This window comes from Hippoglossus hippoglossus, chromosome 8 (assembly GCF_009819705.1).
Source record: "Hippoglossus hippoglossus isolate fHipHip1 chromosome 8, fHipHip1.pri, whole genome shotgun sequence".
NCBI classification, from domain to species: domain Eukaryota; kingdom Metazoa; phylum Chordata; class Actinopteri; order Pleuronectiformes; family Pleuronectidae; genus Hippoglossus; species Hippoglossus hippoglossus.
This window is the reverse complement of record NC_047158.1, coordinates 21,311,745-21,454,322: the sequence shown is the minus strand read 5'-3', so window position 1 is coordinate 21,454,322 and position 142,578 is coordinate 21,311,745. Positions and strand designations below refer to the sequence as shown.

The 142,578-nt window shown below is 45.2% G+C and overlaps 8 protein-coding genes across 17 annotated transcripts; 3 read left to right on the top strand and 5 right to left on the bottom strand.

The window, feature by feature from the left end:
- Positions 1-12,859: 12,859 nt before the first annotated feature.
- nfil3-6 (nuclear factor, interleukin 3 regulated, member 6) lies at positions 12,860-15,593 on the top strand. The gene is made up of 2 exons (XM_034592899.1): positions 12,860-13,095; positions 13,818-15,593. The coding sequence occupies exon 2, from the start codon at positions 13,914-13,916 to the stop codon at positions 15,105-15,107; it is 1,194 nt and encodes a 397-aa protein (XP_034448790.1). The 5' UTR covers positions 12,860-13,095; positions 13,818-13,913; the 3' UTR covers positions 15,108-15,593.
- A 4,497-nt stretch (positions 15,594-20,090) lies between these two features.
- nfil3-2 (nuclear factor, interleukin 3 regulated, member 2) lies at positions 20,091-28,685 on the top strand. Of its 3 annotated transcripts, none has more exons than XM_034592896.1 (3): positions 20,091-20,456; positions 26,297-26,363; positions 26,397-28,685. In XM_034592896.1, exon 3 carries the CDS (start codon positions 26,488-26,490, stop codon positions 28,240-28,242), a length of 1,755 nt encoding a protein of 584 aa, XP_034448787.1. In that variant the 5' UTR covers positions 20,091-20,456; positions 26,297-26,363; positions 26,397-26,487; the 3' UTR covers positions 28,243-28,685. The 3 variants fall into 3 exon arrangements, with proteins under 3 accessions (XP_034448787.1, XP_034448789.1, XP_034448788.1); XM_034592898.1 differs by having other exon boundaries at positions 20,092-20,456; positions 26,297-27,420; positions 27,454-28,685; XM_034592897.1 differs by lacking the exon at positions 20,091-20,456 and adding an exon at positions 21,528-21,858 and having other exon boundaries at positions 26,297-28,685.
- A 22,604-nt stretch (positions 28,686-51,289) lies between these two features.
- Positions 51,290-63,018, bottom strand: LOC117766510 (ral guanine nucleotide dissociation stimulator-like). Its single transcript, XM_034593582.1, has 17 exons — positions 62,683-63,018; positions 59,898-60,190; positions 59,507-59,551; positions 59,219-59,418; positions 58,970-59,130; positions 58,636-58,884; positions 58,444-58,547; positions 58,040-58,124; positions 56,886-56,957; positions 56,187-56,273; positions 55,735-55,767; positions 55,303-55,424; positions 54,194-54,283; positions 53,868-53,997; positions 53,044-53,367; positions 52,795-52,909; positions 51,290-52,708 (listed from the first exon to the last, which is right to left on the bottom strand). The coding sequence occupies exons 1-17, from the start codon at positions 62,704-62,706 to the stop codon at positions 52,569-52,571; spliced, it is 2,274 nt and encodes a 757-aa protein (XP_034449473.1). The 5' UTR covers positions 62,707-63,018; the 3' UTR covers positions 51,290-52,568.
- Positions 63,019-67,817: 4,799 nt separating this feature from the next.
- Positions 67,818-83,550, bottom strand: LOC117765840 (choline transporter-like protein 2). Of its 5 annotated transcripts, XM_034592374.1 has the most exons (23): positions 78,955-79,270; positions 76,916-76,964; positions 76,759-76,832; positions 76,581-76,665; positions 76,047-76,131; positions 74,130-74,243; positions 73,987-74,047; positions 73,646-73,769; positions 73,403-73,486; positions 73,179-73,291; positions 72,753-72,884; positions 72,561-72,660; positions 72,390-72,482; positions 72,216-72,300; positions 71,847-72,109; positions 71,584-71,678; positions 71,218-71,321; positions 71,027-71,100; positions 70,873-70,943; positions 70,704-70,792; positions 70,518-70,602; positions 69,777-69,998; positions 69,462-69,743 (listed from the first exon to the last, which is right to left on the bottom strand). In XM_034592374.1, exons 1-22 carry the CDS (start codon positions 78,986-78,988, stop codon positions 69,817-69,819), a joined length of 2,196 nt encoding a protein of 731 aa, XP_034448265.1. In that variant the 5' UTR covers positions 78,989-79,270; the 3' UTR covers positions 69,462-69,743; positions 69,777-69,816. The 5 variants fall into 5 exon arrangements, with proteins under 5 accessions (XP_034448268.1, XP_034448267.1, XP_034448265.1 ...); XM_034592377.1 differs by lacking the exons at positions 69,462-69,743; positions 69,777-69,998; positions 78,955-79,270 and adding exons at positions 67,818-68,615; positions 83,403-83,548; XM_034592376.1 differs by lacking the exons at positions 69,462-69,743; positions 69,777-69,998 and adding an exon at positions 67,818-68,615 and having other exon boundaries at positions 78,955-79,482.
- Positions 83,551-85,722: 2,172 nt separating this feature from the next.
- Positions 85,723-90,220, top strand: LOC117765842 (glutaryl-CoA dehydrogenase, mitochondrial-like). Its single transcript, XM_034592379.1, has 12 exons — positions 85,723-85,875; positions 86,652-86,764; positions 86,908-86,940; positions 87,038-87,178; positions 87,257-87,319; positions 87,547-87,717; positions 87,833-87,962; positions 88,675-88,891; positions 89,011-89,114; positions 89,205-89,330; positions 89,420-89,580; positions 89,890-90,220. The coding sequence occupies exons 1-12, from the start codon at positions 85,772-85,774 to the stop codon at positions 89,961-89,963; spliced, it is 1,437 nt and encodes a 478-aa protein (XP_034448270.1). The 5' UTR covers positions 85,723-85,771; the 3' UTR covers positions 89,964-90,220.
- Positions 90,221-95,266: 5,046 nt separating this feature from the next.
- Positions 95,267-100,233, bottom strand: farsa (phenylalanyl-tRNA synthetase subunit alpha). The gene is made up of 13 exons (XM_034592378.1): positions 100,051-100,233; positions 99,806-99,943; positions 98,905-99,003; positions 98,696-98,814; positions 98,168-98,260; positions 97,677-97,805; positions 97,481-97,596; positions 97,189-97,273; positions 97,011-97,110; positions 96,594-96,762; positions 96,340-96,417; positions 95,969-96,083; positions 95,267-95,664 (listed from the first exon to the last, which is right to left on the bottom strand). The coding sequence occupies exons 1-13, from the start codon at positions 100,195-100,197 to the stop codon at positions 95,559-95,561; spliced, it is 1,494 nt and encodes a 497-aa protein (XP_034448269.1). The 5' UTR covers positions 100,198-100,233; the 3' UTR covers positions 95,267-95,558.
- Positions 100,234-101,695: 1,462 nt separating this feature from the next.
- LOC117766146 (interleukin enhancer-binding factor 3 homolog) lies at positions 101,696-113,642 on the bottom strand. 4 transcript variants are annotated; one of them, XM_034592890.1, is made up of 18 exons: positions 113,536-113,642; positions 112,353-112,429; positions 110,988-111,211; positions 110,702-110,885; positions 109,756-109,903; positions 107,702-107,793; positions 106,488-106,583; positions 106,059-106,170; positions 105,858-105,955; positions 105,667-105,778; positions 105,454-105,567; positions 105,122-105,327; positions 104,820-104,996; positions 104,446-104,727; positions 104,146-104,278; positions 103,988-104,035; positions 102,024-102,443; positions 101,696-101,877 (listed from the first exon to the last, which is right to left on the bottom strand). In XM_034592890.1, exons 2-18 carry the CDS (start codon positions 112,353-112,355, stop codon positions 101,726-101,728), a joined length of 2,601 nt encoding a protein of 866 aa, XP_034448781.1. In that variant the 5' UTR covers positions 112,356-112,429; positions 113,536-113,642; the 3' UTR covers positions 101,696-101,725. The 4 variants fall into 4 exon arrangements, with proteins under 4 accessions (XP_034448781.1, XP_034448783.1, XP_034448782.1 ...); XM_034592892.1 differs by having other exon boundaries at positions 104,446-104,712; XM_034592891.1 differs by having other exon boundaries at positions 105,858-105,946.
- Positions 113,643-116,611: 2,969 nt separating this feature from the next.
- LOC117765912 (prostaglandin E2 receptor EP1 subtype-like) lies at positions 116,612-121,732 on the bottom strand. Its single transcript, XM_034592515.1, has 3 exons — positions 121,419-121,732; positions 118,769-119,670; positions 116,612-117,345 (listed from the first exon to the last, which is right to left on the bottom strand). The coding sequence occupies exons 2-3, from the start codon at positions 119,621-119,623 to the stop codon at positions 117,070-117,072; spliced, it is 1,131 nt and encodes a 376-aa protein (XP_034448406.1). The 5' UTR covers positions 119,624-119,670; positions 121,419-121,732; the 3' UTR covers positions 116,612-117,069.
- Positions 121,733-142,578: the final 20,846 nt, after the last annotated feature.

Sequence of the window (142,578 nt, the reverse complement as noted above, 5' to 3'; positions counted from 1 at the left end):
ACGTCAGGAAACAGTCCAGGGGGAAACTGGAGCGCGTCTGGCCACCGCCCTCCAGGAAAGACCAGCAGAAATCGGAGCAGTCGCAGGTGATGTGTCAACTGCAAATGTGTTTTGTGCACAGAACTGGTCGGATCCCAGCGTGTTCGCATGTGTGTTGATATTCTGACCAGTTCAGGGTCACGGTAACGTTTCTGTCGGCATCTTCACCGGATCCAGAATAAAGTTTCAACTTCAAATTGAGTTTTTTATTTCTTGCTGTAATTTCGCAGCTTTCTAAACCAGATCGACAGACTTGAATTAATCTGAAATACGTGGATTAGTGCAGTTCTGAAATTGAGCTTGTGAATTCTTTACATTCTTTGCAGTTTCTATTTAATTCAAATTCAGAGAGACACAAGAACAAGGAGCTGATCTGCGTCTTCATCTTCTAAAGCCTGCTCCTTCCTCTAATCCCACAGCAGGAGCCAAAGGTTCAGCGAGCCGGAGGTCAGAAGGCTCCTCTGTGGCAGCGCTGGGAGTCCGGCCAGATCAACGGGGAACAGCCGTCACAGGAAAACACCTGAACCTGGACGTCCTGTTGCTGCAACACTTCACATATCTACCACGCTAGAGCTGCACCTACAGGAAGAGGAATCAATAGAACCAACAATCTTACAGTAGTTACAGCTAACAAATAAAAAGTCTGGCTCTTTTATCTCTGCTTTGTATCTTGTGTCAAATATGCTTTTTTTTAATATCTTATAGCACTGTTTTATTCAGCAGTTAAAAATAAAGACAATCTTCAGTCATAAATTGTCTCTTTTATTCTCTGTGAATTGAGTTTTACTGTGATCATTTCAATAAACAGTTCAATATACAGTTTCAACCTCGAGATTAAAAGTGCTCTGATGGGAATTCTCGCAAAGGTCACACACTCGTGAAGTCTGTCTTTCATTACCACTCAGAGTATAAGTAAACATGTTAAATTTAATTGATACTTCATATAGGAAATACATTTTTTTTAGATTTTCTTCTTATAAAACCTACCAATAAATATTAATTCATATTTAAAACCATGCATCCATCCAGTGTGAATTGGATTTTGTATTATCTACCAGCAGAGGTCAGTATAGCCTCAGAGACCAAGAGGGAATATTCCACTGTGTCCTTCAAGACCTGATAATGGGAATTAAATTGTTTGTTCAAAGTTTGAAAGCACTGCCGATCATTATTACTATTATTATTAATGTAAATTATTCAAAACCCAGATCCTTAAACCTAAACCTGTAACATAAGATCAGATCATCATTGAAACATCCTGCAAAAAACATTGTTTATTGAATATTGAAAACATCTTAAGCTTGTTTTATGTGGAAGGTTCTGTGTCGACTTCTCCACCTCCAGTAAATAACGTTATTAACTACTAGAGGTTCTGTTTTGTTCCATTTCAGTGAAGGGAAGTAAATGTTGGAATGGACCACACATCCCACTGTTCATCTCAAACTGGGACTCATGAGGAAACAGAACTGGGACACCTTTGAACTGTCAAGTGCTTTGTTCTCACACCGGCTCATTGGAACGTTCTCTGGAGGTTTTACCACAGGGCGCTGGCAGGAGAAACTCCAGAGAAGGTCTGGAGCTTCTCACTCGGACATTTGGTTTCTCACGTACAGCTCCTCTGGAGAACTTCAGGAGACAATCCAGAGCTCTGAAAGCAGCTTCATACGAATGTTCATGAATGTCGCTATCAAACAAACACACAAAAACTATATAAGAAGGTGCAGCAGTTATGTAGCAGCTGTAATCTGTTGCTTCACATATCCATTTACACCAGGGTGGAGAAAAGCTTTCTTTAAAAGCTCGTCTGCGTCATTTCCTGCAGTAACATGGGGGGTGGGGGGGTAATATCTATCTGTGCGTCCTTCATGACGATTCACATGTTCAGAACACGAACAAAACAGAAAACACCAACAACACCTCAATGACACGAGTCTCCCGGAGCTGCTATCTTTTCTCTAAGTGCACTCGAATGACGGGGAGCTTGTTTATGAGGAGCAGAGCTGCCGTGGGACAGACTTTCACAAAGACGACGCGAGGTAGAGACCAATCTGTCCAGGAAACGAAGCTCAAGGCTGCGTGATGTTCCCACATTTCATCTCCATGGTTTCACTTTACACAGTCTCTGGGTTTCACTCAGTCTTCAGCTGTGACAAGGTTCCACAGCTGAAGAGGAACTGGGGCCAAACACAAGAAGACACTGTCTGTGATATGACTGAATCCCATCCTGCCCTGAGTTCATCCAACACCATGACAGAGCTCTGTGAGGGGGTGCTGAGGAGAGAGTGTGACGGCTCTGACGTCATCACTTCTTCAGGGCGGGGGGGCGGGGGGGTGCTGCTGGAGTCGGTTCTGCACCAGCGGCAACAACCTGAACCCAACGGAGCGATGCTGGATGACTCATTCCTCCCACCCACACCACTTCCTGTCGTCAGGACTCGTCATCAAGAAACTCGTCTTCCTCGTCTCTAAACGAATCCCTTCCACATAATCCACAGAGAAGGGAAGTCACACGTCGACGTGTTGGACAGAAGACAAGTGAAGTTACAGCAGAGATCTGGGGACAGACTGAGCAGGAAGTTGTTGACTCACATGAAAACAAACTGAGAATGAGAAGAGATGTAACAGCTTGTAGAAAGATCAAATAGCAGATCAAAGTAATGGATCAATGATTGTAATAGATCAAAGTTATGGATCAATGATTGTAATAGATCAAAGTTATGGATCAATGCTTGTAATAGATCAAAGTAATGGATCAATGCTTGTAATAGATCAAAGTTATGTTACTTTATGTTACTTAAAATCTGTTCTTTTATATGAATTACATTTGAACATTGTTTATATTTTTATCTATTTTGTATGTAAAGCACTTTGAGCTGCATTTCTTGTATGAAAGGTGCTACACAAATAAAGTTTATTATCATTACTATTAACTGTGTAGAACAGTTTGCTCTTGTTTATTAAGTCTGTAACAATAAATCTGATTCTGATAGATCTTTCAGCTTTTTACTTACTGAATATTAAATAATGACATGAAGAGACGGAGGATTTAATGAAGAGTGAGTTCAAAATAATATAAAAACAACATTTGCTAGATGACGGGTGCAGCTGACGGAGACGTTACTCCAGTTCATCGAACGGATGAGTTGCATCATCTAAAGAAATCCCCCCCCCCCCCCCCGATGTGTGTTTATATAAAGTCTCATCTTCTCATTCCACAGAGGACGTGTTGTGGCTGTTGTGTGGAATGAATGAATAGACAGTGAGAGCATGAGGTAAGAGCAGAGTGGACACACCCTGGTAAGTTCAACCATTGTCCTCAACAAACCCTTCTTTCCCCTTTCCACTCCCTCCTCCTCCTCCGCCTGTTTCTGCACAATGAAAACTCACTTGTCTCGTTCCATGATGCCACGTTACGACACAGTCACATAAATCAGTCACGTCCTTTTGTCTCAGGTTTTCTATTTTCACTCTTTCCGTGGAGCACAAGGATTTTCTTATTCTGATGGCGTCAAACAAACAGTATGTTAGAGGAGAGCCTCCGATAAACAATAACGAAAAAGAAAAATGTGCAGCAGAAAACATCCCCCGTAATAAAAGGAAACTTTGCTCCAGGGAAACCAAACCTTTGACCTTTGTGACCTGCCGTGGATCAAGGGTCAAATCATCACCAGTTGGACATTTTAAATGTTTAACAACTGACTCCGACATTTGTGTTCTCAACATTCATCCCCTCAGGAAAATGCCTGGACTTTCAGTGCTCGTCTGAAAGGAGCTTTATTTATAATAGTCATAAATAACTCTTTGTCTACAGCAATAATAATCAGCTCTTTGCCGGCTCGTCGTCGGCTTCAGGAGAACCGAGGCGCCACCAGATTGAACGTGCACATGTTGTTTACATCATCACTACAACAGAGAAAGATTTATGGAACGGGTTTGACCCTCTGTTGCTGCTAATGAACAATAACAACATCGGGTGACAGTGAGAAACAAGCCGAGAGAATCATCCGTCAGATTCAGAGATTTGATGAATATGAACCCTGGCTCCGTCAGAAATGGAAAAATCAGAGGGAAGAATACAGTAACTCTCTCTTCTGATGATCAATCTGGGTGGAAGTCAGAGTTAAAGCCTGAAGCAGCTTGAAAACACATTATTTATATAATCCTGCATGGAAATATCAAACTGTTTGTGAGTTTTCAGGTCGGCGCCGGTTGAGCAGGGTGATCTCAGGTCTCAGGGACGTCAGCGGTCACACTGGGATAAATCCTTCTTCCAAATTAGATCCTAATCTTCCACATTTCTCTTCCATCGCTGGGCCGCTGGGCCAGGCCCGCTGGCTCCGAGCCTCCGGGGGGGGGGGGGGGGGGGGGGGGGCGCTCCCTCTGAGTTAAGCCCTTTCAGCCAAATATTCAAAAGCCCTTTTTGTACGGTTTCCCTCTCACGGCCGCTGCTGAGCCGCCTCCCGTTCTATTTCTGGATTTAAAGGAGTGACAGTATTCTCACTCGACTCATAAGAAAATCCCTTCAGTCCAACGTGTGGAGCCGACTGGGCTCAGGATGCAGTCATTACATTAAAGTGAAGATCACATCCTGGGTGGATGTGAAACGGAAAGAGAGATAAAAGTCGTACGAGGACGACAACAACAACAACAACAACTTCACTGAGTTACTGCCCATAACTGAAAGATTACAGAGTCAAACTGTGACAACACATTAGTCAGAGGTTTGTTATTTAATGGAACAGAATTTAATTACCTGAACCGATGGAGATCATGTTTTCATGTGTTTGTTTGTTTGACTTCACAGAAACAACTGAAGGATTTTCCACTGAACTGGGACACGAGTCAGGGAAGAACTTTAACATTCGGTGCGTATCCGCTAAAACTGAGAAGTTTGGAAACGCTGCCGGACGCGACGGGCAGAAACAGAGAAGTTTGGAAACGCTGCCGGACTCGTTTTTAGTTTGAAAACTCCCGACGGGCAGAAACAGAGAAGTTTGGAAACGATGCCGAACCCGTATTTAGTTTGAAAACTCCCGACGGGCAGAAACTGAGAAGTTTGGAAACGCTGCCGGACCCGACGGGCAGAAACAGAGAAGTTTGGAAACGATGCGACTCTCACGACCTCCTGCTGACTTGATTTTCAGCTGTTGCTCATGAATAAAGTGTAATTAGTTTACATCCCTAATGCCAAGTGTGAAATAACGCTTCTCATAGTTTTGGAAGTACTGCAACAAATATTACAAAACGAAGAAATTACAAAAGGAAAACCGGAGTGTCCCATGTGACATGTAGGTGGCGCTCTGAGGGATTACACACTAAAGCCTGCACAGTGTAGGAGATGTAACAATGCTGATTGTCTACTCACAATATATAATCTGTGTGACGGGGGTTTAGAGCGGTTGAACCACGCTGTGTGTACGAGGGAGGAGAGATTATCGACTCCACCACATCTGCTTGTGTTCCTGCTGCAGAATACAAGCAGTGTCGTCGCAGGAGAGGAGCGAGGAGTCGTCATGGCGGAGAACAACAACACAGCCGGTGCTGCCGGTGCTGCCAGGGCTGCCCCGGCTGAACCTGAGCGGCCAGGACACTGTGCCACTGTCACGCTGCGGGAACAAGGGGGAAACTGGGGCATCTATATCTGCACCACCCTGTGATTATGAAAAGATTACGCAACCGCACAGCATGCTTTACATAACCAGGCTTACATAACATCCCCGCACTCCTTCTGTTTACACCCTTTGTTCCCAAATTGAAGCATTTAATTGCCCCCCCCCCCCCCCCCATGACATCTGCCTGGAACCCAATCAACTGTGTGATGTGGCTCCGACACTTCATCTCGACCCCATGCTGTGTTTTACATCCTCAGAGTCACTGGGAGCTCACTTTATTATTATTTAACTCACACTGTGACGCGGATGTAAATCTGAGCGTGAACGAGGTGGATGGTGTTTTTACACATGTAACTTATTATGGGATGTGCACCGAGTTATTAGAAGTGACAGGATATTTACAGTATATATATTCATATAAGTGTTCCCTATAATTCCTTGGCTTTAATTGATTGGATTTGTAAAGTTTGACTTTCTTCAGTGGACTTTATTATCAAGGAGGAGAAGAGGATCAGAAACTGAAACGGTTTATTTCAGGATACCTTTCTGATTTATTCTTATCTTTTAAGATAATATTGAAACAAATGAATAAACAATAAAATATGTATATATGTACAATATATGCACTGTGTGAATGTGTGTGTGTGCCAATAAACTGTACTGTTAAACACTGAGTGGTCATCAAGACATCAAGACCTTAAATATGTATATATACACACACACACACACACACACACATCTATGTATGACTGTGTGTGTAACTATTGCTAATATACTCATGTCCATAAGCTTTAGTCATATTATCACATTTAAATCTCTACTTTAATAAGTTCTATACGAGTTGGGGGATAAATGTGGTCATAAAGCATCGTTCTTCATTCTGTGGCTGAAACAACTGTTGATTTACCAACAGATATTTATTCAAAAATAAAGAGCAGCTTGAATTTTTAGTATTTTGTCTCTTTTTTTTATTAATACAGTTCATTATAAATATATATGGAGGATATGTTTTGTCAGGACGACAAAAGAAAATATCTTAAAATATTTCTAACACTGAGAAGGATCTTGCTTTTTGTTTCCCTATTCATAAAATGTAATATTTGAAGAACAACAGCGAGGTCATCGGGCTGCTCTGAATTCTGGGTAAACAGGAGAAAACAAAACAAGCCTCTCATCATTATGTCCCAGGAAGTCTCTCGACCCTGCTGCTGCTGATGTTGACGGATGAAAACCTCCAGTTACTTTATTTCTGCTCCATTATAATCAGATTTCTGAAATTGTGCCTGTTTCCGCTGTTTGCTTGTTGTATATTTTCCTGTTATTCTGATGAATCCTTCCACAGTCTCCAGGGACACGTCCTCTGCAATATACGTAATCTGATTTATGAGCATTTCATAAGCCAGCCACCCCCCCACCACCGCCACCGCCACCGCCTCGCCCCCCCCTCCCTCCCTCCCTCAGAAGCGGTTGCTCTGGAAACGGCGTGACGTGTTTTTCGCAGCCCAGGAATAGAAGCGTGAGGAGGGAAGCGGGTCTGAGGCTCCTGGCTGCTGCTTCCCAGTCGGTCGGAGGGGCTCTGTGAATGTTTCCCTCCTGTGATGTGGGTCGGAGGTCGCTGCTCCGGTGATGCTGAGGCAGACGGCGAAGGGTCCGTGTTGTGAAAGCATCACCGGGCGGCCGGAGGCTGAGGCGGCGAGCTGAGGGACGACCGAACTGTTCTGTGGTGCAGAGCGACAACAAATGATCAATAAACACACACAGACACACACAGACACAGACACACACACTCTGCTTGTTATGAAACAACCTGCCCCCCCCCCCCCCCCCCCCCTCTCTCCTCCCTTCCAGGTCAAACAAACTGAGTCATAGCCTATTTATAGATCCCGCAATACATCTCTCATGTGTACGAGCCCTGGATGGAGGCTGTGATGCAGCTGTGATGATTCAGAACATGAGCACAGCTTCTCTTTTTAACTGCAGTTTTCTTAGTCATCAGACAAACAAAGCATATTTACCCTGGAAGCTCATTCTCCTTGTTTTAGGTCTGGATGTGAAAACATACAGAGAACAGAACGAGTTTGTTTACTTCAGTTACATGAAAAGATCGACTCCACCAGGAATAAATCACCTTATATCTTTTATTGTGTTGTCACCTCAGGACACAGCTGCTGTGCATGACAAGAGCTCCCAAATCTGTTTGTTACCCTTATTAGTATTATTATTATAATATCACATAATTGTACCAGACTCATTTATACATCCTTCCATGCACACACACTAACACACACGACCCACAACACACACTGACACACACACACGACCCTTCTGTTGTGCATATTGTCTATTTCCCTGTCAATTATTTACTTATGTAATTTTATTTTATGGATCTTTTTGTTTTTTGTTTGCCAACTCGTCTTCTACACCCGACCCTTGTCTATTTCGTTATTGCTCAAAACGAGTAGTGCAAGTATCTAAAGCAGCAGAAAGTATTTGTAGAAAGAGACAGAACTGAGACCAAAGAGGAAGGAGGGTAAACTGCTGACGTGGTGTCAGGAAAAAAGTTATGAAAAATTGATTATGAAACTCCATAATCAAGCGATATCAAATATTACTGTGCTCCCCTGATCTTTGTTAGATAACGTTACACGGCAGGTGAAACGGGGCCAAAGCCGGCGTGTAGCTCGATGCTGCAAACTGTGTCACTGCCGAGGGATTTTCTTCTAATCCGTAGTAAAGTAAATGGGACAAATGCTCATTTAAGAGCACATCATACTGCAATTAGCAGGGGGGGGGGGGGGGGGGGGGGGGACAGAGGAGGAGAGGATGTGTAAATGAAACACAGAAGCTGGAGAGAGGATCCCAGGCTCTTCAAACAGGTGGCGCTCGGCTGATGGCCACGGGCGTGACCTCCTTCCGGCGGCGTCCAACTGTGTCAGCGGGTTGACGGCCACCTCCCGTCCCTGCCCTCCTCTCTGCAGACTCCCCCCCCCGCCCCGCCCCTGAGCTCTGCTTCAGTGTATTTTAAGCTCCTGCAGGGATCTTTACGTAACGCTCCTCTTCCCGTCAACTCGGGCTAACACCTTCCCACTTATCTGTCCGACTCCCCGCGCCTCCTCCTGTGAGGCCGGTCAGCTGGTGTGAAGTGATGTCGGCAGTCTGGTCTGTGCCAGCGACTTGGCAGGAACAGGGCCCAGATATTTATATCCATCCTGCTGCAGATAGAATCCTCCAGAGAGAACATGAATTATGAAGAAAGGCAGGAAGCAGAGATGATCCCTGTGAAATCCCTGTTTAAAGCTGCATCCACACGTCACAGGTGGAGATTAACGGTGAATTCATAATGAGACGGGATTTAGTCATTACTCTAAACTATGAGCATTCACACATATATTGTAAAACTTTGAGAGGAAAACCAACATCAGATATTGTCGGTGCCTTTGCTGATATTTAAAGTTGCATGTTTCTCTCTTTGTCCTGAATTCGACTCTGAACTCTTCATCTTTTATCATCATCCTGTAAACACTTCCTCATATTTTCATTCACGTGTTTCCCGCTTTCAACGTGACTGGATCTCACGTTCATGTTTGTGAGCTCCCCCCCGAGACCCGAGATGTTTTTCCACCATTCCACATATTTCTGGTCTCCGCAGGTCAAAGCTTCGAGGTGAATCCTTAAGAGCCTCGGAGAGAATGTGAGGAATTCAGCTCGAACCGGTTGAACTCATGTGCTTCCTTTCAACTTTGTTGTTTTCCTCCCAAGTCACTTGACTGCAACTCGTCCTCAGTGACATGCGGACACTCGTGTGTGGGAGCAGATGGGAAATGCACATGCGACGATACGTGTATATACAAACTGAAGAATGTCGAAAACCCACAGTCGACGTACGTCTCATCACTTTAAATCAGACAAAACACCGAAGGAGCCCGAGGCTGAAGCACTTTCTCAAGTCGATGTGTAACACGCTCCTGTTTCAAAAGCTGAACCGTCAGCCAGATGTATGTTGCAACTCACTTCCTGTTGCATAAAGCAAACTGACTACTGCGATTGTGAAACTGTCTCAATTCAACGCCAGAAACAACAATCAGCTAATTTAAATCCTCTAATCTTTCATTTTTTCAGATTTACGGAGAAGTAAGTGATCGTTAAAATGAAAAGTGGCTCCCATGAATAAATCTCCCTATAATAAAACCTTCCCTTATCGATGTAGGAGCGAAGGGTTGAGCAATAAAAATCTATAGTTATTCAACTTTTAGCAACAGCAGTATAACAAAGTTCCATATTTATCTTTTATCGTCCAAAACAGTGAAAGCACAATTGATCTGTTTGTCAAAAAGACGAGTTTAAAACCACAACAGAGCAAAGATCAGTGTTTAAACTTCAAACATATAATAATATGAGGAACTCTAATTGATTCTAATAAATAGTAAAAAACGTGACAGTTTGAAAAGCTATTGAAACGCTGAGGAACAATAAGGGAAGTGTTTGACATTTGGGGAAATGCACGCACACACACACAAACACACACACAGACACACACTCTCTCTGAGATTTAGATGAGAAGACGAACGATAACACTACAGCCAGCAGACAGGTAGCTTAGCTTAGCATAAAGACTGCAAACAGGTGTAAAGAGCTAGCCCCGACTCTGTCCAAAACAGTAATAATTCTTGCGAGTGAAATGAATCCGGTTATGGTCTGTTGCTGTGTCAGAGGAGGTGGGAGGCAGATTGTGAAACCTTCAGGGTTACGGACCCAAGCAGCCTGAGAATGGTGTCAGACGTGTCGTATAACTTCCCCCGTTGTAAACAAGTGTGTTTGTGCGGCGGCAGAGAAACAAGAAAACACACGCAAATAGAAAAAAAACACATGTGTAAATTTAGAAAAACATCTTCATGAATTTGACGACACACACGTGCAGAAAGAAAGTCACAACAACATTTGTGGCGTTGCTGAAGTCTGATACTCGTCAGTGGAGATGGAACTTCACAGGCAGCAGGGTTCCTCACTTATTCCAAATGTTTAAATACTGAACATATTGTGTGTCCAAATTCAACACTACACTTCCTTGGGCCCTTAACAACACACAAGAGACGTGGTAAACCGATCTTTTTAAGATGTTCGTCCCACCTACAGACGGAGATTTCCCACGAACGTCGTCTCTCAGCCTTGTGATCGCGTCACGGACAGAAACTAATTACAAGTGAAAGGATCTAATCAGAGGCAGAAGGTCTGTTGTGTAACAATGAAAATTACCCACGAACAAAGTCTTGTTCAGCGGCTCTACTGTACTGGGACTGTACAGGCAGGGGCCCCTGTGTCTATCAGCGGTGGCCAAACAGTGAGGGGGCAAAGGGCCGAGGAGGGAATCTCACCATCAGCCTGAGCACATTTACTCAGGAGATTTACATGAGTGATATGATCGAGTGCGTTCGGTCCGTCGTCTCCTGCATCAGCACTAAAGTGTTCGGGGGGGGGGGGGGGGGGGGGGTCAGCTGAGGCCGAAGCCCTCGTGTGGCACAGAGTCAAGCGTCGTCCTCACACTCAGGTGCAGGTCGACGACACACACAAACACAAACACACACACACACACACACAGTCCGGTGCTGTCTCACTAAGCCAGCGTCTCCGCAGAGGACCAGTCACACGCCAGGGTAACGATGAGTCACACGTTGTGTAACGCTCAGGATACGACTCTGATAAACTGTGATAAACCCACACATGGGGTTTTAGACATGCTACCTGCCGTTTGAACTGTTGTGTGTTGTATTCATTGTGCAGCGATGTGTGCCGTGAAGTATTCGTGTACGTATCTGTGACATATTACATAACTTTGCAGGGTTTGCCGCAGTAGCTCTCCAGACAGCAGCTGTCTGAATCTCCGTGTTGCCTTAAAGGCAGCGTTTACAGCTCCTGATCATTTCCTGGAAAGAAACGATTATGCTGCTGTATAGAAAAGTTCCAGGAAAAGATTTAAGTGAAATATGACTTTGTGGGGAAGAGGAGATAAAGTTTGAATCAGACACTTTGTGTGAATAAGTTCCTGAAAGCTGCTACATGACCGGATTAACCTGTTGGGGCCTCGGCACAAAAAGATCCCATTGGGTGAAACAAGTTCTTGTACAGTGAAATATTTAGTAGAACTTTGTGTTAATTTGATGAAATACTTTATCATGTCACAGAGCAAAGTAGAAAATAATAACGCTTGTATCTTTCAAGGTCCCAGTACCTCACTGTGGTGGATTTTGTATTAATGTGGTGCAATGTTAACTGCAAAATCAGCAGTTTCTCCTTCAAAGAAAATACATAAATGACAATTAAGCATGTTTAAGCATATGTGTATATGAACTGTGCATGGACAAAACGTATACTCCAGACAAACGACACCATGTGTTGTGCAAACAGTTGATTTATTAGCTCTAGTAGCTACTAGTTCGATTTATAATGAGCCAAATTTTCTGAATTTCCATTGACAGAATTCATCAATGATTCTCATTAATTTAGTAAAGTCATTGAAGCAGACTTTCTTTTTAGTCGGGCTTTTAATTTAATTAAAATGTATTAAATATTTACTTAATTGCTTTCTCTGAATTGTTTTCACTTGAATACCCTATTTTTTTTTTAATCTTTTGATGATTTGACTTATTCCCCATTTACCTTTAACCCTATTTATATCTTTCAGTATTTCATTATCTTATATTTACTATTTAATCTCTTTTGACCTGTTTCCTCATTTCAAAGTTAGGAGATTTACAACAGCAGCTCCTCGGCTGTTAACGTTTCTGTTGCTGGACCTGGATGTGGATGGTATCGCTTTTATTGTTTTTATTCTTTAAGCCTCTGTGTCACACACATAAATCAGATCGAGCTTCATCTCATCCAGGTTCTGAGGAGAATAAACCTCCTTCAGGCACATTTTTGTTCTGTAACCTTCTCAGTAATTAGAATCTTCACAGCAGGACTCGAGGCTTCAGACCATAAACATCTATAAAAACATGTCTGACTCTGTTTACACCTGAGACAGAAGCAGAGACGCAACATTATCCAAGTGTTGATCCTGTCTGAGAGGGAGGGAGGGAGGTCAGATGATGATGATGATGATGATGATGAAGATGATGACTGATGTTGTGAAAGCTGATACGAGCTGTGGATGGCGGAGGGAAGGGGGGAGGGGTAAGGGGGGGGGGGTCCACTTCAGGGAGGGCGGACCCAGAAACCCTCACACACAACCCGGTTCACGTGGGGACACACACCGTCCTGAGCTGAACTGCACGTTACAAATAGGAGCTGCGACATTCCAAGTGGAGCAGAGTGGAGCTGCGCAACACCGGAGGTATTACGCAGGCACGGCGCAGTGGATGTGCGCCATCGAACCAGAGAGGAGGACACAGGGACGCGCTCCGGCTCGTGCGTAAAGACGCAGAGAAACACGCATCATTCATCACAGGTACGTCTATTTTAATACTTTTACCGAATTCAGAACATGGCGCTAAATGAAGGAAAACGTTCAACAAATCATCGTAGAACTTTTAATATTTAACTCTTATATTATAACAGCTGCTCCCTCGGGAGTTGTTTAGACAGATGGTCCGATGTGATCCAGGCTGACGAGGTTTCAACTTTCTGTTCATTCGCTTAAAAAAGTTGTTGTTTAATTTTATGAAAGTATAAGTAAAGTAAACCAAGACACAAGTTGAAACTTTCCCCGAGAACAAGGTCAGATTCACTGTGAATGTGAAAGTAAGAGATAAATGGAGGTTAAGTGATGCTGAGTGGAGACGATACTTTTAATATTCAACATTTAACAAGTGAAAACAGTCCGGAATCATTTAACTGGGATTAACACACAACGTGAAAAGCCTTAAAATAGAAGTAAAGGTCTGAAACTAGACTAAATACAAATGTAGGTCAAGATCTGAACGAGTCAAAATGAAACTGAAATGTATGAATCTTCTCGTGTTTAAAAAGCTGCAGTTTGCTTCACGTTAGAACCTGAAAAGTGTGTTGGGCTGGTTGGTTTTGTTATTACAACACACACTGTCCCATATGTGAGTTTTGTAAGTGTCTCTTTATGGGAGAGATGTAATGGTGTTACATAATCTTGTGTTGTAATGGTCCTTGCATAACCACTAAATCCTTCTCCTTCACTTCCCTGACTCTGGTCATTAGGTGGCACTGTTGCTGCATCGTCTCCTTCCCACAGAGCGACGCGAGCGCTCAGCACCTCACAGCGGTGACACCCTCAGCTGCTCATTCAGCTCTGAGATGTTCGAGGAGGAGTCCCAGCACATGAGGGGGCAGCAGGACGTGGCCGTGCTCCAGACGCTGGAGCCGGCAGCAGCGGCGAGTCCAGCCGGAGGTGGAGAAGGTCGCTCCGGGCCGCTGTCCTTCACAGACGAAGCCGTGTCCATCCTGACCTCCAGCAGCCTGTTGGCCCGCTCCCTACTGGGGCGCAGCTCTGCCATCAAACGCAAGGAGAGCCCCTCTTCCAGCATCCGGCGCAAGCGCGAGTTCATCCCCCACGAGAAGAAGGACGACGGCTACTGGGACAAGAGGAAGAAGAACAACGAGGCGGCGAAGCGCTCGAGGGAGAAGCGGCGTGTGAACGATATGGTCCTGGAGAGTCGAGTTCTGGCTCTGCTGGAGGAAAACGCTCGTCTCAGGGCAGAGCTCTTGGCTCTGAAGTTCCGCTTCGGCCTGGTCAAAGACCCGTCCAACGCTCCCATCATGCCCCTCACCACAACTTCTCAGCACAACACTCAGACCTTGACTCCTCACTATCACCTCCACAGTGGGGACGGAGGCCACCACAGCTCCTCAGCCTCACACAGCAGCCACCAGACGGGCCAGCTGAGCACCCGAGGCTCCAGGGACGCTGGTCACATGTCGGAGGACTCTGGATTCTCTACGCCCGGTGGGTCCAGCGTGGGCAGCCCGATCTTCTTTGAAGACCGGCTCAGCGATCACGGGAAATTATCACCACACAGGGCAGAGGAGCTGGGCTACGACCTTCACCACTCACCTGCCGAAGTCCACCACACAGCGGCACTCACCGGAGGGAAGCCGGACTATGCGGACACCATGAAAAACCTGCCCCACAAGCTGCGTTTCAAGACGACAGGAAGTGGGGACGGGTTCGACGCCGCAGGGGACCACAGCTGTGCCAGACGCAGCCCCACGCTCAAAGGACTGAGTTTAGGGGAGACGGGAGCGGGGCACTGCGCCGGCCCCTGGCTCCAGCAGCTGGACGGGGACGAGGGCCGACGGGGGAGACAGTCCCCTCAGTACAACCCGTCAGCAGCCAGCTACAGCCTCCAGCCTCCAACCACACAAGGACACACACAGGTGGCGTATCCGCAGGGGAACACGCACCTGAAGTCTCAGCTCAACTCTCTGAGCGAGGAGGTGGCTCAGCTGAAGAAGCTGTTCACAGAGCAGCTCATGGCCAAAGTCAACTGAGGACTTTCAGTCTCACTGTAGGTGACCCTGGATTCACAAAGACTCATTAAACTCAACTCTCAAGTCTAATAAATGTGTTGTTTTCATATGTTCTATTCTAATAAATCTCGTAACCTGCTGCCTAACAACTACTGAAGCTCGACAACTACGTCATCATCGTTGCTCAGACTGTTTCTGTAATCGTGTTAAATGTTAAAACAATCTTTCACACTGTGACGACTACAAACACACAACATGAAGCTGTTTGCATCACAACATCACAACAACTCAAACAGCCTCACTCCATTTAGAGACACAACCGGCTGAGGTGATTCAGGAGACGCATTAAATACAAGAGGAAACTGAGCAGCCGGTTTTCAACACAACGTGGTGTTTGGTCAAATTGGCGGCACATGCAGCGGACGGTAAAAACACCCGGAAATTAAAAAGTGTCGGTTGTTCGTTAACAGAAAACTTTGTTACGTTTGTTTTGTGTGAATCTGCATCGTTTCATTTCAGGAGCAACACTGTAACATGATGTAATGTGATGACTCTGTGTCTCTCTACGTTTTCATATTAAAAACAAATAAATGTGATGGTGTCGACTTCATCATTACTTTAGGAAAACCTGGGGGGGGGGGGGCCTCCTTGACCTTTTCTCATCATGACGGACTTTTAAAGTTGAGACAAAATAAGTGACATCATGAATGTTACCTCAGCTTCGGCTTGAGACTAAAGATTTTAACTTTAAATATGTTTTACTTGAGTTGCAGAGTCAGCATTTTAGGAGACAAGGAGGGTCTGCCACTAACTGAACTGCATTATGGGAACTTTTTCAGAGACTGACCCTGAAGACTGAAGAGTTTAAAAGTGAGAATATGACCAGAGCTGCTTATGAGACTTGAACTCCAGAGAATCTCTGAACTTTCCCAGGACGAAAAAGCAGCCAAACACTTAGGAGACGTAAAGGTCACGAGAGGTTTCAGTGATTGGAGCCGACTGTGGCTGAGCTATAAACAAAAACACGTGATCTCTGCAGCAGATTAAATGAGAAGAAAACAAGAGTCGGCTCAGGAACGTCCACATTGTATTAACTCATATTAACTGAGACACCAAACCAAACATAGCAACCAGTCACTTTCTGTAGCCGACGTCAAAAACATGTCATCCATCAAACTCTTGCTCATAAACGATTCTTTCTCGTCATGAAAGCAAAGTCAAGACCCAAACTTTGAGTTTTATTTATTAATCCTATTTATTTTTACATCTAAGACTGTTTTACAGATAGATCATTTTATTCCATTCAATTCATTTATTAAATTATTCACTTTCTCTGAATTGTTTTAAAACACATCTATTCTTTTCACATCTATTTTTAAGTTCTGTTAAAAAACATCTAAACCAACAGTGAGAGCAGTAATTAACAGCTGGGAGGACAAAACACAACACAGCACAGTTTCATTCAGTCTTAAGATTCTTGTTCTGCTGAATATTATAATTTAAAAAAAGATTTTGTGAATGTCCATGCTGCTTTGGCGTCAGCAGGGGGCAGCAGAGACAATGCCCTAAATATATCAATGGAGCCACAAAGTCAGTTTCACCATTCACCACAAGATAAGACTCATGGTTCAGGTCATTGAAATCTTCATTGTTCCTGCAGGTAAGTTAGGAGACGATGGTTCCACCTCCAACGAGTGTGCACGTGTATTTTAGATATTTATATGCAGGTGTGTTTGGGAGAAAGTATGAAAAGGTCAATAGAATTTAGAATAAATGAAAATTCACTGTTATATATGTGTCATTATTCCAGGTGGTTATTTTTCTGCTGTGTTGTCATCACCTCATCCCTGATGTTTAGATGCTTATGCATAAAAACTATTGATTCTAGCATTAAATTCTAAAAGTAAAAACCCCGATTCAAGCACAAACGACCTGAGTGAGCAGGCGAAGCTTCCTGTGGCGACACGGAGCTGCAGGTGGAGAGCTCAGAGAAGAGGGGAGCCGGGTTTAATGAAGCTGCTGCTGCTGCTGCAACACGCTGCTGTTACACCACCGGCCTCATCCACATGCATGCACCCTTTAAAAAAAAAAGAGAAAACGCACCCCACTGCATTCCCCCCTTTTTTCCTCCAGTGAAAGGATAAAGCCTGTTGCTAGGCAGGCAGTGTGCCAGTTGCCATGGGAACGCTTGCAGACATAGCTGGAAGGGGGGAAATCGTCGGGTTAGGGTGGGGATAAGGATGGGGCGCAAAAAAAAGAGAGGGAGTGATGCAGAAGGAGTGCGTGAGTGTGTTTTTATGGGGGAGGGGGATCCAAGTTCACGGCCAATGGCTCCGCTCCTTCACTGTTCGTCTCCTCCAGCTACGAGGAGGAAACAAAGAGATGTGAAGGAATGGTGGTTCACGTTTAGTTCAAATTAGAGGCTCCGCATTCCGGGTTCCCCTCGGATGAATGTGATGTCAGGACGCAGTCGAGTGGATTCTGAATGAACCGGAGTCTAAAAATAAAGCAACTCCCACAAAATCTGGAGCCGCAGGAGGAGAATCCAGATATTTATCAAATCAAGAAGAACAAGAGAGTTCAACTGTGATGAAGTGAGTTTAACAACCGTGAAAACACAAGAGGAAATACTTTATACTTCCTCAACAGAGACCACCCACTTTTAAAACGACTCTGGTTCCATCAGTGATGGATTTCTCTTTAATTTTCATACATTTTTCTCCATTGATACATATTTATCTCAAGGGTGAAGGAACGACTTGTGAATTATTACTTTCCCACGACTTCCAGCTTCGTGAATTTAACCTCGTTGTAATGATTTTGACCTTTGGACTGTTTTCCCTCGTCTCTATTAAAAACCCGCACAGCGTGTTAGAAAGAGAAATCACGTTTGTCCTGTGGTGAACGTGATGTAACGCTGAACCACCCGATTATAGGAAACGTTATTTTGGCGTTTTGAACATTTCCATAGTAACAACGAGCTCCACCAATCAGAGACGTCACTTTTACACCTGAGGATTGTGGGTAGTGGAGTATTTCTGTTTGACACTGTGAATAAAACACATTTATCTTCTGAATAAAACATTGTTGCACTATCTCCTGACTTGTGGTGAGTCTACCTTGGATGGTTAAAATATTATGGCTGATAAGCAAAATCTTTATTCAGAAATTTAAGGGATTTTTTACTTCCAGAACAACTGTTGAGTTCTAAATGACTATAAATTAAATAATCTTACTACAAAATATAACCCTACCTTGTATCAATGGCTAATAATAATTACTGAAATATATATATATAAGGAGATGCATCTCTATTGGCTTTAGAAAAATGTGTGATGTGCTTTTGTTTTGAAAATTATTGTATTTTTATGCTTCTGCCTTCAGTTGTATAAAGTTTCTAAGTTCGTTGTACGTGTTATGTAATGTGTGATGATGACTGAATAAAAAAAATCTAAAGAAGCAAATGTGAAAAGTCGTCAACAACCTTCAAGGACAAAACAACACAAAGACAGTTAATGACTCAGCTCCGCAGCACAAACACCAGCGTTACTGTGACGAGCTGAAATGTGGAACAAGCTGGAAAAAACAATGGAGCAGATTTTCCTTCCACACACGGTTTCTCTCCTGGAAAAGACAGAACAGCCTTGAAGAGGAAACGGACACAGAGAACCCGTCGGCAGCGGAGCTCGGCCTCGGAGGCGTCGGTTCAGGCCGTGTTGTCTTCCTGTTGAAAGATGCTCTGTGTCGTACGTCTGCTGAGACACTGAGCAGAGCGGGACCACTGCTGAGCCGGGAGCAGGAGGCCGGGAGATGAGTATCTGACACGTGGAGACGCTCCAGTGACTGTTACAACTGCACAGTGGATGTTATCTACAGATCTGACACTGGATGTGCATGTTCTGCTGTCTGCGGCTAAAAGGGGAGCAGGTGGGAAACTGCATCCATCTATCATCTGCACTGTTTGTTCTTTAAGGAACAAGATACAGACACAACCACTAACTCAGACGTGGGCAGAACATGCAAACTCCACACAGAGACCCCGGCCCTGCGTAGAAAAACTTTTTAGAAATAGTCAAGAAGCAGAAAGATCTCGTCCAAATCCATTTTCTACGCCCTCCTATGGCGAGCCTCTCTCTGATGTAGTTCCCTGCACGCCAGCGTGAGAGACAAACATTCGACAGTCAGTGAATCTCCTCCGTGCTCCGTCCTGCCGCCGTGACTCACACACATTCCTGCTCGTGATCAAAATGAATCCAAACATGAACCTCAGTTGCACAATCTGCTGAATTCCAACACTATTGAGCCGAAAACATTAAGGTGCAGAAGATTTTTAAATCCACGAAGATAAACCATTTCATGAACCTTCCAGTTTTCTTTGTCCCCACATCACAAGTGGATTATAAGTGATGGGCAACAGCATCAGTAGCAGCAGGTGGATTTAATGTGAGGTTCAGGAAGTGGAAGGTGGATTTTGTTCCTCCTCACGCTGAGGTTTCCTCCTCACGCTAAGCTGAGCTACCTGACGGCTCATCCACCTCCAGATGAGAGAGATGAGCAGGTTCGTCTAATCCGACTCTTGGTTCAGAAGCAAACGAGGGTTTCCCTGAAACTCGTTCCTCCGTCGCGAGGCCAAAGGAAACACACATGGAACAGCTGGATTTCACACAGAAGGTCACATGTGCTTGTTTTGGATGAAGTCGGCGCTGGTTCACAGCTGCAGCCGAGAAAAAACACAGATTCTCTTTCTGTTTGTCAGCTATCGGCCGGTTTCTGTGTTTTCCCCACTTCTCTTATCTGTTTTCATGTTTTTCATGCTGTAACCTTTTCATGGTTATCAATGGCCTTGATGTGACTGAGACTGGCTCTGGGGCTGTGGTCCCTCCCCCCTTCAGGCCTGCTCTCCTCCCCCTGCATCTCCCCTCCTGCAACAGGATTTGAAGGCGAGGAGGGAGAGAGAGGGAGAGAGTGAGAGAGAGAGAGATAGAGAGAGAGGGAGAGAGAGAGAGAGAGAGGGAGGGGGCAAAGCCGAGAGAGAAACAAAAAACGTGACGAGGCACCCAAAGCGTCCTGTTATGCAACAACTGACCTACTAACATAGATTTAGAGACTCGGAGAGCGAAGGAGAGGAAAAGGAAACGCAGAGGGAGGAATAGGAGCAAACATGACATGAGGCGCGCACTGGAAACACGCGGCACCGAGTCCACACTCGCATAAACCTGCACGACTGGCGTTTGGAGCGTGTGCGTGAGAGAGAGAGAGAGAGAGAGAGAGAGAGAGAGAGAGAGAGAGAGTGAAGGCAGCGGCCGGTGCACATCGCGGATTTGTTGGACTCGACCGTCCGGACACTTCTGTGGATCCTGAGGCAAAGAGGTGAGTTCGTGTTGTTGTTATTTGAAATAACTGCGTCAGTACCTTCATGTTCGATGCTCGGTCACGTCTAGAAGACGCACGCTCTTAGGAACATGTTTTTGTTGGTGCGTGTTTGGGTACGCTCCTGCGCCATGAGGGTTTGTTTTGGTGCGTTGTTCTCAATGTCAAAGCGAAGCTGCGTCTTCAGCCGCATCGTGGTGGGTCTGTGAGAGTGTGTGTGTGTGTGTGTGTGTGTGTGTGTGTGTGTGTGTTGGGGGGGGGGGGGGGGGGGGGGCTAAGCCAGAGGTTATGGGATTCCTTTAGAATAAAGAGGTGCGGTGGAAACGCACGGAGGCGAATGTGGATGTGCGTTGGAGCGGTGCCATGGTTGTAATGAGGCTGGGTCAACACATCCGCGCCGCTGGAGGATGGTGCGCGTAACTCTCAGGTTTTACATCACAGGTTGTTGTGCGGCTGCTCGGGGCCACTTGTGGGGCCCCTTCGTCCCAGGGTCGGTTCTTACGCACCTGCTTAATGCAGCCTGACATAAAGAAAGAGTACAGGTATATGTGACTATTATTATTATTATTATTATCATTATTATTATTACACTAGTGTGCAGGTATGTGTGCTGTTTCTATTATTTGTAGTTGTAATATCATTAGTACTACTACTAGTAGTAGTAGTAGTAGTAGTAGTAGTTGTAGTATATTATTACAAAAATATTTGCTGCCAGAATATGTGCTGATTTTATTATTACACAAATCAAGTGTGCAGGTATTTGTGCTGTTTCTATTATTAGGTGTTGTGGTATCAATAGTATTAATAATATGAGCATTAATATTAATATTACGTAATAATTATTAGCAGTAGAATTGGTATATATATATATTTTTTTTAAATCAAGTGTCCTGCAGGTAAATGTCCTGTTTTTATTTTTGGCAATTGACGTTATTATTATTATTCCTCTTTAAAGCTAAAGACAATGTCCCCGGTGCTGTTCAGAGTCAGTTCGGTGTGTGTCGGTGTTGCAGAGGCTCCAGACGGTGACTCACTCCTGCTTGGCTCCGGTTTGGGGGGTTAGTAGGCTAGTCCATGCAGACAAGTGGAAAAATCCCATGCAAACTCCGAGGACACACTTGTGCGTGTCACGTGTAGCAGCTCTCGGTAAAGGTTAACGCGGCTGTGCAGCCCTCAGGCTTTAACCCGTTCGCAGCCGCGCAGTGTGAAGGAGCACAACGCGAGCCGGAGCGCACAGAGCCGCCAGCAGCGACCGAGGCAGCATCATCCGTCCCGTGGCTGCGTGTGGACGGTCAGTGTCTGTGTGTGCGTGCGTGTGTGCGGGTGTGAATCTCGGACTATAGACGGAGCCACAAGCAGAGAGGATGGAGACTGGTGGAGTCGACGCGCTCCGGTGAAGGAGGTGAGGCGCGGATCAGAACATCTGGATCAGATGCGGGTCAGATGTGATCTAGTGAGAGTTCGCGGGACTGTTCGCAGCCTTGGAACCTAGATTCTGAACGTCCTGCTGCCACTGGGGCACGAGGACGCGGGATTTGATCTTTTCTGAGACAGTGGGTGAATTCCGTGGCACAGTCGGATCCACGCAGTCTCCTCGGATGACTGAGGCTCCGATTAAATATGCATGAAGACGATTTGTTAGACAGGGCAACAAAGGAGGCACGCGGGGTAACGTGAATCTCTCGATGTGTCGCTATGTGAATGATGCGTGATTCCGTGTCCAGTGGTTTTACACAAAGACAGAATCTAACATTATGGTCTGTAATTGAACTTGAGGGGTTGTTCCATGTCTGCAGTCTGTGGCTCAGTGACATAACTTAGATTCACTTTGTGGGTTTTATGTGATATTTCACTGTTTTTGGAATAGAAAACTCCTCCTGTCTTTATTCTCATCACCGGCTTTTGTGCTTTACGCGCTGCACGTGGCTCGCCCCCGTCTCCCTCTCCCGCAGCTTTCCTTTAATGGCACGTTTTAATGCATCACGTGCAATAACAGTGTATATTCACAGTATTCACACACACACGCAGCAGCAGCGTGAACATATTTCATATCGTGTTGTGACAGAGTCCGGACAGTGTGTCTCTGCTCAGAGGACATGACTGGCAGCGTCTTTACGCATTGTACGAGTTGCGCACGCCGCGTCTACACAACCTATAGGCCGCGCTGGAGAGGTTATGGAGGTTGCATAATAACTGAATTAGATAATGAAAATGGATTAAAGAAGGGGCAGATTATGCAACCGGCGGAAACCCGTCGTCTGGGGCCGTGCAGCTCTGCGCTCTGCTGCGGAAGGGCCGCCGCCAATTGGCTGGCGCGCACACTGGGTCTCTGTGCCAGCGATGAATGTAGGTCACATTAGCCCGGTGGGGGGGGGGGGGACGAGGCCGGGGAGGTGGAATCAAAACTCCACCAAAATAAATCCTCACCCCGCCATAACAAAGACACTGAGGCAGAACAATAAGATCCAGATTGAATAAAACAACAGTAAATAAAAGGGAGCAAACACAACCTCTCAGAAGTCATTAGCAGAGGATTGCATCACTGCTGTGGACTGTGGAGACAACTGCTCTGTGGTTATCTGAGCCCCTGATTGAAGCCCCCGGGCTGAGTCCGGCTCTACGAAAATAAAAACCAGGAGTTCATGGTCAGAGTCACGGAGCCGTTTCCATCCTGTCCCACTTATGTGGCCTCTTTTACTTTCTCGGGGTTTCCTGGCACATGTAAGAGGAGGAAAGATGAGGGCCGGGCTTTGTTATTGCGCTGTGGTCTGGAGCCAGCAGAGGAGAATTACAGCGTTTAGCAGGCCAAGGCAGAGCATGTGACTGGAGCAACACATGGACTGAGTCACTCGGCCTCTTTTCCCTTTTCCAGAAAGAGGGGCTGATATGAGTGTTCGTGGAACAGGGATCTCGCTCGGATAGGACTCCGCCTTGTAGGCATGTGCACCCCCCCCCCCCTCCTTCTCTTCCTTGATTCTACCTCTCTTTCTTGAGAAGATAGTCAGTCCCCATTTGGATTTCAAGCAGACCCCACCCATGACCCCCAGACCCTGCACCATGTGCCAAACATTGCATTCTTCCCAAGAGGTGGAGGAGAGGTGGGGTGGGGTGGGGGGGTCAACAGTTTCATCATTCCCCTTTTTCTCTGAAGCCAGCCCCTCCTCATTTATTTCAGACCTGCTCCCATTTCCTGAAAATGCTCCACAGAAAACACGTGCAGCGGGTTTGAACCCAGTCCACTGTTTCCAGAGCTCGCTGCCACATTTAGACTCTTGCGGTCGTGTGAGCGAGTGCAAGTTGGATTCCTTTACGTTGCTATCATTCCACAAGTGCCACAGAGGCCTAGTGATGGCACGTGAAGAATACACGATAGACCTGAAAGAGTAATCTAGGTCAAGGCAAAGTGCGCGGAGGAGCGGGGCTGCAACGCAAGGGCAGGTTGGCATGTGTGTTCCTGTGTCCGGGCTGGACAGCGGGTCTGCATCGTAACCCCGTCTTTGCTCAGCCGCCATCGATTCCCCTGCGTTTTCTGCTGCTGTGGCTCTAATCATCTGAGGACAACGTGGATCTATTGTCGTTTTCCACTGACAAAGAGGATTGAGTGAGAAGAATTACAACAGCCCGATGCTGTGAGAGGAGAATCACAACACCCTGTGGATGTGTGTGATTCTGGCTCATTCACATGGTTGAGCAGCCAGGGGGCGGGGGGGGGGGAGGCAGAGCCAAAAGCTGTGGGTTAATTAAACACCAGAGTCTGCTCCTCATGTGTCTCGCTCGTCCCGGCTGCAGGAGAGATGTGCAACATGCGCATTTGGCTGACGTCGATCACGCTGCTTTTGTTACAGAACCTTGTTTTGTCACCAATCCGCCTTCGGCCATGTCGACCCAGCGGTTCACAGAACGTCTGACACGACTGGCTGCCTCCTCTATTTGCCCCTTTTTGTTGCTAGGGGCGACACATTCCTTCTATTGATGCAACACCAACATTGTCGCAATCGCCACTGCCCCCCCCCCCCTCTACAGTGTAATCTCATCTCCATCCCTTTCTTTGTTTTAACTCTCCCTCATCGATTCCCTCCCTTTCCTTTGTCTCCGCTCCACTTGCTCTCACCTCCATCTATATTTAGACAATGCTCTAATTTTTCCACGCCTCATTCCTTCTTCTTTTTTTGTGATCCCGTCTCTTTTTGTGTGTCTCTCCCTCGCTGCCTCACCTCCTCGCAGCTCGGGCTGACCTATATTCCAGCGAGCCGTACAGTAGGAGGCAGCGAGACTTGTGTTTACAGAGAGCAGTCGGTCCACAGTTTCTGGGTCAGTGGGACACGATGAGAGAAAAGTGTCCCAGTCCCTCGTTCTTTCTCTGTCTCAAACTAAAAACCATTCAGCCGAGCAGAGGAGGAAATTCAGACAGATGCACCTGGTTCTCAAAACAAGATGGTGGCAATGTAGTGGAGATCTTAGATTCAAATTTGATTTAATTATTTTCCCAGAATCTGGGCAGGAATCCATATTCACTTTAAGGATACGTCTGTTTCGTTATGTAACGGAGTCAGATCCTGGAGAAGAGCAGAGTAGAACCAATGTTTACATCTTCCCAGATTACGATATTACAAACTATATTTCATTACAATATAATGCTGCTCATGCAGTTTATCCCCAACACACATTTACTTGCACTGGTTGAATGAATGGGATCTACTGTTCGTCTTTATACTAATTATTTCTCTAATAAGATTGAACCTCGTGATATTTGACCAGAGGCAATTCAACATTTTCTGTAACGTCTTCCAAATGTATTACATCTGCTCTTGTCGTCATTCGTGACAAAGACTTTTATTGATTTCTTTAAAACTTCGCTCGCGGCTATGGCAGCGTCTCGCTAAACAATCAGTCATTGGTGTTATGCTCCAATAACAGCAAACTGAAAGCACACCTGTTCAGATCATTATACAGCGCCCCCTGCTGCTTTTACCCTTATAGTTATGAGATTGTGCAACCACCCTCGCGTTTTACCCAAATGTTATCAGCCCGTGTTGTTCTTGCCCCACGTCCCGCCTCCTTTCTTTCCAGGGGCCCTTGACCTATATTTGTCAGTGCCCCACCTCCCCACCTCCCCCCACACCTCCAAATCTCTAGCATCAGTCTCAGCTTCTTTATCCTTGACCTGCTCTGGCTGCTGCCTTTGTCTGCTTATCTGCTCACTCTGCATCATTGATTTCGGCGCTGGGTTATTTTGGCGAAGAATGCTGCCGCATTCCTCTGGGGATGGACACATGGGGGTTGCACAGTTTCTGGATGTGCTTTCCCTCATTGAGGTTTTCCTGAGTCCCACCAGCCGAGCATCTGACTCACCCTGTGTCTGGTCTGGTCCAAATACGCATCTGGCGAAAACCCAAGGGGCTGATTCCTATACGCTCTCTTTGTGCATTCAGCATCTTTGTGACTAACGAAATGTCTGTGGTGCCATGTTTTAAATATTATACGGAGACGTTTCCTACTCTGTGAACTCTGTGCTCACGTTACATCAGAAAAGTCAACATGCCAGGCTGGGGGTCGGGGGTCGCAGGCTGCAGACAGAGCAGATCAATAGGGGGGCCAAAAGGTCAGACGGGGAGGTCTAGTGATCATTCATTGGTTGCCAGGAGCGACGCAGTCAGTAAAAGCCAGACATGACAAATCAGCACCGGAACTGTGGAAATGTGTCTTTGATCAGTCCCCATGTTGAAAGAAAAACAGCATTAGCAGAAACGACTGAAAAGACGTAGTTGTTAAAGCATCATGGAGCAGCAGCGGTTCACATAAATTAACATGATCTCTTCTTTCTGTTTGTGTCTCTGCAGCCTTTCATCTTACAATCAACTGCTAAGAGAGGAGAGACGAGCACGGTGTTCGAGACCGAGAGCGACGCTCCGCAGGACACTGACTCCCCTCCAGTCCTAACTTCACTAAACTGATCAAGAACTTTTGGACCAAACTGGTTCTTGTTTCCGTCGCTGAAGCACCAGTTCAAACTGGTTACCACAAGACAAGAATGGAAAATCTGACTTCAGCACTCAAGAACTCAGCGGAGAACCTCAACTGCCTTGACACCTTCAGTGGTTATGAGGATTCACTTCCCTCTGAATCTCCATCTCGCCTCGGGCGCCATATAAAACCCAAATCCAGCATGAGCTGCAGGCGAAAGCGTGAGTTCATTTCTGACGAGAAGAAGGACGCCTCCTACTGGGAGAAACGTCGCAAGAACAATGAGGCGGCCAAGCGCTCCAGGGAGAAGCGGCGTCTCAATGATATGGTTTTGGAGAACCGTGTCATTGCACTGAACGATGAGAATGTGCGGCTCAAGACAGAACTGCTCCAGTTGAAGCTGCGCTTTGGCATCATAAGCACAGCCTCGTATATTGAGAAGAGCCAGCAGATCGGTGGGGGCAACAACACAGGAACCGGAGGCTCATCCTCCTCCTCCTCTAATCAGTACTACTCCAGTGGTTACTCCAGCGGCTCTCAGATGATGATGACGTCAGATTCCTCCGAAACAGAGCAGTCAGGGCGCAGTGAGAGCCACAGGCAGCTGGTGAAATACTCCCCACGTGGATCCCTGTCCGACATGTCCGACAGCTCCTCCAGGGACAGCCCCGAGCCGCTCCCCTTCGAGATCAAACAGGAAGGGGACAGGCTGGAGATGGACATTGCCAATGGCACCACAACCCAGATCATGTTCAACATCCACCGCGGCCTGGCCTCTGTACCCACTCACCACCAGATCCAGCAGCATTCTCAGGAGCTGGAGGCTGCGTATCACAGCCAACAGCAGCACCTTCAGCAGCAGGAGCCTGTTGCTGCCATCAGCACTGTGAGCCAGGCCGCCCCTCACCCGCCTGCTGCCCAGAGGAGCGTCATCCTGTACGGCTCCAGCAGCGCCTCCTACCCTGTGGACACTGATGTGCTGCCAGCGCAGAAGCAGAGCAGCAGCCCGGGGTTTGTCAGTCGACTGCCCCAGAGCTCCACAGAGACCCTGGCAGAAGTGACGAAGCAGCTCGAGAGGAAGACATTGGACTCCCCTTCATACGAGTTCTCAGACAGCCGCAACGAGGCTGCAGAGAGACAGATGTATCGAGTTTGCCAACTTCCCCAGCAGCACCAGCAGGAGAGCGATTCGTCTGCCGAGCTCCTCCACCAACACATCGAGGGGGTCAACCAATCCCACCTGTACCACCATCTCCAGCAGCCTCAAAATTCATACCTCAGTGCCCAGGACGAGGAGCCGCCTGTGCTCACCTACGAAGGTGGGCCCAGGGATGAGGCCTACTACCAAGGCCCCTCCAGCAAGGACACTTCATCCAGTGATGGAGATCCCCGCAGCTCTGACAAAGAGGCCTCCACGGATGACGACGAGTCCCCCTCCTCATCCTGCTCAGACACGGGCAGCTACCACAACCAACACCTTACCAGCCTCCACCGGCCTGCCTCACCTTTGCCATCCTCCCATGGCTGCTCTCAGGCCCAGGGCCGGGATCCGCACGGGGAGGTGAAGGGCACGGCGCTGCCCCACAAACTCAGACTCAAACACCGGGCGATGAGCACCGGGAGCGGACACTGCTCTGGCCAGGAGTCCCCGACCACGCCTCCCTCTGCCACGCCACCTCCCCTGCCCCAGCATCCCTACTTCTCCCTCACTACACCACAGGACATTACGCGAGAGAGCGCAGGTGGCGTCTGTAAGCAGGCGGGGGAGAAGGAGAGCGGGACAAAGGAGGCGAGTGGACGACGAAACAAGAGACGAGATTAAGGGACACTGACTTTTAGACTCGTCACAAAAGACAGAATTTCCTCTCGAGGAATTACCCTGCCATCATGCCTTTGCCCTTTAATCAAACCCCCTCCTCGAGCCCCTGGGACAAGAAGCTGGGCTTTTTCCACTTTCCTAAACCCCGACGTCACCAAATAGGCTGGACATCTCGTAGGGCTGTAATATATTTGTATATATTGTACAGATTTGTCATTTCTTACATCCTCTCCATACTTACAAGAGCACTTTTGTTTAAGCGACGAGAGGAGGAATGGAACTTCCTGCTTTTCTACTTTTGTCATTAGTAGAAAACATCAGCAAAAGCACATTTCAATCAATTACCAACAAGAATGTGGGAAAGCAACGTTTTGAGCTTTATCAGTGCTATGAATCCGGTACATACCTGACTGTAGACAAACATACACATGTATGGCATCTGCCTTAAACACAATGCAATGCAAACGTACACTGGGGACATCCCCTCGACCAAAGAAGCACCAACACTACAAACTTTAAGTTCCACACCTCCTCCCGGACCCTACCTCTACCAACCCTTTCCCCAACCATCTCCATTCTGTCACGAAAGATCGCCTTCGCCTTTATTTTTTAAGCACTTGGTTTGTATATTACTGTGATATATGAATATATGTATCTATTATAAATATATATTTTACAAAAAGAAATTTGAATACAAATCCAACAAAAACACGACAGACCTGCAGTGGCACAATAGGAGGTTTTTGAAAGTGACCATCCTAATGAGAATCAGTGAACAGCCACACGTCTGCTGTCGCTACAGGAGCCGTTCAAATTAAAGATGCCTCTTGATTGTCAAGCTTTAGCATTAATCATTCGTTAATGCCCTGTTTACACAGAAATGGCCGTCCAGTCTGGAGCGCCAACAGCACTGAATGGAGAACATGTTGTTTCCTGAGGCCGAGGCCTCGTTAAAATGTTTGGATTTCTTAACCTTTAACCAGCCTTTAAATATTCGGTGGAATTCACCAGCTGCAGGCTCTGAGCCTTGAGTTTATTTGAGCTTCATCAACCATATCTTCTTGTTGTTACCATTTACTGGCCCCGTGTATTTATTTCCCTCTTCTCCCGTCTCACTGTAGAAAAGCCCACAGGAACATAGAGGGAGAACGTGTACAGACCTTTTCAGACGCAGCACAAACTGCAGCCTCCAGTACGAACTGTAACGTGGGCACGGGATGCTCGGGGGTGGTGGTGGTGGTGGTGGGGGGGGTTTAGTCAAATCTGTGTGAACGTGTAAACGATGGTTCACTGAGTTCTGAGCGAGTTCCTCTTTTTAAAAAAACCTTCCAAAACCTACTGTACATTCACAAACAGAGACATGAGGTTGTTGTAGTTTGACCCAAACCCTCGCCGCTCACACACGACCCCAGATAATGAAGTTATTGAGAAATAGAAGTACCAACGAAATACCAAACGTTTCTAACCCCCTTAAAATAACCGGAGCTGTGATTGGTGGAGACTCCCCTCGTTTCCCCCCTGTGCCTCCATTACTCATTTCAGAGTTGATTCATCCCTAGTTTAAAAAAAAAAAGAAAAAAGTCTATGTACCACGTTTGGCTTTTTGGTGCTTGTGTATAAATGTAAAGTTCCCTCACCCTCGAACAACTGTAATGTTTATTTCATTGGTTTTATATCCTCTTTTTTCATCGAGGTGTTGTTCTGTTTTCTATCTGGTGTCTTTCCTCCTATCGACTGTGATGACATGTATTTGCCTCATTCCTCCTCCCCTCCCCCCCCCCCTTCTTTCAGTGTGTATTAATCAGTAATGTTTGTGGTTTTGCTGATGGTTCTATGAAAAAACGGCGAGGAGAGAAAAAAAATGAATCAAACAAGGTTAGTGTGGTGTTTAGAGATGGTGGTTGGTCTGGTTGGTCATTACCATCGCTTCCTTTTGACATGTATGTAAAGACACTAATGTTCACTGTGGAAGATGGGAGCATTTCAAGATCTGAAAAACAAAAATAAAAAAGAAGATTGTTGACCTTTCAACATATCATGACAAGAGCCTGTTTTCCCTCTGTTCTTTTCACCAGTGTGATGCAGCACAATGAAACACAAACACACACACACACACGTCTGCAGCCCACAAAGCAGACTCACACTCAACTGAGACGTTATTTCATTTTGTGCAAGGATAAAGCCATAAAGCTGTATTATCGTAAAAATGCAGAATTTAACTAGACAACAGGTTCAGTAAGAATCGAGTTCATGATAGGAGCTTGATGAATCTACATCATTGTTTCCAAACTTCTTCCATTTAAGCGGCTGCAAAACTCGGAACTCGCCGTGTTGCGGCTGCAGCCTCGGGCTCTTTGGTTTGAAGCAGCGCCGAGTGTCAGCAGAGCAATCAGCCTCGAGGCAGCGTCGTCTCGTCATCCCGTCAATGTGATGATGAACTAGAAACTAGTTAGATAATCCATTACCCACTGATCAACATGAGAGAATGAATCACCCTCAGCAATCTAACGAATGCTGCGTTGCCCTAGTTTATTCAAACCACACATACCTACATTCTATCTTTCATTCAAACATTTTTTTTAAACCTTTCACATAAATATTCAAGAAGGCTTCCAATTCTTTGAGCTTCACACATTTGTGACCTTTAGATTTTTTGATAAGGACGCAGGTGAAGCTCGACCGACACGCCCTGTTCCTATTGTGCACAGATCTCACATGTCCCCATGAGCGACTCATTCTTTGAGGCATCAGCGGCGAATCTGCGACGAGAGGAGAGGACTGACACACTGACACACTTTGCCCGCTGGGGCCGGCGAAGCTCGTCTGACGCAACAACTGGCCGACTTCTAACACACACACACCAGCTTTGTGCGAAATGAACGTTGCATTGGCGTTACCTGGAAACGCTCGTTCAGGTTTACACTACGTATAACAGCCCCTGTGTTAGAGACTCGCGTGTAAACCTCTCTTTTGACACACCCCACATCTTGAGTGAACATCAAGATGAATAAAAAAAAAAAGCTGGGACATGACCTCATTCTGCAGAGACACACTGGCGTAGGACCAGCAACCCCAGTGAAATCCTGCATGTTTATTGCAGAGGGGCAACTCAAGCCGGACTAAACGGCGAGTAGCTGAAGTGAGGGCGTCAGCGCTGCGTGATGTGCAGGACAAAGCCGGGGCAGAGCCGGTCTGAGCCCCTGACGGCTGCAGCTCAACTGTCCTGTCGACCTCCTGAACAGGAGCCAGCGCATTCTTTGTACCGACAAATAAAAGGCTGCTGTGTTATCAAATCCAAGTCCAGACACAGAGGCTGCCCGGTGCCAGAGATCAGGGAGAGAATGCAGCTTGTTTATGAATAAAGTTGGACAGATAGATGACATCAGGTCATTTATATAAACATCTTATTCCTTTAATTGCGAGACATAACAGTGCTTGTGCATCACAGAATGAAAACAATGAATACAATGAGAGATATTAATGGATTTATTACACAACAGGCCCCTAAAACAAGATCAGTTAAGCAGTAATCACTTATGACACTCAAATCATTGTTTTCCCGTTCCTTCTTGTAAAGTAGAAATGGGGTCATGTTCATAACAACATAAAGGGCAAAGGGAGGAGCGGTGGGGGGGGTGGACTGCGGTGAGGTGGGGGGGGTTGACCCAGTGCTCTAACTTGATCCAAGACTGCAAACAAAGCAGCTCTTTGAGGCTGACACATCAATGCCCTTCACAATGCTCTCAGTCACACACACGCACGCACGCACACACACACACACACTGCTGTCCACACACCATTTTGACTTTTCCTTAGTTGTTCAGCAAACAGGGAACTCCTCACACCAGCCCCCCCCCCCCGACTCAACACCCATGGGATCGCACCAAGGTGACACTGCCCCTGCGAGGAACTGCGGAAAGTGTCCGGTGGCAATTTGCTGCGTCCCCCGTTTTCCTGATTTGACTCGAGCGGCTGCTGCACCGGAGCTTGCAAAAACAGGACGAGGGGAAAGTAGGTCAGTGTGCACGCGCAGGGAAGAGGGAGAGAGAGAGGAGAGGAGAGGGAAAAGGAGAAGTAAAGAGAGGGAGCGAGCGGGGGAGTGTGCAGATGGATGGATCGATGAAGGTTATGGCTCCATCCCTGTCACTCTTGTTTGTGTCTGGTGGCAGAGATGCTCTTGGCAAACAGAGCAGAAACAGGACTGTCGTGTTACCTGGTTCCCCCGTCCTGCGGAAAAGGGCCAGTGGAGCAAGAAACAGGGTTGGGGGGGGGGGGGGGGGGGGGGGGGGGGGGGGGGGGGGGGGAGTAGTGGAGGTGGAGGGTGAGGAGAGAGGGATGAAGAGCAGGAGTAGAAGGTAGAAGGAGGGAGCCCAGGACTGCAGAGAGCTGGTTGGTTTCCAAATGGACACACTGCACAGGCAGGTTCCAGGATTCGTGAATCTGAAGTCAGGTCAGACTTCGGTAACACAACTGAAGAATCCACTGTCTGCAAACTGTACAGCTGCGAACACAGAACCACGTTTGTGTCACTGAACTCCCGAACAAACAAACCTGCGCACACAACAGTGCAGTTCGTGTGCAGTGAGTGTTGAGATGCTCGGTTTTCACCCACACGGCTGTTGACCCAGTTTATGATTCAGACAACCTGACGGCACAATTCCCAACAGGTCAGTGTCAGACAATGGAAGTTTTCATCTCAGGGTTCTGATAAACCAGCTGATCAAATATTGTCATTGTTAAATAAACACCAAGAAGCATGATGGTAGAAAAACAGGTAAAAAGATATGAACGTGGAGCAGTGGGAACGAGGTGGGATGACAGTTGTTCAGCCTCATTAGAAACTGGTCTGAAGCGGCTGAGTGAGGCAGGGAGTGGCCTGGCCCCGATTTAGCTTTTGGACCCACTGGAACGCTTTCCCCCCCCCCCCCCCCTGCCTGCCCCCTCCACGGTGTTCGACAAACTCTCTGGGTCATGCACACACGCACACACACACACAAACACACTCAATATCTCATTGGCCATCAACCTCAAGTGCAGGCCGACAAGTGCGACTGAAGCAGATGTAAGAGATGCTGTGTGTGTTGTCTGATCTGCTCAACAACTGACTTATTATTTTGAATGTGTGTTAATGTGTGTGTGTGTGTGTGTGTGTGTGTGTGTGTGTGTGTGTGTGTGTGTCTGTTGTGTAACACCATGTGATAAGAAACGGGAGCAGCCACAGAAAAGAAAAGAAACAAAACTCGACTCTTTCAACGAAGAAGTTAATCCTCAACCACTGATCCACTTATACTTTATTCATATGACTCACTTCCTCTCCCGGTCTGACGTCTGGCGTCGACAGAGTCTCAACACTTTCACACCTGCAGTGCCGACGGGTTTGTTCATCTGTACAACTACGTGTTTTTGTGCGTTTTCAAACAAAAAAAACCTTGTCGTGTGGTTTGTAGCCAGAGAGAAAAACAGGTGATTCTGTAATAACCAGCCTGGAGACAGAGGATGAGTGATGATGGAGGCCCAGAGGGCTCAGGGTGGGGGGGCAGGGGGTGAGAAAACATTGCAGGGAGTGAAAACAAAGAGTCGTCTGTGTCAGTCACCCCACGGGCTTCCTTCCTGCAGGACCACAGGGCCCGTCGACTAACTGCAGCCAGAGGGGAGGAAAAACGGAATAATCTGCTCAGCATACCGCTGCACTGTAGCCCCACCCAACACACACACACACACACACACACACAGACACACACACGCACAGACACACACAGACACACACACGCACCGCAGCCCCACCTGCACCACCCTGCCAAAACAGTGGGTTAACTCACAGAAGTGATGTAAGAGGTGGGGGGGGGGTGACGCAAATACCACAAATCCTGTTGTTTGTGCATTCATCAGCAGCAGCTTAGCCGCACCCCCACCCCCCCCCCACTGCAGCTCTCTCTCTCTCCAGAGCCGTCCAGAGTTGTGATGCACCAAACGCCAACTGGCTCTGTCAGGTGTGAAGAATTACAGCAGGGACACCGGGGGACGGAGCGATGCAGACACAGACAGACTCCGAGGGCCGAGACCAGAAGTCAAAGAATGAAAAAGACACACTCAGAGTTTTAGAGATGCTAAAATGGAGAAGTTTGGAAATTCCCGGGGGGGGGGCTGCGTTTTAGTCTGGACGGACAGAAACTAAAGTTTGGAACCGATGATGTAGACGCTCTCAAACGGCTGATTGGGTCTTTTCGTGGCCTTCACCGATTCCTCAGACTCCCATCACATAAACCACCTTCCAGAGGAAAACAGGCAGCATTACCTGACCCCTGGTGTCTCTTTGCTAAACAGCTGTTATTCAGTTCAATTCTACATTTCACAGTGATACGAGTGTTTACGTGTGGAGGACACGAGCTATTATTAGAGCAGCCCAGTGTACGCAAGTGTGTTTTCAGGCGAAAGTAAAAGAGGATTCAAACTGATACGCTCGAGGGCACAGAGATTGTTTTCAAGAACATGATTTAAAAGAACTTTTAAAACTTCGTCACGCTGTTTTTTTTGTCATATGGCACAAAGATCAAAAATAGTGTTTATATCATGTAATGCAAAACTCTGCTAAAGAAAACTGTCCCTGTTAAACATTGGTCCTGAGTGTGCTGCTGCTGCTGGAGGAGACGTGTAACACAACGAGAGTCACAACCGACTTATCTCGTCTAAATATTGACTTTTTATATTGACAGCTTATCAGACACCACAAGGAAGTTTTTACTGGTAATGTGTAATAAGTATTAAATTACCAGGGAAGCTTCCTGTAACGTTCAGAGGAAAAAGAGCCCGAGCCAAAGTCTTTACTATAAACACGGAAGAAGTTGAGAAAAACACTTTGAGTTGTGTTACGTTTTGTGTTTCACTCTGGCAGCAGCAGTGTGTTCACCGAGGATCCACCAGTACTGTGCTGTATGTCGAGAAGGTATTATTACACAATACTACACAACCTGCTGCCTGTAGTTGTAGTTGAGTTGAGTAGCTGCCTGTGTTACTGTGGGATCCAGGCAGAGTGAGAGGTTTGTTTTGACTCTGAGGGCTCGGTCACAAGGCCCGCAGTGTGTGTGTCTGTGTGTGTCTCTGTGTGTGTGTGTGTGTTGTGTCTGTGTGTGTGGTGTGTAAGGGGAGGGTTCATTCACTGCAAAATTACCCTCACTTGCCTTCCCTCTGTTTTTTGTTTCCAGTTCCCCTTCTATGGCTTAAAATTAGGTCAGCAGTCACGTGACGGGTTTCTGCCAATGAGCAATAAAAGAAACACTCTTCACCTTTTCAAAAGATCACGATAAGATAACACCACATGTTTACTATTAAAAAAATCACATGGTTTAAAGTTTCCTCAGCTATTTGTGGAGGTTTTTGAAAATCTGAAAACATTCTACGATTGTTTTTCGTTGAACCCAGAGGCAGCTCGGCCGTGTGTCATGTTTAACTCTCCAGCCGCCGTGTCCTTGTGGAAAGTCACGATCACAGGTGCCGTCGGTGTGCATAGTGTGCCGTCGGTGTGCAATGTGTGCCGCTCGGTGTGCATGTGTGCCGTCGGTGGTGCACGTGTGCAGCCGGCGCTGGGAGTGGCAGCCAAACAGGCAACAAAGAGCCAAACAATGGAGTGACACAGGATCAGAACGCGGTGTCCTGACACTTTATAAACGAAGCACGTTTCGGATCATTGCAAACAGATCAACTTTCCAAAAACAAAAAAACATCCACATGCATGTCCCACATTTGAGCCTTTGAAGGATGATCGTTTAAAAAAAAAAGAATAAAAGAACAAATCAAACCCTTTAGGTCATAAGACAAAACGCTCTGTGACCTGATAATGAACACATTTCAATTAGGTTGCCTCACACCCGACATATTAAGTCACATTGCGCTTGTTATGTCGACACTGCCTCAGACAACACTCCGTTGCTAAAGACCCACATTTTCACTTACAACACAACAAGTGAACTTATTGGAAAAAACAAGAGGAGTCTTTATGCAACAATATTATTTGAATCACGAATTTCCAGAAATGAACCGGTCAATAGGTTTGTGTGAGACGACCCAGAGCTCCGCACAGCAGGAGGCGGAGGGTGAGGATAGTGGATTTAAGAGCAGGACATTGAAAGACATGAGTCATGATCAGAACAATGAGTTATATCACAGTTCTTATTAACCTGGAACTACATGTAACATCACTTAGTGGCCACGTTAGCGGATTTCTCCAGTCGGGTGGATTACAGCTGTAACGCTGGACTCACACGTTTGTGTTACGTTAACATTTTGACGAAGCTACAAAGAAATAAACAGGAACTAAAACCCACAACCGGCTGACCTCCTCCTCCTTCGCATGAACGTGATGTGATTGGCCCGCACCTGTGCGCGACTGTTTGTTTAAACACGGCAACGTGCAACGAGACGCAAGTGGACCCACAATGCAGTTCGGCCACCGCATGACGTCGCCTCATTCAAAGAGAACAAGCATCGTTTCAGCCGGAGCATCGAACGGTTAAAAAGGGCCCCGGAGCAATTTGAATGGCTAAACAAATCTGTGGGGGCGGTGATGGAGAAGGTCTGGCTGCGCTGACGCATCCGTCGGGGAGACTTTTGGTCTGAGGCCAACGTGCAGAGCACAATGAAAACTTCACTTAAAGAGGCAGGAGCGAAAACCAAGTGTTTGAGACAGAGGCTGAAAAGAGGAGCTGCAGCGATGGACAGTCTGAGGAAGGTGATGCGTTTTCTGAACGTAAATCTTTTATAGTAAGTTGCAGGAACGTCATATGAGTGACTCGGTTTTAACGGTTATAGGATTAAACATGGTTATACATGGTTATGTAATAAATCCCAACAGTTTCCAGAATGTTGTCACTTTCAATAAAAATATATTTAAATCATTATGGCTGTTATGTTTTCATGACTTAAAGTTTAAAACAGGACTAAAAAACGAGTTTTGTAAAACCTACAAAAATGAACTCTCCCTGCTCTCTGAAACATTAAATAAGACTTAATCATCAATGTATTAATGTTACATAAAGGAGGTTTATACATTCTAAACTGATCTGTAGTTAAAAATTCGGGCCAAGTAGGTCAGGGCGTGAAATGTGAACATTACATAAGGGTTCAACGAGCTCGAAGCGAGAGAAAGCGCTGCTTTATATAACATTTATGTAACATACGCAGCACAGCTCAGTTATCGCTGAATGAAACGGGAGCGTATGAAATTCTGCCACGTTTGGATTCTCACTGTCACAAGCGACAATACCTTCACAAGCTTCCATCTGGTGTCACTTTACATGCTTGGCCACAGTTTGAACCAGAAATATGCATCAGTCCGTCAATCAGATACGATTGTTGATATTCAACTTGAGCCAAACCCTGAACACTGGAGGCAGCCGGGAGAAATGTAGGTCAGCCCCTCCCACTTTCTTCAACATGGCCCCGCCCTTGCTCTCACCCGTCCACCAAAAAGTTTCCAAGCAGCGAAGCCTCGAATGAACCCGAGCACAGCAGAGCACCCCCCCGCAGCCCAGCAGCTGAGGCCTGGGGGGGGGGGGGTGACAGCGGGGCAAAGAGGTGCAGCATGGGGGGTGGTAGGTTGATCAGGGGCTCAAGCAAAAAGGAGGGCATGCTAAAAATTCAGTTTTGGCTCCTAACATGGCTCTGCCTCTTGGAAAACCCCCCCTCCCCATTTTCCTCTCAGACTTCTGAGGTAATCTCCGCTCTGCTCCAAGAAACCGGACCATATACAGCCGCCAGTGGGATCAGGAACCAGCAGCCCAAACCGTCCTCACGTGGCCCCGCTGGCTCCGATCCCGGGCTCCACGGCTGACGGCAGGAATGTGGTGTCTCTCGGCAGCGAGCGTTATCTATCAGCAGGTTCACTTAGTACCCCCCCACCCCCCACCCGGCCCCTGTGTTCATACAGTGCCGCGGCTGTTTGTCTTCGGGGGCCGACACAAGGCCACCTTTTAAGGAGTGTAACACAGAGGTGGCCGTTTGGCGTCTGCCACGAGAGGCCGAACACGCAGAGGGAGGGGTCCATGGGGTGATCTTTATTTTTCCCCTCAGACAGGAATGCGAGCGTTGACTCACTTTAGGGCCCCCCCCCTCCCCGAGCAGCAGCTGACTGAGCCGGTGTGGGTGGGTGACAGCAGCCTCCCGTTCTGAGTCGGCTGTTCGGGGCAGTGTGTCGCATACTTAGGGAAGCACAGCTTTTCCCCATCACACCGCTGGCAGATACAGCTGCAGCCATTCCAGACGGGATGAGAACACGAGAGAAGTTAAATCATCGGCTGTGAAAGCTGTGACTGAGTTACTGAGTCACATTGATCAGTCATTCTTTAACATACTGGCATTCTCCAGAGGGGCTGGATCGAGGTTCAGAGGTTCCGGACTTTCTCCGGAGTTTCTCCAGCCGGCGCCCGAGTAAAGAGTAGAAGACAGCTGGAGATCCTCCGGAGGATTTACCGCTAGCGAGTGGATGTGTTGAAGACACTGACAAAGATGTCAAGAGAGCTGTTGGTGATAAGAGCCGACGCCAAAATACACGTGATCTCCGCATCAGAATTTAAACGTAACCTCCGGCCTCTGCTTCTCCTCCCCTCATCTGAACACGTCTGAGCGGAGAACCTCCTGCTGAGTTCTTCATGTGTGAAACGCAAACTCTGGAGAAAGTCCCGACCTAAGAGTTAATCTGAAAACAGCTTTTAAACCAATATTTAAGAAGAACAGAAAAGTATGTACAGTAAATCTCGGTGCACTCCACAATTTGACATTTAAAGACCGTGGGCTTCTATCAGCGTCGGCAGTTGAAGTATCTTAACCAGTGATTTCCACCCGACACCAGCGCAGCAATGAAACTGACATTAATCATGAGTGGAGGCAGTGACAGGAGTGTTTCCAGCTGGAGGGTGTCAGCATCGCAGCGGAAAGGAGATACGGCCGGAGATAAACCTCGGAGAAGGGTCTCACGGTGAGATAACCCGAGTATGATGTGAAAGCAGAGTAGCCAAACTGCATTCAGAGGCTTGTTACACAACACAGGACATAAAGCAGCCTTTGTGTTGCACTGACTGCAGAGAATTGTGCGATCTAATCCAGCGCTGCCTTCGCTTCGGAAGGAGACGTTTACGTTGTGTTGAACAGAGGTTACATGTGTTGGAAAACAGGCAGATTCCTGAAAAGCCTTTCACGGTTCTTGGAATTCTTGCTAAGCTGTTATGATTGAATAACTCTGACCCCGTTCAGGCCTGGGTTTTAACATGTGTCCTGAGGGATTCCGATCTAATGCAACCAGACGGGTCCTGAACAGGTCCTGAGACTCGGAGATGATCTGGAACTCGTGTCCACAAGGATTGGAAGTGAGCAGGAGGTGAAGGTTCTGCTCATGTGGGACCAGGCTCTTAATCTGTGTGAATGTGTCCTGGGCCACGATGAACGACTGTAAAACCATCACAATTACCCAAACATATTTTTACGCCTCTTTATTTTTCAACTTTTTCCTCGACTTAATGATTTCTAATTCAAAAATAGTTTAAATTTCATAGTAGAGCTACACACAACATATTGATCCACTCAGCCTGACGCCGCTCTCCTTCTCCTCTCGCACCCACATAGACCGGACCTGGTTGATACCAGGTGTGAACGAGGTCACTCACACACTGCAGCCCCCGTTGACCCACATCTCCCGCTCACGTTTTCTGTTCCCTTATCTCCGATGTTGTCAATCACTCACACGCGGCTCCAGAGTGTAACCGATGCTGGTTTCTCATCCAGTCAGTCACAAAGCAGCTCACAGGCCTCAGGCGAGTGAGACCTGAGAGGTCCGTGTGCCGATCATCTCAGGAAAAACCCCTCTGTGAGATTGTGTGTGGGATCAGGTGTCAGGGAAATAACTCTGCAGCTTCCTGACAGGGTCAGAGGTCAAAGCTGCACGGGACAAACATCGCAGGAGCCAAATACTTTCACAAAACAACAGAAATACACGTTTGCAACAGGAGATAATCGCACAACCCACACACAAAGGGTTTTAGTTTGCAGGGTGGAGACTGCTTGGGAGGTCGGTTTGCAGGACAGGTTCAAGGACAAGATTAAAGGAGTAGTTCAACCTCTTTGGATTAGCAAACAGAAGGAAGCAGTGGGCTCTAATCTCTCTAATTAACATGCTGAATCCAGTTTGTTTAACTTGTTCACACACGCTGAAAGGACGAGGGCTCCACATCTGAATGGCTTGAAATCATTTTACTCAAAGTCAACAAGTCGGTTGATCTGGAGGAAAAACGTCAGGTGAGGGTCAAAGTTATTCAGATCCTCTACGTCTCCAGAAATCTATAGAGTCACACTGATACGGTTACTGAAAACTATGTGAGGATATTATGACAAAATCATAAACCTAAACCATCTGTATCTTTTCCTCCTCGTACTCTGCAGAGCTCTGGAGGAGCAGCAGCGAGGATGATGATGTTTCCACTGAGGAAACTCACAGAGGAAATTAAAGAGGAATTAATTGGGATAATAGCTCGAGTACATTAATGACACGTCTAAGAGCAGTCAGCTTATGCTCTGTAGAGCTGTAACTGCGGAGTGTGTGTGTGTGTGTGTGTGTGTGTGTGTGTGTGCGCGCGTCATCTTCATTCCAGTGTTGCACAGATCCATTCAACACTGATTCGTTGAGCTACAGCTACAGTTGCATGTTTTCCAATTACACCAAACTCTTGAGGGAGCTAATTAAAATCGACAGGATTTACAAACCATGTGTTCTTTATGTATTTATTTCTGTATGATTTAAATGTATGTGCATGAATCTAAAAGTAAGAAAATGAGACACGCGTTGTAAATCCACATTTTCCCGGGATCAGACTTAAAATCATATTTTTAACGTTTAATTACACAGCACAGTAATCAGAGAGGAATATATTAATGAGCCAAACCACATCTGATGGTCCCTGCATACTACAAATGAACTACACCAAGCACAGCTTTTTAATTATTACATCGATTTAATTAAAATGTATTAAATTACTGAATCATTCAGTATATTATATTAATAATATATTCCTCCTAATGGGTGATTTGTTTGTGTTGGGATGGAGGGAGCTTGACTTGTGTCTTAAAGCAACACATGCAGTACATTTTAAACAATAATATTCATAGATGATTATGAATAGAACCAAAGTCATCAAAGGCTTGGCAGCTGTTTACAGATGCTCCGGGGCCGTTGTTCTCCCTCCTATTGAAATGAATGGGAGGAGAACTACAAGTGAACAAGTGAATCATGCAGGGAATTACAGGTTGAGTCTGATAAAAAGATAAAGCTTAAAAGTTTGGTGATTTTTCTCTAAAATAAAAGTTTCAAACATGTTTTACTCGTCCATTTGGAAGAGAGGTGTGTGTGTGTGTGTGTGTGTGTGTGTCATACAACTGCCATCTCAGGTATTAATCAAATGGTTTGTATCTACCAACAAATCTGCTAATACCCATAATTAACAATAAGCCTTTATTGACAACAAGATAAATCACTGGAACATTTACTTCTGGATCAAACTGTTCCTTACAGTTATGTGGCGTAAGAACAACTGCCAAGGACACGGACACGGACACGGACACACACACACACACACACACACACACACACACACACACACACACACACACACACACACACACACACACACACACACACACACACACACACACACACACACACCTTTGTGTTACAGTATGTACTCACCACCACTTGTCACCATGACACAGCTACATGTCTCTAAATCACTGTTTCTTTGTTACCTACAATAACCACAACATTCTTGGCAGAAACTATTTACAACGGCACCAACACCCTTTATGTGTCATTGTGAAACCTGAGTGGAGAACATATCTGAATAATAATCTTTATTATCCTCATATCGATATGTAGCTATGTTTATTGTTTTATCATATCCAACGACTTTCAATAAATACACTTTATGTCCTATTCGTATTAATAAGGTTGAACTCCTGCTCCGTGAGTTTAGTTAATTATGAACGAGTGAATTACTGCACACAACCGCACCCACAGGAAGTCCACACACACACACACACACACACACACACACACACACACACACACACACACACACACACACACACACACACACACACACACACACACACACACACACACACACACACACACACACACACCTAGAACTTATTAATCATCATATCAGGATCTTATCGCGACAATCCAGCAAACACACACAAACACACACAATCTTCTGGTCCTCGGAGCCTCTGGGAACGAAGCAGCAGATCTGTGTGTGCTTGCTCTGGTGCCACGTGAGTTGTTGGGTAAGTAGGTCAGTCAGTAAGTCAGCGGTGGCAGGGAAGCAGCGCACAAACACAGGCTAACTCCATTACCTCATCCAGTGGATTAGTGTCAACAGGCCCATCCATCTGTCGAGAGACGTCTTGGTTCAAGTGTCCGTAAGTGGAGCAGAGGGCGCTCGTCTTCCTTTCCTCCCCGTTCGCCCCCGTCAAGTCACACAACCTGTAGGCAACGCACAACAAACGTCCCAGTGTGCACATACACATGCAGCAGGATGTACACAAGCAAACAGACACACACACACACACACACACACACACACACACACACACACAGGCACGGTGGGTGAATGGGGACAGTAAGGTTACACCTGTGGCCAATTTTGCTGAAGAGTGAGAACGCCGAGCGTGACAAAGGGAGCACTTCCTGTTTATTGTGTTGTGTCAGAGGACAACAACAAGGGGGGGGGGCGTCCTGCAGTAACCTCATAACAACACAGCGCTGACAGCTGACAAACAAATACACAGGACGTGTCTCATATCGAAACTTCTTCAGATTTTACATTCACTGCACGAATGAATCATGTAGAACCTGCATTGAGCAGAAGAAACAAACTGAGAACACAAAACCAACTTGTCCTCATTCACACAAGGGACCATGTTTAGCTCCATTTTTTGGTCTCCACCACCTCCAGCGCTCTTCACCTGCTAAATACTGCACCAGCTAGTTGTTTTTCCACCGGTCAACAAACCCAGTAACACCCACTCTCTGGCTTTTGTCTGCACTGGGAATGGATTCAGTTGTGTTATTCACTTCTGGCTCAAGTGAGTCTGCAGGTTTGATCAAAATCAGAAAGTTAAACTCCTCCAGGGACAATGAGACGGGAATCAATCACCATTTTTAATCTGTCCCCCCCCCCCCCCAGTCTAAGAAACAAGCTGAAGCTGCTTTAAAACCCAGTGAAGCTGAGGAGTGCACATCTCAGACAGTTTGTCAAAACGGACAAAACCTTTCGAAAGTCATGTGATCTACCGTTAATACAGAAATATCATCTGTAGCTGTTTTGAAATGATGTTTCAACACCGCGCTAATCGTAACATGTCTGCAAAGGCCAAAGTAAAGTGGGAATAGATTTGTGAAATTCATTGTTTTATGGTGAAAGCACCAAACACCCTCCTGAAGTCTTGCTCAACATTATGAAACTAAACCAGCCACGTTCCCACTGGTCCACAGGTTCTTTCTGTCTGGTTGTGTTTTCCTTTTTAATTAAAGTTATTTACAATCAAGTTTATGGTTAAACTGTAGCGCAATTACATGTCTTTGTCATAAAGATATAAATTGCTTTCTGGAATTTTTCTACTCCCTAATATTGGCATCGGCATCGACCTAAAAAAATCTATTATTTCACTTTTAAAAAAGAGCTGAAGGAAACATGAACCAAAATCCAGATATTAAAACTTTGGATTAAAAACATTCATCACTAATCTATTATTAAATTGAAAGGACACACGTTGGCCAAAGGAATTTTAATAACTTTAAATCTGTTCCTGACTCATAACTAATCTATAAACCTTCAGGAAATATTAACCTAATTAAATCAACCTTACCATAAACACATGTCTTATTCAGTTTCCTGTTAACCTTTGGACAATCTGCGAGAGTCAGGTGGTTAATTTTTAACAGCGAGCACGATTTACTTTCACAGAAACCCAAACATTGCATAACTTGGATCAAAGATTAAAGAAGTGTTCAGGTCTGAAATGAGCAGATGTGACCACATGTTTGGAACAAAGCACTGAGGCGCAGTCAGATTCCTGTGAACGCGCTGATGCAACGTTGCATTTCGCAGCACTGGGTCGAAGCTTGACAGGAAAAAAAGGCGAAAAACGTTTAAAGGCTCGAAATAGCGACAGATAAGATAAAATAGCAGAAGTAAGAAAGTCACCACAAGCTATTAACAAGTGCACGTAATGAGAGTCGTGAGGCCGATGAGCGGAGGAGAAAGAGGAAAGTGCAGCGAGGGTCATGAGTGACAGGGAGTCGGTTTACAGTCAGGGCCTCCCTGCTCCTCCTCGCCACTCAGCCCGTCCTCCCTGCTCCTCCTCGCCACTCAGCCCGTCCTCCCTGCTCCTCCTCGCCACTCAGCCCTTCCTCCCTGCTCCTCCTCGCCACTCAGCCCTTCCTCCCTGCTCCTCTTCGCCACTCAACCCTTCCTCCCTGCTCCTCTTCGCCACTCAACCCTTCCTCCCTGCTCCTCCTCGCCACTCAACCCTTCCTCCCTGCTCCTCCTCGCCACTCAGCCCGTCCTCCCTGCTCCTCCTCGCCACTCAACCCGTCCTCCCTCTCCTCCAAACACCTGGAGGGGGAGGGCGGGCAGCGGGGCCCATGTGAGAGGCTGCTCACATGCAGTCGGCTCACAACGTGTTACAGTAACACCTTCACCGGGGGCCAAGGCAGGCGCTTACGTAAAGCACACACACACACACACACACACACACACAGACACACACACACACAGACACACACAGGCGGGATGGGCCGGGGTTGTGGGGTGAGCAGGTGGGTACGGCAATAAAATTACAAGAAGGGGGATTTACAGTATCAGCTGTTGTTTGCGTTGACCCGTGCCACCATATTGCTCCGTCATTGTTAACACACCAGGTTTCGCTGCCAGAGCAACATAATGTGCGTGGCGCGCTCGACAGATTTACTGGAAGTGTTACGCAAACCGAGGATGTGACAAATCTCAGAGTGTGATAACAAGAAGTATAAATGAACCGGAGCCCGAACGAGGGCAGGAACGTGAGAGAGTCGCTTCACTCTGGGTTTCATGTCGGTGGACGTGTCCGAAGTTGCACGGACACACGAGCAGAAAATAGACGACGGCACCAGCTGCATTTCTGTTTCTTCACCACGAGTGAGAAACAGGAGGTTAAGCCGGGATTTCACTCTCAGTATGTGGGTCACTGAACCTGTAACACCAGGTTGTTTAAACCCCGTCATGACGTTGGCGATGACAATCAACAATGCAGCTCAAACACTCGACCTTCAGCAAATAAAACGCAAACAAAAGTGGCACGAAGAACTGAACTCTCACAGCCTGGTGAGCATTTTGTGATCTACACTGGGAAAGCAGCTTCTAACGGCGTGCATGTGAGCAGCCGAGACGCCTCCCAGATCTGATTTGACCTCAGGATCTCGCTCACCCTCTTTCTAAGAAGCCCTCGTGCTTCCAAAAAAACCCCGGCTGGGATTCGTGGCAGAGGGTTGTTGTTTCTCTCTGCTCTTAAGCAACTCCTGCTCAGACAGCTCCTTATTAATAGCAGCTGCAGAATGAGCAGTTGGGGCATGTTTACATTGAGCTCCAGCGAGTCTCTCCGCCATGAGTTACAACACGGGGGGATTTAAAAAAAGATCCTCCAGCAACAGGAGGAAACATGAAGTAGGTGAAAGGGGAACAAGAAATGTTGTTTTTCAGGAGAAACTAGGTTATGGACATGTACTGTGATCCTGTAATCAGGCCAGAAGAACGGTTGCCAAGGTCCGTGAAGCAACAGGCAGAGCCGATGGAGAAGGACGGGTTCTTGGTAGAATAAAAAAAAACAACAAGGCCGAAGGAGATGAAGGGGGTCGTGGAGCACGTGAAGCCAGGGAGTGTGTTGTCTGAGAGCCATGTGCCGGGCCCGGGCGCGCGAGGGACTGAGGCCGTTTGCGTCACCGCATGAATCACACACCGGAGGAGGCGAGCGCGCCGCACACACTCGCCGTTCATGCACACACACAAGCACATGCACATGCACATGCACATAAAATCCATCCATGAAGGTGAGGCGTGCAACTAGGCCCACGGTCTAAAAATAGACCAGCACACAGCGTCACCATACACACAGCACAGGCATGCAAAAAAAAAAAAAAAAAAACACTTGACCACACGAACCAGGAGAGAACGGGAAGGACGTTATGTTTTAAAGGTGGAAAAGGAAATGAGGTCACAGGAAGCACGTGGAAGTCTCTGCTGGGGAAATTATGGACGTGGTCGAACATCCGTCTTCAAGACAGAGGTTCTTCTAACGTGAGCTCAGTGATTCACGGGGTCTTTTCCCCATATGTCATAACAATGACTCAGAAATGACCCACCTGGGTTTTACCAGCAGTGTGTAATACACGACTGGATGACTGGATATTGTTTTTGTGTCATAGACCTGAAGGTATGAAATAATATCCTACTTATTATCTACAGGAGGAGGAGAATACAAACAAAGATATGTGTCAAACATTTAGAACACACACACACACGCAGTACATTATAATTATACACATCCACAGATACTATACAAACACTCCATTGCAAATATGTAACATTCATATTGTACATTCCTTTTTTATAGGGTTTAAAATGTACATACTGTTCTGTATCTTTATGTTCATGAGTATTTCATATCTTAAAAGGTTCCCACACATATGGTCTGACTTCAATCTGCTTTTAACTGTGGCTTCAATTCTCCATTTGAATCTTGTAAAGCACTTTGAATACATAAAACACATTTATTTTATGACTTGCTTTTTGACAACAAGCCCAGATCCCTGTGATAGAATCCAAAATGAGACACATCTAAAGATCCCACTCGGTCTCAGTCAGTCGTCTCCTTAAAGAAAAGAAGAAGCTCTGGTGATTTGCACACATGCTTGATAGAGAACTCAATGTCCCATTGATAAAAATATACCTTCTCCAGCTCAGACAGTGAGTTAAACTTAGAGGCACGAAGAGAGAAACACCTGAACCACATCACAGCGACAACAATTCAAACATAATTCTACGATCTCCAAACGTTGCAGCACGGAAAAGGTTAAACTCATCAACCTCCATTCATTTTCAGAGGAGAGGGGCGGAGAGAAGCCATGAATAACACATGTGGCTGCAGAATATCTGTAAGTGAGTTTAAATGTGTGCATCAATGTCAGAGGGGAAGTGGGGGGGGGGGGGGGGTTATATTCAGCCTTTCATGCATATTCACATGCGTGTGCACATATGGCAAAACAGACCTGAAGCCTGCCAAGAATATCCAGGGGTGCATTAGTGCAAACAGGCACGACTGTCACTCACAGCGAGGCGGTGTTTGTATACACGTGCGTGTCCATGTGACACACGCACGTATACATATATATATATATATACACACACATATATATATATACACACACATATATATATATATATATACACACACACACATATATATATATATATATATACACACATATATATATATATATATATATATATATATATATATATATATACACATACATACACATATATATATGCACTTAATATCCACCTCGCTTCCTCTTCTGAGAATAGGGAACAGGGTTGTGTTCAGTGAGTGTGGAGCACAGACGGCTTTGTTTCAGCCACGTGTGTAACATCCATGTAGATTGTGAAAACATGGCAGCAACTAATTGATCTCAACCCATGTGCAGTATAACCACCCCCCCCCCCCCCCGCCCCGGTGCCTCTTTTCCTCTGGTGCTGAAATGTAAACAGCTGAATGCCTCTCTCCTCCACACAGACGTCAGTGAGGTGACAAACATTTCCTCACTCCTCTAAGTCCTGTGATTATCAAACTAGAATCAAGGGGTCACGACCTCTGATGTAACACAATCCACTAACTCTGCATGGGCAGAATTCCCACACAGCTTTGTTTTACAGTGTTTATGCTGTACTTCCTTTTCGCCTCCCCACCACACAGGATGTGATGTCATCGCCCCTCGTGCAACCTGTGATGAAGCAGTGGAGGATTTTAGAGGGAAATCCATTATCCAGTATTACATCTTCATTAGTGCGTGACCACCTGAAACGTAAGGTCTGAACCGAGCTGCGTGTCTTTGTTCCATTTGATCTGGTTCTTCTGACTGTTCCCTGCTTTGTTATCACATGTAGGTGTAAAACCAAAATGCTCCACAAGCCTGAGACCTTGTAGAAACCTCTCCTGACTTCCTCACACACTCCGGGGTCAACGGGAGTGAAGACCATCGATTACATTGACGGCTAAACTCCACGTGTCATCGGTCTTCATCAGTCTTCATCAGGGAGCACGCCACGCACATTTCCTGGACAAATCCAGATAAGACCTTGAGCGTCTCCTCCGGTCTGCACGGCCCCCGGGGCAGATGCATCGTGGATGTGGCTCAGAAGCAGCAGTGATATGATGTGTGCCTGCAGCCGGACATCACGTGCATACATAATACATGAGAAAGTATTGGATGAGGGGCAGTGTCCTGTTTCTCCTTCAGAACTGCTGACCTGTGCATCCCCTCCGACACACACACACACACACACACACACACACACGTGCTGAGAGCTGTGTCTCTGAGTGGACAGAGACAGGTCAGCTCAGCAGAGGACAGACGGAGATATTATTAGCGTTTCTATTTCAAAAGAGACGAATCGGTGTCGATACGAAGAAACGAAGTGCGTGTTCAAGACGTGAGGGTTTTAAGTTATGCAAGGTTGTGTTATTTCAAAACACACACACACAATACTCTGCACCATATACATACGAACACAGCCAGGCTACACACGTGTTCCAACGCAAAAGTTGCTGCTGCGCCCTAGTGGTGTCTCGATGTAAATACACCCAACTGACAGCGACCTCACTAGAGGCCGAGCGAGCAGCTCTCTGACGCCACCAAGCGGCGACATTGTGCAACTTGTAGTAAATGAGTTCGATCCATTCCAGTCATTTATTTATATGGTCACTAATATTCTGAGATGAACTGGATTCAGGCAAAAGGCTGAATAACACGCTGCCATGGAAACAGCAGTTTGTCATTACCTGAGTCAGGTTGTACTCATAAGAAATAATGGAACTAAGACACAGGGACACAATCTGACTTTAGACATGTATACGTCATGGACACATGATCTGGGTGTAAACAAGATGGAAAAATGAAATGGAGTTGTTGATTCTCAGGAGAAGAAATTCATGCACTGACACATCAGCACAAGATAGAAGCAGAGCGAGGGGGGAAAATGTAATAAGAAATAAAAACAAGAAGCAGATTCTAGAATGAATACGATAAGAATAGACATGCGAATATAATAAAATGGAAATACAACATTCAATAAAATAGAAATACTAAATACAGGGCTACAAACATAAAAGTTGTGTGATGGTGCAATTTGTCCAAATTCTTTGCAATACACGATTTTTAATGTTATACTGTGACCCCGGAGCACTTTGAGGCTCGTGGCTGGATGATTCAAAAACATGGTGAAAACAGCAGCATCGTACATTCAACTATTTCAGGTTGGGGTTTTAAAATTGATGGAATAACGTTTGTCGTAATGGCGCGAGTCATAATTCATATTCCCTTTGCAAATCATGTAAACGAATCAAAACAACGTCTCATTCTGAATGAGGTCAGTGAATAATCGGTGCCAATGGAAACATGGTCACTGTCCCGTTGATCGAGGGGGAAATTTAATAAAACATAAAACCAGAAACGAGCCTTTGACTCCACACGTCATGTGAAGCAGGTAAATAAGACGAAACCTTTAAAGAAAAAAACTGTTTGCTTTCAAGAAACAAATCTCTTTGTTTGTTCTTCCAAGAAACTGATTCCATTCATTTGAATTCACAAAACGTCTTTGTTTGCTGTTTGTTCAGTTGACATGATGAACTGCACAGATTGTCCAGTGACGTCTTCCACTTCGAACAGGAAACCAAACTGTACTTTCCTCTCATTTCTTGGCTTTTTAACTTTTTATTTATTATATGTATTATATATTTATATATTTTTCTTTCTGACTTTGACATGTTTGTCTTGTTTCTTATCGTTTCTTGTGTTTTCCTGCCTCAGAATGTTTTCTACAGGTTGAATAAATAGCTGATTGTTATTTTGAGGCCTGGAGAAAAAGTTTAGTTCAGTGGTGGTGAACTTCTGTTCTGTGAAGAGCAATTTCACAACATCGGCTACAGGGGGCGACACTTAACTATTGAACACATACAGTATATATGTCACTCACCTCGCAGATGAAAGGCCTGGACCTGCTGCTCTTTGATGAGGCGTCTGATGTCAGATGGGAGTGATGGTGATGACGAGGATGATTCTCTCAGGTGGTTTTAGCCAAATCCAACAAATTGCTCAAACAAATCTTCCCCTCGTGGGTTTTCAGACGACGATTCCTCCCTCGTATCAAACGCAACACAATAAAACACTTTATTCCGTATGTTTCAGCTTCTGTTCGCTAACCTGCCGGTGTAACAAACACGTGTTCTAGTGAAAGTTGTGTTAAACTTGATCCATTAGCTTTGTTCACCTCCTCCTGCGTCAATTTCCTCGTAACACGTGGATTTCTGGATCAACTCCCCTCGACAGTCGCCATGTTGCTTGTCATCGATGACGTGAGCCAGGTGAGGGTGGGATTCCTTCACCCTCACCCTTACCTGACAGGCACACACCCGGAAGTACCACTCTGGAGTATCCCTGCCTCTTTGACCAGGATTACACAAAAGTTACACAACTGATTCTGGTGAAACTTGGTGGAAGGACGGGATCTGAGCCAAGAAAGAAACCATATTATTAATGTTATCAGGTCGACGTGTGTTAAAGATATTTGAAATTCAGAGGTTGCCCAAGTTTTGACCAGGACCGTTTGCTGACTTATGTAAAAACATATATATCTTAGGCACTTGTATGACAAAGTACACTGTTACCATGACAACATACAGGCAAAAAAAGGACAATAAGTACATTTGTTTAATGGAAATTTGGCAGAAATTCATTTTTTTCAGACAGTTTATTCATTTTGTTTTACAACTCTGACATTTGTCTTCATCAAAAAAGATTGAACAATTTGCAGTTATTTATAAGCCAAGATCATTTATAAGTTACCAAGGGGTGGGGGGGGGGGGGGGGGGGGGGTGATATTGCACAGTTTCAGGAGAAATAAGTTTATTCTAAAATGTTCATTCTTGGGGAGGTTGTGGTTTGTTGTCAAACGATCACGTCACAGGACCAGTTACATCCCAGCTCCACAAGTCTGAGCCACACTGTTAAACACAATTAAGTTACAAAATAAAACATTTTAAATATTCTCACAAGTTTTCATCAGAAATTCTGACCACATTAAATCAACCATGTCTCCAAATCAGAGTCAGAGGACAAGTTAAATCCTCGTGAGTCATCACAACGTGTCAATAAAGGTGCATTCAAGGTGAACCGTAGTGGAACCAAAGTGAAAATAAATAGAAAACATCTGACTCAGTCACTGAAAGAACAGTTCGCCCTTATTGTTGCTTCATTTGCATTTACGTCCCCGTCCATCAAACATCTGCTGCTGCTGCCATGGTTACCAGAGTTCAGGAATGCCATCTTTCCGGTCGGGGCTGCGAGTCGCGCACGATAAGCATCACGGCAACATGTCTGAGACGCGCAGGGAACACGCTGATCCCTGCTGAGAGCGTCTCCTCCCACTCCTCGTATGGCAACACGTCAGCACAGCAGGGGGTCTCATCTGCAGCAGGCCGACAGCTCGCCGCGGGGGCGCCGGGAGTTAGATACCGGCTGTGCACAGCATCTGACCCATATTCCCTTTTCCAACACACAGGTTATTGTTAGCGTCCAGCCGTGTTATTTCTCAACGTTCATGTATATATATATATATATATAGATATATAGGTCGCTGATGTCAGCACGTGTTGCTCTTTGATGGACGGCGTTTCTGTGCACGTCCTCATAGCAACGACTAAATGAAGTGACATCGAGCGGCGGACTCAAACACCTCAGCGGAAAAAATCAAGGAGTTCTTTGGTTTGATGCTCAGATTCATGCCCAGTTTATTCCAACAGGAAATAAAAGCAAGTCTGATCCAGGCATTTCTCTTCAGCTTCATCAGTTTCGGCTGCTTCCTCTTCATAAAGTGCTTCTGCATCGTCTTGCCTGACACATTTTAAAAAGTTTCCTCTGTTTAAAAGTGAGACGACCTTCAGGGACATCTAGAAGCTCCTCCAGACCCTCTGAGCTACTTTGTGTATCGCCCCAGGCTGGACGTGGCCCTCAGTGGCTTCTTCTGGCCTTTGGGGAATTGCCGTAAGACAAAGTCAAAGTTTGCTGTTGTGGACATCGCGTAGAAGACGTTTGCTTTGTCTGGGATGAGCAGCTCTGAAAACAGAAATAAAAAACAAAGTGTCAAAAACAGGTTATTTTTCACGGCAGAGTATTTTCCGTGCGAGCGGCTCAGCGCTGACCTCTGTCCTGGGAGATGACCTGCGTCAGGGTGAACTCCTTCCAGCTCATGTGCTCAAGGTGATGTTTTTCCAACGCCCTCTGAATCACATGAGCAGTTTTGTCCTGACTGGTCAACTGTGAAAGACAAAGAATCCGACGTGCAGTTGTGAGAAATACTTTTGTCCTCAGATAGTTATCTTCTCGATATATACATTTCTAAATATGACAAAAACTAACATTTCCAAATCAGTTCTCGGAGATAAACTCACCAGGATGCTTTTGTACATGTTGCCGTTGCTCTTGGACAAGTCGACGCTCACCCTGACGATGCACGTGTCGGCCACCTGGCGGTTGTACACGGGCAGGGAGGTCATGGACACGGAGCGTTTGTGGTGGGAGGCCAGGGAAGACTTCGGCCGTGCACCGCCGCCGCATGACGAGGCGGGGGGGTGAGGGTCCGCCCGGCAGTCGCAGGGGGAGCTGGAGGGAGTGGGAGAGTCTGGAGAGGAGGCGGCGGAGGAGCAAGGGGAGCAGGAGGCAGAGGAGGACAAGGAGAAGGGCTCGGACACGTTGTTGCATGAGCTGTGAAAGGACTGCAGAAGACGAGAGGGAGACAAAGACCAGAGGATGAATATGATAATAGAATTTGTATTATATATTGATTGTTGTACAGGGAGCAGTGAAGCTATTGAGCCGCTGCGCAGCAACTTTAAACAACCACCTCAACGTAAAACCTCACGCTTGTTTCCATAACTCTTAAGAAATGATCTTCAGTGAAGGGAGATTGTGTTATTCTCCGTCTCAGAAGCCGTTCAGTGTAATTTTCTCCTCATTAGAATTGCTCCAGGGTTTGTTGGGCGATTTAAAAATGGGACAATTGTTCGTGAAGTGTAAATAGTGGATGTTGTGTGGAGCACAGAGACGCTTTGGATGAAGCAGTGTGACGACACTTTCAACAAAGACTCCAGTGTTTCGCTGTAAAAGGACAAAGGGCGGACAGAACCACGGCGATGACAAAGGCAAAGAAGATTAATAAACATGAACAACACACAGAGACACACACAGAGACACACAGACACACACAGCTTCTTACCTGCAGTCTGATGGAACAGGCCGAGTTCGGGGAGGAGAGATCCTCCATCTCAGATCCACTGGATCCAGAGGAGGAGACGCTGATCTGGTCGGCCGGGACCTTCTTCGACCCATCGCTCACCGTCAGGAGACTGAGGACAGAGGAGGAACCAGACAGAGATTAATCCATGACCATTATAAAGCTGTTTCAGAGATGTCCTCTCGTACTGTGGATCAGCACAAATACAACACGTGCTCCACCGTGTTTGCACTGACTTCAGAGGTGAAGTGGCGTGTGTGTGTGTGTGTGTGTAGTGAAATGTGTGTGTTTAAATATTCAAATCACACCTGGAGAGTTTCTTGCTGAGCGTGCGGTGGCTCCACAGAGTCGGTGAGCAGACGTCCACCGGAGGCTCCAGCTGCCTCGACACCTCGTAGCTGAAACACAACAAACACAACGATGACAATTCTGCAGGATCACGTGTCAGATTCTGCACAATAACAAACACAGGCTGCAGCTTTGATTTGTGTCACGTCGGCCGGTTTTAACAGTGTTTTTCACGCTGGCTACTCATTCCTTTGGTTTTATTGCATAGACTTTGTGAAAAGCACATTTTTTATTCTCCCCAACAGACTCAAAGGGTTAAATATTAAAAGAATAAACACTGGCTGGTTAGTGAGTTAGTTCAAAGTTTCCTCAGCAGCATTCTGGCTAACTGCCGACACGTCTCAGGGAAGTGATGAAACAAAGTACATTTACATCGTTACGGTACATTTTTCATGTATCTGTACTTTATTGAAGTAGATTTATTTTCGCATACTTTACACTTTTACTCCGCTGCTTATAACAAATATTGTTCTACAACATATCGTTTTTAGTTTAATAATGAGAGGGGAATTGATCCAATCACTTTTAATACTTTAAATATATTTAAAAGCAACTACTTCCTGACTTTTACTCAAGAAGAAAGGTTAATGTGGTTCTTTTACTTGAGTAAATGTTTTTTTGTACTTTTTCTTACGTAAAAATGTTTCTTCTTTCCTCCACCAAAGAAATTTGGTTGCAATTTTCAAAGCAAAAGCACAATTTTGGACTAAAAATGTAAATATTTGAATGACAACTGTGTCTAATGCTGCTTGAAAATTAGAATAACATTTGATAATAATATAATAATTTGCTGAATCTTTATATTATTTCACGGATGTTTCATTTGTTGTCACTGGACCCAGGTTCCAGGAAAGATCTGTTGTTTCCAACGCTGCTGCACCATCAGAGTTCAGTCGTGGGAATATTTTCATATTTTGCATTTTAAAATGTCAGATGACATCGTCTTTATGACAACGCCGCATAATCACCTCACCTGATAACAAGACGTGATTAACAGACCAGTCGTCATAAATTAGTGGAGCAGGACATTCTAACCAGCACATGTTTTATTGGGCCTCTCCGCTCTCACCTCTCCTGGTCAGTGAGCAGCCTGTGTCCCTGCAGCCAGGCGGCGACTCGGGGGTGATGGGGCAGGTTGTCCTGGGAGCAGGACGCCTGCAGCACACGGATCTGAGACAGAACCTCAAACTCCTGCAGGGACACACAACAACGTCACATAAGCAGAGCGACAGAGAGACGGTGGGATGTTCCTGTCGTCTGTAACACAACCTGTCAGGAGGGAGGTGATCCTGTGAATATTAAAAAAAAAAACTTTCCTGAAGGCGTCCGGAGCGTCATCGACCCAACAACAAGTCGGGAACTGTTCAGCCGCTCTGTTTACTTTGACAATGCAAACACTCTACACGCCCCAACTGCTCAGGTATGTGACGCTGAGAGAAGACGTCGACACCTTTGTGTTTGTCTGATGTGCAGATAGAAAGATAGAAGAGGTTCCACTCACCCTTCGTCTCTTCTCCAGGTTTATGAGTCCACTCTGTCGAAAGAGATGATTTATTTAGTGCTTTTATCAATAATTAACTACTTATTCACTGAATGAAATCTGAAAAAACTGTGAGAAATGTTTCAAACTACTGTTGTGTGAAGAATAAACCTTCCTCTAAATTCTTTTATTTATACGTGTGTACTCATCTGCAACAATGGGATTAAATTCAGGTCAGTGATATTTAAAAAAACATAAAACAAAACACCAGCACTAAAGGTTATTGACTCTGGGACCAAAGCACACACGAGTCAAACTAAACGCTGTGACTAAGAGGGTGTTGCCTTCACATGTTTAAATGTTTTGGGTCAAACTGGAAGTCAGCTCATTGAAAAAGACTCCACCCATCCATCTTATCCTTTGTGCTGAGTGTGATGAGTCAGACATGACACAGACGTTTCTGTCCTCTGTACCTGCACAGTGTCGGGCAGAGCGGTGTCCAGCATGGTGAGGACGGTCAGGTACGTCCCCAGGTACGGAACCACTCCACTGGACGTACTCTGCAGAGAGACGACACATGAGCACGGTGCACGTTACACAAGACTGTTACTGTCTGGACAACTGGGTCCAGAGTTTGTCTTTCACATATGAACGTCCTCAGCGACTGACTCAGACATCTGCACAGAGACTCTGCAGAGTTCCATGCAGGTCTGAGAGCAGCTGGAGTGTCGTTCCTGTTCCATTGTCACGGCATCTGTTCATTTGTCTTTCAAATCCAGCAGCAGCCCTTTTTCGAACGAGTTCGAACAGGGCGACATTCACACAGGCTCATGTCCCAGTTTGCAGCACTGTGGGTTTATGTTACAGCTCAGGAGAATGTGCATATGACTCATAACGACCCCAGTCTGGTCTATTATTACTCTCCTATAATCCTGCTGATCTGAGGCTGTCTGAAACTTGTCCAGGGCTAAAGATAGCTGCTGGTCTCTGAGATCCTCCACCCACACTGAGGTAAAACCAGCTTTTAACGCTGAAAAGTATGAAAGAGGTGACATTTAAAAGTTGCACGGAAATGAAACTTTTGCCTCTCAGAGCCTTTTTCAGTGGAACTGGAGACACTGGGCTTCTCGACACATCTCAACCCTTCTCTCCTCTCCAGAGTTGGACCTTACCATCTGTCTGGAGATCGGACACCGCTTGGATATCTTTGGAGAAATGTTATCCACGCTGGCCTGGCCTCCGTCCTGTCACAGAGGGTCAGACGGAGCTATATTCAGTCAAAGGATGTAGGACACATACAACGGCAAGTGCAATAAGTGTTAAATAAAACCAACCGGGTTTTACATGCACGTATAAGCATGTGCAAGATGGGTTTAAAGGTTTCACGAGAAAGTTCCTTATGGAGCAAATTCTTCAAGGTTTATTACACATTAACTTGAACATCCTGTTTAATGGTTCTCCTGCGACAGGGAGGCAGGGAGGGAGTCCAAGTTTGTGTGTGATATTATACCTGTATGATTGATTGTGTTGACATAAAAACTCCATTCAGAAAAGGCCGCACCTGATTAAAACCACAAAGCAAAGTGAAAAAGGAGGAGAACAGCAACACAAAGATCAAAGATTCCTCGTGAAGAGTCTCTGATCTTTTCCCGAGCGAGTCGCCCGGTTGCTGTGTGCAGAGCGAACTGTTGTGTGAACTATTGACTTTAGAGCCCTTTCACTGTAACGAGACACAAGACGCCTCTGACGCAGTCGCCTGAAGGAGACGATATGAAAGAAAAAGCCGGGAACACGATGTGCCGGAGGCCTCTGGTTTCACATTAACACGCAGAGAAATGAAGCTTCTTAATAATTGAAAGAGAAAATCCATACACAGGAAGACAATCATTTCCAAACATGTTTTCAGGAACGCTCCTCAGCAGTTCATCACGTATTCATGATTTCGTTTCAGATTTCTGATTTGACTGACAGCACATGGGCAGATGCAGCAGGTCGACTTTCCTGCACGAACATTAAATTTATTTACATTGCATAAGAAAATTCAAAGTAATCTACCCTTAGCAGTATAGATAATTATCTATATTGATTTAAACTGACTGAATAAGTGCTGGTGGGAAGTTTTATTTAAAATGATCTTTTGTTAAATGATCCTGCACCTTCTTCCTCAAACATCAGTTGTTCATGGACAGACTGGATTTGAAAGTTTGATGATGAATAAATGTGAAATTGTGACGTTGCAGGATACAAATAAAGATACTGGTTTGTATCTATTACACATAAAACACAGGTTCTAATAGAAGTGTAGAGCGTGTGGTTTCCTCCTCACCTCCACCAGCAGCTCTCTGTTGGTGAGGACACAGTTCTCGTCAGGGAAGGTCTCCCAGAGGTTGTTGAACGTGGCCATGCTCTCTCTGGAAGAAGAACACAAACAGTAAATACGCAGCCATTTAAAGTATGAGACACTTTAATAATCAACATCATTCACAACAACACGTGCACAGATGTTTCACTTCACTTCTTGGTCCAGATGTTCACAGCACAAACATGAAGTCAGGCGTCACCACAATGTTCGTGACCTGACACAGATTATGAGTCAAAGGTATTTGCTGACTTGCTCCGTCAGTGGCAGTGAATTGCTCTGGATGAGGCGTCAATAACCTCGTTAAAGAACAAATATGCAGCACAAGATGTAAACACAACCATAGAGACGTGGTTATATCCCAACTTCACCTGCTGACAGCCGCCCAGGTCTTCCTCAGCCTGTAGACGGCGTTGGACTGAAGCGCCGACAGAATGGCCCTGAGAGACGAGAAGTTCTTCAGCCGACGACATTCCTGCAGGAGAGAAGATTCACGATCAGTGGATTCACTTGATATCAGATCGAATGTTCCGGGGATCGTGTTGTTTCTGAGTTTGTCTGACCTGTGCCACTCTGATCCACTTCTCGATGATGCGGGCCCTTAGTGCAGGAGTAGTGGGGGGGAGGCACGAGGAGGTGGGACTGGAGGTGGCGTCCGTGGGCTGGCAGAGCAGAGACATGATCACCTGGCTGGTGACGGCGTTAAACTGGGAGATGGTGGCCCGGATGGTGGGAGACATGTTCTCCTTCTTGTCCCTTTGAGACCACACACAGCCCAGACACTGGTACGGCACCACTCGGACAAACAGAGCCTGAAAACACATGAAAACCATTAGTCAGCTGTTAATCGGGAATGGAGAACGGTGGAGGCGTGTGAATACGGAGCCGCTCACGTACAGAATCCATGCGGGTGAGCTGTTCGGCAACGGCGGCAGCAGAGAAATCCATGATCCCACCTGGATCCAGAGAGTTTTCACATCCTGAATCCTCGTCGTCACCAGATCCCTCGGCCTCTTGATCCAGATCCGCCAGAGCAGAACCGACGTCCGTCTCCGGTTCTGAACAAACGCACAGAGCAGGAGTCAAATGAGTGAGGAGGGTTTCCACATCCACACAAAGGCCTCACCACTCTGGACCATGTTGTACCTTCTCTCTGGAAGCTCTTGAGCAGCGCCTCAGCTTGCCCGGCCAACGAGCAGAAGTTGGGTTGGCTGCGCATGTTGTCGAGCACCGCGGAGCTGATGCTCAGGTGATCCAGCAGCAGCCGGAGGGCCGAGTGCCGGGGGGGGTCCCTGAAGTCCTCGCTGAACTCATCCAACCACGTCTGGATGAAGGCTAACAGAGGGCTGGGGACAAAGAGCAACAGTCACATTCAACCAGAGCAGCAGATATATCAGATATAAAGTGTCTGCAGGTTCAGAGTCGTCCTCTTACCTCCTGTAGCATTCACAGTTGTCCAGGTCTGACGCAGCACTGTCTCTGCAACGATGAAAACAGCTTTTTAAAAAAACGTCACAGTGCCCTTGAACCCTGAACGCTATTTTGTTTGTCGGTTGTTTTATTTTAATTATTATTTTTCCCTGCCCCTGCGGTGATCCAAGCCCTGAGCTGCAGCTCTGCCGGCCGCAGCCTCAAACCGCTCTGTGCACAATTGTTGTTGTCGACGGCTTCCAGATAATGAGCACCTGCCAGACACTTATTATGACATCAAAGCTCAGAGCAGAGAATCGCTCTGTCAGGGAAACGAGGCATAAAGAGCCCCGGACTCAACGTGGTGACTTTATTACGTTCCCAGAATTAAGCCCTTGACATTATCTTGAGTTACCTTTGGAAGAGCAGCTCTATGAGCTTGGAGCTGCCGGTGAACGTTCTGTACGTGGAGAGGAAGATCGTGCTGTAGTCCTGCTCCTGGTAGCTCGGGTCCAGCAGGTGGTTGACCAGCAGCTCCAGCGTGGCGGCCTTCAGGCGCCGCACCTTGCAGGTTCGGTACTGGACGAAGGCGCAGGACGGATTTGCATCGTCGGTTTGGGGAGCGGAGGGGGGGGCGGGCTCCCGGCGCAGGGTGATCCCGTACACGGCGCCGTCCTCAAACTCCTCGCCCCACTCCTGCACTGGGTTCTGGTGATGGTAGAAAACGAGAGTTTTTCAGAGTGGCTGCTGTTTAAAACCCCGGCTTGTGTCTTGATGATACACAGATGTGGGTCCTACACACAAACACAGATCCAGTAGTGTTACTGGTCACAACGTTAAGGTCAGAGGTCGAACCACGAGGAGGTAAAAATAGCAGCAGGCCTGGTGAACCAACACACACACAAACAAGTGACACAACACCACCACTGAGACACACACTGATCCCCTATGAACCACAATTACTAGGTAATATTTGACTCATCATCATCCTGTAGCTCGAGTGCACAAACACGTGAGCGATTGTTATTATGAGACGTTCGTGCACTTCACGTCCTGTTTTCACAGTTTCCCTGCAACACAGGAAGGAGAGATTTCCAGGAGTTTTGAAGGTGAACACGAATGTTTGGGGACAAATAAGAGGCTTATCAAGAGGTTGGTGCATCAAAGCAAAACACCGGAGCGGATCCGAAATGTCAGGAGTCTGTTTCCTTCATCTTCACCTCCAGTGACCGGTGAAGGCTCAGCTCCACTCGTCTTCATTTAATTCAAACGTGCTGCTTCTTTTCCATATTCAGGCAAGAGGTCAGATGTTTGATCGATAAGTGTTTGAGCAGAAGACGAGCAACTTGTTCAGTCTGAGAACCAGATGATTGTAGAAGCAGGATGAGAGGCAGGTCCGAGGGAACGACAAGCTGCCGATCAACAAACCAAGAAGAAACTCAGGTCAACGCGTCCTGACTTTTTGTTATGATAAAAACCATAAACATCAGATCCTGCGTTTCCCATCATGCATCTCTGTCTCACTTCTCACTTAGGGTTAGTTAATTGTTAATTCTCCCTGCTCAAATCGTGACGACGTCCATCACAGCGATATTACTTATGTTATCCGATGCTAGCGCTCGCATCTGAGATATTTTACCTGTATTTCTCTAAAGAGGGAGGAAGTGGAGACGCTTCTTTATTTCCCGGTCCCTTCAAAGTGTCACATTATAAACATGAGAGTCAGAACGAGCTCATGTTTGACTAATGTCTAATTCTCTGGTTTATATGCAAATGTGACACAAATCTTTACAAAATAAAAACAAGTGTCCTGAGCTTTAAGATCAGAGTCGTTCTGTATAAATACACAAGATCTGACAACACAACCAGCGTGAGTCACTGCAGCGAGGGGATGAAACAAACAGATTTAATTTAAAATCAATTCACTACAACGAGACGACTTTTATCTTCTTCTGTAAAAGGTTATTTAAATGTCTTTATGTTGTACTTGTGCGGTGGCCAGTGTGGACCGGTATCACACAAACCCTATTGTCCGGCACGGAAACTATAGAACCATTTGTTCGTTATGCAGATGTGAAGCTGGGCCTTGTGTCCGTGAGGAGCTGGTGGCACCGGGCAGATCTGGAGCAAACACACTGTACGACGTTAGATTACCGATGAGCCAGAGAGGCAGCAGGACAATTCATCCAATCAGTGTAATATCAAATCTAAACGTGAGGGAAAAGACTTGTTTGGATCGGACTCCAGGAAAATCCACATAATCTGCATTTATTCTGTTTTATTCCAGTGAAAATGGAACAAACCTGTGACTCATCTGTCACAATAACCTTGATTTGTTTCTTCTTTGCATGTCACTCACTCAGCCCACAGCAGCATTGGATATTACAGACAGAACAGACCGTGGAGCAGCAGCACGACTCCTCCGCCCTGAACTCCAACAAACAGACCCAGTCATGGTTCTTGATCTTGTGCAACATCGCTTTTCCCTCTCATGCGGATATTTCACATTTGAGTCACACGGAGATTCAACAATGTCTCTTTGAAAAACCTCGAAGGTCGTGAAACATTTCTCAATGAATCTAGAAACACAGATAACGTCCCCCAGCAGGAATCTGTCACCGTGCAATCATTTTAAAAAACTTAAATTTGTATTTTTCGTTATTATTTGTGCAGCAGTTTTAGACGTGTTTATATATTTCCAGATAAATCAGATATGTTTATTAGCTGTGTGACTTGAAGACACACAAACAAGGTGCAACTTCTCCTCAAGCACTTTCTCCACAAACAGAGTCAGAGTCCAACAGGTGAACTACACAGAAAACTGCTCCACAGGAAACCACACGTTTTCTCTGGGGAATTTTTTAAAGCTTTTACATTTTGAAGAATAAACTGCAAAGAGCCAACTAATCCCAGATCCCAGGATACTTCACATATTAAAGAATAAAACCTCAGGTAACTTCACATGTTCTCTGAGCTACATTTCGTCACCAACTTTAACCAGAATAAAAACACAATTCATCCACAGGTAACTACACAAAAAAACGAGCCTACAGGAAACTGCACATTTACTCTCCAGTGGATAAACAAACCAACTCTTTCACACATTAATCAGACAAACACTGACCCACATCTAAAGACACAGATTCATCTCTGAGGAGCTGAATCCTGCTGAGGTGACTTTTCTCTCTTCTCACACTCACCATAGTCAGCTCCCATTTCCCCATGACGTCCTCTGGAGTTAGACTCTGCAGCTCCTCATCTCCTCCGGACTGAAAACCGACTCCAGGTCTAAGGCTGCATGTTGGAATTAACCCAAAACTTATTTCTGTTTTAAAAACTTTCAAACTACATGAACGCGCCTGTGTCACGAGTTAAAAAAGACGAGTTTCTCTCCTCAGAGGCTCCGCTACATTTCACATCTGGATCATATCTTTCACATCTGGTTCCATGTGGAGGTTTTTGTTTCCTCTGCACAGAAGAGACCGATACCTGCCGCTGTGTCCCCGCAGTGTGCGTGAGGACAGAAACAGGCAGCCTGAAACTCACTGGGCTGCAAGTGGGAGGAGACTCAGAGTGGGAGGAGTGTGTGTCTGTGTGTGTGTGTGTCTGTGTGTGTGTGTGTGTGTGTGTGTGTGTAGTTTTATTTATAAAGCACATTTTATTAACAGAGGAAGAATCAAGTTGCTGTGCAGGGACATTTAAAAACAGCACAGAGACAAAATTTAAATCAGAAAACACATTTTAAAACAAATGTCAAGCAAAATAAAAGAGATTTTAAAAGAACAGAATAAAACAGGTGAAAGGAAAAATCTTTATAAAACTGTAAAAAGAACAGTTGAAGGAGAAAATTGATATAAATACTGTCTAAAATAGATTAAAGTACAATGATGGATATGACTTTGTAAAATAGTTTAATAGTTCATAGCACTTTTGAATAAGAATCAGGATGGAGGATTCCTGTCTCCAGCTCTGTCTTCTCATTTTTAATTCATCTTTCTTTTCTCGTATAAAATAAATAGAATCAAATGTGTTACTTAAGTTTATGTTTCCGGTTCTTTAAAAAAAACGTTGTTGATAACTTAAATATCCCTTTAAATAAAATATAAACCAAACCCACTCCCACTCATATAAATTATTTTAAAAAATAACATAAATATATATAAAAACTAATAAAACAACCTATATGTGACAAATTTAAGCGTGACCACCCAGTACATTGATAAAAACTAGAATTAGGTCAAAAGCAATAAAAGCACATTTTAATCTTTGATTTAAAGAAGCTGACTCGCACACTGTGTCTTCGTCCCCATTTAAAAAACTAACAGTCATATTTCACTGACAGAAAGTCAACCTTACACCACATATTAATAACTTGGGTGGCACATAGTTTATCATATCTTCATGCATCACACACCTCAAGGCTCATATTAGGATCTTTTGTCCTGATTTCTCTGAAACAAAAGACACAAGTGGCATCGTTTCCTGTTTCCATGTTTCCTCTTCGTCTAAAAGTCTTGGCTCTGGGTTATTTTTCCCTTTTCCTCCTCAGCTTCATGTTTGACCCTGAGCTGTAAACACAATGTGACACCGGTCAGTACGAGCCCCGCCCACACCTGCTGTCAACATGTCACCTCCTAACACACTGTTCAATTCTACAACTCTGATTCTAGTTGTTTATTAACCTGCAGTTGTTTTCCTGTCATTTGAACATGTTTCATATGAGCTGAAAACATGTCAGGCATCATGAATATGGAAAAACACAACTATGATGTTCACCTTCTTACATGTGCGTATTAACATTTACTCTTTGCAGCATATATCTGCAAAAAACATCTGAATCATGTGATCACAGTTTTATAAGTAAATCGTATATTCCATCACTGAGGTTATAACTTCTACTCATAACTTCACGAGTCACAAACCATGGCAACTACCTATCCTGGGACAGGTTGGGACGGGAAGGACGCGACGGTTGGAGCCTTCGTTTCTCAGGGATTGAAACAGGAAAAGACTAAAGGTGCCGCTGTGACGCAGTTGGTCTTCAAACGCAGCCTCTGAAGGACGCAGCTCCTCAAACGAGACACACTTCAAGAGTAACTCATCCGTGTTCGTCCCCTGGAAACGCTTCTTGTTGTGTTTTGTGTATTTGCATGTGTGTGTGTTTTACGTGTGTTGAGCTCCCAGGGCCACCGTACTGTTGAGATACTTCCACTTGGAGGACGTAGAAACCGGCCTCATACCAGAGTGGTACTTTCTGCAGCGTGTAGGTATGAACACACTCTGCAGATTGTGTGAGACTCACGAGCAGCAGACTGAATGTTTTCATGTCAGGGATTAAAATCTGCTCCACGTCTGCACTGATTGGAGCAAACAGGAGCGTTTATTACCCCTGCACCCCCCCAGGGGTAACAGTCTGCAGGCACCAGAGGGGGGGGGTATCTGAGATCATGTGTCAGCAGTGGACGAAGACGTGTCGGCCTGTGAGTCCCTGCTCCCCATCAGAGAGAAACACAATCTGAAAGTGTCGCTCACTTCGGGGACTTTCAGGCATTTGGTGTCTGGACTTCAGGAATTTAAAGGCCGATGCACAACAGCAGCGGCGAGGAATGAAGACCGACGCTTCTTTATCAACACAGGGACAAACTATTTGCATTCATGGGCCTCGTGACTGGGAAAGTATGTCATTGACAGTGTGTTCACTGCTTCTCTGCTCTAGAGCCAGATACTAGGAGTCTGAGGAGGCAAAACAAAAACTGGAACTAACGCCCACAAGTCCAGACACAAAAACTTTGTTTTTAACACGTAACGAAGCCTCAGTGATCTGACTTAGTCCAGAATAACAAACCCTACGATATCCTATGTGAGCTTATGTCCCACATATCGTAAGAGAAACTGATCTTTGCACTGACAACCATCTCTGTCGTCTTTCTGTTGCTCTCATATGACCTCAAGCTGAGGCCGGCACACGTTGTAGGTCAAAGCCTTCAAACGTAAAACTCCTGACAACAAGAGAAAAGTGAGACGCCGTGACTCAGACCTTCAAACACACTCAGACGTTACCTAAAGGCTATTTCACATTTCTTAAAGGTTGCCGGGGCGACAGTGGCTCATATCGAGTGCATGCCGGTCACAAACTGAAGAGCTGCACCGCTCCGGCTCATGACTCGGCCGTGGAATGAAAGAAAAACCCTCCAGGGACAAGCGTCGCTAACCACACGGGAGCTGTGACGCAAAACTGCTGAGAGAACTGCTTCTTTTGCGTTTCGAAGCAGTGCCTGGGGCCCCGAGTGAGAGAGGGGCCCCAGAGAACAGCTGATACATTGGTCTGGGAAACAAACAATTAGGGACAATCCCCTTGAATGTACAATATATAACATCAGCCACTAGGGGTCTCTCAATAATGATCTTGAGACATCCTGTTCAAGATAAACATAAACCGTGACCTTGACCTTTGACCCTTGGCTGCCAGGATGAAATCCAAGCTCGAGTGAATGTTTGTGCCAAATGTGCCGACTTCCCTCAAGGCGTTTTGGAGATAAGTTAATATATATAAGTCGATCTTGTTAAATACTGGGATTTGCAGACATGTAAAACTGTTGTGCTTCACCTCAGCCGGACTTTACCTGCTGTCACAAAAGTTTGAGGACGGATCGTTCCACAAAATCCAAAGACAGAAAAACCATATTCACACTGTAGTTCTATGTATAAATGTGAGGGAGACCATCTTTTCAAAAGAAATTAGTTTATTGAGCATTGTAATCATATAAATTCAGTTAAAATAAATGTAGACTTTGAGAGAGGTTCTCCTCCTCATACTTCTTCTCCTCAGACGGATCCTCCTCCTCCTGCTGCTCCTTTGGGCTCGAGATCTCTGCGTCCCTCAGCCGGAGCTGCTCCATCAACTAGTCTGCTTTCTGCTGGTTGATGCTCCTCACTGAGGTTGGAGACGTCCATCCCATTTCTTGAGACGGTCTCATTCTCATATTCAGAAGTGGACTTCTTCTCCATGTTCACCAGAAACCGCTTCATCCAACCATCCTCCTCCTGATGGATTGTCTGTCCTTCTTTCTCTGCTTCCTGCTGGTCGGGGATCACGTAGTCAGGTGGAGCTTCTGGTCCATCACAGCTTGGAAGGTCCTGATGGGAAGAGGCTTTAAACTTCTTCCTTTGTGGTCGGTTGTCTCTCCTGGGCATGGTGCTGTGAGATGAAGACACCTTGTGGAAGAAAGTTGTTGAAGATCTGTTGTGGATTGCAGTGAAGTGATGAACCAACCAAAGGTGAAGCACAGAGTGAGTGAATGCTGAAAAATGGCTCTATACAGTATATAGTGGACCGTGCTTTGAAGTACCAATTGGCTTTAATCTTAAAATGGTCATACCTTTGATTCTTTGATATGACCTGTGATCTCCCTAAACGGCCGTCATTGATCTTCCAAGATTCTTAAAGATTCAATTCTGCACTAAGCAGCTATGGTCAATATGTTGAACTATTTTGTAATATCATTAACAATGTAAGGGGGCAGTGGGACCATGGCTTCATCGCTGTGAGGAATCTGAGTGTTATCTCTGGATAAGAGGCTTTGTCCTTCTGACAGAGGGTTACACAAAAAGTACACAGTACGAGTACTTCATAGTATTTGTGGCAGTAGTCTCACTAGTAGGAAATAGGACATGAACTCATCAGACAACATTTACTCAGAGTGTCAGTGGTTGTGTAGGTTTCTGAGTGGAAACAGCTTCGTCTCCCTACAGTCAGGATTCAGTTGTGTATCCTCAGGGGACACTAAATCTCCCAGAGTCTCCACCTGATCTGTTTGGCACAGAGTCAGTGACAGTGATGATGATATGAAACATGATGATAATCGTAAACTGTCCTGCAGGCGTCAGGTGACACTTCCATAAAGACAGAATTACAGCAGCTTCTGAACTGAATGGGAACTGGTTCAGCTGCTGTGCGCCACCTCGTGGTCACAAGTAGAACAGCAGCCACAACACTATGGCTGAGTGTTGTTAAAAAGTGGGTCACAGGGACAAAGAGGTGAATTAGTGTGCGTGTGTGGCTCTGAATGTTTAAAGTGCTTCCAACTGACCAATGTGTAGTGTTGACGACAGAGAATATCTGTGATCAATGTCTGAAAACATTATTTTACATGCTGAAATTAAACAGATTTGATTTCCTCCAATCTATTTCTACTTTGTGTTCAATTTAAAATAAGAACCACAACTTTCAAAAGCTCTTATTTTCAGTTGTAGATATGTGCCTCAGGGATCCGTGGAGGTCGGACTCACACAGTTTGTTGTTGGTTTCAGGACAAAAGAGCAAAGACACAACTAATAGTTTCTCACAAATATGTACAAAACTATGTTTTATTCCAAAAACTCTCAATCCAACTCCACAAATATGAGTTAAAAGTATAATACATTTGCTTTTGTTCCTTCTTATAAATCTCTCCATATGGTTGATAATAAAAAACAAATTGCACAGCATCATCATCATCAGATACATGAACGTGTATGAATGTAGAAAAGGCTTTGACTACGATATGCCTGACTGGCAGCGTAATGGCTTTGGTAACAATAAAGTTAGTTATTCAGATATTGCATAAGATTACACATTATAAAAACAAAATAAAGCTGAGATTAAAGCACTTTCTTAAAACAACTTTAATAGATAACCTTACTTTTATATGTAACATGCAAATATTAAAAATAAAACCATACTCATTAAACCATATATATTTGATTTTTAAAAATTTACAACACACTTAAAATGTTTTTGGGAGAGGTTAACTTTGCTCCAAAATCTTAAAAACCCACAATACGTGGGAATGAGAACCCGTTTTGAGATCCCGGCGAGACGCCACACGTTGGACTGAAGCACATTTGGTATAAAAACAAAAGTTAACGGTGGATGACACATGTGATTGTCCCCCTGCAGGCGTCCTGGGGACTGACTCTCGTCCAACCTGCTGTCCCCACTGAGTCACCACAGTCGGTTTGAGGCTCACGCTGTCGCAGGGCGCGCTCTACTCCGCCGGCTGCGCCTTGTTCCTCTTGTTCAGGACTTTGCGGAGGCTCTCGGGCATCAGGTACGGCCGCTCTGCGCTGCCGTCGTTCCTCTCCAGGTCCTCCACTGGAACGAGTTCAGACAGAAACAACATTAAATGAAGGTTTATTACAGCCACAGTTTTTCATTTCAAACTCTGAAGCACCATATTTTGTGTTCTGCAGATGTTTAAATATGTAATATATGAAATAGTCATACCAGTAAACCTGAGGAAGTCAGAGGAACATTTAATTGGCTTCAGTAGAAAAAAGGCAATAACTGTAAATTGAATCCGTACATTTGTCGCAAACGTGCATCTATTCAAGTTAAAATCCTGTTTTGTGCAACAAAGACTTCAAAGCAAACACTGAAGATAAAAATCTACACAGATTAAAAAATATTCACTAGTACAGACACGCATGTGAACAGAAGTTAAAGTGCATTGATAGAACAGCATTTTGAGGATTAGCACTGATGGTCATGTATTTTCTTCCGTGTCCATAAACACTAAAGTACAAACAGACCAACTTTAACAACTCAGGCACATGAACGGCTTCAAGTTTCCGTTTGGCCAGTGGCAGTGGAAGGACTAAAAAAAAAAAAAAGGTTTAGAAATATCAGTTATTCAGTGAAGCAGTTTGTCCGTCGCATTCAAAACGACCACGAACCAACAACAGGAGAAAGTTTCTAATCCACTTAATCGCGTCCCAGTAGGAAACCATCACGTCATCACTTCATGCAGCAGGTTGAGAATGTGTAATATTCACACGTACACTTTAAAGAGCTCCTTTCAGGAGACATGCTTGACGTCCGATTGACCATTCGCTAAATCACTTCAAGCTTTTCTTTTTCAATTTTTTTAAATCTTTCAACATTTTGCTGCCACACAGCTTCACCACGTTTAGAAACCAGCAGCTTCACAGACCAGCAGCGCCTGGTTACGGTTGCTCAGCTCTGATTGGACAAATACTGTCTGGAGACTAGTGAATAGTCAATCAGGAAAAAACAATATTCATAACATCTCATGTCCAACGTTTCCTCGTGTTGAAGGACAGTAAAGTTAAAGGGAACCAGTCAGTTGTGAACGAACCCGGCCACTTTAAGGCATCGTCTTCTGTAGCGTCACCACAATCTGCCTCGATGGGATGATTGGGTTTAGTGCAACATTTTTAATTTTTCCCCATTGGGCAACAACAAAGTACCAGCTCCTCTAACATTTCAGGGTTCAACTACAGCCGTTTGAAAAGGTGTCGGGTTTTCCGTGAACAATCATTCTATGAGAACTCCTCTAAGAAGCAGCGTCCTCCTCTTTAGTGTGCCGCTCTGTCATCTGGACGTCTTCTTCGTCTCGTTGCAGAGACGAAGACGAGGGCGGATCCTCGGCCTTGTTCTTCCACAGAATCTCGTGAAGGGTTGACGACATGTAATAAGGCCTCGCGGCTGACCCGTCATTGCGCTCCAGGTCTTCGCCTTATCGTGCGCGAGTGTGTGTATTCGTACGTGTTAATGGGTGGAACAGAAGGTTAGTATATAAAAAGGGCCAGTGGGGGGGGGGAAAGGGGGAGGGGAGGTGAATTGTGGGAAGTGAGAAAAGGAAGGGCGAGACAAAAAGAGAGAGAAAGTCAAAAGGTAAGCAAGCAAAGGCACCGATAAGCACTTTAGATTGTAAATAGATTCAGCTTGAAACCAAGCAGCAGCCGTTGCCCAGTTTAACTCACTGTAAAGCCACAGGCTGTTATTTTGAAATGGTGGCGAAATTCTGAGAAACCACATTCATGCAATTTTTAGAAATTAGAGACAGCACCATCACCGAAAGCAAAGTGAGGATTCATGAAGTGAGAAAAGCTCTGAGTCATTGTTAAACTTCCATCAGTGACTGATCCGTCCCTTTCTTCAACACAGCTCGTCTGACATGTTGGTTCTCATGTGTAAACCAGTGTAGACACTGGTGCAGATTATGTGTTAGAACTGCTGAGTGGGGCTACTCACAGAAACAGAGGAACAGAGTGTCCACACACATGGCGTACACGCTGAAGAAGCCGTTGGCGATGAGGTACGAGCCGACCACCACAGTCTGGGGAGGACACGAACAATACCAACACGCATCAGAACCAAAACAAAGCTGGGAAAACTGGAATTTACAGCAATAGAACAAAAAGGGACTGTATGACTCACCAGGATGGGCACCCAGTAATAGTGGAGATTGGGTGCTGTGTTCTCAAAGGCCGCCACTCTCCCAGAGAAGAAGAAGAAGGCAAAGACCCCTGGGGAAGCAAAGCTCTCGTCAGACAACGGATCCTCCTCCAGTCGGCATTAGGAACGAGGAGGAAATAACCAAACTCACCCACGAGTCCAACGATGAGCAGTTTGCCCAAAAACAGGAGGAAATCTGTCACTTTATCCAAGACAGCCACTCTTTATTAAAAAATAAAATGAGATTGTTACACAAATTACACACATTATATTTGTTTTGTGTAAACTTATACAGTAACACTCACCTGATCATGTTCCTCATGAGGAGGAAGAAGGCATCTTTGGCTGAGGCACAGAAGTTTTTGCCGTAAATTGCCACCTAGAGACGAAATGGACTCATTACATCGGAATATTGCCACATTATGGACATCACAGTGTGGATCAGTTTTTATGAAGAGGGCGGAGTTCAATGAAATACAGATAAACAGACACACACCATGATGTAGGCATTTCTGTTGAGGAACTTGATGCATTTCTCCAGACACCAGAAGCAGCACTTCAGACAGCACAACAGGAACTTGGTGAACTTATTGTGGGTTCCTGTGAACGAGTCAATGATAAGTGAGCATTTAAAAAAACAGTGGAACAAACAAGTTTTCAAAGTTATAACCAAACACAAATATAAAGGAATAAAGAGACAGTTACTTGAATAAGGAGTTTTTCAAATCGTTACTCTTCAATAAATAAACCTCCAGAGGGAAACATGGTGCAATAAAACTGCAGCTCATTTCCGTCACTGACGTTGTACAAACTAAGTTTTGTGTTTTGATTAATTAATGTTGATCCAGAAAAAGTTAAACACCTTTGAGCTTGTGGTCCAGATACTCCAGGAAAACCCGGATGATCTGAATGATGGAGAGAATGAGAGAGCCGAACGCCAGACTTCCAGTGTGATACCTGGAACGAGGCAAAGACACAACGGCTCAGTAAGGAACGAACTAAAGTAATAAAATAAATGAACGAAAAGACATTAATACATAATGACAGGAAGAAAGACTATAAAGATAAATAAAGAAACAAAGAAAGATAAGTGTAAGTGAACCACAGCTTCCTCCACACACACACCTGAGAGATCTCCCGAGGGAGGAGAACACCGGGAAGGCCGGCATGTCGTCCGGCTTCACCGAGGCCCAGTAGTACGAGGAAAAGGCTCCGGCGAGCGTCATCTGTCCCAGGCCGATGACGAAGTTGGCGCACCAGAAGAAGAGGAAGACGTTGTAGAACTGAAGGACGATCAGGTATTTGTGGTAAATCGTCTCCCCGCCGTAAAACGCAAAGAGGCACTGGGAGTCGGGACACTGGGTTTTCATCGAACTGGTCGAGTAGTTCTGAGCAGGTTGGACGGAGAGATTGTTTACACAGGAGATTTAATGATGTAAACATAAATGTGCAAGAAAATAAATCTATAAAGATGCTGTAAAATTAGAAACTTACGGCCGGCTCACAAATTGTCCTCGTGTGTTCACACGCCGTCTCGTTGAAAACTTTGTAGATGGGTTCGTTTGAGGTAGACAGGAAACTGATCAGTTCTGTCAAGGATCACGATCACTGGGACATTTTGACAATAAATACAAAACTCTAGATTCCTCCTGATAAGAGAAAGGATACACAGCAGTGACGGCCCAGTAGGCGATGACGATGGCCAGGAGGAGGAAGGTGAAGAGCGGGTAGAAGAGGGAACACATCACGTGACCAATGGCTCTGTAAACACAACAGTGTCACTGGTGGTCACACACAACACAATCAAAAACAGAAAACGAATCTTATCCCCCATCTGACCTGCTGGCTTCTTTGATGAGAGCGATGGCGATGAGGATCCTTTTCCTGAGGAAGATGAGCAGCAGGATGATGATGACTTCCACAATGGCCAGGATAATGACTGAAGAAGTAGAACGACAGAGGGAGGGATCATGTGGAGGTCTTCATTTTACAGCAACGTGTTGGTGTGTGTGAAATGTGCTGTGCACTGACTGAAGGCCAGCCAGGTCTGTCTGATCTGCAGGTAGACGGTGAAGTCCGTCTGGAAGCCCAGATCCTGGAGGGTCACGTTAGAGCCTGGCTCTCCCTTCAGGGCAACGTACTCCATGGAGCAGTGGAAGATACCTGAGCACCAAACAGAGATATTGTTTGTTTTTTTAAACTGTAATGACAAGGTTGCCGGTTCAGCCCCGGGGTCTTTCTGTGTGGATTTGGCTTGCTCTGGGTTTTCTCCAGGTCCTCTGGCTTCCTCCCACAGCTCGAAGACGTGCAGATTGAGGATTAGTTTGAGTGGAAACTCTTACAGAGACTTCTTTGAATTCCTGTCTCAGCATTCTCAAGTTGGAAGGTTTGCTGAACCACCTTTTTGGAACAGGCTCCCCGAGCATGGCAGAGATAACGATGATCTACTGTTCTTACCGTATCCTATCACCAGTATCACCAACACAATCATGACCCAGACCATGATCCCGGCCAGGAAGCGCAGGAGGATGATGAAGAGCAGGCTGAGGAGCATGGCAATAACCAAGCCTCTGGAGAGAGAGAGAGAGAGGAGGGGGCGTGAGAAGGGAGGGTGAGAGGGAGCAGTAACACCAGCCCATGTTCTTTCTGTTCAAACAACTGGATCAAAGTGAGCGTCTTACATGAGAATCCAGTACCAGGACTGTGTGTAATCCTCAAAGATCTTCATGACCACCTGACGAGCCTCAATAACCACGGTGGCGTTCCTGCAGAGAGATTCTTGTGTTTATCAGCTCGAGCACCGTGAAATTCCTCTAAGCGATATTTGTAAAAATAGAAAGTGGCAGGTTCAGACGGGTCAACGCTCATTTCACGCCGTGACACTCGAAGCAGTCGTGTCACAATAACTGCAGAGATGGACTCACTTGACTCCGTCCAACAGGTCCTTGGCATCTCGAATTTTCCCACTTCCATCGTCGAAGTGGGAGCTGTTTCCCACAGTTATCACCTCGCCCTTCTGACCCAAGGCTGGGAAACACCTGCGTGTGACTGGAGGACGAGTGGGAGAAATTACAGCTTTTTATAGAGACACTGGGTGAGTACAGATCCACAACATCCCCCTATACTCTTGTGTATTTAATGAAAAGCTCTTTACTGAATGATTTTATCATATTTAATCTTAACCTGCTGTTCATATTAAATGTTATTTTACTTTTCTTGTTCTATCGTAAGCTTTAGATGATGTGTTTCGTGGGATCCCACTCACAGGGCTTGCTCGGCATCAGCATGGCAGGACAGAGGTCTAACCGGAGGATTTCTGGAATACCCTGAAACACAGTATACGTGGATGATCAAAACAAAGTGAGGGAATCGAGACATTAGAAAGACGCATCGCAGCTTTAAACTCACCATCTTGTTTGTCACGCCGTCCTGGCAGAATTTCTTGTAGTACTCAAAGTCCTTTTTGTTGCTGTAGGCTTTGACTAAGGTCATGAACTTGTCGGGACACTTCTCCACACACATCTGAACGGGAGGCGGCGTTCACATCGAGTGCAGGGAGAGAAATCAGTGGTCATGGGTTCAGACAATAAAAGCAGCAGAGCAGAGAGAACGAATGCCAACACTCACAGTTTGGTCTTTGTGAAACAGGAAGAAAACAAAAGCAGCAGCTTTTTTTTCCCCACTTCCATGAAAACATGCTAATTAAAAGCAGGTTTTGAGTCTGTTCCAACTGAGAAAGTAAACTTGAAGCAGTCAGTAATCAGACTGAAACACACGGTGCTGCTGGCGGACACCGTTCTACCACAGTGCCAAAAGATAAAGCAGGTTGTGGAATGAGATAAATAATTATGAGTGATGTCCATTTTGTGTCCCACTTCTGACTAGGACACCCGCGGGGGACACACTTTGTATCATTTCCTGATACAAGGGGCGTCTCCGGCATTCAACAAGTGTGAAAACGTTTGCTGCAAATAACACTGCACAGCACAGCACCAAGTTAGAGAGCTCTGACGTTATTATGACAAGTGTCAAGTTGGTTTTGGTTCAACATGAAACTGTGGCAGGACAAATTTAAATATGTGGGTCTGCCACAGTCTATGTATTTAACGGGAAACACTGTATTAGATATTTTTTTACTTCTCGTTGTCTCAACTTTGAAAGACTTCTGACAGACAGCGCAGTTTGCTTCATCAGCACTTCCCGGCTTTAAAGGGGACATAGCATGCAAATTCCACTTTGTTAGTGCTTCTACAGGTTAATGTGGGTATCTGGCTCATGTCTACCAACCCAAAAACTCTGGGGAAAAAACACTCGCGCGTTTTGTTATAGTTCCTCTAAGTCAGAAACGTCATGCTTGAGCGACTCGATTGCGCTTCCTGGGTATTGTGTCGTAACAAGGAACTGGAAGTCTCCCTACATGGTCTTGGCCCACCCCCCGTCCCCCCACACTCGTTACTTCCGGGTTTACACCGGAGGCAGCGAGGCTGCGAGGCAGCGCAGCGCCGTTCTCCAGCGCGCAGCCGCCTGGCTGTTCACACAGGACGAGCATTTCTCCGCTGGTCAGCCCCATAGACTGTATATATAAGGTCAGCCCGCGATTCTGCTTTCTCCGCTTGTTGTTGTACCCGTTGAATGTCGGGGTTCGGGGGTAAATGATGGTCTTCATAGCCCCCCCCCCCCACCTCTCTTTCTCTCTCTGTCTGTCTGCTTGTGTGCTTGTAGTGGGGGGGCAGAGGGGGACATTTAATTATGTGATTGGGAAAATTAAAACTCCAGGACAACAGAAGGGGAATACAAAGTATGGGATGCATATTTGATAATTTATATCATATAAAATATGTAATTTATATCGTTTAAAATCATGGGGGGAGAGGGGGGAGGGGGCAGCTGGCTCATTAGCATTTAAAGGAACAGGCACTCAAAACAGGTCGCTCTGTGGAGGGCTGTTTTATACAGGGTAAAAAGGAGCTGTTTGAAATGATCCTTGTGGTATTTTGACCAAAGTATGTTACAGACATTTCATTAAGACCCCAAGGAACCATATCAACTTGTGGTAAAATGGGCATGCTATGTCCCCTTTAACTACGAGTACTCGACATTATCCAGTCACTTATCGTTAAACTTGCATTTCCCCATGTTCATTAATAAGTTTAACGGATAAACATAACCAGACGTAGATGTAGGATGCAGTGGAGGTAATTAGATCATGATTTACTTCTTTTTAACAACCCCCTTGTTACTAAAAAACATTCATGGCATTAGATACAACAATAGTTTAACATAAGCAGAGAGGATCACACGGGTGGAAAGGAGTGGAGCTCACACCTGTGTGGTGGGACACTGGAACTCCAGCAGCACCATGGGGCTGGCACACTTCATGATGTTGAAGTAGAACAAGTCTCGCTTGTTTCTGTTCGACAGAGGGAAAAAACAGACATGAGGTTCTGCCAGGCTGCATACGCATGTTTTTGCCATCTTGCCTCTATTAGGGGGGAGTTTGGGTTTGTTACTGGTGAATCAACAACAGACCATCATCATCATCTTTTTCTTTCTATGACAAAATACCCAATGGTGATACAAACATCACAGAAGTGAGAAGAATGGACTCAACAGTGGTTTGTATCGACCCTGACGAAGGAAAGACAGCGGAAACCATTTGGTGAATAAAACATGGTGGACTGGAATTCTATTACGTGTTTTAATGTAGATGGATTTGCAGTTTAAACTTTAATGTACCGTGTGTGTGTGTGTGTGTGTGTGTGTGTGTGTGTGTGTGTGTGTGTGTGTGTGTTCTCAAAGAAGAAAATGTCCATGAGCGCACCATGCATAGTCAGACCTATAAATGGAAAAGCAACTCACTCGAGCTTGGTGCCGGCCTGCCCACAGAACTGGCCCCGACTGTCTGTGGGGTAGATCACCTTCCTGGGGTCCCCCTGTGACCAGGCTGGTGGCACGACAGTATAAAGTCAAAGGTCATCAAAAGGTTGTGTGTGTGTGTTTTCGTATATCTCTTTTTGTAAAAGGTGGGTTTCCTTACCGAGTATTCCCACTGCGACATAACCCAGGATGGCGATGCTGAAGAGGACGCAGCACACGATGTCTGTGCAGCCTCTGAAAGGGGAGCAGACGTTTGTGTTCGGTGTTCATGTTCACGCTCTTATAACCAGGGTTGGAAATCACATCTCTAGTCTCACCTGTTGTGGATCGGGCCCTTGAAGGTCGGGTCAAACTTTCTTGGCTCCCCTGCATTAAAAGAAAGAAGTTATCAGTCAGTGCACCCTTAGCACCCTGACTCCTGGAAACATGGCTCGGTGGTGGGAGCTCTTCAGAGCTGTTCAGGAAACACAACATCTTTAAAAAGCGGAGATGCACCTTCAACCCACGCTCAAGTTTTTAGAGGGAGGGAGGATTTAACGTTAAGAAACATTACGCCCCCTCTTTTCCTCCCATTCTCCTGTTAGAGGACTTCTCCCTTCAGGCAAAGACGCCTGGCAACCGGACAAATTCCTCTCTGGTGACTGAGCCAAAGAGCAGACAAAGCCAAAACAACATCCACAGCCACTAGAGGGGTGTAAGTTATTTATGGAAGTTCATTTTATTATGTCAGGATTTGAGTTTTATGCCAAAAACAGTCACTGAAAATGAGCCAACTTACATTTTTGTACGTGTGAAAGTTACTATATAGGTTGAGAAAACAAGGCCTCCTTCAAATTCATGAAGTACAAACTAAAAACACGATTTAACAAACCCCAAAACATCCACTGCTTGTATACGGTTGTTGTTCAGGACGTACCACGGTGTCACTGTGAGTTCTGACCATCAGGCTCAGGGACACAGTTTAGTTCGCTGCAGGTTATCTGAGGTCAGTGGGTCTGAGGCAGGAAGCTCAGTTTTAGTTTTCTATACAAATTCATCCTGCAGCTATAGAAGCCAAGCAAACAAACGCTAGACAGATTAAAAGGCGGCACATTATCACCCATGTAGCCTAAAAATAATGTTATATACAAAACTAGAATAGTGTACGTCCAACAAGGCGTCCAAATTCCCAAACTACACCAAATTTCACACACTCATAGATACCAGTCCCCTGAATATGTCAGATTTTTCTCCATCCGTGATTCATGAATTACTCCCGTGGAAAACAGCTCCAAAAACCTAAAGAGCTCCTCCCTGACTCGCTCCACATCCTTGCACCAAATTTCGTGGAAGTCTGTTCAGTAGTTGTTGTGTAATCTTGCTTTGAATAAAACATACCAACCAGCAGGACAGACAGAGGGACAGACAGAGGGACAGACGGACAGACAGAGGGACAGAGAGACAGACAGAGACAGAGAGACAGACAGAGAGAGACAGACAGACAGACGGACAGAGGGACAGAGAGACAGACAGACAGGGGTGAAAACCTCAAACCATTAACATCCATCTTGTATTTGTGTAGCATTTCTCATTGGATCCTGACTTCTTCTGTGTCTCATCCTTCTTAATGTCTCATTTGAAAGTAGTCCTACACCTTAGTAAAGCACAGTGTATCTGAACGCTGCTGTAGAAACGAACTTGCCAAACCTCAAGCATCTATACGGGACTGTGATATTCTCTGTGGCGTCTTTGCATATTAATTATGTATGTGGCGAGCGGGATAATGCTGTGGCAAGCGTTTAGTAGACGAGCTCTCAGAGGTCACAGGGAGCACAAGCTTTGTTTTTCAGAAATCCAGCTCAGTGTCTGTGACAAGACATGGCTTTAACTGATTAGATATAAACTTGAGATTAATTTGCACAAGTCCAAACCAATGAGTTACAGAGGGGTGAGGTCGACTGAGGCCTTGTTAACTTGTGTGCAGCTGCAGGAGCTGGTGTCCGGCCGACGGAAGCGTTTCTACCTTCAGAAGAAAAGGTTTGCTCGCCTGCTGAGTCAGGATCAACACACGGCTCACAAACATTTCAACAAACACTGATAAAAGCAGCTCCCTGCGTTCACACACCTGTACAATCAGAGGCTCCGCGCGTACACACACTCACACACACACAGACAGACACACACCCATTCCCACCTCAGTGTTGACATGCTGATACTGCTGCTGCTCCAGTTTCACTCACAACACACACACACCTTAACACACAGGTTCTTTCCATGCAGTTAAAACACAGAAGTGTAAAGATTGAGCCATTTGATGTGACTATGGATGAGAAAACAGCTGCAAATCTATATAAAAACAGTAAAATAAAAGAGTTACCATTCTTTCCAAAATATTCTTCTTCCTCAGGCATGGTGAAACTGGTTGAAATGCACAGAGAACCCTTCACAGCCACTTCCCCTCTTCACTGCCTCCTCCCTGTGAGCTGCTTCAAATGAGCGAGAGCCACCAGAGACTCAGGTATTGAGGAGGAGAAACCAGTCCAACCTGTCGGTGAATAGCTGCGAGCCCAGGGCGACCAGCAAAGCTCCACCTCGGCCTCCCCCCCCCCCTCCCCCTTTCTGCCTTTACTCTGAAACAACTGCCTCTTTGCAATCTGTGCTCCACCTGTGCATCTCCCTCTGTCTCCTCCCACGCTCCCGGGAGGTTTTCCTCTTTAGTGTCTGTCTAAAAAACTGGAGAGCGAAGTGATCTGCAGGGAGAGAGACGTGGACTCTGAGAAGAGAGGGAGGGACTGCTGTTGTGTACGAGGAGGTTGTGTAGCTGTTATCTAAAACATGTGTTTGGAGAAAACAAGGAGGAATTCTCTCTCCTGGTGTTTTGTGTGTCATGGAGGAGGACAGATTGGATTCAGGTGTGCAGGATGTTCGTGGCTGCAGATATCATCACCTGCAGGAAGTGACAGCTCCAACTATTCGGCTTAAAAATAATTACAACTGTGCGATGTGTTGACTAATTGCAATTAAACAGCCGTGTGGAGCAGAAGAAATAGGATCCGAGCAGGTCTCCTCGCCTCAGCGTGTTTTCTCCCATCTTGTGGGGACATGGCTGTATTGCACTGAGACCTCAGAGCAGACAGAACAACTTTCCAGCTCCCAGTTCTTTCTGTACTGAACAGCCAAAGGCTAATCAGAGAGTTTCCAGTGAATTCAAATTTCAACAAAGACTCCACAGAGGCTGCAGATGCCAATTTCTGTCCCTCTTTCCCCCCCCGATGCGGAAAAACTGAAGTTTTCCATAAGTTTTATTCCTGTTTCATGGCCAATGTTACTGATGCATGTACCAATTCCCATCAGGAGTATATTGCTATGGTAGTAGTTTCCTAAACAAAAAGCTTTTTCACAGAGAAGACGTGACTAGTTTCTGGGGAATTTGTTTTTGTTTAGACGGCAACGACATCACAACTCGGAGAGCGGAAAACCTCCAAAAGTCTCCACATGAAACTCACTAGATCGGCTTTTTTATTTGGATCTGCACCAAATTGCCCGCACACATAAATAACAGTCGAGTTCTTCCCTGAGAAATCAATGATATAAAGAAAAATCAACATTTAATGGGTTCTTCACTTAACTATACTGCATCCTTGCTCCATAATACAACAACAAGTAGTTCTAACTTCCATCTGTTTTGTCACTGATGTTTTGCATCATGTAAATGTTTTCCTGGACGCTCCAGATATCAGATAGTCTGACGTGAGAGTGAGACAGAAGACACAGCTCCTGCTGTTCAAACCGGCCCAGCGAGGTATTAGTGACAGTGAGCAATAGTTTGAATCTGTTAGAAGCTCCCCACGGGATCTCAGCTAATTCCAGTGAATCACCACAGAGCAAACAACCTGGAGATAAACAAATGACACTTTGCTCTCGTGGAACAACTTGTGAAATGTCATACAGTGTTTTTCTAATGAGGGTTTACATGGGCACCCATTACAGACGATGGGATCTACTGGGAGAAGTGTTGGAGAGGAAGTGATGGTTCATAGAAACACACAAAGTCAAAATGTCTGCTATTGTGAAAAAGGTCAAAGTTTAAGTTTCACATTCTGGTCTTTGCAATGTGACTCAGATATTAAGAACTTTGACTTTATGCCAAATTGCTGACATTTTAGCAAACTCTGGCTAACGCTCTAAAATCCGTACTTCTATACTTTAAAGACGTGGTTTTGGATCAATACATATATTTGAGAACATGCCGATACCAGACAGATATTGTAAATGCTGGCATCAGAATCAGAACCTCTTTGGCTCTTGCTGCTGTTTTATAAAAACATTCAAATCCATCTTACTGATGGATGAAAGGCCTTCTAGGAGAACAACAAGATTCCCTTCCTGTTTGGGTTCATCACATCCGTTCGAAGGCCAGTAGCAAACTCAGGAAAGCATCACGCCATTAAAAATATCATGACCCCGAGTCCAAGTGTCTGATATCTACAGTTTACAGCTGCTGCCTTCCCTCCCATGTCTCATTACAGTAAGAGGGTGTGGAGTCTCTCAGTTCCAGATCTATTTATAGTGTCGAGTGTAACAAAGGAAACAACTCAAATCAAACACGAATCTATGAAAAAAAAATAGATCAGAGTTGTCTTCAACATCCACAGTGAGATGTTGAACTTCACTGTGAACAACGTTTGGAGCATTTGAACCAGAAAATCTGGTTTCGGAAACGTCTGACGTTGCGGAATATTCCACACAACTTTATCTCAACTTGATCTGTGACCGCCTCTCTCCTGCTTCCACTTCTGACTCGAACATCATCTCCTTATCTCTGGTGGGAGAACTCAGACGCAGATCTAATCCAGATCTAATTCAAATGGAATAAGACAGAATGAGTGAGACGACATGAGATCAGCCAAGATCAGCAGAAGAGGAAAGTGGTCCAAACAGAGGACAGATCTCTGGGGTGGTCCTGACTCCACGTCTTCTCCTCCTTCTCTGTCCACGCTCATTTCCCCTGACCTTAATAACCAATCAGACTCGCACTGCTCTGAACACGCCTTTGTCTTTCACTCCGCGGGCAAGTTGGCACGACCACAGACAGTTAGCAGGGTCACACGATCCTGCCTGGGTTGTCCTGGGCACACAGCACATTTAAGTGGAAACGCATCGGCTGCAATGATGGAGACGTCTTCGGCTGTTTGTGTGTAAATACGGCTCAGTACAGTAACTGAAGCGAGGAGGAAAAACTGCAAATGTAGCTGAAACACGCATGAAGGAAAGGTCAGAGAGACTCGGGATCTGGTTTCAAACCACTCTCCTAAAAATGGCTTATAATTACGCCCGATCTCCACCAGGGCCGGGCTGCACGGCTGCTTCACGTCCTCTCATTGAGGTTTCTTCATTTAATCGCAGCCTGAAATTACTCCAACATGTGAAACTGGGGCAGAGCCTCCACTTTCCTCTGAAGTGCTCCCCCCTCGGCTCGGTTAAGATTTTCTGCCTTTGCCTTCTTTTTTTAGCCGGTTTCGCCCAGACTCTCAAAATACACTTGCTGTTTCCCGGGGCTCTTAGCTCATAGTGATTTCTGACATGAATGTGCAGCCGAGTTACCGCCGTCTTCTCGTGGATTGTCTCCCGTGCTTCTCCCTATTGAGTCAAACTGTATTCTGGCTGTTACAAGCAAGCAAACACTCAACTGTAATTCCTCTGGTGGAGGGTTTGTAATGTTTAGTCCTGATGTGGGAGGCAGAGCGGAAAAAAAAGGGCGTGTGTGCGGGGAAGAGGAGGGAAACACTACGTTAAAGCCACATAATGGAAACCAGCAGACAGTCGAGGTCTCATCTCTACTCGTCAACATCCTGGGACAGACTCAGGACATGTCCACATTGTAATGCACGACACGTTACTGCAGAAAAGTACAAATCACAGAAATGTGCATCGTTGTTTTGACCCCAAAACGAGGTCTTTAAAAGGTGTGAAGATGCTCCGAAGACATGCTTTGTCTCTCAGTGTAAATCATTTATTGCTGGATTTATCTTGATTCAATGCACTTCCCAGGGAAAAAGGGGGCTGCTGAGGAAGGAGCAGCACGTCTCAACCAGGGTGTGTCACTAGGAAAACACGTTTACGAGGGGTACAGAGGGCGTAATTACACCCACAAAGAGCAGCAATCAAAACCACTGAAGGTACAGACACAGTATGCAGGGATCACGCTTCAAAGGAAGTGTAGGTTGTGTGCGAAATGAAGGATATTTCCCAAAATGACACTATAGTATCCAGAGATGCTGAAGAAATGAGGCAAACAAATGAAGAATTTTCAAATAAACAAATAAAGAGACACTGCACTGAACGATACAGATTCAGTAAAGGGTTGCCCTTTAAGTAAAATGTAGATTGTGTAATTTTAAGTTTATTTCTAGTATGAGGCTGCTAAGACGTGGGTGACAAATGAACACCCTCCTCACACGCTGGAGGTATTTTCTAATAAACAACTACACACACACAGGATGGAGGTATTCTCTAATAACTGCAGCTCTATACATAGCTGGGCATGATCCCCATACCAGTCTGAGGAATGTGGCAGCAACTGGTCAAGCAGCAGACAAGCTGGGACACTGCAGACAGTACACAGCAGCCACCATGTTGAATGATCACAACATGAGATGTATCTGCTGATCACTCAGAAGTGAGAGGCAGACGAGCAGATAACATCGGAGCCATCAGCAGAATAAGAAGCCACAGACACGAGAGACATGCTGGAAGCAGAACAGACGCTAACTTTGTTGTAGTTGAACTCCTGGTGTCTTAGAAAGTGAAGTTTCAGTCAATTACCATATTTCGGTTTCTCCTCCAGTTCCATGGTTCTACACAGAGTTGCCTTCGGGACCCAGAGCTTCTCTCGCGGCTACAGCATAGTCTGCGGGCCGGGGTTCTGGCTCCGTGTTCGGCTTCTGTCCGACTCACACCCCGAGGAGGAGTCCGATCCACAACCTCCAGCGTTTAAAGAGAGGAGCCCTCCCGAGCGGGGAGCCGACCAATCACAGCGCCGCACAGCGAGACTGACAACAGGCTGAGCCAATCAGCAGGGGGAGGGCGGGAGTTTCTACCGTTCCCGTTAACTGATAAATAAAAGTGAAAGGGAAAATTAACTCCTCACAGAGTTATAATTAAATGAAGATGAAAATAAATATGAAAATAAAAACAAATATATATATATATACTCCTCTCAGAGCGAAAATGGAAGTGAAATAAAAATAAAAATAAACTCCTCAAAGAGCCAAAATTTAAAAATTAAAAATTAAAAATACAAATGAAATAAATATAAATATAAAAAAATAAATATAACTATACTCCTCTCAGAGCAAAAATTAAAGTAAAAATAAAATACAAAATAAACTCCTCACAGAGCTAAAATTAAAAAACTCTTGAGATTTCTCTACCCTCTCACTGAGTTATTAGGGTTAGGGTTAATTGTACAATTAAATTCTATAACCAATTAATTCACACGTGGTCTTGTTTAGTGTTTGTGCATCATCAGCCATTCACGGTGAATTTTTCTCGGCAAAGCAGTGACAAAGCATATCTTTGATAGGCCTGACTGCGATGCAAGACAACATCAATTATAAAAGCTAATATATTCATTCATAATTCAGCTCGCAGGCTTTGGCCCGGCCTGGTCTGACTCTGCACTCTGAGCTGCTCACAAGCTGCACCGGAGGCTGCAACCTCTGCTTTACTGAACTCTGGTTAAAGTAGAAATACAACAATGTGTTGTGAATCATCATGTTTACAATTGAATGTTCAGGATCATATCGGGAAGTATAATATCAGAAATTCATGTGCACGCACCACATCAACGCACATGTGTGTTTCTGTCCACACCATCAAGTGTAGACCACACGGTTTGTTGTAAATGGAATTAAAGTTAAAAACAAGGCCTACCTCTATTTGGCATGGCAGTAGGTGGCGCTATCACTATCACTACATAAAGACGTGTAGATCTGTTCAGGTCAAAAACACTGTCTTGTTTCTCTTCAGATCGTATAAATCTTTCACCGTAGCAACAATCTAAAACATCAAAGGATCTATGACCACTGACATTAAAGCAAACTGAAAAAACAATGAATTCTTTGATTCTTTGAATTCTACTGTTCTCTTATTTATAGCCTGGGTGGAGTTAAGTCACAACCAAGTGTGATTCTTTCAGTTTAAAGGGATAGTTCACCCAGAAATGAAAAGTGTTTGAGTCCACAAAACACTTGTGGAGTTTCAGGGGTAAACAGCTGATTGGTGACCCATCTTCAGACAAAAACACAACATGCTTCACGTTGTGTTCAGACCTTCAGACCTTATCATTCAGAGGGAGTCCCTGACCAACTCTATCTAGATCTACTAGATTTTTATTATTACATTTATTATTATCTATTGTATTGTTGATCACAATTTTAAAATATACTCAGAAATACTAATTCGTTCGATTCACCAGCTGTTTTCTGAAGCTCTTACTTCACACCATGGTGATTTACTGAGTGAATTTGCAGCCAAGTCACATTCTCTGCGTCAGACTGTCTGAATCCTCGGAAAGTCACAGAAACTTTTGAACAAATGAAGTTTTTCTTGGTTATTACAAACTAGCAGACACCCGACACTAGCCAGATCAATTCTAATGCTGTAGGTGTTGTTGGTGTAGATGTGTTAAGCAGAAAACATAAGGAGAGATTTGAAAAAAAGACAATTTGACCTCTACCTGGTTGACCCCATTTAGAGGAAAAGCCAGTTATATAAAACTTTTAGGTTTCTAAAGTAATTAAAGCTGTTATATATATATATATATATATATATATAATATATGTATATATATTATATATATATTATTCATCCAGAGTAAATGAGTGTTGAGGACTTGTCTGAACTTATTTCAAGGATTAGTGTGAGCTGACTTTTATTGTGTATCTATATTTATTCTGGGAACTCCTCCAGCTTCACGCCCCTGCTAATGAGCCAATCAGGATCCTCCCCTGTGGCGGAAGTGTCCTTAAAAGACCGCGATCCTCAACAATGATTGGTTAAAAATAAAAAAACACGGGTCATAGTGCAGATTTCATATTTATTGTCTTTATTTATAAATACATAATAATCAGGAAACAAATATTTCATCACTGGCAGGGGGTTCGGCGATGACGTAACACTCAACGTGGCACATGATTGGCGCTCGGGGTGCCGTGCGTGATGACGTCGGGTCTTGTTTTGCCAGGCAGACAGGAACGTGTCCACAGAGGAAGGACGGTGGAGCCGCACGTCACAGGTTAGAGACCCTCACACAGCCGCTGCTGAGGTTTCTGTTGTTTCACTCGAACACTCAGACTCCGCACGTTACTTTTACTCCACAGTCACACGCAAGGGACGTGCGTTAATATGTCGTAACTACGTCTTCTTGCGTGAGCTAGCGCTGTTAGCTTGTAGCCACGGTGGAGTCTACCTGGGTTAGCCTAGCCTAGCCTAGCCTAGCTTAGCCTGTTAGCTTCGAAAGGTTGTTCCAGTGGACGAGACAGTGAAGAGTTCATCTGAGGGTAAAGTTACTCAGCCATGTTTTCCACTGGGAGCTTTTCAACCCAGTGACACGAACCAGTTTGTGGAGCAGTGTCAACACCAGAGAATCTAAAACTGACAGTATATTTAAATAAAACAGGAAAAGACAGTATGTTAATATGTGTGTTATTACAAAGTGCTTCACGGACATAGAAACACATGCAGTGCAATTACCTATTTAGAATATATATGCAAGAGACGTTGGATGAATTAAAGCAAGAACACAAAGAAACAAGGGTCTGGCTAAAAGCAATATGATATTAAAAACAATAAATAAAGCAATAAAACGCTTATTCAAAGGCTGTTCATGTAGAAATGTGTTTTAAAGTGTTGTAATAGAGGCTATAGTCGTAGCTTGTGATGTCTCAGAGAGTAAACGGTGAAATGAGGCGAGGAAGACGAGCTCGTGTTTTCCTGGCGGTTGATAGACGTGTGGTGGAGCCCGGTGAATAGAGAGCTGCAGTAAGATAACTAGTGTGTTTTATTTCTCAGACTAATTCCCATCATGGCATTGAGAGCTGTGGGTCGTCTCCTGGTCAGTCCTCCGAGATGTGTCATCATCTCAGCTTCCAGAGCTCAGACGACTGCAGCGCCTGTCAGACAAGGTGAGCACGACAACAACAACAACATGCAGGGGGGGGGGGGGGGGTGTGTAATAGTTTTAGGTCTTTCTCTTTTTAACAATGTTTTCTACTGGGAGGGAAACAGCGTTTTATTCCCTTGTTTGTTCTTATTTGTATTTTCACAGATGCAGAGAAGATAGAGCAGAAGTCTAAAGCACGTAAGTGATACATTCTGGAATATAATCGCTTAACAAGACATATTTCAAACTCGTTTTTTGAGGTTTTTAAATTGTTCCCATTCTAAATGTGTGACAGCGAAGGTCCAGTTCAACTGGCGTGACGGCCTGGACCTGGAGGGTCAGCTGACGGAGGAGGAGATCATGATCAGGGACTCCTTCCGCACCTACTGCCAAGAGAAACTCATGCCTCGCATCTTGATGGCAAACAGAAACGAAGGTGAGATACTCAGTGATGTTTAATCAGTCCGGCCGTCTAACTACTTGCTCACATGACAGTTGTGTCCTTTTCTCTCAGTTTTCCACAGAGAAATCGTGTCTGAGATGGGAGAGATGGGCGTCCTGGGCCCAACCATTAAAGGTCAGTCTGAACATTGCACACTGTTCACTACTCAATGCATTAATGAGCATATCATTTTGATGAGATCAACAGAATGGACGCCATCTGTTTATTCTGGCTTCTTGATATAAAGTTTCACAACACTTCCATAGTCGGCCACTGGTCTCGCAATCAAATGCCTCTTTGAATGGACTTTGTTCACTTGTATCTGTTTGTTTGTGACTCCTCTCCCTGCATCTGACTTACAGGTTATGGCTGCGCTGGGACCAGCTATGTGGCCTATGGTCTGATTGCCAGAGAAGTAGAGCGGGTGGACAGTGGCTATCGCTCTGTCATGAGCGTGCAGTCGTCGCTGGTCATGCACCCCATCAACGCCTATGGCACAGAGGAGCAGAAGGAGAAGTACCTCCCCAGGCTTGGTAAGACGACATTTATCTGTCAACAGCAGTTCAGATTCTGTTCTGATGAGCGACTGAGCTTTTCGGTTATTCCTGTGTGAGATGTAACCCCCCCCCCTCGCTCTCTCTGTTCCAGCTCGTGGAGAGATCCTCGGTTGCTTCGGCTTGACGGAGCCGAACCACGGCAGTGACCCCGGTGGCATGGAAACCAGAGCCAAATACAACCCGACCAGTCGCACCTACTCTCTCACCGGCTCAAAGACCTGGTGAGTCGTGTGAACACCGGCTCCTCATTGGACAGGAAACGGTTCAAACTTCACTGACAGAAATGTGACGAACCAAACAGCTGAATATCTTCTGTGTGATGCAGTTCTACAGCATCACCGATAGAGAACACAGATCATCTGAATAACAATGACATGTTACATAAAGCATGTGATTATAAGGTCAGGTGTATTTACACTGTTCAGAGTTTATACTGCATCGGGTCAGAAAGAGTTAATGATCTGAAAACAGCAACAAACATCAGTGACCTTTTAGTGACCTTTCTTTCTTTCACTATATGCTATATTACAGTATTTCTTATATATTGTACTTATATTTCATAGTGTTTGTATTTTCACCACATATTGTTGGTATAAAGAATTTCGTTTTTCTGTTTAAAAGTTGAAATGTTTTTGTTGTGGCACTGGACTTGATATGTCGTTAGTTGTCCACATGGTGGAGCTATTCACAGTTAAACTTGCACACTCATACCAGGTTTATGTTTGAATCTATTCATTCTATTTTCACTCAGTTTTATAACTTCTTAAAACTATGTTTGGTAGATGAAATACATGCGTTGTTATATAATTATTATTAAAATGTATTGTTAACAAATGTCAAAACGTACCCACTGTCATGCTGCTTCATTACAGTTTATCAGTGTTCACCAGTGTGCACGATAACTTGTCTCTGTCACCTTCCCTTTACTTCCAGGATCACCAACTCCCCCGTGGCAGACGTCGCTGTGGTCTGGGCCAAATGCGACGATGGGAAGATCCGTGGCTTCATCTTGGAGCGCGGTATGAAAGGCTTCTCCACACCCAAGATCGAGGGGAAGTTCTCCCTGAGAGCCTCGACCACCGGCATGATCGTCATGGACGAGGTGGAGGTTCCCGAGGAGAACCTGCTCCCCAAAGTGTCCGGCCTTGGGGTGAGCGGAGTCAAACTGTGACGGTTACAGAGGCAGTTAAAGTGTCGTGAATGTGGTATTACAAAGTCCACTTCACACACAGGAAGTATTGCTCAACTCGCTCCTCTGGTTGCTTGCAGGGACCTTTTGGCTGCTTGAACAACGCCCGGTATGGTATCGCATGGGGGGCGCTGGGTGCTGCAGAGTTCTGCTTCCATGCAGCTCGTCAGTACACACTCGACAGGTCAGAAGAAACCGAGGACACCTTGTCCACTTGTTGCGTTAGAGTTCAATCCACTAAATGATATCTGTGTGACGTCACTCTCTGAACCAGAATCCAGTTCGGCGTGCCACTGGCAAGGAATCAGCTGATGCAGAAGAAAATGGCCGACATGCTGACGGAGATAACCATCGGCCTCCAGTCGTGTCTGCAGCTGGGAAGACTCATTGATGACAAAAAGTAATTTCCTCGTTTCCCTGAGGTGTATGAGACTATAGATGAAATCACTCCCAGTGGAAAACGGTTGCAAATGTCTGTTTTGTGAACAGAGCGGCCCCAGAGATGATATCCATGCTGAAGAGGAACAGCTGTGGTAAAGCCCTGGACATCGCCCGGCAGGCCAGAGACATGCTGGGAGGAAACGGCATTTCAGACGAGTACCACATCATCCGCCACATGTTGAACCTGGAGGCCGTCAACACATACGAAGGTGAGGAGGAGCAGATTGTGTCACGAGAAATTAATTTGGCTGAATTGCTGCACAGCTTCTGAACACTTGAAGGATTATATTCACCAGTTGTATTCCACCCACAGTCCTGCACAGGTCTAATTTCTGTAAGGCGTCCTCAATCATTTTGAATTCAGATTCCTCCAGAAAACGTTCTCAACTGCTGCCCGACCATGTTTAGTTCATTTTTACCTGTGCCCCTAACATTGAATTCATATATATATAGTTTTTGATCCATTACACGACTGTTGAGCTTAGTTAGTTATGGGTCTTCTCCTCTGTCGTCCTCAGGCACTCATGATATCCACGCGCTGATCCTGGGCAGAGCCATCACAGGTCTTCAGTCCTTCACTGTGGACAAATAGACACAAACTCTCTGCTGATCCCCGACGACGGGACCGTACTGTCAGAAATGTAACACGCACATCAACTCTGTAACGAGACACAAGCTGTTTTCAGTTAGTTTTGATCAAGTGTATAATCTATATAATGGAAATGGGTGAAATATATATGGAGTGCTTTTATTTTGAAAGAAAGAAACCAGCCTGTGACGGAGCTGATGAAGTGTAATTAACTCAGATGTAGATTTGTAAAGAGAGATATTTTTCTATATCTGTCACAACAGTGTTTTTCCAACTCTTTGTTTCTCACTCGATTTGTTTGGACGTCATCGGGATTCACTGTAGTGACGAAGGAAAACTTTGAATAAGGTCAAGATCCAAGATTTGCTGCTTGTTACTGATGAATGCAAAGTTAAAAGTCTAAAGCAACGAGGTGTAAATTCAGACACTGATTTACTGATGTCTCTGTGTAGTTTGGTACTTGTTGCACTTTACGGGCTGAAACACTAAGATGTCATAATTGGTGCTTTATATGAATAAAAGTTATTTAAGTGTCTGCAGAGGAATTAAGTGAAGCCTGCTGTTATTTCATCCTGAGAATATCTCAGTGAAAAGACACGAGGATTTTACTGTACGTCCTTTCATTCTATGGCAGTTTGACGGCATTGAACATGTGAACGTGCAATAAACTGTGGCGTATTCACAATACACAGTTTCAGTGTAAATGTTTTTTTGGGGGGGGGGGGGCGTGCTGCCAGACAGATAAAGACCTCCATCCTCTCCAGCTCCCTTTGCAAGTCTGCCTCTGCCACTTTGAAGTGAAGGGAAATTAAAGAACCGGGCCAATCCCTGGCGTGTTCTACATGCTGCTTACATAATGAAATAGCTTTTTCCTTCTTTTGACCAATGGCCTTTCATCTCGCAATTCAGCGTGTGATTTGTCACAGTGTGTGGATGTGACTCACTGTGACAAATCCCCCCCCCAAACAGACGGAGGCTGCTGGGGAGATTGTTCCCTCGTGATGTGAGAGGAAATTAATTGTTTGGAAGAAAACAGGCTGCTGGTGTTCTCCTGACTCCTCCCCTCTCGTCTGCAGCAGATAATAAGGAAGCTTCACATTTACAGTAATCGTGTGGGATTATATCCTCAAGATGTCAAATATGCAACAGATTATGATTTATATGGGATTTGAGATGCAACCTCTGTGTTGCAGGTTATAGACGCATCCACACCTCAAACATTAACAAGCTGTTGGCAGAAAGCTGTCGAGGCACGGGGCCTTTTTTAGGATGTTTCCAACCGAGGTGTCATTGCAAAGACCCTGAACAGAGAAGGTCCCAGAATCTAAGACCACATGCAGGTGACGTCCTGTTGCAAAGACCCTGAAACCATTCTGTCACTCTACAGCAGCCAGTATAGATATAGTCTATATTTGTGTGTGTTTTACATTCAGACTGTTGTGGTCGAGAAGGAGCTGAGCTGCAGACGTCTGGATGGAGCTTGTAGTAGAACTGCTGCTCCTTCACAGGGGGCAGTTGGGGAGGTTAGAGCATCTAGCGAGGAGGAGGAGACCCTGGGGTAAACTCAGAACTCGCTGGAGGGACTACATGTCCCATCAGGCCTCGGGACGCCTCGGGATCACTCGGGAGGAGCTGGAGAGCGTGCTGAGGGAGAGGGACGTCTGGGATGACCTCCTCGACCCGAGCCAGGATCAGCAGGAGACAATGGATGGATATATTTGGACCTAAAGGATTCGCACGTTCTGGTGAGTAACTTTAAATCTAAATCTATTTTTAACCCAACAGCTAAGAACATTTATTGAGTGACATGCAGGTTATCACCTTCATTTTCAGATACGTCGGGAGGAATTGTGTTGGTGTAATATCAGTTTGTTGTGTATGAGGCGTTGTTGTGGTGTGTGTGTGTGTGTCTCAGACTTCATCACAGAGTTACACACCTTACAACAAGCAAACCCTAAAGAGGCTGGATCAGCACTAATAGCTCCGTGCGCTTCAGAGAGAGCTCGGTTGATTCCCCACGAAGAGACTTTCTCAGTAACTCCAGGGAATTAAAGGAAGAGCGACGCCGGCGTGTAAGCTTGTTTTGAGCAGAGGCTTGTGAGAGAGAGAGAGAGAGAGAGAGAGAGAGAGAGAGAGAGGAACCTGGCGGTGGACAACCCCCTCAGCACTTCAGCACCAAGGACAGAGCCGGCGGCAGCAGAACCTGAAGAAGAATCATTCACACGTTCAGCTGCTGAATCAGGTTTGAAACGTTCTCAATGACTTTCACTGTTTTATTTGATCCCGACGTGTTTGACAGCTTCTGTTTCCTCGGCAGAATCTGTGTTTTCCTTCGAGAGGCGTCTCTGTCATGTCTGGAGAAGCGTCCTGTTTATAGTCTTCCTCATCATGAATGGTTATAATCTCACCGGGCTGAACTCCAGCAATGAAGGACATGCGTACCCCTACTCCTCGTCCCTGGACGACCCTCTGTACAGGCAGTACAAGCCCGTGGTGAAGGACCTCATCCCGCTGCCCAAGGCGGTGCTGTATCTGCTCATGGCTGCGGTGGTGGTGGTGGGAGTCGCCTACGCCATCGTGGGACATCTCATCAAGGACCTGGCCATCGACATCGCAGGTAGGACTTCATCAGATTATAACTCTTCTCTTACTTTAATGATTCATGTCTTTATTTATAATATATTGATAGATGTCCTTTGAGTGTCAACATGAAATACATTTTATTTTAATTTAGTTTTATTTGTATTATTATAGCTCATACACTATTTTACTTACATCTGGAATATGCTGATTAATGTTATCACATACAGAAGTTTTCAAATCAGACATTCTACACCTGGTTGCATATTCATAATTATAATAATGAATGTAAAGGGTAGTTATATGCTAGATGCTTGAGATAGATTTCACCTATTTATCCATTACTTTTAGTCGTTTCATTTTTCCTCTTAGACATTTTTTTGCCCATTAATTTTAATTTCTCATTTGACTATATTTATAATATTTTCAAATGATGACTTCATCCATTGCTTTGTTTACTTTTAATCTTTTATCTCTAAAAATAAAAAAATGCTTCACCTCCATTTCGAGGTTCAGGTGCGTACGAGAGGGACGAGTGGATCATAACTTTATTCAACTGTTTGAACTCATCTCTCTGATCATGTGGAGTTTATATAGTTTAAATTAAATCTTCACACTTCCTCTCTGGTCACTTATTTCCGGCCTTTTCATTTTGTCACAAGCAAATGTTAATGTTAAATCTGTAACTTCCCTTCCTCTCTTGTGCAGAATGCTTGTTGGGTCCGACCGGTGATGAAGAGAAGGAGAAAGAAGCGCAGCGCGTGGCCTTGAGCCACGCTCCCCCGGCACATCCCTTCGCCCACAATGCCTTTCACGTGTGGGACCAGGACGACGTGGTCATCGCGCTGCCCAAGGAAGAAGACCCCCCGGCCAGCCCGCTGCTGATGGCTGCCATTCCCTACATCCCCTCGTTCTTCCCGCACTCCCACAGCCCGACCGGTCCCGGCTCCCTGCCGTTCTCTGGCAGCCCCGGGCCGAGCGGCCTCCCCAGGGAGTTCTGACCTCCACCACGTGTGATCATGAACCGCCTTGATGCCCAGTAACCAAGTGACCAGAGGTCGACTTATACAACCAACCAGGATGAATGTTTGGGAAACGTGGCTGTGAGGAGATGTCATTTAAACCCGTGTGTGTAGAAACTGTCTCACAGCAACACTCCTCCGTGTCCTGTCTGACATCACGACTCATTCCTCAAAGTGTCCAGACTGTTGCCTCCCGTCTCACTTAACATATCAGCAGAAGAGTCAAACACCAGGAGAAGGACACCCAAAGGACGGAGAGGATTAGTGCAGAAGATCACTGGGCGTCGTCTCTGTGCCTGAGCTTCAGGGAGAAGCTGCTCTACGTGTGTCATGGCGACACTGTGACTTATTTCTTTGTACAAACACTGTAGTCGAGATGCTGCTGCTGCATGTTCAGGCTGAGTTGACTTTTGTTTGTTGGAGCAGGATGAGATTGAAAGTTTGTCCATCTGCTGTTCCGATATAATCCACCTGTTCACCAGGAGATTACACATAAAGTCATTGTGGAGATTACACATAAAGTCAGAGATCACAGGTTTGTGTCTTTTTTTTGGTCCAGTTGAGTCAAACTTAAAGATCAGAATGAAAGAAAAAAGGTGGAGGTCAACGAAGCTGTTTCCACCGACCTGCTGGCCGCCGCACTGCACTCACATGTTATTTCAAGACACGGAGGGATTAGCTTCGGAGGAAGACTTAACGGAGTTCCAGCAATTCAACAACACAACGTAATCCTGGGGCCTTTACCGCAGGTGTCGCACGCACTCACGGATTCCCCCCCCCCCCCGTCTGTCGGGCCCCACAGTGCAGATTAAAGCACGAGAGTTAGTGGAGTCCCAGGAAAGTGAGCTGATTTCCCATTTTAACACCAGCTGCTATTCTGAGACCTGAACTTTCACTCAATGAGGCGAGAGGACGTCCAGTGACTTCTCTGCAGATGAGGCCGCTTCAAAACTCAGAGGAAATTTTATAAATACAAATTCAACAGCTTCTGGTCGACATCTAACACAAAGTATTCCACTATTGGTGCACAATTTATTTTGGAAAGGCCAAAGCTTTTGACAGATGTCTGTGTTCTCACTCTGAGCAGCGTCACGTGATCAGATGCTGCAGCAGAGCTTAGTGAAGTCAAGGTCTGAACTTTACTGTACTCACATTTAATACAACAAACCCTAATGGAGGAAAGATCACAAGAATAAAAAAAAACTAAAATCTAAATCATCGCACTCAGAAACCGTCTATGTTAAAGTGAAGTAAACAAAACAATCCTGAATCTAGACCAGAATCTAATCCGTTCTTCTTTGGGTCAAAACCCATCAACAAAAACATCCTGAAATCAGCTCTGTTCATTTAGAACAAACTCCTTTGTTGAACAACAACCTGTTGACAGCTGATTGGTTCCCAGGCTGTTTGTTTAACCAGTGATGGTCAAATGTAATCCCAGATCTTTGGAGTTACTCAGAAGCCAAAACGGTCGAGTCACATCCAAACACTTCATCACAAAAACAAACCTTCAGCACAACATGGTTATACAAACATCCAGTGGATCTATATCTGGAAAGTAGCACAATTACAACAGCTCAACACACTGTGACCGAGGGAATCTCCCGTCACGTGAAGGAAACCTCCGGAGCTCCCGACCCACTTGTGAGAGTATCCTCCAGAGTTCAAGTCTTAAACCGTCGATTACAACAAGAAACACACAAGTCAGATTTGGAAAAAAAAACGTCATTTTATGTTTGTCACATTGCAAAAGTTGTTTTTCTCCCTGTACAAGTAGAAACTTTATACGAGTAACATGTCTCCTGACTCAATGTTCTGCGAAGCAGCAGAGAGCAGAGCATCCAGTTCATACAAAGTCTGCTCCTACACCTCGAAGCCCTTTGCAGACTCGTCTGCAGGAAACCGAGGCCCCCTGCCTGTTGGATTAGGAACAACTGGCAGGAGGAGTCAGACACGAGATGTCACATGGTAAAAGATAAAGTCGTTGTGGTGACGCTCAGGAGTCCAGACGACAGATGGGGCCGTCGTAGACCATCTGCAGGTTCACCTTGTGTCCCACCAGCTCCCTGATGTTGTTGATGCCGTATTTGATCATCGTGGGTCTGCAGGACAGAGGAGGAGACGCAGTGAGCAGCAGCGTAACAACATGTCCCACTTACTTATCACAGGTCTGACTAGAGTCCGACCGATTGATCAGTTTGCATTCATCAGACAGAATTTCACATATTAATTTCAGAGCATTTCCTGTAATAGCAGTGGTGGCTTCTTCATATGCGAGAGACAAACATGCTCCCATTTTCAAAACAGTCATTAACGCCATTTTTAACGTCATTAAAAACAGTGGCAGGTCGGCTGTGATCTCTAAACCTGCAGAGACAGTTTGTTTTCAGGTCTGTGTTCGTTCACCTCTCCAGCGACAGCCCCCAGGCGATGACGGACACATCCTCTGGAAGACCCATGGGCAGCAGCATCTCTGGTCTGAAGACGCCCGAGTTTCCAACCTCCACCCACTTTTTCAGTCCTGCACGTAGAGAATGACACGAGATGAAGCTGGTGGAGCAACCAAGCCCACGAAACAGGACTGACACTCAAACACAGAATCATTGTGTTGTGTGGAGGAACGGAAATACATAGAAAAGGATATTTTACAGACAAAAGCTTGTAGAAAAATCTGTTGGTAAGTTTACAGATGCGTTTACCACAGATATCAAAGGGCCAACACTTGCTTTGACTTGTTAAAGATGTTAAAGAGTCAGATCCAGGTTTTACACACGTACCTTCATGGTAGCTGAACACTTCCATGCTGGGCTCTGTGTACGGGTTGTAGGCAGGTTTGAAGCGTAGTTTGGTAATTCCTAGAAAACAGAAAAATACAAAACAAGAAATAAAATCATTCAAACACGTCATGTGGAAAAAACACTGAAGAGAACATGCGAGTAGCATCATGCTTTGGTGAAACCGTTTGCAGGAATACGTGGCTTCGTGTATTTGCATCTTTAATTTCAGCACAAGCACCAGAATGTGTCCTGACCCAGTTTGGTGAAGAAGTCGTGCAGGATGCCCATCAGGTCTCCCAGTGTGAGTCCGTAGTCGGCCACCACGCCCTCGATCTGGTGGAACTCGGCCAGGTGGGTGGCGTCTAACGTCTCATTCCTGAAGACCCGGTCGATGGAGAAATACTTGACGGGGGTGAACTTCTCCTGGTTTGATGAAGACACAGATACAGTAAATTAACTGTGTGGTCACATGATCACTGAACGACTCTGTTCCTATAACCGTCGTCACTCTCGTTAAGAGTTCGGATCACAGCTGAACAGATTTGTTCCTAAATAAACATTTACAGCATAAAGGAGGAACATAAGGTCATAAACTCTGCCTCCTCCTTGTTAGTGGATGGGACATGGACCACAACAGTTCAAATACATGTATAAATGTTTGTGCACCTCACCTGTTGTGCGAGTTTATACAACATGCGTGCGCTGACGGCTGTAGTGTGAGTTCGGAGGATGTTCTTCTGAGCCTCCTCGATCTTCCATTCGCATTTGTACCTGAAACAGGAAGTTGGATCATGATGTAGGTGTCGTTGATGCTGATGATTGTATTTGTTGTGCGAGCGTGTGACTCACCCTTGTGAACCGAAGCCTCCCTCCGAGTGGACCTTCTTCACCCGCTCCAGATAATCCTGAGGGAACTCGTGGGCGACGGCTGGATCTGAAAAATGATCCACGTGGTGAATGATCAACTTAAAAATCACAGGGACCGGATCACATGCTGGGGGTTTATGTGAGAAAGCTACGGACATTTTCTGGAACTTTTCCTGCAGCCCCCCTCGTAAAATGTCCATTAAATACCGAAGTGAGAATTCAGCAGGAAAATGTCTATCTGGACAGAAAGTATCAGACACAGTCTCCGTCTTACCGGACAGGAAGAAGGTGTCGTGCTGGTCTCTGGCCGGATGCTGCTGCGGCTGAAACAAGGAGTCGAAGTTCCAGAAGGAGCTTTCTATGAAGTTGTTGGTCGGCATCTCGGTGAAGCTGCAGAAAAACAGAGTTCATTTATTGTGTTTTCTGGTTTAACAGTGTGTGTGGATTCGTCGTTAGTTACAGGGACTCACCCCATCTCCAGGAAGATCTGTCTGAACTGAGTTCGAACCTTCATCAGCGGGTGCAGGTGGCCACAGTCTGGGGCGACGCCCATGGCCTCGAAGTTGTAGGGTTTGAATTTCTTCTCTTTCCAGTTGCCTCTGAGTCGAGGAAGAAAAAAAAGAAGAGACAAGTCAGGAGCGTGGGTCGGGGGGGGGGGGGACCTGCAGCTCTGACCTCAGCTGATCCAACAGAATCAGCACTTCTTCTCATTAATACCTCGTCAAAACTGTACGAGCTGCATTATTTATTCATGAAGCACTGATGTAAATCATCTTTTCGGTCCCTATGATCGTGTCCTGCCCTGCCTTTAGGACAAAGTCCTCATCTTTGGACTCGTCCCCTTTATAAGGGCAGAGGTTTCTCTGTGTCCTCTGTTTGAGACCCGTCACACCGTCACTGACAGACAGAGGAGAGCAAACAGGACACGTTCTCCAGCCGAGTTAACACAAAGTGGACTCACGTGGCGATCATCTCAGGTGTGAGCTCCGTCTCCTGTTTGGTGAGAGTCGTGCTGAAGGAGTTTCCTTTGGTGATCCAGTAAGTCTTCACCGTCCTGAACACACAAATTAAAATGACTTCTAACTACCATCAACTCCGCCTTGGCTGTTTGTTGGCTCCGTTAGCAGAACTACACATGGAGACATCACAAAACGGTTTATGCCACAAACACTTCTCTTTAAAAACATTTCACTTTAAAAGAGGAACTTTAATGGATGTTAATATAATTAAGTCGTACCTAAACATATTTAAAGACCTTATTCGTAATATTGTTTTCGCAGAAGCAAACATGTAAATCCATATTTCTGTCAAGTTTAAGAATCATACTTTACAAAACAAAAGCAGATTGATTCAGAGAATTCAATGAATCACACTGAGCTTCTATTAGTTTCAGATAAAAACCCTCAAACACTGAGGAACAACAAACCCTCTACTGCCCCCTACTGCCAGACAAACACACATTCACCACATGTGGAGGCCTCAGACTCACACTTCAGAGAGCAGCTTTCTCTTCTTCAGCTCGTTCTTCTCCTTCTCCTCCAGCTGAGAGCCGTTTCCTTTCTGCACCAGCAGCAGCTTCTCTCGGACCTGGTCCTCGATGTTCTCCACCTGACGGCCGCAGCACAACACAAACAAAAACACATGCAACTTACTGACGTGACAACCGACCACTCAAGGACATTGTGTAGAAACACGTACAGATCTGAAGATCCTGGGGCCGCCCTCGTGCGCCTTGTCCACTCGGATCCACTTGTTGGACATGGCCTTGCTGAAGCCGACCTTCCCGAAGGACAGTTTCTACACAGGGACAGAAAAACAGACGTTCACCACTGGAAACACAAACTGGTAACTTGCACTGGAAAACCACTAATGTGCTTTTCACTTGTGACGGTCAAATGTTAAAATGATTGTTCACTGAACTCATTAAATCTAATCGTCACTGTTAACCCACAGCAAGAAGGTTCCTGAATGTTCTTGTGTGTGCGTTTCCTCCAGGTGTTTCCTCCCTAAGACATTAGCGTAATTGGAGACTCTAAATTGACCACAGGTGTGACTGGTTGTCTCTATTATAGAAATTTAATATATGATAAACCTGAAATAGAAGTTAGAAGCACACAAATCAATGTCTGGGGACACAGAAGAGTCAAAAAATACTTTGGATTCATTGTGAAACTGTTGTGGGTCAATTATATTCAACAATATTAAAGTCTGTTACTCGTCAGTGGTTCACAAAGCATTGGACCACAGCAGGTTCATAGCAGGGCCATGTTTCCCTGTGTTTCTACATTAGCTTCATTAGCTTGTGGATGATGTGGTGGAGCTGAACCTCCACCTGCTGCTTCACCATCAGCTCCTGTGTTTCTACATTAGCCTCATTAGCCTCATTAGCTTGTGGATGTGATGGAGCTGAACCTCCACCTGCTGCTTCACCATCAGCTCCTGTGTTTCTACATTAGCTTCATTAGCTTGTGGATGTGATGGAGCTGAACCTCCACCTCCACCTGCTGCTTCACCATCAGCTCCTGTGTTTCTACATTAGCTTCATTAGCCTCATTAGCTTGTGGATGTGATGGAGCTGAACCTCCACCTGCTGCCTCACCATCAGCTCACTCTGGGCCAGACCCTCCGGCGGGATGGAGCCGAGCACCCGGGCTTCCTGGCTGCCGTGCCGGGCCGTGTCCGTGCCCTCGTCGGTCAGCTCCCAGTGTTTGGAGGAGCGCTGCTCGGCGGAGATGAGCTGGAACAAACCGGACCGACATTAAACCTGAGTGTCACCTCAAACCTCCGTGTTGCATCATGTTGACGGTCGGGACTTCCGCTGCCCTCTCACGCCGGGAAACTCACGTCGCCGGCGGCCTGCAGACTCTTCACGGCCCCGACGATGACCTGGTGGTCCACCCCGAGGCTGGCCGCCACTTCCAGGCTCTCCACGCCGCCGTCCGTCTTCTCGAGGAGCCGGAGGAGCGTCTCCACCGCACCGGTGTCCGCCATGTTGGATCCCTGCGTGGCCTAAGAGGGAGCGGAAGTGACGTCTTATACCATAGGCCGAATGTATTCAAGTAAGGGGGCGTTAACAATTCGCTGCTAAAAAAATGAGGAAACCAATTACCGTAATTACCAATGTTCATTTATTGAATAATAATAAAATAAGAACGACAAATACATAATGATACATCCTATAAATCATTCCTTAGAATTTTTAAAAATACAATTGATACTGTGAATATTGCATATTTTCAATCCTTTGGCTAAATTATACTTTATTAATAATAAAATAATTTAATTTAAAAGCATTATAATACTTTAAAAATATTTAAAAGTACAACTTAAAGACACTTAATATATAAACATAAATATTACATTTTCATGAGTGGCTGTAAGTATTTTTCTTTGCCTCGGAGAACATGAAAAATGTTCTTGTATTTTTTTGTAAATTCATATTATTGGTTATATTATGTGATTAATATTAATCTTGTGAATTTTGCATCTTTTGATTCTAAAATTTATGCAACAAAATTACTGTCATCAAAAAGAATGTCAGACAGCGCATTAATTATTTGACTTATTTCTGTATAAATTCAAATGCTGGTGCATTAATATATTTTTTTTTTGTTACTTGTATTTGTAGTTATTTATTTCATTTAAAACATGTTTACTCTTTATATGAAATATAAACACCCTCTATTTTAGCTTTATTTCATCACAAAGATGTGGGTATTATTTTGACTTACCCTTTCTAGGACACGTTCTCATTAATAAGCTATAGAATTAACCATTTATTAATAAAGTATCAGTGGCAAAAAATCCTTGAGACATCAATTCAAAATAAAAATCATTTATTAATACACACTGTTATACATTAACAAGAACAAATCCCACCCAATCAAAAAGCTACACTGAGCAGAGATGTGGATAGAACATCAGAATGTAAGTATTTTCCAGTAATCTCCAAAACCATTGATTGAAATAACTACATCACGTTAGATAAAAACTAAAGAAAGATTAAAATAAAATACACACATTGAAGAAGAGACTGAACTATTTGGATCAATTGAATTGTTACAAAAAGTACAACAACCGTTGTAGTTTCAAACTACATGATTTTACTAATTCCATTATGAGAGAAAAACATTTGTCCACAGTCTTCAGAAGAAAGGTAATCAAACCAGAGAAGGTGAGAAGCTTTTGACATCAGCCTTCAAATTGAGTGATGACGACGACTGGTAGCACATTTAAAAATAAAAAACATAATTAGAATAACCTAAAACCACAGGACTAAGCACTGACCAGACCACTGAAACAGACCACTAAACTTAGCCACGACCCAGGTCTGACCTCTCACTTTGTGCCCACATGTGCTACATATAAACTCAAAAGCACAGAAGCAAAGAACATGGACAAGGCAGAGCGCACAGGGCAAGCCGTCAATCACTTTCTTTGGAGAAGGCTTCACACACACACACCCACCCACACACACACACACACACACGCCCGTGAGTCTCAGACGGAGTGATAGAGTCTATCTGTACTGGTAGTTCATGCTTCCGTCTCCTCTGCCGTAGCCTGTTGGGTTGTGGTACTGAGAGTGGTTGTTGCCGAAGCCCTGGTTGTTGCCGCTGCCTGCTGCTCCTCCTGCTCCCGGTGCGTTGTAAGTGGACTGGCTGTTGAAGCCTACAAGGAAAGAGACAGTGAAATTAGGTAGAGATTTGAATATGCTTGATTTGCTTTGACCTGAAACCCCAGAGAATCTATTGTCAAGGGGAAGATAAGAAATGTCTGAATGAAGAATCTTATTTAAAACAAATCCTTTAACTCACCATCATAACTATAGTCTTGGCTCCCCCCAGTGCCCCCCGTCACCTGGCTGGGATAGGCAGTGCTGTACATGTATCCACCCGTTCCACCCTGGTTCTGGTTGAAGTTCTTCTTTCCCTGCCCATAACCCTGGCCATACTGGTTATAGGAGGCCTGCCCTGAGGGACTGGTGGACTGGTAGCCCCCAGCAGCTGCACTGTTTGTCCCCGGAGGACCTGGAAATGGTGCCTTCACTGCCTTGTGCATGGGGGGTTTCTTTTTCGGGACTTTGGCGGCAGCAGTGGCAGTGTAGCCTGCGTCGTTCTGGTAGTACGACCCGTAGGCGCCCTGTGCTTCATCCGGTGCTGTGCTGGCGGGAGGGCCGTCCGATGGGCTGCTTGATGCCCCGTCTCCTCCGTTTGTGCCACCATTGTTATAGTAACCTGGGAAACAACAGCACGGCACAGTCTTAAAACGGGCATAACAGGATATATTATATTTATATATATATCTTATACTACTGCTTGCATATCAGCACATTCATGTAAATAATGAATTCAGACCCTTGAGTAAGACAGGAGTGACAGTGACATTTATTAAAAAAACAACTAAAATCATAAAAAAGGTAATCAAACATCAGATTTTCCATTTCAGCCGATCTGTGTGTAAACCTCGTGCCAACAAGCTCAGTTCATCGACGCCCGATGCTGTTACAGATGGAACACGGCGATAACAACATACTGCCAAAGTAAGACCATCATGCATTCAGTGTAGCTCGGACTAGACAGTGTTGCTGATATCACACAGAAACCGCAAACTTCATATAAACAGTGAGGTCATTTTTAAAAAGCAAGGCAGAAAATACAAAATAAGCTCAATGCATGTGACAGGAAGGCTCGACAATGACAGAAGAACAACTCATGCTAAGATTTTCTCAGTATTATTATCATCTCGGTAAACAGGATGGAGACAGAGACAGAACACTGCTTCTGTCTTGACAATTGTCCCAAAGGCAGTAAGTTGTCCAGCTCCTACGGGCTTTCCCTCAAATCCTGATCCAGGAACAAAGCCCCGTCCGAGTTCTGACACGTGGAGAAACTCTACAGTGAACCAGCCCCGCGGTTCAGGGGAGGTCCAGCTGTTCGGCTGCGTCCACAGGCAAGTTGAGAGAACAGTAGTTGAATTATGGCTACGTGCATGCAGGGGCAGATCGTCTCCTGGAGGCTTCAGAGCGTGACAAGTGGATTGGCAAGACAGGGCGGAGAGGCTGTTGGCGCTTTATTCCCAGGGTTGCGGACTTGGTGGTGAAGGGAGTTCATGGTGCTGTTGCAACACTATTGTGGATTTTGTACATTTTTTTACTCCTCTCTACAAGACTGTTTTTGATTTTTCTAAAACACTGGGGGAAGATCTATGTCGCAAACTCGTGGTAGCCATAGCAGTCTGAGACAAAGTCACCTAAAGAGTGAGACAGGGCAGAGAAGGGGGAAAAAATATCAAAATTAGATTTGTTTTCTGCCATAAAAGGCGGCAGTTGAATGACTGGTTGGGTCAGATTACATTAAAACTGAATTATTGGGTTTTTTAGATTTCTCTGCTCCTGTCACGCTCTGGTAGGTCAGTCCTCAGAACAGGCTGCCAGAAGGACGAAAAGGTGTCTCATAAGAGGGGACTTGTCAAAAACAGATTCAATCCTGTGGCTTAAAGCAGAGAAATGTAAAATATATGAACTGGGAACATCCCAACAAGGTTTGGTATTAACACATCGTTATTTTTTTTAAAGCTAGAAACAGTTTTCAGCGTTACGTTACATTCTCTGATGAAGACAAACAGGTGAGAAGTGAGTCCTGGGCCGGTTCACCTTCCTGCCACCGGACACATCAACATGCCCCATGGTTCAGACATGTCTCACAGGTAAATGAAAGACTAACTGCAGCTTAGATAAGAGCCTGTATCTAGGATTATAAAAGATCAAATGAATACTTACTGTAGCCGGCGTTAGCGTTGTTCCCGTAACCATATGTTCCGAAGCCACCTGGAGGGAAGACACATAATCAATAAGCTGCTTTGACGCAATAAATCATGATATCAATGGCTACTAACTTTATTACCAGCTCAGGCAATATGTCGACAGTGCGCTTTTACCTCCTTGACCGTAGCCTCCTCCGTTATTGAAGCCCCTGCCCCTGCCCCTTCCACGACCTCGTCCACCTCTTCCTCTGTGCAGGCCTGCGTCTCCGCCTCCAGAGGCTCCCATCATACCAAAACCTGGAGTGTGCTGCAGAGGAAAGGAACATTTTATTAAGATGTGTCTGCTGCTGAGAACACGAGACCTGATGATACGACTGGAGCTTTCATCAGTTTGAACCTTTCACCTTCAGATTTGCGTATTCTTTTTATTTTATTTTATATTTTGTGTCTGTAGATGTTTTTCTTGGTGCTTACCATGGGTGGCCCCTTTTTCTTTTTAGCCGCCTCGGCCACAGAGCCTTCAGGGAAGAGACGCTCCAACGCAGCCAGGGCAGCATAAGCCTTCGCCACCTTCTTATTGGATCCTGTGCCCTCGAACTTCTGACCATCAATCTCCACCTCCATGACGAAGCGCTTGTCGTGGCTGCCGCCCGTCTCCGAGATGAGCTCGTACTTGAGTCCGCGGCGCTTCTCGTTCAGCTCCATCACCGGGTTCTTGCCGTGTTTGGTCAGGATCGGTCCCTGTTGACGAGCAGTCTGAGAGAGTGAGATAGTGATATGAGAGCTTTCAGCTAATGGGGGAAAGCACCCACTGATTACTTGCTAACACAAAGAGAGGAGCTGCCTACCTCTCCAGCATCAGTGGCGTCTGCATTGGCTGCTCCCGTGGCCGCTGTGGGCGGTTCGATGGGTGTCAGTACTGGCTTCAACTCTTCCACTTTCACAACTGTTTCTGTCTCCTCTGGTTTTACTGGATCAGTAGCTTTGACTTCCACGCCTGTGGGCAGACCCATGTACAGCAGGACCTGAAAGAGACCACACAGATTCAACTCTGTTAAAATAACAAGGAGATGCAGTTCAGATGGTTCTGAGGCTATATTTAAATCTTAATTAAACCCCCCCCCCCCCCCACTGGAAAATCTGTGCTCACCTTTACAGCTACGTGCAGCTTGGCAGTGCGTTTGGACGGACCAGAAGCTTCGAAGGTCTTGCCGTCCACCTCTACAGCCATAGTGAAGACGGGAACGTGAACTGGGCCAGTTTGGGAAATGAGTTTGTACTGGAGTCCTGGCTTCAGCTGATTGAGCCTCATCAGAGCGTTCATGGCCTGGGGGGGCTCGGCCTTGTCCTCTGGAGCTGGTGGGAAGGACAGAATGAAGACATTGTTACGACCCGTAGCAAGAACTTGACTTTTCAATTCGAATTTTAATGTGGGAATGATTGATAATTGTGCTTGTGTTTCAAGTGTTGAGAAACACTTACATTTCTTCTGCAGCTTTTTCTTCTTCTTGTTGGGACTCTTGTCATCAGTTCCCTCCTCTTCCTCAATGGGCCTCTTCATCGGTGGAGCATACGCCGTACTGGGTGGGATTTGCACTGAAACAGGGACAATAAAAATGTTATAATAACAAGGTACAAACACAATCAGTATATGTACATATTCTGGAGTCTCAGTGCGTATTAAGTATTAATTACCTGTGTAATCGATAGGAGTCTCACTACGAGGTTTCTTGGGCATCTTAGAGGGAAGTGGATCCATTCCGAGCACTTTGTGAAGCTGTCCAAAAGCTGACAGCCTTAAGGCATGCTGAGGACACGACACACAGTGAGTGAGACGGAGTTTCACATTCACTTCTAGAGTGCACACACAAATTTATCTCACTCACTTGTGCACTAGCTGTGATGTCTTCTCTCTGCTGGTGGTCCAAGTGACCAATAGCATCTTTGGACTCCTTCTCACATGGATCTGAGATTCCTGCAGCATCTGCAACGCAGATTTCATTTAAAACACAGGGAAAAGGCTGAAATACGAGGTTTCAACAGTGCGATTATAACAAAACACTGGAGAAGAAGCTCGGCATACACACCTGCCATGAGGATTCCTGAAGCCAGACACTCTAAAACTCTCCGCAGAGCTTCTCCTGCCCCCATGGGCCGGTTCCCTGTACCAATGGCTTTCTCACAGATCAGCTCCAGAGGCTACACAGCAGGGGAGAGAGGGAGACGTTGTACAAGGAGGCTATTTTTAAGCTTGGCTAGTAGCAGAGAGATTCTAGGTCACTGCGTAAGAGAGCATCTCTGCAATTTAACCGTGCTGGTGGGGCCTGGCTTTTTTGTATCCAGGCAGAGAAATGTTTATCAAAGAGATGCGTGGAAGTTAATAAAGATGACTATGATGTTCTGAGCAGCCAAATCAGGATAAAAAAAGACCCTCCTACATATGGATGTATTCTCAGAAGCCACAAGGAGCAGAGCGCCACAAAGATTGGTGTGTTGAGACCGTGTAGGGGACTCACCCAACCACGAAGCGGGGCCCATGTGGGGACACGGGCGCACAGGTCCCTTAGAATCCGGATGACAATCACACAGGAGCGGAGTCCGTTAGCTCTGGCCTGGAGACACAAGCAGAGGAGGGGGAGGAAGGGGCACGAGGATGACAAGAAGCCTTAGTCAAAGAGGAAGAGCGTGTGAGTCATAAAGCAACCTAAATATCCAAGTAAATGGAAAATTAATAAAAAATGAAGCCACACAGACTTTAACAGCTTAACTTTGTCATTATGGAAATATTCAAAGATATAGGACGATAAAAGAAAGCTGTGTAACTTTTTGGGAAACTCTAGTTATGACCCTTTTCACAATTGAAGCCGTAGATGGTTGATGGTGAAGTTATCAGACATAAAACATTTGTTTGAGTGGAAAAACAAATCATGCTTATCACTAAAGATCAAGAGGAAAGGAGTCAATTAAATCACCTCCAACTTAAGACCAACTTTAACGTGAGAACCAAGTGAACTGATTCAAATAAGGACGCGCTGATGGGTGCGTCACTGAAAGGGGTAATGGTTAAGTCAGAGGCAATTAAAAAAAAAAAAGATAAATTATGACTCGAGGTGCAATATTCCTGTTGATTTGGTAGCACACAGTAACGAAACAGCCAGAGAGCAGGAAAGGTTGAGGCCACACTACAAAAACAAGCTGCAGAGATGGAACACAACATTGTTAAAGTGTGAAAGCCAAAGATGACACAGGCCACGGTACTATGAGGAATTAGCAACATGGTTTATTTAAAAAACACACATTTTCTCTTAAAAACTTCAGAATGCAGAAGCAAACAATGCTCTACTGGTAGCTTGCTTAAATGTGAAAACATCAACTCACTCACACCAACAATTATATAATAGAAATATTGCACCTGGACACGTGGTGTTTTAGTCCCAGATTTTTTGAGTGAAACTAATAAACTAAGAAGCAGCAATGAACGTCTTTTAATATGACACTGCAGTGGAACCTGTTAAGTGAGCAAAGCAACTCTACAGCAGTGTAATGACAAAGGTTTCCTGGGAAACAACAGATCGTCAAGTTTTACTACAGGAGGAACACTTCAAAAAGAGTTAAAAAAAGAAGAAAATAACACATTGAACGCCCAAATAAATGACAAAAGGAACAAACAGCATAGAACCAAACTCAAAACTACTTCTGTTTTAGAGACAAATAAAGGCAAGATCCAAACCTGGAACCACTTAGCGTGGCGGAGAGACGCCAAGGCAGTTAGGCATTTCTGCCTGTCCAGAACATCCGGGGGATCGTTGACTGAAAGCGTTTCTATTGGCAGGTGGAATAAGAAGACAAGGTACAGTTTGACCAAGGGGAGTTCTGTCAGCCGGCCAGGGGGAACACAGGCAGCCTTCCCAAACCACAGGCAGGAGGGGGAAGGGGAGGGGGACCCCTCCACTGGAGAACCATCAAACGCTCCCAACCTCCCAGTTTATATGGGTTTTGCACGGGCCGGCAAACTGGCTTTAAACTTAAAACCCACCAGAAGTGGGTTAAATGTTTACTTAGTAAAAAATATGAATCATTTACAAAATCCATAATGTTTAAAAACAAAGTGCACTTTAACCCATGAAGACCTAAAGCGCTAAATTGAAAGACATTGTAAAACCTAAGCATCGTTTGAACACGACCCTTTTAAAACTTGTTGTCGTATTATCGTTTACAAAAGCTTTAAGTTCTCAGCCTCTTAGGCAGAAAGAGACATGACGTAAAAAAGGTTTGATAGCTTAAACATTTGGTTTTCATTGTAAATCATTACTGTTTCCCAGGGTTAGGGTTAACCCCCCCCTTCTACTTCCTCCTACTAAAACATGTCTCTTTCTGACGGAGCCACGTTCGGCAGAAACATCATCCGGGTCTGAATCTTCTTTCTTATTATTTTCATCGTCAATAAACTGATGTTATCTTAGACTTATATCATCAGACATAATCTGAAACTATACTTTACAAACTTTTTGCAGGAAAAGAGCACTAACAAACTACATTTCCCGTGAGAAAATCAGTAAATCATAATGTATCTTATCACAGGTCTGGAGACCGACGACATTGTGGATGAGATGCTCACGTCTCATTGAGCTTTAAGAGGAGACGCATGCAAACATCGCACACTGGTTTTTAAAGGTATATACACGCATCTGGTCTTAATGGGTTAAAAACATCAGCTTGTAACAAATGGGAGGTTGTCTCTTCGTGATTGCTTCAACTCAAATGGCGTGCTTTTCTTTTCTAGTGCTAACAGGAGGTAGAGGCCCTCCCCTTCGCCCCTATACTGGGTACACTGCACTTTGCCCCTTCCGAGACAGAGAGCGGCCAGTTGGTCAAAGGTCCAGCGTCCCTAAAAATTGACAAACTAGAAGGCTTGACAGAGAGAATCAGAATTGGAACCACAGGCAGAAGTTATCAGATGCACAAAAAGTGGGTATCAAAACAAGTCCACACTGCAGCAAAACTGATGGCTTAAAAGTAAGACCCAAACTGGGCATCACTGTTCGCACAGGGCTAAAGATAAGGACACGGTTTGACACCTGCAACAACCCAGATCCTCACCACTGTTGAGATCTCTCAACCAGGAGATTAGCTACTGGAAATCGTACTTTGTTTATGTATTATCTATAACAAAGTTGATCAAATTGCGTACAACTGTGTTACTGCCTAAGAACTGGGGCTGATCCCAGTTCTAGGAGCAGAATCCAATGTCCCGTGTCGTTATCTGTAAGCCTGAGCCTTCCTCTTATGGAACATCAGAGACAGTCACTAGCCCACTGCTGGGTCTCGTTACCAAAGTCAGTTTCACCACATGTTCTGCTACTCATTTTTGCTGCAATGCAAACCGTTCATCATCAATGATAAAACACATGCAAACAAAGTGGTCTCTCTCTCTTTTTGTATTTGGTTAACTTCTCAGTAAGCCTTCATTTCATTGGTGACCTTGATCATCAAGGGGAATAAAAAGCCATGTCTTCAACAGTCAGTAAACTACCTGCCCTATACTGTATATTGGGCCATCAAAAATGTACAATTACATTACATGGAACTACGAGAGTGGCTAGAGAGCTATAAGCATAGCACAGTTTGATTATGTGACGGTGCATTTCGTGTCCCCTAGCTCCATTGAAGGCCCAATAAACAATATCTGTCTAGTCTGGTCTCCTGCCTGGCCTCCCTGCTGGAGGCAGGACGCCACTAAAGAAGGAAGAGAAACAACATTACAGTCCTTGTGTAGGAGCTTACCACCGGCGGCGGCCTTCTCAACCTCCTCACGAACCAGAGGGGAAGTCAAGTGAATGGTGAGGGTGAGAGGCGGCTCCTTGGCGTTCTTGATGATGATACTCGCCTCACGGATGTTCTGGGTCACCACATATTTGTCTTCTACGATCAGCTGTGAACGCGGAGAAGAGTCAGACATGAGAAATCACAGCAGATTTATAGAACAACGACTATGTTGAAGGTTTTGTGATCTCTATCATCCTTTATGGTCTAAAAGTCAAGGTGCTCCGATTGATCGGCGACTGTTCGGCATCGGTCGATATTCCCTCTAATTAGTCTACAAACGTCAATCAGATGAGGCAGAACAAACTGTCACTAATGAAGTGCAACAGACATAAGGAATTCAGATGGCTCACTTTTTTCCCCTCAGGAAATACTTTTGTATTCGAACTTAGGAAGTTATTTGATGACTCCTTTTTCGTTTTTTCCCCCGGAGCTGATGGTTGAAATAGTCAACAAGTGAGGCATCCTGCGTCTCTTCTCATCTCTGTTGAATATTGGCTGATACTATATTAAACGATCGGCCCCAGAATCCCTGACTGGAACACCCTTTTCTAAAAGTGAACACAATAACTCCAACACAGAATGACAACTTAATCCCTACAGCTGCCTCAACAACCCATCACTTCAACAGATTCCTTTCTCATGTCAACACATGCAGCCAAGGATCAACTGTGCTGGGTCTGCTATGATAGGTATGAAAATAAGAGTTCAAATGATTAATCTGCAGGATGATTATCCTCTCACAGATATTTAAAAGATACATAAGAGAAATAATAAGAATGGATATTGGCTTAAATATTGTTTATACTCTTCTGTGTCTGTCTCAAAAATCAAGACGGGTTAGGCTCTAATAAAACTGGGGGGTTTCATTATATTGAACACTGAATTAGCCGGGGTCTGTTCTTACCTTGAGCTGTGTAACCAGGTTTTCAGACACCTTCTTCAGGAGATTGGTGGTAGGCTTGTCCTTACAGAGGAGCACCAGCTCCAGGTCCAGGTCCCCCTTCAGTAGCAGCCCTTTGGCCACCAGGCCCACCCTCATCACCCCCCGCAGAGTGCGGGTCGCCTGGTCTTTGGGCTCACTTCCAAAAATAAACAAGGACAAAGGATAACTACAAAAAATGTACACATGGTAAGAGAAAGGCCATTTGATCATTTCTTACTAATGAACAGAAGTAATTACACCTCCTCACCTTTCTTTATCTGTGTCTGTTCCATCCAACTCAGGCTTAGACACTCCCTTCTCCTGCTTATCCAGCCAATCCGAGACAGCCTTGAGGGCCCGCTCTGTGTATGACACCATGTTCTGGACACTTTCCAGCTCCTCTTGCGTCGGGTAGATGGCAGAGTGCTTGGCCATGACATGGCGGTCATCATTCATGAAGACACGCATTGAGCGGTGGCGCATTGGGGGAGGCTAGTGATGGAAAGAAGTAAGATCACGAATAAAGGAGAAATGAGAAAGTGTTTACAGAGTTCACAGCGACTAGTTTACACCAAATCATAGCACAAATAGTGAGTGATGAATGCACCCAGGCGGGAAGTTAATAACTTTGTCAAAGTGCAAAGCTAAATCTGACATCTACGTCTGATGATGCATCACCATGCTTAGAGTTATTTTGGGAGAATTTAACAACAGATCCCATGGAATTTTATTCAGGCCCAAAATTGCAGTAGCAGAAAAACAAGACACTGCTTTCAGACGTGCACTGGACTCCGCAGATCCTCTGTAGTTTCTCCAGAGGTGTATGTGTGGACGCTCCTGGATTTCTACGGACTTTATACTAGGAGCTCAGGCTGATAAAGTCAGTAGAAATCCAGGAGCAGTCGATGTGTGAACAATTCCCCGCTGGATTGAGCACGAGCGAGTGGGGGTGTTGATGATGCTCCTAACGCGCAACAGATGCAAAAAAAACTAATATCTCGAGGTGATAAGGGTTGTGTCGTGCAGGTAGAAGACACAGACGAAGATGTCAAGAGAGTTTGTGGTGATAAGATATGTCGACGGTGTCTGGTGCTGTAAACAAAATCACGTGATCTACGCAGCAGAGGTAACACATCACTTCCTGTTCCCGGTTTTATTCAGAACCGCTATTCATCTGAGTCCACTGATCCTTCTCTGTGAGGCTTTTATAAAGATAAGACGGTTCTACTTCATTAAACTGAAAGACCTACTTGCTCTGCCACTCACTTGCCTTTGATTAATTAAAAACGCCGAGTAGCTGGGCCCGCATGTCTTTGCCAAGCTCCCAACACCAGTGATTACACAAGGCAAATGTGTGCACAGGCAGCCGGAGCCAATTTAAAGGAGGGCTGAAGCGTGGAAGGCGCAGCATGTGCTCCGAAAGCCCCGGGCAGACTCCCAGAACAAAACACTGGCACCAGTTCTTCGTCAGCTGTTCAGATGTGACATATTTGTTTGCTCTGTTATCAGTGATACTCAACAAAAGGATTCAGTGTGGCCCTGTGTTTTGAGAGTCGGTTTGTTGTCTGAAAATTACACACAACACACAGATATGCAACTTCAAATAAAATTGAGACTGAAATTATATAATTACCATTGTTGCTATGTTCAGTGAACGGCAGTGTTAAAATAGGTCTTTCTTGCAGCAGGTGAAGATGTTGCAGTCCGTCTCTATGGGGGGGGGAAACCATACACAAAATTGTAAATATTAACATAGCTGCACAAAGGATGGGTGGTTGGGCACAAGATGTCTCAGAAAACATTGAATGGGTTTTTTCTCCAGCTCAGTGAACTGGGAGTCTGTTCTTCTCCCAGTGAAATAAAGCTGTCACCAGCTGTAGAGACAGAAGGAGGCTGTTGGCACAGCATCACAAGCCTCAGGGACACAATGCAGCCCCACGTTCACAGGCAGAGATGGGGTTTGCATCGGTGACACAAGCTGACACGGACACATTCACGTGCACAACACACACACACACTGCTATTGTTGTTTTAACTCAGGAAAAGAGACGAGCAAAGTGCAACGCCACAATAACCAGATGTATCTTAAAAGTAGAGGTCAGTCCCATAACCTGCAAAACGTGACATGAGGGCACATGCATTTTAAAGCCCACGAGCATCTCCCATGTGTTTCTGTGTTGCAGTCAACAAGTTGCAGAAGCCAACAGGTTAAAGCAACACAACTGAAAACAACCCACAAGCTGCAGATTCACCCGTGTAACATGCACCGGAGCGTCGTGCGTTTCGGAGACAGGGTTTTTAAAGAAGCGCCGCACACGCACCGGGACGCGGAGCTCACAGCCCCATCGGGGGAATTTAAAAACAGACGCCATTTTAATTCAGTGCAGAAGCTGACAGGCAGCGGCTAGCTTAGCTAACAAGCTAACAAGCTAACAACCCCCCACACACACACACACAATACACTCCTCGCCCACCCGAGCTGCACCGACCCCCGGGGGACACGACCACACTGACTAACACCGGGTAACAAAGACCCACACCGGCAGGAGAGCCGTTAAAACACCGGTGTGTTGCCTTTCGGTCAAAATGGTCGAGGGGACGACACCGAGACCCCATTCAATGATTAGCCACAGCTAGCACTTAGCATGTTAGCTTAGCTTAACAAAGCCGAATGGATGCGCGTCCTGCAGCTCGGAGCTCCCCGGGGCCAGAGCACACCACGCCGGCCCGGCTCGTGTCGCTGGTGTCCTGAGGACATCCAGCACCTCTCTCCGTGCTCACAGACAGAAGACATTAAAGGACCGTTAGTAACTGACCGGCTCACGGACGCTGCTGCGCTGTTGCTCCCGATCTCTGCTGCTGGAGCGCAAATGGAAACCTGTGGGCAAACCCCGCCCCGATCTGAGAGCCACGAAGCTGATTGGATGGAGGCTGCATGAGATTGTGTTCCCATTGGCTGCGACTTCGGAGCGTACGGCAGGAGGGGCGTGGCCTGTGATGGAGGCTTTCAATTGAGTTTTCTAATCAAAACAACTGTTCTCTATGTTCTCCATGTTCTCTATGTTCTTCATGTTCTCTATGTTCTTCATGTTCTGGGTTCTTCATGTTCTCTATGTTCTCCATGTTCTGGGTTCTTCATGTTCTCCATGTTCTCCATGTTCTCTATGTTCTCCATGTTCTCTATGTTCTGAGTTCTCCATGTTCTCCATGTTCTGAGTTCTCCATGTTCTCCATGTTCTCCATGTTCTCCATGTTCTCTATGTTCTGAGTTCTCCATGTTCTCTATGTTCTGAGTTCTCCATGTTCTGAGTTCTCCATGTTCTCTATGTTCTCCATGTTCTGGGTTCTTCATGTTCTCCATGTTCTCCATGTTCTCTATGTTCTCCATGTTCGGAGTTCTCCATGTTCTCTATGTTCTGAGTTCTCCATGTTCTGAGTTCTCCATGTTCTCTATGTTCTCCATGTTCTGGGTTCTTCATGTTCTCCATGTTCGGAGTTCTCCATGTTCGGAGTTCTCCATGTTCTCTATGTTCTGAGTTCTTCATGTTCTCCATGTTCTCCATGTTCTCCATGTTCTGAGTTCTCCATGTTCTGCATGTTCTGAGTTCTTCATGTTCTCCATGTTCTCCATGTTCTCCATGTTCTCTATGTTCTGAGTTCTTCATGTTCTCCATGTTCTCTATGTTCTGAGTTCTTCATGTTCTCCATGTTCTCTATGTACTGAGTTCTTCATGTTCTCCATGTTCTCCACGTTCTCCATGTTCTGAGATCTCCATGTGCTCTATGTTCTCCATGTTCTGAGTTCTCCATGTTCTCCATGTTCTGAGTTCTCCATGTTCTGAGTTCTCCATGTTCTGCATGTTCTGAGTTCTCCATGTTCTCCATGTTCTCCATGTTCTGAGTTCTCCATGTTCTGCATGTTCTGAGTTCTCCATGTTCTCCATGTTCTCCATGTTCTGCATGTTCTGAGTTCTCCATGTTCTCCATGTTCTCCATGTTCTGAGTTCTCCATGTTCTCCATGTTCTGAGTTCTTCATGTTCTCTATGTTCTCTATGTTCTCTATGTTCTCTATGTTCTGAGTTCTCCATGATCTGAGTTCTCCATGTTCTCCATGTTCTGAGTTCTTCATGTTCTCTATGTTCTCTATGTTCTGAGTTCTCCATGTTCTCCATGTTCTCCATGTTCTCCATGTTCTGTTGTGTTACATGTAGGTGTTTGCATCCTATTGGACAGTTAAGCCTAACACATGCTTACCTGCTTATCCTGTGTCCTTACATGTTGCTTGTGATATGATCTATAAAAGAGGTGGTGTCTCTCTGGGCTGTTTGAGTTAGATATGAAAGTCCCTGAGGGTAGACACCACAATGTGCTGCTGTGTGGTCCTTTATCTACAACCTGACCTTGGCTACTGTGAAGAGAGAAAGGAATACGTGTGGAATGAGACAGGCCCAGTTCTCTTTATGATGTTCTACAGATGTAATGTGTGTGGGAGGTCCAACATTCCTCCACAGTGCGGAGGTGTTGTTGTTTGTTTTATACTCATGTTTTTCTCAGAATGGAATGTTGTGGAAAGTCCTCTCAGAGTTCAGAGGAGGATTTATTGGTCTACACGAGATGTAAACACCTTGTTACAAATTTAATGTACACATAAAAATAAACATCTCCTCTCTCTGTGTTCCACCGTGTGGAGTTGTCCTGGTGTTTGTTACCTCCTGTGAAAGCAGATTCTGAAAGGCTCACTTTCAACATCAATATCCAACTTGACAGAATCTGCATTCTTCTTTCTTCTTCTAGTGCAGGAAACATCACTGTCACTGTCACTGTCAAAATACAGGTTTGTATATAAGCAGCATCTCCAGGGTTTGACTTCCATGCTGAGAAAACATCTAAACATTTTAGCTACGTGAGCTACACATTGTAAAACTTTACATTTTGGTGATTTGGGCAATTTGCTGACACGAAAACCAGCTTTTGAAGCATGAATTACATTTTCTTGTGTGTTTCTACCTGTTTGCAGACATATAATATAAATGTGATGTCCCATAAAAATTGTTGTTGCAGAATTTTAATACAGTTTCAAGAAATGAGCCAAAGCCACTGACAAACTGCAACACAAACATTTATTTTGTAATCTGACATTCACCTTTATCAATTAGCTTTGGTAACACAGAGTTTCACTTCAGTCCCCACTCATGTGAGGGAAATACTGTTAACACACACACACACACACACACACACACACGCACACACACACACACACACACACATTCATATCACAGCATCACACTGGACACACACAATGGTGTTTTTCACATCTTCAAGCTGAGGTAAGAGCACAGCCTTTTTCTTTTGCTCTCTCATGTGAGCATTCACACAAGTTATTGACTTTTCCATCGTGTCACTGAACAAAACAAACATTTAAAGACACTCGTGACTTGAGATGTTCACTGTGAGACTCCATACAGTCTTCACTCGGGTGGAAGTCATCGTCCTCCCGCCCACCTTTATATTTACACGTGCTCTCATAGAGGGCAGACTGCCACGCACACGTCTGAGCCACGGTGCATCGTTAGCAGTTTATAAGGAGCTGGGGCGTTTCCCCCCCCCCCCCGGTAGTTTAACACTGGCTCGTTTCCACCTTTTCACCTCTTCACACATAGACTGTAAATAAAGATGGCCGATGCTCCTCCTCTTCTCTCTCGTGTATTTGGAGCCAGAAGCTGTGTCTCAATTAATGGGTGACATCCCTCGCGGGCTGCATTTAAAGGGGCGTGACGTGGCGGTCCCATTTCAAGGCTCCTTCAAATGTGGCTGACATGTGTGTCCTTCCATCACCGAAAAAAGAAAATCTCCAATGGGTCGATCCTTTTGCTCTTCAGTGATGAACTGCTTCAAAGAGGTAATGGCGTCAGCAAGCGACAAGACGTTCGATGCATGGAGCCGCAGCATTGGGGGGGCGGGGGGGGGGGGGCCACTCCACCAATCGTGAGTCAGTCTCAGCTAGCAATCATAATGATTCACCCGTTTTTATATGATTAAATAATTCATTTTAACCAAATGTCCCAGAAATATTACAGATATCATCTTTGAGAAAAAGTTATTGGGGAGGTGGGGTTTGTGACCAATGCTGCAGCCAGCCACCAGGGGGCGATGAAGACACCTTGGCATCACTTTAAGCAGCTGTCATGTCGTCCATCTTTATTTACAGCCTATGCTTCAGAAGTAGAAGGAAACGTGGCCTCGTTCCCACGGAAAGAAATCTCTTTTCATCCGGGACCTTTTGAGACCGAAGTCAGCTCAGGATGAAAAGCTGCCAGGTTCAGTTCTGACCATCAGAGCATCCGATCCTCTAAATCTTATTAACACTGGTTTTCTCCGAGTTCTGAAAGGAGCTGACGTCCCAGCGGGTGGTGCGGAACGTGCTTCCCTTGAAACTGGCCTGCTTCTTGGTGATGCGGTAGATCTTCCTGAGGATGGCCCGCCGCAGCAGGATGTAGACCCAGGGGTCCAGGATCTGGTTGCAGGTCGCCATCCTGACGCCCGTCACCATCAGAGCCCGGTAGGTGGCCCGGTCACCGCTCGGGGAGCCGCTGTACGACCGCATGGCCGACATCACTCCAAAGATCTGTCAAAAAGAGAGGACACAGCTTCAGTCATGTATTATTGTACGATCTAACCAACTTGGTGGAAAGGATGTTATTGCGGGTCAGTGAAGAACTCATAACATTTTGGTGTGGATCTATGAATTTTCATTGAACATTTCTTTGACGATTGTGAGATGGGAAGTTGTTCCCTGTTTTCACTGCTTTTCCCAGAGAATAATTGAAGGATCTTGATTTAATAAAAATGTGGCATGTTGAGGGGACTGATATTTATGAGACTGTGAAATTCGGTGCAGCTTGATAGTCTTTAATCTGCTGTTGGGCCTTGGAGGAGGTAGAAACTCCAATGTGCTCTTCTAGCATGTTCGTGTGCATGTTTAGAAATTTGCTGCAGATCCAAATAAAAATCTGGATCTAGTGAATTTATGGCTTAACAGGGGGAGACTGCGGGGCCCTGGTGGAAATATGGGCGAGTGTCATTGTAGTTTGTATGATTTATTTCCTTTGAGTGCCAAAAAAGTTGTTTTTACATATTCACTTAAACAGCGACAGTTTAAACTAGAATTGATTCCAAACTCTAAACTAAATAAACTCACACAACGTTCTTCTTTAAAATCCCGGTGGAGTTTCAAACACGTCACCAGGAAGTTTATGGATAAAATGATGAGGAATAATAGATCTAAAGAATTTCCATTAGAAGGATCATAAAAACATGTGCTGTTCTGGGACATAAACAACATCCTCAGACATCAAAATATTTTCCGGCCCTCAAATACACAGGAATTAAAAAGGAGAAAATGCATTTGTAAGCAGTTGCTATGAGCCAACTTCTATTACGGTCATAAAGCCCTTTCATGGTTAATGTTGTGATGGATGCTGATTTTAGTCAGTTGTAATTATTAGGAAATTCAAGACATCCTGTTTCCTGTCATTTAGAAATAGCACTTTCACCATTCAGCGTGATACAGACCGAGCATCTGCAGCTCGGCTCTCGTTGTCTTATGGGAATCAAACTCTGACATTTCACTAAAGTTATGAACAGTGAGTCAGCTGCTAATCGACTAAAGTGTTTGCCCCTGAAATCGATGGTGGAGATGTTTCGGCTTCCTACTCAGTAAATCACTCCACCTGTCCTGAGTGACAGTTCATATAAAACCTGCAGAAACATGAGACACATTCGTCTTGTTTGAAACTTGCACAGCGTTCCAGAGCCGAACAGAGGGTTTGAGATAATAACTCTGATATTAAAGAGTTTTAACGGAATAGAGGATTTAAAAACATAAAAAAAACAAGCAAAAAGTGCTGTTTGTGAATTCCTACAACTTGAAACGTCTTAATTGTCCTCAAAACCAGACTCAAATCAAATATGAATATCTCATCATGTTGGGGTATTAGAATATGCCTCTTTAAATGTTTGTTAAATGGAGTTATTTAGACCAAACTCACCAGCAGAGGGCTCCAGCAGATGCAGGAGGTGACCATGATGCCAACCAGCTGCACCACCATCTCCGTGTCATGGGACGTGGCCGAGCGGCGCTGGGAGCTGCACCTCTTCTTTAGCCGGGCTCGCACCAGCGTGATCCCGCTGATGGTGTTACACACAAAGGCCATGGCCAGAGAACCCAGCGCGAGTCCAGAGAACAGCATCACAAAGGCCAGGTCCGTGGCCTCAGTGTCCTCCATCACCCTGATGAAGCACCACGTCCCTGGGTACTGGTAGGTGTAGGCCCCCAGGCTGAAGAAGGGCAGCATGGCCACGCATAACGCCAGTAGCCAGATGAGGGTCAGTGCCATTTTAGTCCGTGCTGTGGTCACCAGGCGTGCGTGTAGTAGAGGCCTCGTGACGCCCAGACAGCGCTCACCAGCCATGGCACAACCCAGGAAAAGTGGGCACAGGCCGAAGAACACCATGCAACCTCCCAGAAACAGACACGAGGCATCAGGGTCCCGACTTAATCTGGTGTCCGTTGTGGAACCAGCAACTGCAGAGTATATTCTCAACACGAGGGCTCCGGGGATGACATGTCCAGCCAGGTCCGTCGCCACCAGGGAGCTGGCGAAGAGCAGGAACGTGGCCTTTGACCGGCGACGGAAGCGGTTGTAAGCCTTGGCGAGAATGATCAGGGCCACCACGTTGAACAGGATGCCCAGAGTCATGCTGAGGCCGGCCGCCGTGGGGTTGATCGGTGGAAGGGTGTCATTACGAGCGACGGCCTCCCCCTCAGGCACCATGGTGGTGTGGTTAGAGACGGGGGAGGGGGTGATATTACCTGAGGGGCTGTTGTGTTGCATCGCCAGCATCACTACCGAGCCCCGGGCCCGATGCGGTTCCTCTGGCTGAGGCGATTCTGAGAGGGAACAGAGAGCGGATCAGCGTGAGGCAGGAAAACAGAAGTGATTTTATGTTTCTCTCAGACCCGGAACTGCAGCAATATCTCAACCCCATCAATCTGTAGAACTCGTCTGATCGTGTATCCCGATTTATCCTCAGTATCTGTATGTACACATATGTACAAGAGCCAATAACATTACAACAAATCATAACAAATACAGATGTGTATGTAATATACACCTTTAACTTTAGAATCCAGAAGGAAATTCTTCTGAAATATTTTGCTCCTAAGTTACAATAACAAAAGAATAAAAACAATAAAGTTTATACCAATAAGCATACATGATAAAAAAAAACAACTATAATAAGTTTATGAGGAGAAAATGTATATAAATATTCCAGCTACTTTCTTTTCTTGGAGAAAGAGCAACTAGTCAACAACTTGTTATTTCTTGTTACTGATTCCATTTTCATCGTCTTGACACCAGCCAAGATTCAAAGTGAAAACAGATGTCAGTCAGATTAAATGAGATGAGAACAAAATGATTTAATAATGTTTTTTTAGCCAGAAAAACATTTGATACTGTTTCTTCTCCAGCTCCTCCTCCCCCCCAAACAATCCCTGTACAGTCTAAACACATTGTCAAATACATCAACATCCAATCTGACGTTTAGTTCGACCTTTGGTTTTGACTGTTGTCGTCTCTACGGGCAGGAGAAGCCCCTCAGGACAACGTGACTCATCTCTGAAGCAGAACTAATAATTAGCTCTCAGCTCGATCTGACATCGTCGGGCTTCACTTTTCTCTGCGCACCAGGCAACAGTCGGAGTCTGAACAAGTTCTGGCAGTTTCTGTTCTGACAGCGAGCACATCGCATTCCTCAGAAACATGCAGTTACTGGGAGCGAGGACGCCGTCACTGCATGAAATCATTAAATCCAGATCACAACCCGACGTACGTGCAAACGGTGTCAGTGGATAAATCCAGTGTTTATTTACATACGAGTCTGCATGTGCTTCATCAGTGAACTTAAAATGAACTGATCAAATATTGCAAACATGTTAAACAATTTTTATGTGCTGATTTTAAACACTTTTTTCAAAACCTACGTGTTATTTCTTTTTTAATTCTACGAATCTCAATATTTTACTAATTTAGTATTTGGTGCGTGTCATTACATTTTAGAATCTTACTTAATGAATAAAGAGGATAATACCTGATGATACATGTGTACTAATGACACTCAGGCTTTATCTCTGTCAGTCTGTGCACGGTGAAGAAGCATTTCCCTTCCAGCGATCACATTTTTGACTCTATGACAACTTTTTTTTCCATTTTCTTTTGAACGTTTTCATGTTTTGAAGTCGGCGTTCTTTAGAATATAACTATTTTCTAACATTTTAACGCCCAATAAAGAATTATGACTCCAGGGCAGAACCTTTGTGTTTTGAATCAGATAAAGATATTTAATCTGCCTTTGGAATAAGATGGAGATGTTCAATAACACTTTGATTAGGACGGTGGCTCATAAGTGAAGCTGTCAAGACAAATGAGCTTTAAATCACATGTATAATAATGACACTAATGCACGATCTGTGTGAGTCTGTAGGTTTAAGGAGCATTTTCCTTCCAGCTGTCACATTTTTATGTTTTAAAGTGGGCGTTCCTCAAAATATGTCTATTTTCTGATTCAAAAAATTGTGAAAAATGAATAAATCTCCCAATGACCACGTGTAAATTAGATAAAAGATCTATAACCTACCTTTGGAATAAGAAATCCATGGAGACAATCACGACCACTTTGATGAAGACAATGACTCATAACTGAAGCTGTGACACGGATGAGGTCGCTCTTCACGTCCTCCCTTCAGACGTCTTCTTCACCTGAACTGTTTCCTCATTATGCAACAGACACACACTGTGCAGAAACTCTCCTCTCGGCGTTGAGCTGCCTCCTCCGTTACGTTGCACAAGCATGTCTCTGCTCCTCTCGGCTGCAGCCTGCTGCTTTTATACGCTGCAGAGCGCTCACATTCCCTCTGGGTGGCTCACTCAGTGAAAACCCTGATTTCCAGGCAGCAGCAGCAGCAGCAGCAGAGTGAAAGGGCCACTCAGAGAAATCCCAGAGCGGAATATGAATATTTAAAATCCTGACTCCACCTCACAAACCAGTCAGAGGATGTAGCTCTTAAATATTAAGCCCATAATAACAACAACCTGTAGGGTTTCAAATCAAACACGCAGACCCGCCTGAGGCTCCAGGAAAACACCCATTTAAAGATGTACTTTTATGAGCAGTGATTACAGTTTTTAACTCAGATATGTATGACTTCATACAACAACACCTCAATCAGAAATAACATAAAGCCCAAACTGATCAAAGCAAGATCAGAGTCTTTGGTGTAAAAGGCGGATTTTGGTGTTTGAAGCTGTTTTACATAAACTACTTGTATGTTTTAAGGCTCTGGAGACTCATCTGATGTCTGTTAATTGTTCAGAAATGAAAACTGCTCCATCGAACCTCATCTGTACAAACCTCAGAGAACCTGTGGTCAGCTCTCATCAATGGGAACCAGCTGTGCTCATGCCACCTCAAACATCTCTCGCTGTGTGTAGCTGCAGCTGTAAATGCAAATGGGTTCCCAGTTCTCCAGGAGACCCACCAGGCCGGTGCTGCCGGTGCTGAGGGGGGGGCGTCGGGGTTTTATGCTCCAGGTCTCGCCCCAGGGAGGAAAAGCAAACTGATTCCTGATCAGCGCAGGGAGAATGAATGAATACACGGATCAGTGCCACATCAGATTCCCGTCATCACTTCTCAGGCCATATCGCTAAATTCATCTGGAATTCCTCCTCCAGTGAGAGGTCGTCTTATTTCACTGTCCCCACATGTCCAAAGAGTATAACTAAAATAACATGTAGACATGGATCTGCTTGTACACAATGCAGCTCTTTGTCCGTACACACACACACACACACACACACACACACACACACACACACACACACACACACACACACACACACACACACACACACACACACACACACTGCACCTGTGTGTTGAAACACATCCTCTCTGACTGGCAAGGCAGCGATGCATGGACCTGGCCAGTGTGTGTGCATCTACTCATGGTGTGTGTGTGTGCGTGTGTGTGTGTGTGTGTGTGTGTGTGTGTGTGTGTGTGTGTGTGTGTGTGTGTGTGTGCGTGTGTGTGTGTGTGTTGCCAGAACACTTTAATGAAAAAAATATTGTCCTAAAAAATGTGTTTTTGAAAGCTCACATTCGAGTCCAGGTCGTACGTTGCCTGTGTGCGTCTGTTCCTACATGCATTTGCATAGAGAGTCAGCCAGAGAGAGCCATTAGGAACAGGTGGAGCCGAGGTTAATGCATCCCTCTCTGTTGTGCTATAAAACTCAGAGCCTGGATAAAGTTAACACCTGATCTGGCTGAACCGAGGAACCAGCCGGAGCTCGTGAAAGGAAAAGCTGCATCTGGGCGAGCGATCTATCGAGAGGAGACGCCATTAGGATTAAAAGGCAGGAAGTCAATTAGAAGGCAGGAGAAAAACAAAATATGTCTCATGGTGGGTCATTTTTTATAAAGACACGGCTTCAGCAACGGAAGCATTTAAAGATATAAAAGTCTTTTCTTTAGTGTAATGACAGAAAAAGATGTGCCCGGCTCAGGAGGTGAAGTGGGTTCGAGAGGATGATGATCAGAATCAGGTTTTATTGCCAAGAACGTTTTACACATACAGGAATCTGCCATCGTTTGTGCTGAGCATAAAAAGAAACAATATACAACAGTGTATAAACATCGTAAACACAAAAAAGACACAGTATGAATAATAGATATTTACACTATGACCATTACTGGCCACGGAGAGTTCAAATGTAACAGTCACATTCTTTAAAATGATGGAGTCCTGGTTCTTATTGATGAGGTCGGCCGCAGAAGACTGGAAAAGCTGCAACATAAACACAGTGAATAGATGTAAAAACATATCTTTACAGATTTTCCTTTCTCATGTTTATGTGATTGGAACAGATGCAATAATTGCACAACAATGATCCATTCCACAAAAATATTTGTAGCAGCTGCTATCTCGCTGAGCCGATGCAGACAGACACAGTTTCCATTAGAAAATGTAAAAGCTAACGTGTTTGAATCAAAGTAAAAAGGTGAAAGTGTCTGTTTGTATGATTCACTTGGCTGCAACGGTCTTTTTCCACGTCCGTCTGTGCTGTTGTCCGTCTGCAGACACGATCCTGGAAACACCGTCGCTGGCTCAGGCTGCACAGCCGCTCAGCGTGGCAGAGGAGAAGTGCTCCTCTGAGATCCTCAGCCTTCGCCTCTGTCTCTTCACTACACATGGATGCTATTTACTCGTGCAGCCATGCTGATTGCATATTTTAATTTGCACCAAAGGGACACATCGTAAAACTGGAAACCACACAGCAAAACAGCTGTAAATAGGTTTTACGAGAGGATTTGTGTTGTACGCTGCGCTGGACGACAACATTCGGTTCACCAACGCAACAAATGTTATAGCTTTGCAGAAAACCACTCTCACCTGGTGGAGACACCCCAAACACCGAGAGCACGATCTTGTCTGACTGTAAACGTCTCCTTCATTACACAGGAATCTGCGAGCGGAGTGGTGCTGCCCAGGGCTCAGATACAAACCCAGTTCAGCAGGAACACTGCGCTTCATGGGAAAAGCTGTGTGCTCCTGCAGGGTCATCATGTTTGCAACACTTCCATATTTTGTGGTTTTATTCAAAAGGCCAATTCCCCCAGTTGCACATTTTACATGTCTCAGTTTGTCTAACACAATACTAATTGTGCGACAGGCCCTCGTCAGTGTGACAGTTTCAAGTGAGAATCCACAGCAGCAGCACGACCGGCTGCAGTTTGTTTGTTTCGCACCATTTTCGGCATTTCTGTAAAAGAAACGAGCCCAAAAAACATTCCAGGATTTATTTGTTGAAAACCTCATAATTGCGCTGCCCTTGGTGCAGACATTTTTGTGTAACTGTGAGTGTCGTGCTCTTCGGCTCCTACATACGTGACTAGTTCAGTCTCTGAGGGGAGTGAGGTTTGATAAGACAGCTGCTGGTACTGAAAATTTAATTTAAGATATTTCTCCACGCTGCAAAGTCATTTTGTGCACGATGATTTGTTTTCTGGAGGATTGATAGTAACTGTCACGCTGCCACACTGTCGTCCGGCCCATAGACCGCATGGAATGATGGCACTGGGACCGTCCGCTCCCGTTTGCCAGAACTGGGTCACAAAGAAGCCACAGCAAAACCACATGTCAACCAAAGGTGGCCCAAATTCGCTTGGTGCCATTTGGGCCATATTCATCATGCAAGGGCCACTTTGGGATCAACCTTGCCTAAAGCACCGCATGTTTGCCAGAAAAGTCTCGGCGCCTGACTGCATCTCGACCGACCGCATGCAGTAGAAAAATGTCAATTTCCTCTTCCTGGAAGTGCGGCTGCGGGCTCTTAGAGACGACAGGGGAGCAGAGGAGAGACGGGAAGCTGAGGTCGACTGTGTTTCTGAGGAATATTTCTTGATATGAAACCTGACCTCAGTCTCCAGATCGACTCGTGCGGCCAAATTATCTTTTCCCTGGAACCGATTTGCTTTCAAAACAATCTCCTCGCTCGTATCCAATATCCCACCAATGGGCTGTTGAGCTACAGCACTCCTTTAATCATGTATCCCAAATTAAACCGTCGTGAGGTTACAATAATAAATAACGGCAGGAACACAGACGTGGAACTGGAAACTGCCAGACATATGAAAATGTTTGATATGAATAAAGAGCTCATTAATAACCTGTTATTACAGATAATGATACCGGCAATAATATTACCCTCCCTCAAAATAAAACAAAAATAATGAAATGTGGAATGGAGGAGACTGGGATCGAACCCCAGACCCTCTGATTAGTGGACACCATTACCTCCTGAGCCACAGCCGCCCCAAATATGATCATACACAGCTACTGTATTTATGTAAACTCGATCTGTCTCAAGGGAAGGCTAAAATGAAACATGAATCCAGGGTGAACAAAGTAAATAACCTCACTGCTCTTCCAGAAAAAATCGAACCACTCTCATGCACTTAATGAGAATTCATAAATCATTCAGCTGAAATGTGCGTGTGGATTTGTGCGAAGTCTATCAGACCTTCGTCCTGCAGAGTCAGAACACACAACTCAAGATAAGAAAATAATCACTAATAGTTCCTCGGAAAAACATGGAGCACTAAAAACGATACATCCCAGGGGGGTGCAGACAAACCCCCCCTCGGAATAGATCTGCTCGGTCACCTGGGGATTCGAACGGGATTAAAGATGCTCTGAAGAAGTGACCAGGATGTTCAGTTTGCTCAGTTTGTCCCAGGAGCGTGGGAACAACTTGCACATGATGCACCGAACAACAGTTTATCTATCACACATCCACACACACACACACATCCACACACACACACACACACACACACACACACACACACACACACACACACACACACGGTCAGCACGGAGGTTTTTGACAAACAACCTTTTTCCAACTTGTTCAGCCAAACGCAAGTTCCAAGCAAATATAGACTGTTTTTAAAGATGGACGCCATGAAGGCTCCTCAATAGTGAAGCCAAAGCGTCTCCATCGCCACCAGGTGGTTGGCTGCAGTATAGGTCATAAATCCCGCCTCCACCATGTTAGCACACGGGACATGGACCAAAGTACACGTTTAATAAATGTTTCTCAAAGATCGTCTCCGTGATTTTAAGTCGTTCTTATGTTCCGATCAATTTTGTTTTAATTAGTGATGTGATACAGAGTGAAAATCTGATTACACACACAGATTAAGATACAGTTACACACACACTTATTCGGTTTGATGCCGGCGTCAGACACCGTCCTCTCCATCCCGGGCTCCTCTTCCTATTCAACCTCCTCTGCATGAATGAACAGTGTCATTGAGCTGCTTCCATTATCATTCCTGTCTCTCATCACGCACACATCATGAGCCGCAGCTTTCTTGACTCAGCGGAGTGTGACCCAGCAGCAGCCGACTTATCATTCACCTGTTGTATAAATCAAATGAACGTATGAAGGTGGAATAAGACAAGCATGGACACAGTGTGAGAGGGACCAGCGTCACTCAGCTGCAGAGACAGGGACGTGTCCACTGCAGAGAAGCTGGATGCATAACTCCCGTCTGTGTGATTTCAGCCGGACCTTTGTGAATGAATAATGTTGATTTTACGAATTTGGTTTATGGATCATTGATTCATGTCATTTTTTATAATCGCCACCTGCTATTAAGAAGCTAAGTTTTCAAAATAAAAGGCTCAGTGGTGGAAAGCGAACTCACGTTCATCAGCATTTTAACAGAGAAGGGAAAGTCTGACTTCTCTCCCCGTCCTGAAACACACTGACATGTGGCATTTCTGAGCTATTTTAACCGTCACTGCTGGTATCCCGTCCTCCGTCTGCGCTCTGGGCAGCGGCGTTCGTCTTGTTCCGACTTGTCCTTGCCCATGACTGTCTTCACATTGTGCTCAGCAGTCGGAGCTGGCTGGTGCGTCGCTGAGCTCAGTTTCTCCTCTGGCATGAATGACGGCTGACGGGGAGAGAAAAGCTACTTTCAATTCCCGAAGCTTTTTCCCCCAATCAGCCGCTTCATAGGAAATCCTGACATGATTGCTTGGTTTTACTCGTAATGTGATGCACAAATGCACCGGGTTCGTTTTGCAAGGCTCATACTGTATATCATGTTTTGGTTAATGTGTTGTTTGTCTGAATACTGCAGCTGCACCGAGGTGGAGCTGCAGTATTTAAAATAAATCCCCTACAATCCTTAAAATGTATTAAACCTAGTTGGGGGAAGTGCAACACTTAAGCTTATATTATTATTAACAAAGTTTCTGGTTCCTGGTTCCTGCTTAATGTTAGTTTAATACAGGGATTCTCAACCTGGGGGTCACGAATATCTGGGGGTCGAATGATCATTGAGAAGAAGAATAATAAAATGTATTCAAAATAAAATACCATATTTTAGATTGGTAATTGGCCTCATGTGCCACTCAGAAACTGTCATGACTTTCATGGTCCCGTGCACCAGTCTGGTTATACTGGTGAACTCAAACCAATGGTCTATTAGTTAATTACTTTTCTTTTAGCTCTGTTTTGGTCTCCACCATCAACCTGGGAGAAATATCTGATCTATAGCAGCCTCATGCTAAAATGAAGCCCCTCTACCGCTGGTTAAAAACCCACTAACATCTGGCTTTTATCTGTAATGTGAATGGATTCAATCATCATTCACTCCCCGGTCAAATGACTCTGCAGCTCCGGCTCTGATCTCTGTACCTTCTCACTTTGATGAGAAGGTACGCAAGTATTAGTGTTTTGAAATGGATACGGGCAGCCACTGGTAACCAGTGAAGGGAGCGGAGGAGCGGAGTAGTGTGAGTGAACTCAGGTTAAAGACCAGTTGACCTGCATGAATCTACAGGAACGTGTTGTTGCAGTAATGTTTGCAGTAAGGGAGACATGACTGTCGAGTGTCACACCCAGGTTCCTAGCAGTCTGGGGGGGGGGAGCTAACAAAGAGTTGTCAAAGGTAACAGTCAGGTCCTGGGTGGGAGGAGCCTTTCCCTGGAAGGAAAAGTAGTTCAGTCTTGTCAAGGTCAATTTTGAGGTGGTGTGTGGACATCCACTGAGAGATGTCAGTCAGACAGGCAGAGATTGCCAGGTCCTGAGGGGGGGGATCCATAATTAATATAAACTGTCAGAAACATCCATCATCGGGGAGCTAGAGCCAATCACAGCCGCCGTTTGACGAGGACAGCGAATCACAGGACCAACGTACACAGACAAACAACCGTTCACACCTGCGGCCAGTTTAGATTCTCCAATCAACCCCAGTGTGCATGTGTCTGGACTGTGGGATGAAGCAGATGTGGGAATCGAACCAGGAACCTCCCTCCTGTGAGGCGACAGCGCTAACCACCACAGTTTGATTTTGATAGACAAAAGGTCCTTTTGAGCCACAACACAGTTTCCAAAAAAAGTGGGGGGGGGGGTTTTCAGTCTAGTGTTACATTTCCAAAAAGTGCCATGTTATATCAAAAAGGGGGGAAACTAATCACTGGAGAAATAGTAGAAAGTTTAATAGTTTATCCATCTCAGTTTCAAATGCTCTGCGCTGGCACGTTTCATCAGCCTTATTCTATAAACTCTGAAAAGAGACCTTTAGGCAATCATGGGAAAACTTTCACTCAAGTGTAAAGTCCAAACTGTCTGTCCCGTGCAATTAGATGTTGTTTTTTCACCCTCAGTTTTTCCACATGGTAGTCGAGTCACTTTCTGGACTCATGGTGTGCAGCGGCTTAATTCTTGCCAGCACCAATCAAATGTAAGAGCGATGCATGCAAGCAGAGCGAAGACTGGCAACCACACGGAGCTGCCATGACAGGCGGGGGAAAGTTTAGTAACAAGGTCTAATTGGACTTATTATTATATTAGGCGGGTGTAATCCCAACAGGACGAGGTGTTGCATTAACTCAGACACAAACGTGGTACATGTCTAGAGGTAATCTGGGGAATCAGGTTATAGTCACATCCATTCCCTCGACCCGGGTTCATCCACAGCAGATTGAGTCTCCAGCACAGAGACGTTACTTCAATGCAAATCACAATCTCTTAGGATCACATTTATCAGGAAACAGCCTTAGATCTTCCACTGTTTGGTCTCTGGGAAATTTCAAGGTCTGTTTTCTGTCATGTCCTATTAGGAACTGGAGCAGCTCTCACTGGAGCGTAGACCTCCGCCAGGGCCCAGTAGTCCCAATAAATTCAATCAAGCCGCACCAAATTACACACAGGCATCCGTCTCATGAATCTGCCAAATTTATTTCATCTCGATCCTTGAATTAATCCCTGGGAAATCAGAGAGAAAGGTAAAAAACTAAAACACGGCCTATTTTACAATGAGCAGGAGAGAATAGTGGATTTGCTCGTTGATTGTGTCGTTGATGACAAACAACACAAAAAAAACACAGAAAGAATCTAAATATCTCAGGTTGAAGAAGAGGAGCCATTCACGTACTAGATCCTGATAAAGACGTCAACTTGGAAAGACGAGGAGATTCCAAAGCTGTTGGCGATAAGCGCCGAAGCCAGTCTCAATAAAAATCAAGTGATCTCTGCAGTGGAATTTATGTTTTCAGGTGTTTTATCATGGACAGGGGTTGTTACTGATGCGGAGCTGAAACACATGTGGACGGAGATTGTTTTAAAATCCTGTTTTAAAAGTAAAATGTATTATGGATGTAGCCTGTGTGTCTCAACATGGAGAGAGACACGTCCTGCACGTAATCAAGTCTCACTGAGACAAGTTGTTTCAGGAAAAACACGACGGTTACAAAACATCTTCTCTTATCTTTATATCTTTATATCTTTGCGTCTTTGTGTTGATGTTCCCGTGTTTAACAGCTTGAGCTCTGCTTCGTGAACATCTTCAAAAGAAAGTGTTTATTGAACAAGGTCCTCAGATCTCGGCCCCTGGCGTCCGAGAGCTCGGGGTCTGAAGTGGCCTTTCAGTTTGAGGAGGAAACACACTGAGCTTGTCCCTGTACAGTAAACCACACCCAGTGAGGGGGCACACACACAGACTCACACAGACACACACACACACACAGCTTGTTAAGTGGTACAACTTTAACACAGGCCTAATGCATATTTTGCTTATCAACTCCAAAAATAGGCTTGTTTTGGATAAACACCAGTGCTAGGAAACTGCCGAACGAGACCCGCCCCCTCTTCGCCCCGTAGCGTTACACTTGATGGGCGAGGTCGTTCATTTACTGACTCCATTAACAGCCACACAGGCAAAGTGTTTGGAATATTAACCATGTCTGCTTCACCAGAGGATTGCATCATGTGTGAAGACAGAACCTTTTCTGTCTATTCAGGAAAAAACATTTCCAGTGTTTTTAAAAGCCAGTATCCGCAAAAATATCGTATATCCTGCCAACCATTTTCCAAACATCAGTGTTTTGGATTTTTTTTACTTTTTTTCGCTAAAACCTCGGAAGTTGTCTTCGGTTTCTGGTCATTGCAGAAAAATTTCGGGTTTCTGGTCATTTTCAAGCTGCCGCCTGGATCAGAAGATCAGAACGCGCTTGTGATTTCTAGGAAACAAAGTTAAACACTTAGATTAAATCGATTTTTCCTTCCGCGGGGAGTTACACAAGTTGCACCTGAACAGAAGAACAGATCTGATCCGGACGAGGTGGACGAGGTCGAAGAGGAGCAAGTGCAGGACTGACGAAGATGCATGAGATGAGATTTTAAAGTGAGGTTCAGTCCCCGTCTGTCCCTGTTCACCAGCAGCTCCTCAGGCTGAATATCACACTTCAGTCTAAATATGACTCCCCCCCCCCCGTAGCTCAGGCTAATGGAGCCAATCATGTGCAATTATCTAATTTAGAGTAAGTCTGTAAATTCCATGTTATTAGCTCATGTGTTTTTCTGTCCAAACAACGAACGTGAAATATGCAGAGAAGTTCATGAACTCCCCCCCCCCCCCCACCCCCCAGGCAGCAAAGCCCCCCCCCCCGTGCTTTTTACATGGGCACGGTTATAATCCTCAACTGCAGGAGCTTTCACTCTATTACAACATTTACAGAATTTACCCTGAGGACTTTCTGGCACAATTATCAGATAATAATTTTGGATGATTAAATAAAAAGGCATTTTAATTTATTTGATACATCCTTATTTTATATATTTTATTATCTATATATGTTTTATTTAGTAGTTCAAAGCTGCAATTTCTCATAATTATGATCCAGAAAGTTACAGATTTACTCATTTAGAAATTTGACCTAAAAACACTGATGTTATGAAAGTCAATATATTTTTTAATCATTATACAATAATCATGACTTCTTAAAAACATGAATGTTAAAAATCCCTCAACATTCAGACTTAATTTAGTGGTTTCATGTTTAATCAGTCCGTACGTCGCCCGTTTTCTTGTAAATTAATATTTTTATGTGCTCTGTCACAATCCTCGGTCTCTGGGAAAAGTGAACTTTGCTAAAACATCAATGTGTGTGAAAAGAAAACAGGAAAACTCCTACTTGAATAAAACCGCACGTCATTCAACAGGCGTCCGGAGCCAGTTCGCTCAGTAGAAACACATTTTTTACTCTGGATTTCAAAGACAAACAGTAGCGTCCTGCGCTGATTTCACGTGTTTACTGATGCGACCCCGTAAACAACAAGCACGTCTGCGTCTGACGGCGAGGATGGCAAAGTTCTCCACTAAGTATTTACTGGAATGTGGTTTTGGGAGCCACACTCACTCACCTACCAAAATGTTTGTGTATGAGTGGCTGCATGTCATGTTAATGGCCAAAAACTAATTTAAATGTCAGAGTGTGGCTTGAACTGGCTGTTTTGGTTCACAGACGTATGTCCAAACCTCTCATAAAGGCCTCATTCACAAAGTGCCAGCCAGAGAGTAATGGCCTCTCCTGCCTGTGGCCTCCTCGATTAAGACCAGATGCTGCAGATTCTTCGCTCTGCAGCACATCAGCACAACACAGGCCTCGGTCTGTTCTGTCGGTCCCTGTTGTAGTCGCACAAATGTTGCACAGCGAGCGTGCACGTTCGCGTATCCACTTCCATGAGTTGTCTGAGGAAACCAAACCAAACTATTCTGGCTACTGCAAACTGAAGTGAAAATGAGATTTTGGAAGTGGGCGCGACTGGTTGAGGTTTGAAGTCCAGTAGATGGAATAAAACACTTCCACCGGTGCCTCAGTCTCACATGTGCAGTTTGCAGTGATTTAGTTTGAGGTTCAGTCTGTGAGTTTCTGTCCAAACACGTTGGAGCTTGAGAGGAAACTAATCAATCCCAACCTGAAACTGTCAGAGTCTGTTTTTTGTGTCTTCTCCCAGGTTACAGACACGTGCAGAGTCAAGAAGAGCTCAGCCAACGGGACAGAACCCGACCTGAACCCAAATATCCTCCATCACTTATCAGCTGATCCTTCGAGGATGAGAGGCGGAGGGGGGGGGGGACACCCGCTTCGCCAGCGTGTCACAGGACCAACGCAAACATCAATTCACACCTTCGGTCAATTGAGAGTGATCTATTAACCTCACCCCACCCTGCAAGTGTTTGCACTGTGGGAGGAAGCAAACCATGCAAATTAAAACACACAAAAACACAGACCATGCAAGATAAGAATGATCCGGGACTCCACAGTGCCACAAACAGGTTAGAGTATCCACACTCTGATATCCACATGCACTTTTTTAATGATTTCCAAATAAACGTGTCCTCGATTTCAAACAGTAAACTGAAGCAAATCCAACAGAGCGACACAGAGTCACTGACTCTGACACAGAAGCCTCCAGGACCAGCTCCTGTTTGTGATTCTTTTTTCTTTTCCACTAATAATGTGAATGAAATGCATCTTGTGCAATTATCTAATTTAGAGTAAGTCGGCAGGTTCCTGTTGCAGGAGGTGAACTCGGCATGAAGACGTCTGCAGCGCACGTGAGAGCAGACACCCAACGTCACGTTGAACAAAGCTTTCAGAGTCAGACACAGAATGTGAGAAGAAGAGCTTCGTGCTCAGGAGGAGGAGCAGGGACCGGCTGCTGGGCCGAGGGTGGAGGTTCCTGGTCATCTGGGCGGGAAGCGTAGTTATGTACTGGCCCAGAATGGAGGACAAACACCGAGCAGGCTGGGCTCCAGATCTCAGGCCGGGGACCCAACAAGGAGCTGAAGGTGACCTGGAGCACAGGTGAACGATAATTAGTTTGGACACGAACGCAACACGAGGAAAATGAAGTCAAACGCGAGGGGCTGGAAAGTCTGGAATCACATGAGTGAGCGGACGAGTGCAGCGAAGAGCCGAGGTTTTAATACTGCAGCAGCCGAGAGCTGATCTGAAGCAGGCGTGCAGGTGATTTGGCAGGAGCAGGGATCCAGAGGGCCAACACACACACACACACAGAGACACACACACACACACAGAGACACACACACACACACACACACGTCACCATGTTTTCAGAGGACATGGAATTGACTTGCATTAATTTCCTACTTGCCAAAACAAACCTTTAAAACATTTCACCGTAAAATTTAATGATTAATGTTATGAGAACTTGTTTGTTGTCCCCATAATGTGACCACACACATCTGGACCACACACCACACAGACACACACACACACACACACAAACGAGGCATAAACAAGAAATACCCGGAATCAAGAAGAAACCGGAGGGCGTGTGCGAGCGAGGGCGAAGCCGGCACCTGACAGGTTCGATCAACTCCTCACGCGTTTTGCGAAGGCGAAGATGAAGACACCATCGCCCTCCGCTCTCTGTACACATGGAGTCACTTACTGCAGCGGATCAACATGTGAAGAAATCCAGAGATTGACAGGCGAGTTACGGTTTTTAAAGAAGAATCCTGCCAACTCCCTCAGAAGTTTTATAAACCCACAGTTTAGGCCAAAAGTCCGAAATGAAATAATTCAAGTCCTTCAAAATGTGTTTTGAATGTTTTTTTTTTGGAAATGCCAAAAATTTCCAGACAGGGTGTGATCTGTGAGTTTCCAACTTTATTTACCATCAGCAAAAACTTTACCTTCGCAAAAACAAACTAATAACGAGAACAGGTATTTTTGAAACTTTCACACAAACAAATGTGTTGAACGAGTCGATGAAATCTGAACCCGGCTCCTAAACCAACGCAGACGTACACGCTCATAAATCACGGGCTGACAATATAAGCTGCGATGCAAATATTTGTGTTTGACAGATGATGAAGCTGTGATGGAACTCATGGAAACATCTTTACACTAATGACAGTGTTTTTGTCTAGAAAGCATATATTCTTCCCTCTCTGTATTTTACACTAGTGAAGTACTCGTTGTAAACATGTGTGTGTTTGTAATGTTGTGTTTCTCTTGACCTGTGTTGATGCTTCAGAATTATTCCTTCTCATTTGTGAGTCGTCCTCAAACTTTGTGTTTCATCCTACCTGGTTTATCTGCACTGAAAATCTTATAGTCAATGTTTTTCTTTAAATAAAATGAATTTGCCTTGTTACTGTTAATGTGTGTGGTATTTTCAGAGCTCTGTTAATCTTCAGACCCAAGGTCGCCACCTTTCACAATAAATTTAATTTTAATTTAACGGACGTGCCGAGAGCAAAGTTGTACAGTTCCACATCCAGTAAAGGTTGGGTAGTGCTACAACCTGTATGAGATTTGTTTAGTTCCTTTGTAATATTTGGGTGTAGTTTTCATAAACGGCTGGTTTCTACCACCCCGTGTATTTTTATAAAGATGTTGTGAGACATGATTGAACCAAACAAGCACGTCTCTCTCCCCTGAGATGTGAGGTCATCCTGCCTCAGACAAACTAAAACAATGACTCCATAGAAAGATGGTATCTCTCCTTGTTCCTCCACTTTCCTTGAAACGACAAACACTTGGATATGTAATCCTTCTCAGTTCTGTTTCATTCATCCAATCACCTGCTGCAGTTTCCTCTTGACCTCCAAATAGAATGGGACCTCCTCCAGGGGACAATGCTCGGTTTCTTCCTGAGCGCCATGGTCCATGCCCGATTTGGGATACGTCCCAGATGTCCTATTTGTATGGTTTTATTTGCAGAAGGCCGAGAGCGGAAAAACAAAAAGACGGAGCCTGCACAGGAAACACTCTGTAAAATGAAGTTAATGAAAACCTACGAGCGGAGGACGGGAGGACTGGCTCCGCTCATCTGTTGATCTGTGAGGCAGCGATGAGACTGAGGCCCGGAGCTCCAACTCCTCACGGACTCTTTGTTGATCCACTTTCGGATGCTGCTGCAAACAAGGTCGTCGGGAGCTGCAGGGACTCGATTTGTCACACATGATGTTTTAGGACTTTGAACCTCGCAGCGCAGATGTGCACAGTTTGTGTGCGGCCACAAAAAGAGACTGAGCACTGCTATATGTGTCGCGGCAAATAGGAAATAACTGACATGCACTCACTGATAAAATCCCCAATTTGTTTCCCTCTGGCTCAGTTACAGGTTTGTTTCTCCTCCTCACACACACACACATTTTAAAATCCTCGTAGATTGAAAATCAAAAAGCTTTTATATGATAAAGGACTTCATTTGAGATTTAAAGAATATCCACCTCAACAGGTAAACAAAGGCCAGTCTGAAAGAATAACGGATTCAGGGTCTGTGATGTCACAAACCCAAGAAACCAATCCTGTCGATTTGTGGGTGGGGCTCAGCTGGAGAGACGGGGGGGAAGGGGCGGGGCCATATTAACATATTCGTAGGCTTCATCCACATTACTACGACTCTGCTGCAGCTAAAAGTGAGAAGTCTGTAAACACTGCTGGTCCCCTTTTAGTTTGAAAACTCTATAATTGGAAACAATGAAGTAGACGCTCAGAGCCTCTTGCTGATTGGCTCTTAAATGTTTACGAGTGCAGGAGACGAGCAGTTATTTGATCATCTGGGACGATGCTATAAATCACGTGCATGTAACGACCGTCATATCTGAGGATGGAACTTGTCTGTAACAAGTTTCATGGCCGTGCGCCCACAAGTGGTCTGGATCAAAAAGAAACGAGCGCTCAACCAACATGCTAGTAGCGCACATAAAAACATGATATCCCTTTTAAAATCTATTGTGCATATCCAACGAGTCACTGCCATGAAACAGTTGGTCTTCATTTCGTCGTCCAGATGTGGGCGGAATTGGCTCGCCCGGCAGAAACGCATGTTAAGTGAAAATGTGGACTTTCAGTGAAACAGATGGTGTTAGCTGCCTCCAGCCTCCAGAGGGAACCGCTTGTAGCCTCCAGATGTTTTGTCTTTTAGTGGCAAATAAGCGTATCCACTCATGTACCAACTGGCAACCAGGCAACCGGGCTGCGAATGAGCTCATTTGCACGATCCCCGTTGGATGAGGTAATACTCAGTGATCCCGTCTGCCACATCAGCACTGGAGGAAGTCACCGCCGGGGACCGTTTTCTCAGCCGCGATAACTTACACCGAGGGATGTGAAGGGACACGAGCTCAGAATCAAAACAAGTTTCAGTGTAATGATTTTTAACTGCGGGGGGGGTTTTCCAGAACACTGGGCTCTTGTCTCGAACCAGACAGAGAGAAGTCTGAAAGAGAGAAAACATCTAAATCACAGTCCAGCTGAAAGCACAAACATGACTCGACTTGAGAAAGACACGGCGGAGGAATCCCTCGCACTTGGAGGAAGATTTCCATCCATCTTGATCTTAACACTTTGGAATTTAAACAAAAAAGTCGAACGCGGAGGTTTTCTCCTGCAGGATCAAACCCAGTCAGTCGTCTGAGTTATGGTCCAGAACCAGTCTCCTCCTTCGGCTGCTGGACGTCTTGTTTCATCATCTGAGTCTGAACAGAGTCACTGCTCTGGTTTCTTAGTTTGTTATCAGTTTGTTATAAGTGTTTATTTCCTCCGACAGGGAGGTTATTTCAAGGTTCTGCCCCAGATTCTATCCTTTTAAATTCTAAAATACTTTCACATAATGATTTAAGTTTGATGGAACTCATCTGACGTCTGATGCAGAATTGCAGCGATGAAGGGGGGGTTTTGAGTCTGATTGAACAGCTGATCTCCACCCCTCCCTTAGTTCGAGGATGAAGCCAAAACATCCTGGATACGGTTTCTGCCTATTGTGATTTTGACATGTAGTGGCAGTAGTGATCATGATGTCACGGTATCAAGCTCCCTGTTACATATCAGCTGGACCAATCGTGAGTGAGTCTCAGCTGTCAATCATGATGTTTCACCATGTTTTTACAGCATCTAACGACCAATTAAAACCAGACTTACAGGGTCAGAAGAACATGGAGGAGGCGTTTATGACCTATACCGCAGCCAGCCACCAGGGGGCGATCAAGACGATTTGGCTACACTTTACGGGAGCCGTCATGTTTCACGTTTCATCTTTTCACAATCTATGGTCCAGATGTCTCCGTCGTTCATCCAGTGTCAGCAAGCTCCGTCCCCTCACGGCCCTCAGAGGATGATTGATGGATTTTCAGATGAAAGTCTGATGTTCCTCAGTTTTATAGAAGAAGAATAAAATGAAAGAACACTCTTAAGTGGACATAACCTCAATTATGAAGCCTCGGGGAGCAGATAAGAGACAAGAGGCGACAATAAACCTGTGTACCAGCTCTGTTCTGTCAGCTCACCTCCCGGTGTCCTTGTCCTTCGTGCAGCACAATAACTCAGTTAACAAAGGTCTCATCACCTCTTTGTCCACAGTGAAGCTCGATGAGGAAACAGACTCCAGAGTCTCAAACCGAAGCTCAGAAGAAAGTAAAGTGCATCAAGAGACATTAAAAAAGTATTTACAATGTTCTCTCATGGAGCTACGTCAGCCTTCATTTAGGCTACATCCACGTACCAGCGTTCAAAACGCCGGATGTGTTGGCGTCATTGCTGGATGGAGGGAGGAGGACGCATCATTCGTCTTGGACGGACTTAGATGGTTTGAGGCCTCTTGTCTCCTGATCTCAAACAGAGTCTCAGAGTCTGATGACCCAAACTTTGGCAGAACGGGAAATGTGTGACTCAGTTTTCTGCTTCTATCCTTGATCCTCGTCTGCGTCAGGACAGTTTTAATTTTCTGGAGAAAGGAGTTGGAGTTGGAGGAGGAGAGGAGGAGGAGGAGGAGGAGGAGGAAGAAGAGAGGAGGAGGAGGAGGAGGAGAGGAGGAAGAGGAGGAGGAGGAGGAAGGAGGAGGAGGAGGAGGAGGACTTTTTTTGTGAAGCTTCCCAGCTGTGAGCCTTAATGTGGTAGCGCTGCATCCTGACCAGAAAAGGAAAAATACAACAGGGACTCGTCACACAGCAGAGATTATCACCGAAGAATGAAGCAGTGAACAATGGGGATGTGATCCGTAGCTCTGCTCGTGTCTGGGATCAAACCCTCAACACATGAACGTATGAAGCAACAACCAACACTTTGAAAACTCACATTAATGAAAGAGTGCGATGGCTGGGCAGCTGTGAGGAGGTGAGAAACCAGCCTGCGGGTGCGAGCTCCTCTCTCTCTCGTCTTGTTTCTTCATCTTGGCACATTCTTTGGATCAAGAGCAAACACCACGATGCCTCGAAGGAGACTCAGACAGCTCCTCTGTGTGTTTCTCCATCTTACACTAATCCCCCTTCCCCATGACGGTGTCTGCACTCTGCCTCCCAGCAGCACCGGGAACTAGGAACATTTTTGAATGGCAGCATGGTCGAAAAACACGTACTCACTGATTCTATCCAGGGACACAGCTGTGATGAACCCACTGCACGTTAGTGGCCAGAGAGACAAACTCCGAGGCTGCAGCCACGTTACTATGTTTTCATTAGAGACGGCTACAGATATACACGATATACACATCCCCACAACTTTTTGCTATGTAAGGAAAATTAAGCACAACAACTTACTGTCCTTAACATGTACATTTAAGTTGTATTTAAAGTGGGTTAACTCTCTTTCTACATATCCGATTCCCTTCCTCGTCCTCATTTTGCAAATCTACACAACTGTCACTTCATCGACTGTATTTGCTTTGGGATCTTATCAGTTACGGTAAACAGCCGGGGGGGTTGTCATGCTTATCTCTCATCAACGTGACTAATAAAGACACTATAATAAATAACAGGGTGTCAACATGTTTTGGCTGCAGCGTTTAACGACAAACTACAATGGCGTTTGGTCGTAAAAGTTTAATGAGCCACTTGATTTACTTTTAAGCCGGATCCCCTGGGGTTTGGCATCAGTCGAAGTGGGTGTGACGGACGTTTGTGGCCTTTTACTGCTGCACAAAAAAAAACACACACTTGTCATTTGCAGCATCACTTCTGCTATATTTACTCTTTCCTTCCCTACAGTGCTGTTCAAAGTCACATCCAAGCGTCTCTCATCGCAGAGGAGAGGACAGGAGGATCCATTACGGAGCCATTACTCTATGTAATTTGTTATTCCCAGAAATCCTCACAATCTGGCCGGTGTCCAACCCTTCCGCTCTGGAGGGGAGACGGCAGGTCAACTGAGGACGGCAGGAGAAACACATCGAGAAAACAATGAGGCCGAGGCTGACGGCTAATTTCTGTTTCCTCCTGTCAATTGACACGTCTGTTGCTTTGTAAACCTGCAGGACATCAGACTTCAGAGTCGTCCAGACGTCCACCTGCGGTTCAAATCAAACACTGATCACATCCTCCTGTCCTATCTGCAGATTAGCGGAGGTGTTGACATTATCTTTGAGCGGGTTCTGCGTCGGGTCGGGTCGGGGGGGGGGGGGGGGGGGGGGGGGGGCGAAGAAACCCCTACATGACTCACGATCCTCACCAACGCAAACGCAAAAAACATCTGGGAGCTGGACTCACATCTAAACAAAGTCAGATCAAACGACGGGCGAATCAGACGTGATGTCAACTCCTGATGATGAGAGATGGTATTCTCATAATTCTTGAGGTGGAATTTGGCAGCGAGAGGAAAACAATCACGCACTCGATCCCGAACGATTCCAGCGCGATGACCGACTTCAGATTTACTCTTTTACACACGCGCGTGCCGTTCACAGCTAATGAGCAGAAAACATGTTGCTCATTTGATGTGGCGTTCACAACAGAAGTTTCGGACAACACAAGAAGATTAACGACGGTTATTACACAGCTAATTAATGACCTTGAACCTCCATGTTTGTTATCAACAGCACCTGTGCTTTCGTTTGACTCAGAGAAAACTCCATAAACGTGCCCATGAAAAACAGGATTGGCTCCATTTCAACACAATTTCCAGTAACTGCCCTCTGATGAAAGCGAAAACTAAGTTTGTGTGAAAACAGTAAAACAAATGGAGCCTGTGATTGAGTTGAGGTCCTCCTCAGGGGATTCATTACCATCATATTTCTCTAATGGTCAAACACAAGAGCACAAACACATTTTTCGATGCACAGTCACTCGACATCGGACATCGATAAATTAAACTAAATTGCAAACATCATAATAATTATTCAGAGATGAGTATAAACAGGATGAACCACGGGAGGAGTGGACGGAAATTAAAGCCCAGGGTTGGTAAACCTGGGAACGCTATTGCTATAGCAACCAATACATCCCACCCCCGCTAATTAATTAATTGAGCCGAGCTGGACAGTGGAGCAGCTCCCATGTCGACCATCAGGCCTCTCGTCAAAGCTTCGCCCCAAAAAACATGAACGTGCACTGGATGAAAACTGCTAGAATATTTACTGTAACTAGAAAAGCTCTTTATAAATACAGATCCCTTTTTTTTTAGTACATCAAGTGAAACCACATTTAAGTTTACTAGATCCAGATTTTGATTTGGATCTGCACCAAATTAAACACACTCAATTATCTGGATGGACAGACGGACTGATATTTGTTTCCGTTGGCAAAGAATTATTAATAAATACACAAAATGTGAAAGCAATCATAGGAAAATATCAAAGAAATATTCCACCTGATCAGATCCACAAGGTTTAAACGGTTCCTGACGCATCATCAAACAAGTTCTGTTGAAATCAGCTAAAAAACAAAGAAACATGACGAAATGAAACGCAGCCTCTTTGCTGAGTCGACAAAATCTCATCCCAAGTTTGAATCAGAAATCAATAAACGTATTTCACTAAATTGAGCAGTTTGATTCATACGTAATAATCGTCTCTCGCTCTACTTTGATTTGAGATAAAGTGTTAAGTTAATATCAGATTCTCCGTGTTCCTCTCATTCAGTTCTCCTGCAGTACATACTGTTCTTTACGAGCCTCGGGGCCCGGGGACACGCTGTGATAGGAGAGGAAGGTAAACGCTCGAGGCCTCTGAGCTGGAAGCAGGCGAAGGGCAGTAAATTGTCGGAGCATCACAAGTGTTGGTGTCCGCTGGGAAATCACGACGAAGGGAGTCGTGCAAAAGTCGGTTCCCTGAAACTTAAAAGAGATTTACCAGAGAAACAGTTTGAGGATTGAACCAGGTCCTTCCACACCTTCCCCCTCCGTGCCTCTACCTGCCCCAGTGACCTGCTAAATTATAATTACATACACAAAGTGGCGCTGGAGGCTGATGTGAGCGCTGCGTCTCTTCTGTTGCCTCTGGTGAGACAAGCTTTTCAGACTCAAAACTGAGAAGTTACACAAGGTCGAGTAAGTGTGGTGAGAGGCTCGTTGACTTTTCCACTTAGTGCACAGGGTCTTATTTTCAGATCTACAACCCAGAGGAAGGGCCTGCTACCACCCACCAGTTCCTCTTGTGCCATCGAAATGTACACACTCGTAAATATCAGTCCCTCCTGCACTTTGTTTCTGGGGAGGATCACAACAACGGAAACAAGCGTCACTGACCACAGCCTCGTGCACGGGCCAATTTGGCAAAGTGCGAGAATCAAAGCTCACGGCCATGGGACACTCAATTATCCAAATGATCCGCGTGTAAACATGCATCAGTTCACAGACTCACTTCCTCTCTGAACTCTGACAGAAGCTGCAGTTTTCCTCGGCCGTGATGGATCAGTATTTACATATTTTGTGGTGCGCTCGCGCTCGCCTTCGTAAAATGAGTCGATTTCAGACGACCTGAATGAACCTTGTGTGTTTCTGAAAATATGTTTAAACAAACTTGAATTTTGTTGGAAAGATAAAGGTTGTGAAATGTCTTCTCTTTGGCATTATGCTCCAGGATGTTATGCATTGACGTAATTAACTAAACATTTAAATATTAACCATGTCTGACGTCTTATTACAGTATCGCGTAATTCATGATGCACTCTATTCATGAGGAACTGATGATCT

Coding starts and splice junctions, on each gene's coding strand:
- nfil3-6 (XM_034592899.1), top strand. CDS start 13,914: ATGTTCGAGGAGGAGTCCCAGCACATGAGGGGGCAGCAGGACGTGGCC.
- nfil3-2 (XM_034592896.1), top strand. CDS start 26,488: ATGGAAAATCTGACTTCAGCACTCAAGAACTCAGCGGAGAACCTCAAC.
- LOC117766510 (XM_034593582.1), bottom strand. CDS start 62,706: ATGGGGAAATGGGAGCTGACTATG. Junction 59,131..59,218: donor CAAGAGCTTCCAGAGAGAAG/GTACAACATGGT, acceptor GCGTTTGTTCAG/AACCGGAGACGGACGTCGGT. Junction 55,768..56,186: donor CTCTGCCCGACACTGTGCAG/GTACAGAGGACA, acceptor CTCTTTCGACAG/AGTGGACTCATAAACCTGGA.
- LOC117765840 (XM_034592372.1), bottom strand. CDS start 78,988: ATGCCTGAGGAAGAAGAATATTTTGGAAAGAATG. Junction 72,110..72,215: donor GGACAATTTGTGAGCCGGCC/GTAAGTTTCTAA, acceptor CAACCTGCTCAG/AACTACTCGACCAGTTCGAT. Junction 71,101..71,217: donor ACAGAAATGCCTACATCATG/GTGTGTGTCTGT, acceptor TTTCGTCTCTAG/GTGGCAATTTACGGCAAAAA.
- LOC117765842 (XM_034592379.1), top strand. CDS start 85,772: ATGATTGGCGCTCGGGGTGCCGTGCGTGATGACGTCGGGTCTTGTTTT. Junction 85,876..86,651: donor GGTGGAGCCGCACGTCACAG/GTTAGAGACCCT, acceptor TTTATTTCTCAG/ACTAATTCCCATCATGGCAT. Junction 86,941..87,037: donor AGAGCAGAAGTCTAAAGCAC/GTAAGTGATACA, acceptor AATGTGTGACAG/CGAAGGTCCAGTTCAACTGG.
- farsa (XM_034592378.1), bottom strand. CDS start 100,197: ATGGCGGACACCGGTGCGGTGGAGACGCTCCTCCGGCTCCTCGAGAAG. Junction 96,084..96,339: donor AGTGTTCAGCTACCATGAAG/GTACGTGTGTAA, acceptor CTCTACGTGCAG/GACTGAAAAAGTGGGTGGAG. Junction 95,665..95,968: donor TGGGGGCTGTCGCTGGAGAG/GTGAACGAACAC, acceptor TCTGTCCTGCAG/ACCCACGATGATCAAATACG.
- LOC117766146 (XM_034592890.1), bottom strand. Junction 105,956..106,058: donor TTCAGGAATCCTCATGGCAG/GTGTGTATGCCG, acceptor TCTGCGTTGCAG/ATGCTGCAGGAATCTCAGAT. Junction 105,779..105,857: donor ACATCACAGCTAGTGCACAA/GTGAGTGAGATA, acceptor TCGTGTCCTCAG/CATGCCTTAAGGCTGTCAGC.
- LOC117765912 (XM_034592515.1), bottom strand. CDS start 119,623: ATGCTGGCGATGCAACACAACAGCCCCTCAGGTAATATCACCCCCTCC. Junction 117,346..118,768: donor TCTGCTGGAGCCCTCTGCTG/GTGAGTTTGGTC, acceptor TCTTTTTGACAG/ATCTTTGGAGTGATGTCGGC.